At 40.8% G+C, this 144,179-nt stretch overlaps 1 protein-coding gene across 1 annotated transcript; it reads left to right on the forward strand.

The window, feature by feature from the left end:
* Positions 1 to 18,017: 18,017 nt before the first annotated feature.
* Positions 18,018 to 87,874, forward strand: Dchs2 (dachsous cadherin-related 2). The gene is made up of 16 exons (XM_051157361.1): positions 18,018 to 19,620; positions 22,047 to 22,234; positions 23,468 to 23,567; positions 28,947 to 29,101; positions 30,180 to 31,023; positions 33,929 to 34,168; positions 41,869 to 42,003; positions 42,444 to 42,653; positions 47,467 to 48,324; positions 59,452 to 59,565; positions 67,853 to 68,064; positions 70,374 to 70,525; positions 77,311 to 77,441; positions 79,206 to 79,492; positions 82,979 to 83,111; positions 85,246 to 87,874. The coding sequence occupies exons 1-16, from the start codon at positions 18,528 to 18,530 to the stop codon at positions 87,852 to 87,854; spliced, it is 7,461 nt and encodes a 2,486-aa protein (XP_051013318.1). The 5' UTR covers positions 18,018 to 18,527; the 3' UTR covers positions 87,855 to 87,874.
* The last annotated feature ends 56,305 nt before the right edge of the window (positions 87,875 to 144,179 follow it).

Here is a 144,179-nt window from a genome sequence, read left to right on the forward strand (position 1 = left end):
GGAGTTCCACATGAAAATAATGGCTCAGATGAACAACCTTACCAAATGTTTTGGCATTATGGCGAAGAGGTAGACCATATAGAAATTGTTAAAACAGATGGCATTGGACAGCGCATGAGAGATATTGGAAGGTAGTTTAGAGGGTTGGTATCTGCCCAGCATCAGGTAAAATAAGATTTATTCCAAAATACAACAGGTGTCTGTGTATTTTTGATTATGATAGCAGGTTAGATATTACCACCGTAATAATTATAAGCTGAACAATACACGTTAATTAGGTCATACCATTAAATTAACAGCCACACGTAAAAGTGAGATTGGTGTTTGCCGTTTTATGTATGGCTTTTTTCACTTAGCATTATGCCTTCCAGGATATCTAGGACATACAGAAGTGATAGATTATCCTTTGGAAGACTAACTAGCCTCTGTGTTCATATATGACATTTTCTTCATGCACACAGTGATGGGCACTTTGGTCCATTTCATACCCCGGTCATTATGAATAATGCCACGGTGCAAAGAACAGGGCAAGTGTCTCTTTGGCACACTGATTTTTATTTTTATTGGAGAGAGACCTAGAGGTGAGATTGCTATTTCTAACTTTGTGACTCTCTGTATTTTTTTTTTCCGCAACAGCCAAATCACATGCTCTATAAACAGATGCTATCAAAGAAGAGAAGGCATAGCATTGAAATATGGCCATCCTGATATGGAGTCATTGTGTTTTAGTAAATTTTCTTTCACTGTAAAGCTGTCTCTACCAAAACCAGTAGAAATAAAAAAAAGTCTCAAGACACTATCTCTGTCAGTAAATAGTTGTGGAATGTAACCGAGTCAATGGCAACAGAAATCACTAGAAAGCTATTTGAATTCTTACTGCCACCTCCCAAGAATTTGCATGGGAATTCCATTGATACTAAGGAACAGAACTTGGTTTAAAATCCTCCCTGTGACACAGCATGTCCAGGAACCCTGACGCTTCCTCCTAATTCTTTTTAAGGACTCTCAACTTCTCTCAACCTGTGTGGGCACTTCTGGTTTTCTCTCCTCCTGTCATCTCCGGCTTTAGGGGGAGACCCTTCTGTTTGCAACGGGGATTTCCTAATCTAATCTCTTGATTATTACTCTCTCTGTGGGGCCTGGATTCTTACATAGTTGGGCAGATAGTGTAGTCATGCAGTGTAGAAATGATGAGATTCTATAAGTCCACTTATATGATCGCCAGTTCTCAAAACACTCACCCATCACTGCAGGACAGTTGCTCTCTTGCTTTCAATCTTGTTCTTCCTTTATTTGGCTGATTTTTTTTTTTTTTTTTTGTACCAGGCATGCTATCTGAAAGCTTATATAATTTTTTGTGGGAGGTTCATGTTTTCTAAAAGAAGGGATCACTCATTGACCTGTTTGTGTCACAACCAAGATAACGTGCCTTGAAAACTTACTGTGCTTTTCTGGGAAAAAAAAAATAATTTGAAGGAAGCTGGAAGTGGATGTGACAGTGCCGTGGTTGTCTTCTCTTGTGGGTTTATCTTCCTGTTCTGTTTCTAGTTTCCTATGTTTGTTGCTCATTCAAAGAACATTTTTGTAGACTTCATTCAGGCACGAGGAGAGAGATACTGACTGGAGCCTTCGTTGCTCTCATTCTCGGTCCACTGGCTTGCTTTGATGTGGGCAAGAAACAGAGCACTCTGTTTTGAGTTTCAAGAGGAAGAAACACAAGAAATAGATTTATTAATAGCTCTCCTCTTGTGTATTTTTATTCTACTTAGAAGTTACATGTAGATATGTTTCATTCCTCTTTAATCTGTCTTTACAGTGTGCGTGTGTGTGTGTATGTGTGTGTGTGTGTGTGTGTGTGTGTGTGTGTGTGTGTCCATCTCCACATGTGGAGATCAGAGAGTGGGTTTCAAAAACACAATACTCTCCTTTCCTCCTGTGATGAACTCAGGCTTTCATGTTTGGCTACAAACACCTTACCAGCCAAGCCATCTTGCTGATCCAAGGCAAAGTCCTTGCCAGTCCCCAGCTTGTGATGACCCTCCTGTCTCTGTCTTGTTAGCATATTTTTTTTCAAGCTGGCAAGTGCCAAAATGACCAACACCCTCCATTTTTAAAATACTCTCCACAGTAGCATAAAGCGCCCATCAATTATCTTTGATTTTGTCTTATTTATTTAGTTATTTTTCACCTAAGAGCAATTTAATTGCCAAATAGTATCCACAATCCTATCTAGGGCTATGTGTGCAAAGAGGAGGCTCCTGGGAGCTTTATGGTTGCCAGTTCAGTGAGAGACACTGTCTGAAAAAAATAAGGTGGAGAGCAACAGAGGGAAGCATCTAATGTAGACCTCTGACCTACACACACACACACACACACACACACACACACACACACACGAGAGAGAGAGAGAGAGAGAGTCACTTATTTAAGGCAGAAAATGGAAGCAAGGCCATCTGTGTAACACATCCACTCTGCTGAATATGTACTACGTACTGGACACCAGTTGAGGTGTGGAATACATCAGTGATGAGCACAGGCAGACATTCCTCTAAACAGCACTTAGAGGAATAGCTTTATTCTGCCGAGCCAACGTTTACTTGTAGTATATCAAAGTTCAAGCTTCATACTTACAAAAAAATAAATAATCAAATGGGTAGCCGGCTGCCAGCCCAGGGCAGCAGCGCCCCAGTGTTACGGCAGTCGTTCGTTTGCGGGGACTATGAGGACTTCAGCCTAGATGACACGTAGTGTAGCGCCGGCTGTTTTTCTTTGTTCCCAGAGCAGATTCTTTTCTAATGTTAGTTTTATGCTCAGATTTCTTACCACTCAAAGGTTGTCATAATTCTTCATGATTGCCATTCTCCGGTGCTTAACATTTGATGATCTGCTGTGTAGTTAATAAATTAATACCATACCTCGTTTTATAAAGGATGTGAGCCTGCTCATGCCAGAGAAATAATTTTTCTTGTACATGCAGGACAGAATCTGAAATTAATCACGAGCACCTAATGAGTAAAGATTGCTTTCAAAGGAAACAAAAGCATGTTTGGGAATTTTCTCATGAGTGCTTTCAGTACGAGATCATAAACTCACAGAAATGGGACGATCTTTGCAAATGCGCTGCCTCGCTGAGCGAAGGAAGGAATTAAACTAGCAGGGATCTGGTGACGTGCCTGAGGTGGAACTAGACAATATATGGAAAAGGTGGTTAAGATCGTGTCTTACATAATATTTTAAGCATCCTTCATACATGAGATTTTCAGCAACTTTAGTACATGAACAAGGAACATATTTTTATGTCCATGTACAAGTTAGGAGTTCAGATACCCTGTGAAATCTTACTTACTCATGGACAAATAATAAACTTGACATTTGGTTTTCTTATTGAACTTCTATTCCTGTGTTCTTTCTATCATTGGAACTGTTTTTAAGCTAAAGAAAACAGGGTAAAATAAATACAGATTCTCTTGTTCAAGTAAGCAAGGGTAAAAAGAATCTCTCATTGTGACTTCCTACACATGTAACTAGTGGTTACATGTGTTTATAAATATATGGCAGATTCGGGTGAAAATGGTCTCCATTTTATGTCCTTTTACCACTCGGTCAGTCTAAAGGCAGCAGTGCACCTAAGGACTTGTATGGATCCTGGTTCCATTTTCTGTGGGTTTGATAAAATATCCTAGGACCAGTCAATTTTAGACAGAAGGAGTTTATTTAACTTAGGGTTCCAGATCAAATCCTCAGAACATTCCTGAGAAGTCATGGCAGGAACTCAAGCAGATAGCCACATAAAATCCACAGTCAACAGAAAAATAAACACTTGTTTGCTTGCTTGCTTGTCAAGCAACGTCCACCTTTCTTGTACTGTTCAGGATCCCCTGGCAAGAGAATGGTGATGCCCAAAAAGTCTGGCTCTTCCCACACCAACTATTCAAGGCAGTGGCCCACAGACATGCTCACAGGCCAACCTTGTCTAGATAATCCCTCATTAAGACCCTCTTTGAAGGTGATTCTAGGTGGTGTCAAGTTGAAAATGAAAACACATCAGAACAGTATATAAATCCAAATGCTTATTGAAACACGAAATAACCAGCGATTGTAAATTTATCAGTGTCTGTTTTTCCAGGTTGAAGTTGGTCCTTGTGCCAATACCTTATGATGATTTGCAAGAGTCATAAAAAAAGGGGGGGAGCCAGACACTCACTGTGCTTTAAAGTATTAAGACGTAGTGTTACAAATTTCAAGCTGACAAATGTATATGCCAGGATAGCTATTAATTTATGGTTCTACTATTTAGTATGCAAAGTATGCACAATTATATTTTGTATGTGGTACTTGTAGTAGAGATTGCTGTTCTCTGGAGCCTTCAGCATTCGGTGTGCTTATCTTGTTTAAGCATGTGGCTCTCAGAGGATGGAGCCAGTTCATTGGTAAAGTGCTTGCTGCCAGAGCCTGACGCCCTGAATTGGATCTTCTGGACCCATGCAAACACTGGACTGGGCGTTGTGGTGTGCACCTGCAGTCCCAGCACTGAGAAGGTGGAGGCGGGAGGATTTCTGGGACTTAGTGGCCAGCCACTTTAGCCAGATGAGCTCCAGGTTCAACAAAACACTCTATCTCCAAAACAAAACAAAACAAAACAAAAAGCAAAAAACAAAACAAAAAAAAACCATGGAGAAGAAACTGTTGAAGACACTCAGCCTTGAGCTCATGCCTCCACTTACACGTGGACAGGTACGTGTGCACACTCCCACAAGCAAATATGATACTCCCACCCCAACACACACACAAACATCACAGCACACATGCTGGACTAAGATTACACTTTCTGTGTGTCAGCTGTGTTCTAGTAAAGCTGACTAGAAAGAAGGCTGAATTCAAATAGTCTGACTTTCCTAGATTTCTAGGTCATATATTTTTTGTATTCGGGATTCTCGAGAAAGTGCATGTTTGAAACGTTTGGTGTACAGATTCACAGCTTTGTTGATTCTCTTTCCTTTCAAGTGATGAGTGTTCATTCAACAGAACTTCCTAAATCCCCAATCCAAGTGTGTGTGCCTATCAGTTGTTCTCTTCCTACTGCTTTTCCCGAACCCCTCAGCTGGCTCTCCTTTGGATCAGCACATTAAAAGACAAACAAAAAGCTCTCTTCAGCTGAAGGGTCATCCTTTGCATTTTATTACCTCACTTCTTTTCATGTGTGGCGAGGTCCTGGGGTTGAAGCCAGGGCCTTACATGTACTGAACATATGTCCTGCCACCGAGTTGCATTCTCACTCACTCTGTCTGATTAAAGGGACTGTATGCATCTTCCACAGGAAAGAATAACTCTGGAAAATCTTCATGTACTGGACACAGAACTCTGGAAAAAAAAACCTGTAATAGAGACAATGTATGGGACAGAGGGAGCAAGGGAGCATGGGTGATGACACTTTTCAGGACAGCTCCAATTGGTACGGCATCAGGAGGAAACCTGACAACTCCAGAGAAGCAGCTCTGAAGGAGGACAATCTCAGGTGTCTGTAACAAGAAACTAAAATGTAAGATTGAGCTGAGGAATAAACAGGAGACCCTGCGTTCTGCAGGAATTGCAGTCTTCATGTGGATTCATGAAGGAGCCCCATTTTGTTAAAGGCACAGAAGTGGCACATAAGACAGTAAAGATTGATAGTTCCGAGGGAGCTGCTATTGATTTCCAGGGTTTTCTGGGGTGAGGTAGCCACACCTTATTGATGATTAGGAGAGCCTGGTACGTGTTCTCTGAGTTAACCGCAAGGCTCACCGAAGACTTGTGTGTCTGGCAGTCATCTGAGAAATCTGAAGGGGAAAAAGGAAAATGACTGGCTGCAGAATAAAGGAACGGTTTCTGAAGTGGAGACAAACCACATTCCCAAAGCTTGTGAGGCTGGGCAGAGCCTAATGCTTCCCCTGGATACAGTCGGTGCTGAGAGAGGACCATGGCGTTGGTTTTAGGTTCTGCCTTTTCAGGGTCACAGGGCACGCCTCCAGTTCTTCCCTAGACCAAGAAGGACTAACAGACAACCTGAGTGAAGATGCCACCGAGGCAGCTTCATATTAGAAATTATAAAGCTACCCCAAAGTAGCCAAGAACGATATTTTTTTGAGTTGGTATGTTCATCATCTTTCCAAGGCTCATTCAACCATAGCATGGTCCACAGCCTGGGTGCAATCGGGAGATGAGGAAACACATCATCTCAGAGACAAGGCCTAAGGGGAGATGCAGGGTTCTTCGTGGGCTCCTTTGAAGGGACTTGGGACTGCATCCCATATTCTTCCTCTGTCATTTGCTGTCATCATCTTAGAGGGCTGTCTCCCCTCAGGCCATCAGCAACAGGGCCAAGGGACGACGAGCTGTATGGAACCTTTCAATGTTCTGTTGCCCACACTCTACTGCTGTCGTCGTTACAGGAAACAACGTAGGAGATGTAATCAGGAGCCTACCTATGGCCCGTATTGAGCGAAACTATAATCTAAGCCCTTTTAAGTTGGCTCTCTTGGGTCTTTGTTAGGACAATGGAAAGCGGACTGACACAATACCTGGGAGAGGAAAATGAGCTTTAAACTTCTCAGTCTGAGAAGTCTCTATGCTAGGTTGTTATGACACGGCCTGTCACGCAAGAGCTTCCTGCCCACTCTCTTCCTCCTCTTCCCTTGTTTCAACCATGGATGATTCAGGAACTCCAGTGAGGGAGGCGAGGGAGGAGGACGAGAGCTAAACAACGAAAAAGAGAAGAAGCCAATCACTTTTGACATGGGGCAATGTTTTCTACCTAAGCTCCTGGTAAGGTTAGAGTTCTGATGTCCTTTATGCTTTATTAAGTTAAGATAGTGACTTTGAGTAGCAGGAAGGTTTATTAGTAACTGGTTGATAGTGACTGTTGTGGTCATTGGAGGTTTCTGAATTTTCATTTGGGGACAGAGGAAGAGCAACCAAGTGCCCCAAATAAACGTAAACAGGAGGGATACAAGTCCGTGATTTCATCTCATGAGTTGTGTTTTCTTCTTGTGTTCTTCCCAATGAATGACAGCAGAAGAGGAGCCCATCTGACAGGGGCAGAGTCAGTAAGGGAATATTGGCTGTGCCATTGAGCAAGTAGTTGATGAAAGAGCATAGTGGATGACAGTGTGGCGTAAGCCTGGTCATTGCTAGAACTGACCTGTAAGGGGAAGGTTTGGATTGGGGATATGATATGATAAAACTGATGTGTAAACAGTGGCAGTAGGTGTGCTAGGTGGATTACGGGAGTAGAAATTTTAAACAGAAAACCTAGATATTATGATAACCCACGTATGATGGCGATTGTCTATAAGAACAAAGCAGTAAGATAGAGCTGACGTAACTAGTGGATGGGTATTTTAGAGGTATTGTCGTGTGTGTGTGTGTGTGTGTGTGTGTGTGTGTGTGTGTGTGACTATGTATGTATAAGTTTATGTTTATGTGTGTATGCATGTGTGTGTGTATAGGTGTGAGTTAATGTGCCTGCACATACATGTGGAGGTCAGAGGCTTCCAGCAGGTGTCTTCTATAGCTCTGTACTTGGTTTCTGAGCTAAGGTCTCACACTGACACTGGTGTTTGCCAGTTTGCTTAGACTGGCTGACCTCTGCCTGTCTCTCCCCAGCACTGGGATTATAGGCATGTGCTGCCATTCTGGCTTTTTCATGTGGGTGCCAAGTGTCTGAACTTTACTGATCCCCCCGCCATACCCCCTCCCCACCCTGGTTTGTTTCTTACAAGGAACACATGGCTGGATTAATTTTGAAACTTTTGTCTTAACTGGAGCATTTGTTTGTTTTCTTAAGTCATTTCCTGTTTACATCAACCATTGTTTCTCAGATTCACTCAAGCTAGTGTATTTCCTCTTTCTTTTTTTTTTTTAAACTATGAGCTTGGATTTTTATCTGAGAGAGTTCTTTGAACCCTGAGAATGAAGGTGGGTTCCTCTGGAAGGTGCTTGTGTTTTGGTTTTGCTCAAATGCCGTAGGGAAACATCTGGCCTCATTCATAATCTCTTTGTGTCTCTATGTCCCTGTTTCTCTGTCTCTCTATTTTTCTCTTTGAATCTGTCTCTGTCTCTGCCTCTGTCTTTTTCTGGCTCTGCCTCTCTGTCTGTCTCTCTGTCTCTCGCCTCCATCTCTCTGTCTCTGTCTCTGTCTCTCTCTGTCTCTGTCTCTCTGTCTCTCTCTGTCTCTCTCTGTCTGTCTGTCTCTCTCTCTCTCTCTCTCTCTCTCTCTCTCTCTCTCTCTCTCTCTCTCTCTCTCTCACACACACACACACACACACACACACACACACACACCATGGAAAGCCAGGCATCCTGTATGTTTGGCCTATGCTGTATCGCTGAGGTCATCTCCAGTGCAATGTCTATACCACTTAAATTTTTTTTTCTTGGCTTCAAATTTCCCATGTTATCTGTATTGTTAATCCAGACAGCAGATCAATGCAAGAGCAGTTTCATATTCAGGAATTCTCAAAAGCAGTGTTTACCACCTCTCACACTGAGTTTCAAATCAGACAGTTTTCTTCTTGGTCTACTGGAGATGACGCAGATTATTTCTAGTTCATTTTTCAATTTAAACTTTGGGAAGTAATTTTACCTGACAAATTCTAGAAAGGCTGTCTGTCAGTCTCCACAATTTTCCATAGCCATTGAAGACTGTAGTGGGTCTTCAGCCCTCTGAATACCACAAGGTCATTAAAGGAAAAGCTCACTCAGGATCTCTAGGATTTAGCAGATTACCTGAGCCAAGGTTCAACTCAGTCTGCTGCCTAATGTCTTCTGACATGACTTCATTTTTAGCCTTTTTTATTGTTAACTTCCTATTTCAGAGACTGTGTATTCACGTTTCACAAAGCAGTTGCTTTTGGGAAGGGAGTCCGAGGACCATTGCTGGAACAGGTTTCCCCCACTAAGGCTCATTTCTGAGGTTCTTGATGTCCTGTGGTTGCCTTATTTCATGTGAGTGATAGAGAACATCAAGAGATTCATGGTAACGCCTGTGGCCAAGAAGCTCTACATCTGCGGACATTGCAAGCATGAGAGGAGCAGGTGGCATGGCATGCGGGCTCTCTCTCTCTCCAGAAGGCTGGCTTTTCGGTAGACTTCAATGTCTTCTGTGATTGGAGGGGTGGTGATCCACCTCTCCTACAATGTCACATGTAGCTGGCTGAGGGTAGAGGAATCTGTTGCTCATAATGTCAGCTTTATTGGTTTAGGATAGACTCCATGTTTAGTCTGGTCAGTTGAAATGACATGGAGGTCTGGGATGACTGTGGATGGGACTAGAAAGCCATCAAGTTCACTGTCAGGAGTGATTAGTATTTATTTATTTACGCATGGTTTGTTTTTTTTTTTTGATACGGAGTCTCGCTGTATTACAAGCTAGCTTCCAATTCATGGTGCTCCTTCTGAGTACAGGCATGTATTACTATGCCCAGCTAAGACTGATGTTTAAAATATAGATAGGAAGTATTGACTTGAAGTCAAAATTATAACATGTCATTTTTTTCTTGCTAAAATTCTAGATTTTCTTACATACGGATATGGAAAAGATTGTATGGTTTAAAACTAGACTTCTTCAGTCACAGACATAGGGGAGGGGAGTAGGAGGAAAGCAGGAAGGAGGGAGGAATGGGAGGATACAAGGGATGGGATAACTGTTGAGATGTAATATGAATGAATTAATAAAAAAATAAAAGTTAAAAATACTAGACTTCTTAAAAAGATAAAAATAACTGATTTAGAGGAGATCTTTAGAATGCATGCCAAAGTCCCCGGGTTACATAGGCTTAGAACTCAAGTCACCCACAGAAGGAAGGTAGCTAGAAGAACAATTTCACACTGAGGGTGGAAAACAAATAGAACTTCCAAGGTTTTTTTAAACTGAATAATTCTTTGTGAAGGAATGTTTTCAAATACTTTCATTAAACATTATCTGTCAATGTATCATCTATATAACATTGGTCTGTTTATCTATTATCTATGATCTATCTATATATCACCCATCTATCTATCTATCTATCTATCTGTCTGTCTGTCTGTCTGTCTGTCTGTCTGTCCGTCCGTCTGTCTGTCTATCTGTCTATCTATCTATATCATCATCATCATTATCTCTTAATATCTATCCTCTGTGTATGTATGTGTGCATGTGTGCATTTGTGAGTATGTTCATATGTACATGTGTGCATGTGTGAGTGTGATTGTGCATCTGTGTGTGTATATGGGTGCAGATGTTCTATAGACACCAGAAGAGGAAGTTGGATTCTCTGGAGCTTGAGCTAAGGTGGTTGTGAGCTAACAGTATGGGTGCAGGAGACCAAACTCAGGTCCTCTGGAATAGCAAGAAGGAAACATTCTTGACTGCTGAGTCATCTGTGCAGTCTGTCAAGTTTTTTCTAATGTCTCTGATGTTGGACATGATATATTGGAAGCAAGCCATAGAATCTGACCAAATCTTCTTTGTTAAGATATTTAAAGTCAAAGTAAATTAGAATAAAACATTTCTGGGCTGTGAACAGTAAAAAGTTACTGAACCCTTGCCATTCCTTGAAAATCCGTATAAAAAACAGGAGTTAACATAACAGATGACAGAAATAAATAACTCTTTCATGTCTCTGCATATACAGGGTGTTTTACAATGTGTGTGAGCATTTAGATATTCCATTTTGAGACAGAAATGGAAGTACCTATATCTCTGTTTCATGTCTGCTTCGTGTATAACTGCTGTCTGAGCTCCATAGAACTCCAGCAGATTATGCACTTAGTCTCCTGTGTCTCCCATAGGGACTTGGATGCTCAGAGGGTGTGGTGACCTGTCTCCTATGAAATGGGTAGGTGACAGTTGAACCTGTCAGAGTAGAAAACTTCAGGGGGGCAGAGTCCATCTTCTGTCTAGTGTTTTATTTGTCACCATTCCACACGGCTATACTGGAATCAGTTATGCATTGTCTGATTTTGTTTTCTCTAAAGTACCAACATTAACCAGACTTCAGCTTTCCTACTCAAGCAGCCTCTGCCAGTTTTATTGTTTATTTGTAAAAGGTAATTATAGCAGCACTGAAATGCCTATGTGAGTCAGCATTTGGTTATGGCTGCCACACACATAAACACGCGCATGCGCACGCACGCACACACACACACACACACACACGAATTTCTCTATAAAGACTGTAATTTTCTCTAGCCACTGAACCTTAAATAAACATTAGAGAACAGCAATAATGGAAGCATGGCTTTATTATGTATATTTAACTTTATTTTTAAATATTTCAAAAATAGTTTCTACCCATTGTCAGACTCTTCCTATTAAGGAGGAGGAAAATGATATGTTTTCAAATATATAAGAATGTAGAACTCTAGTCTGTTACTAATAATGAATATCATTAAGTAAATTCTGCAGAGGACTACTGGCTCTATATCAGGCTCAACAGACCAAACCAATACAGAGTCACTCATGATGACTCCCTGAATGACGTCAAGAGAAATGATGTCATGACCTAATCCACAATTCAATTTCATCCTATGTGATATGGAATTCCCTTCTGATTTAATCTTCACAAGAAAACTTGCATTGAAATGACTTCTTACTTGCTCTGTTTCTTCTTTCTCCTACCCCTTTCTATCTATAAAGTCAACCTCCTCTGCTTGCCTTATTCAGAATTTTTGACCATGAGGCATGGCCCAATTCTAGAATCCCAAACATCAGTCAAGGTCTTTAAATATGTGACAATTTTGTGGCTTGACAACGTTAATGGGCTGTTTTCTATACATCACTGATTTTTCTCCATATCCTGCTGATATTGGTCATTTTGCTAGAATGTATTGTGTGATGTGCTGCGTCAGAAGGTAGTCCATGGAAAAGAAAGAACCTATGTACTATCATCACTCAAGCCATTTGTGAAAACCAAGGCTCCATGGTTTCAAAGACCATGCTCCACCAGGTGGTACCTCTCTAAGTTGGCTTCCTAGGGCTGCTGTAACAAAGTACCACAAGCCAAGTGGCCTTGCATATCAGCATGGCACTGACTCACAGATGAAACCAAGGAGTCATGGGATTGATGCCTGTGGAATCTGAGAACTAAGTGTTCCGTCTCCTAGATACTTTTCAAGGGATGTTGGCAATTCTTGGCTTTTGACAGCGTATCTCCCATCTGGCCTTCATCTCTACTTGGGCTTCTTTACATTTGTGTCCTCTTGGTTCTTTTCTTACAAGCATTCTAATCATTGTTGAGATCACTCAGTTTCCAGCAGAGACTTCATTTCAAAAGCCTACTTCAGAGGCCGCAAGTAGATATGTGTTTTGACGGTGGACCTTTCAACCTGTTCTGCTACCTTTATGGTGATCCAGTCTTCAGAAAATACTGGTTTAGTTGCTCTGTTGTTGCCAAAGTTGTGACTTTCTTGGTTTAATTCGCTCAGGTGACAGAACCAACTACATAGGTCTAGTTTTGGTCTGCCTTTAAGAAAGATTTTCCTTTGGGTTGAATATTTTAGGTCAAAGGCTAGGGCTAGGGGAGGTGATATACTGGAGGGATCAGATATGTGCAGTTGGTTCTCTTTGAATTTTCAGGATCTTTCACGTGAACGCATGAGAGAAGGGCCTCTGGTCTTCGGTCTTTCAGTCTAGTCCACTAGCAGGGTACTGGGCCTTCCAAATGGATATCGTTGGCTTGCACTCATACCAACAACTCCAGTTAGTTTCTACATTTACAAAGGTAGGAATGATTTTTAAAGGAATTTTAAAATATTGACTTTAATGGACACAGTGTAAACCTATGAAAAATATAGGTAATAGAACCATCCACAACAGTAAGACAAATAGAAAACACACATCTAAGACTGAGTTATATAGAATTGCTATTTTATTAGAGGAAGTGGGATGTGATGGTATAAGGTGGGCCATTACAGCCTCCTCCAACATTCATCTTGGGGACTTGATAGTTAACCTATGAGGACAGATGGGTCCCTGGCCATCTCTTTAGGTCAATTGCTTATGTACTCTTTTTTCACCGGATTTTATAGAATATTGATATTATTCTGATTGCCTCACCTTTCCCTTTATGCATAAAATTTTAAATTAATTACCTACCACAAATGATCATGTTTTTGTGTTGCATGTAATTATTCACCTAACCCTATAGTCCTTAGGCTGGAGGAAAGGAAACCAGTGTTGTAGCATGGAGTCAGTATATGTCAGGCCAATGCTAAGCCGTATGTTTCCAAACGCTGTTTCATGAGCCTTGCAGCATGTGTGCACACAAAGTGGTGTCATTCCACAGTTTGTATATAGGTAATAAACAGATTCAGAAGGCTTACAAAATTGTTCAAGGTCAACCATGATTCAACCGCATCAGGATTTGAAGGCAGCTTTATCTGAATCTAAGAATCTGTCTCTATGGTCTTTTCTTATTTCATAAACTCTAAAGAATGGATTTCTTGCCTTGCTTCTATGAATCAGCTCCCCACATGGAAAATGTCTAAGATGCCAAGTCTATGTGAGAGTCTATTTCTGTTGCGATTTAATCAAAATCATTCACGAGTAGGCCTAGTGCTGAGAACACAAAATTAGCATATAGAATCAGAAATCCGATATTCATAAGGTTTTAAGGCAAGGATGAGAAAGCATCCCAAACATCATTCAGTCACCGAATGCAAGAGAAAGATGAAGACTTTAAAACCCAGAGAATGGCCTCATGCTCTGGGTGCAGCATAGTGGTTAAACTGGTAATATAGCTTCCTCAAGAATAGCTTTCAGAAGGCATCATAAGCAAATTGGATTCCTACAAATTTTAAGGCAGACAATTTCATCAAGAATCAAGGCATTCTGACCTCCCAATTTTGTGACAGAAACTGTCATTTGCTATGGTTAAATATTACAAGTAAAGTAGGAGGGGAAATGTTTTTAAGTGCACATAGTTCAGATTTGATAGGAGGAAGTTCTTTAATAGATGCCTATTACAGTAATGAAATGTGACAACCATTTTTCTTTTTTTTCCCAGCAGATTTCATTTTTTCTGTTTTTTTTTTAACATTTAAAATTTTTTAAATTTAATTAATTTACTCAGATTACATCTAAATTGTTATCCCCTCACTTGTATCCTCCTGTTCCTCCCTCCGTCCCTCTTTCACCCGATTCCCCTCCCCTAGGTCTGTGACAGAAGCAGATCTCCTCCCACACCATATGATCACAGCCTATCAGGTCTCATCCTGGTAGCCTGCTTATCCTTCCTCTGAGTGCTACCAGGCCTCCCCACCAAAGGGAAGTGGTCAAACAGGGGGCACCAGAGTTCATGTCAGAGTCAGTCCCTGTTCTCCACACAACTGTGGAGAATGTCCTGCCCATTGGCTGGATCTGAATAGGGGTTCAGTGTTTACTGCATGTATTGTCCTTTCTGCAAGTCCTGGAGAACACTAGGTGACAGGGGTCTGTACAGTGCAGGACAACCATTTTTCTATAGTCGTTTCAACACCACAGTCTTCTGTTGGCCAGTGACTAGTCTGTGTGATCTTCAAAGGAGGCAATTCAATAAGCAAGTGACTTTTCATGGTGCCTGGACTGTCATATAAATGAAGGGTTACATTGGCATCTGTGAAGTGGCCTCTTATAGTAAGCTATAAATGAAGAGAATTCAGATACAATATCTTTAAAAAATACTTGTATATATAGATTAAATTATTTCATGGGTTTCCAAAATATGATTGAGTTTTTGAGCTGAATAAAGTTGTTATAGGGTAGTTTTCCTCCTTAATTCACTGATTTTTAAGAGTAATAGAGTAAAGGCTAGAGGTGATCTTCTGTTAACATCAGAGCCTCTGGGACAAGCTTCTAAGTGGACTAGACATTTCTGAGCCCCTTGTTCTCTTCTGCTACCTACTGTTGGGATGATACTATAGAGTCTTACTTTTAAAAAAGTTTTAAAATTTTTAGGCATCACCCATATGTTATTGTTTTATGTTCGTGATTCTCCAAAATCCAAGCAATAAAGTCCTTACCCCCAACAGGATGGCATTAGGAGGTGGGATCATCAAGGTTAATTACCTTTCGTCGATGTATTGATTGATGGAGCCTCCATGGTCAAATCAGCACTTATTATGGTCAGCCTTAATGGTCAGTTTTGTAACACTTAGGAGATGAACTTCTGGGGGTGCCTATGGAGGATTAGCTCGTTCGGGTTAATAGGGATAGAAAGACCCGTTGTACAATTCCACGGTTTGGGATTCTGAACCGTATAAAGCAGTGGTTCTGAATCTTCCTAATGCTGTGACCCCTTAATACAGTTCCTCGTGTTGTGGTAACCCCCCACCCCCAACCATAAAACTAGTTTCGTTTATACTTCATAACTGTAATTCTACTACTGTTATGAATTGCAGTGTAAAATTCTTTTTGGAGACAGAGCTTTGGCCAAGTGGTTGCAACCCACAGGTTGCAAACTGCTGCAAAGGATAAAGTGAGCTGGCTACAAACATTCACTGTTTTCTCCTTCCTGACCGTGCATGGAATGTGACCAACTGCTTCATTCACCTTCAGTCCTCCCTTCTCTGCCCTGATGGTACCTTGAATTATGCATTTTATCTCACAGTAGAGACACATTGAAGACAGCATCCTCAGAAAGGAAAGAGTCCGAAGCCTGGTTTCTCTGCCATGTGAGGATGCAATAAGAAGACAGCTAACTGAAAACTTGCCAAGAAAGCACTTACTAGACAGGAGTCTGTATTGTCTTAGATTTTAGCTTTCCAGCCTCTAGATCCATGTGAAATACATTTCTATTGTTCAGGCCCCTGGAATGTGTTCCTTCTGTTGCAGCCACTCACGTCTACTAATGTATCCTCTTTCAGCCTTTTGACTAGGCTCAGGTTAAAGGATGAAGAATTATTTCGCTCATGGTTTGAGGCCATATCCACTACCCTGGGAAAGGAATGGTGGCAGCGTGGCTCAGCCTGTGGCAGCAGAATCTCAAAGGCAGCCAAGAAAGGACAGTAACTGAATATGGGTTACTTAAGACCAGCCTCCCCCAGATTCACTTTTTTCAGTTAGGCTTTATTTCTCAAAAGTTCCACAGTCTTCCAAACAGTACCAGACTTGAATAATTAGGCAATTTATATTCTGGTATTTTTAAAAAGTATATCTAGAAGAGACTGGAAATATCTGTGATAGAAATCTGTGGAATGAATTTTGAGTGCTTTGGCAGGTCATCAAATAAAGATGAAAACATTCTACACCTTGAACTGGTATAATTTTATGTATCACTTATACCTTAATAAACCTGGAGGAAAAAGAAAATGGAGATAACGTATTACCTTATCTTTCAGAGGAACTTGGGAACAAAGTATTAAAATAGTGCTTAAAAAGCAGTCATTTAATTAATAACTAATTAATTCATTTTGAGATATTACTTCATGCATCCCAGGCTGGCTGCTAAGTTCCCAGGTACCCTTTTAGTTCCATTTCTGTTGCTGTGATGAAACACCCTGGCAGAAAGCAACATAGGTAAGCAAGTTTATTTGGCCTACAGTTCCAGGTTACAATGCACTACTATGGAGAAGTCAGGACAGGGATTTGAGACAGCTAGTCATATCACACCCAACAACAGAGAAGAAATCCATGTATGCCAAGCACTCAGCCAACTTCCCCTACTCAGGACCCAAAACCTGAGAATGGTACTGCCTGTTTTCAGATGGGGCCTTTCCACATCAGCTAAAGACAGTTCTTCAAAGACACGCCCATAGTTGAGCCTGATCTAGCTACTCCCTCACTAAGGCGTTCTTCCATGGTGATTTCGAGGTTGTATAAAGTTGACAAAACTCACCCCCAAGGCAGCTGAAAATGGCTTTGAACTTCTGACTCTTAGGATTCTGACATCTGGGTAGGTTGTGATCTCCCTATAGATATGTTAAGGCCACATCAAGACAAGTGAGACTTCTACCCTGTTATTCTTGTCACCTTGCATTGGCGATATAATAGTACAAATTTTTAAAAGGGCAACACAACTTCTTCTGATGAGGTGAGATGTCCCCAAAAATACCTAATGGTTAAACTCTAGGATATTTTTGTTTGGGAGAATTTGGAGATTTTGCAAGACTACTTAAATTCCTTTGTTGCAAAATAGACGTGTCCATTGAAATCCTCCAGTGAAACAGCCAATAGGATGTGAAGATAGTTATTACAAGGCATTGGTTTATGCAATTACGGGGGCTGGTGGGTTCTAAGCTTTGAGGTGCGGCAGCTCTTATGTTATGTCCAAGTCTTCAACTAGTTGCGTAAGACCTGACTACATCTGAGTGCTAATCCCATATCCAAACACCGTTTGATACAGGTTCAGAATGATGAATGATATTGTGGGGGAAACCAAAGACCTAGTAAGTGGACACATAAAATTAAACATGACACAGTAGGTATTTAGACCAGGCACCACCATCAGTACTCATTACGTATTGCCTATGTATTGATCCTTCCTTTTCCTACCCAGGTATTATTTACTTAACATCAGCTCTCAGCCATCTGGAAGCTACCACCCTTTTTCTGATGGTCTGTGCTCGAGATGGTGGCGGGCTCACAGCTGCCACTCATGCTGACGTCACCGTTCACGTTCTGCGGACCACACTGGCTCCTGCAGAGTTTGAAAGGCCCAAGTACACCTTCTCTGTTTATGAAGATGTGCCGGAAGACACACTCGTTGGTACAGTGAAGGCCAGAGAGGCCTCAAGTAAGTGCTGAACTCTTGATGCTGACCCCAAGCCCATTACTGTACACTTTCCTATTCTCTCAGTGTTTTCTTCAATCCATATATACAAATGAAAAAACACACCCTTTGTCCTGTTCCCAGTACTTCCAACATCATTGCCACCTATATTACAATTTTTGATAAGGAAATGATAGATATTTTTACAATATCTATGCTTACTATAGTACAGAATGTTGTACAAAGTGTATGTACTTGAATATTTTTTAATAAAAATACATCTTACTATATTTCTTTCCTAAATACCACCCACATACTTACTTTATATAGATTTCTAGCTAAACAATCTATAACTCAGTTTTATTTCATAGTGACTTACATGGTGATTTAACTTAAGTGTATTTTATTTAGGCATTCCTTTTTAGCTACCAATTTGAGTGATTTAAGATTTTGTGGGGGCTCTCAATAGTAACTGAGCAAATATTCATGCCTTGTTCCTTTGCTGTATATAGTGGTACCTCTTTAGGACCAAGCCCAAAAGAAAACGCCATCTCTATGAGCTGGTCTCTTCTTCCTCTTCCTTCCTCTGTGATGGCTATGTACCATTCAGAGGGTAGATATCATAGAAAAACACCAACACAAATTTCACCTGGCTTCCTCAAAAAAAGGTGTTTAATGATTTTCTTAATGCGGTTCTCGTTTACCCAATGCAAGAAAGAAGAAGAAAGAAATGGTTTCCTCACTGTCCACTGGGCATCCCCTTTCCTCACTAAGAAGGTTGTAAGCCATGTATCTCACCAGTCTTTGTGAGTGGGTGGGGATGTCATGGGTGTTCTTCATGGCGGGACATACACTGCTTCCAGAAGACACTACTTTAGCATACACTGTTTGAACTCTCTTTTTCCAGATTCCTCAGAACCAATCTCTTACAGAATTTCCTCGGGCGATCTGGAAGGGAAGTTCTCCATTCACAGGTGGCTAGGCAGTATTCGCACCCTGAAGTCTCTGGACCACGAAGCACAGCCCGTGGTGGTCCTCACAGTCCAGGCACAGCTCGGCAGCTCCCCAGCCTGCAGCAGCACGGAAGTGAACATAACTGTCATGGACGTCAACGACAACCGCCCTGAGTTTCCTACAGCCTCAGATGAGATTAGGATCTCCCCGACCACGCCACCTGGCACAGCCCTGTACCTTTCCCATGCTAAGGATAGAGACAGCGGGCTGAATGGACAGGTTCGGTACAGCATCGCAAGTCCCCAACCAAGGGAGTTCAGCATAGACCGAGCGCGCGGGGTACTATACCTCAGGGAGACTCTGAGAGGCCAGGGGCGCTTCAGGCTGACCTTGGTGGCTGAGGACCAAGGTGCTCCTCCCCTGGCATCCCGGTTGGTGCTCACAGTAGTTATTGAAAGCCAAGAAAGAAACCCAGCTGTGGCGTTTGAACATTTGGTCTATCAAGTGGAGGTGAGCGAGTCTCTTCCATTGACGACGCAAATCATACAGGTACAGGCCTACCCACTACACCCGTGGCACGCAGCCTCAAGGATGATATACTCCCTGGATGTCAGCGCGGACTCCGCAGTGTTTGGAATCCACCCCCATACAGGGTGGATTTATCTGCGACGACAACTAGACTATGAATCTATACAGACGTATAGGTTTAAAGTGTTTGTGCGAATCCCGGAGGACCGGCGACTGCGGGATGTGAGCACTTTGGTAATTGTACATGTTTCGGATGAGAACGACCATTCCCCAGGCTTCTTGCAGAGCAAGATGTTTCTGAACATTGAGGAGAGCCCTGTCCCCCTAGGGGTAATAGGCAAAATGACAGCCATCGATGCTGACTCCAGAAAGAACGGGCAGCTGTCATACAGCCTTTTCACCGATGGAACATTCTTCAAAATGAATCCTAACACAGGTAGCTCTGCAGCAGCTTTCACTCATAGCTTTAAAAAAAAAATCAGAATGAAAAACCTCAACTCTTCAGATATAGCTTTAGCTCAAGAAAAATTGAAATTAGTTTTGGGGGAAACAGAATTTTACTATTACAGTGTTATGCTTTTAAAACGAAGTTAACATTAAGAAGAATCTCACCTATCCTGATTCTGTCTTTTTTTTTTTTTTTTCCCCTCCCTGTCATATACTGCCAGTGCAGGCCAGGCTGCCTAATGTTTCAGTCAACAGTGGGTTTCATGTAGGATGGTAATCCCATGAAATTATAATGGGGTTGACAATTGCCCTGCACGCCCTGCCTTGTCTTCACTGTCTCTGTTTAGGTAATTTAGAAGCATGGCTACTTCCCCTATGCTACAGTTGCCTTCAGAGTTCAGTACAGTGACCGACCCCTCACGTTCATAGCCTAAGAGCAATCGGGTGTGGCAGAGGTGTGTCACCGAGGTGTCACCAGCTAGGTTTGTGATGTTTGCAGTGAGGAATCTGCTCTCAGAATGTGTCCTGGTCTGTGGTTGTCATTCTATTCCGAACTAGAGGCAGGATCAGAATTGTACTGCGTACGCCCTGTGTGTGTGTGTGTGTGTGTGTGTGTGTGTGCAGGTTTGTTTGGGGTGCCTCTCCTGGAAGGTCTCCCGCCTTTCTCATGCATATTCTTCGGTTAACCACCTCTCCAGCGCATTTCTGAAATCTGCCATTTGTGCCCCTGCCTTCTTATAAAGCAAGTGCCTCAGATAGAGAGCCCTAATGTCCTCTGTTTACAGAGAAGGAAAAATGTGTTACGCCTACCATTCCTTTTCCTTTCCAGAGGTGCCAAAAAAAGTCAAGAAATATTTTGTGAGACATAAATGCCATCAAGGTAAATCTAGAAAGTAATTTATTATGATTTCAAAACCACTGGAAGCATTTATGTCCCCGTGTTCATCTTGGTAAAGACCAAGAGGGAAAGAGGAAGAATTGAATTGATGTAGTTACTCTTCAGTACCTTAAATTGGAAATTAAATGTGAAAGGAATTTTATACTTAAGTCCCCACAACAAAGTATGTTTAGGTAGAAAACAGGTAGCTGGAAAGCAGACGGACAGCTGGATTAGGAGGCAGAGAGGAGAAGGAGCTGCCCCGTTGGGCAATTTTCATGAACTGAGATTGTATTTGCTTATCTGGGTTTGGGGCTTTCAGAGTTAGAGATCGGGACTTTAAAAATGCTGTTGTGTGTATGACTTATTATAACCACAGTCATAACAAACACTATTTAAACATGGCTTAGGCATAAAATGCTACAGCAAATTCTTCATTTAAGCTCACCAATTAAGCAACTCTCACCAAACAGTAACATTCTTCTTCATTCTAGCTTTCTTTTTCTATGCAATGTCATTTTTGGGGGGATTAAGAGTGAGAAGCTTAGTAATAAGAATGTTCGGTAGTAACTGCTTTGTGTTTACTTTCTCACAGATAGATTCCTTCAAAAAGTGTCAAGGAAGCCAGTACTAGGCTGGACAGAAGAAGGGCAGTGTATTCCTAAGAACTGTGTGGTCTCTGAAGGCCTTTGCAATGGGAACAGGCAGTTAGAAATATATAGTGACTCTCCACATGGAAATGTGACAGAATCCACAAAAGATAGCACATTTCTAAGCAAGAATTATAAGTTTTGAAAGTTAATGATATGGAAGTTATTTGGGCAGTTGCTGTTTATTACTATAGACATATTTTGTGAGTTAGAAGGAGATGCTGACATATATAAATGACAGGCCACTGCCCCGGGACTATGTTTTCAGGTTGTTGTAAAGTGGTGGAAACAACAGCAAATAATCTACAGCTTTCAAAACACCGTAAGATATCCACTCCTGTTTGTTTCAGAGAGCATCCCCAAGAAGTTAGCTGTGGGAGACTGGCAGGTGGAGATCCGAAAGCCAAATCCAGAACTCAGGATGCCATAGCCTATGTGTTTTCTGTGTTCTGTATGACTGTAAGAGGGGGAGTAAGCAGCCACTATATATTTTCCAAATCTTATGCTTTTGTGAATTTGCTCTTGCGGGGTACAAATGGTTAATGGTTGGTAATTTGAAATACAAAGGATGATAAAGAATTTTTCCAGTGATATTTCCGGGAACGATCTCAGCATTTGGTTTGGTTTGAGGAAGAATCTCATTATTTTGTCCAGACTGGCTTCAAATTCATGATCCAACAGCCTCTGCTCCTCCAGCGGCTGGGATTACAGGCACACCACCACAGCTGGTAGCAAATTCTTCCAACAGTCACATAGAGCAGAATTACTTTGTACGTGGGTGGTCTTGAGGGTCAAAGCTTTTAATTTGGCTTTTCTTTCAATGGATGATTTTGGACTTGCGACGTCCCCATCACGCGAGTGTCTTGTCTTGTTCTACTGTCTTCCCAGGTGAGCTAATCAGTTGGTTGCCACTGGATCGTGAGCACCAAGGGCATCATCACATGACTGTCCTAGTGACAGACCACGGGTCCCCACCACGGAATGCCACCATGGTGGTTTATGTCACAATTAGTGACATCAACGACAACAGGCCATTTTTCCCACAGTGTCTCCCGGGAAAAGAATTCCACGTCAAGGTTTGTGAAGTAGCTCTGCAGTAAGAGTGGGATGTTTTTTCCTAGTCATTTGTTATGAGCACCACCTAGTGGTGAAAGATGTGAATTTGCCAGGTCATTGCATATATTCTAACGACATTGGATTCGCACAAATGCTAAGCCGATGGTCAAAAAGAAAGGAACTGTGTGTGTGCACTCTTCAGAATTGCACCTCCAGTTTGATTAGAGGAAGTATAGCTCTTCCCATTGCATACAGACATGCTGCAACACCAGTATCAGTCACACTTGCTGCCTGGGTGGGCTGCCGCTGCTTTGCCTGCATCTCTGCACGGAGCTCCTTAGGTGCAGCTAATGTGCAGTTGTTTGGAAGCTGGATCCGTGTGTAGCTCTGACATAAGTGAGGGTCCATCCGTAGATGGTGAAAGTTGGGCCTTGTAAGCATACGCCAAACTTGAAATCATGCACATCTGACTTCATCTTTTCATTTATATGCTTATTATTCCTATGATAAATTACCGTACTAGTCCATACACTTCATAAGTGAATATATATCAAAAAGATAGATCATGTGTATAAAAAGCTTAGCAACTACTGATCTCCAAACGACTGAACTGGATGTTTAAACTCTGATCAAATATGTTTAGCGAACAACTCAAAAGGATGTGGAGGAAGTTAGGAAATTTAAACTGATCTCCCGAAGCCAGAGTTGAAAAATTCTGGCAGAGGGAACAGTATTAGAGTGGTTTTTATTATATCACTAAAATACCCTGTGCTTTATTGGGCATTTGAGCTCCACCCGTGAATTTTATTATCGCTCTAGGAAAATTCCTATCTACAGTGAGATATATTTTCTGAAACAAAGAAAGATATTTCTGTAGACCATGTTGGGGGCTATAGCAAGCAGCCTAAACAACCCAAGAAACTGTTGAGAGAAAGCTAAGTTCATTAAGAATTTCAAAAAGGTGAAAACTATTTAGTCTGACTTCATTGTGTTTAACTTATTTGCATATTTGGTTCAAATGCTCCAGATTACTTCTTTAAACTGACAAGGAAAAAAAAAAAAAAAAGCCTAAGATGGGCTCTTTTTGTGAACTGCTACCCATGTATTTCTCCAATGGCCGACATTTGGGTGGCATGCAAACTTTAGAACTGTTCCTAGGTGCTTGGCATACTGTATTCTGTCCTTTAAAGGTCCACTAATGCATCTTTTAAGGCTCCAATGACTCATCTGTAAGCTGTTTGTCTCCGTGACAGGCTTTGGAAGGCCAGCCAGTCAACACACTGGTTACAACCATCTTTGCAAAGGATCCTGATGAAGGACTCAGTGCAGAGCTCACATACTCCATCTCCTCAGGTAAAGGCTGATACTCAGAGAGGATTAAGAACTTTTAAAATTCCCCTCTGCCACTTATCCCCCATGTGTCTCCTTTGAGGAAGACACCTTCTTCTTGGTCAACTTACTATTCCTTAGACAACGTACTATATAAAACCAAATTGTAAATGAAACCCAGCTGCTGCCTGTGGTGATCACTCTGTATTTAAGGGCACAGAACGGAATATGAGAAATTTTGCTGAGACCAGTAGCTGTTTTTCTTATTCCCTAAACGGAAATGGTCCATCTTAATGTGCATGACGTGCGAGAAGCTAAGGCACAAGTCGATTTTATGGGTAGGGAAGTGGAAGTTAGTAGATAAGACGTGGCAATTAGCACTTGGTGTGTTAGAGCACCCGTGAATACCAGGAAGGTCACTCATAGGCTGAGGGTAAACCACGCCTACCCACGTCACACAAGCCACGCCTACTACGTCATACCACAAATCACGCCAGACTGAGCACATCAAGCAGTCTATGGTGACTTTACTGAAACTGACTTATTTTGAAGCTTTCTCTTAAAATGGCCAATCTTCCCATTTGTTCCAAGAATTATCTTTACCTGACATTGCTTTTGAGGCTGTTTTGAAAGGCGTTTTGTGCTTTGTCCAGGGACAGCCTTGCCCTTGCCTGAAGCAGATCTGATTCTCCCCAGGGGGAAAGACAAGAGGTACAAGAGCGAATGCTGAAATTAATAGGTCTGTAGACTCCCAGGGAGCAGTGCCATCACATGATACTAGCATTTCAGAGATGACGCCATTTCAAAGGTCTTGTTCTTTGTGGTGAATTCATAAAACCAGCACAGGGTGCATTTGCTACAAAGCTAAAAGGTGAGAGTTTCAAGGCCATTCCTTGCTCAGACTTTTTCTGAACAGCTGACAGTGAGCAACGGATACTTGTCCTATTGTCCTATTTTCTCAAGGGAGTCTTGTTCACTCCATATATCAAGGTCTACGCTTGATAAGGATCTGAGGGGACTTCTAGCAGAACATGCTTCAGAGTGTTATGAAAAAAAATATAAAGTCTTAATAAAAGGCATCAAAGGCAAATGGAGTAAAAAGCTGTTTGCAAACTATTCATTTTTAGGAAATCCCAGTAGCCAAAAGAGAAAGATATTTAAATGTTCGTTTACTGGCTTAGTATATTTTCAGTTGAAATATCAGCCAGTGTTTTATGGACTATTACAAGCTTGTTGTAAAGTTCATAATAGAAGGGCTAAAAAAAAAAAAAAAGTAATTACTAAGATAGTGACAAAAACCAAGTGGAAGATGTGCTACCATAATATTTTAATTTACAAAGGTTTTGAAATGAAGACACCATAGTACCGATGCATTAACAATAAGCCAGGCAATGAAATAACTTGTCTCAGCATGTGAACATGTGACACAATATGTAGAAAGCAGAGGGATCATCAATGCATGATACAGACCTACTTTGTTACCCAGCTGGAAAAATAAAATTATACATCTATTTCTTACTGTACAGAATATGCTATATTTAAATGTCAAAAGTCTTAATTCTTATAGAATAAAATGTAAGAGCTTGGTTATTTGACATTGAAGATAAAAATGACTTTTAAACAAGAAAAAAAATTAAAGATATGGATGAATGAAATTACATTAAAATTCAGAACTTCATGAAGTAAACCATTTTTCCCCCTAAGTCTCAGGTTATAGATTGGGAGAAAATAATTACAACCCTTGTAATGACACAGAAATGCCTTTGGCTTTATTAAGAATTCCTGAAGATCAGAAACAAAAGGACAAACGATTTAAAAAACCAAGCAAAAGATATTAATATGCAATCTGCAGCCAGAATGACACAGACAGTTTAAAACAAGTCTCCTAAGCATAATGACTTGGAAGAATGGAGGCGCGACATGTGACAATCATGCGTGGTGCTTGTGCTTGGCCCGAGAAGTGGCACTTCAGTTGGCTCTCCTGGAGTAGCTCGTGTGTGCATGGGATGAGAAGGGGCAGAACACCGTTGAAGCTTTGCTTCTCACATGACCATGCAAATGAGCTACCCACAGCTTCACGTACGCCAGCCTAGAACTCTCTAGGACATGCTTGAAGAAGGTACCTCACAGAAGATAAGCATGCTACTTCCGTAGTGCCCTGGAGGCATCTCTATTTTCACTGGGACCTGGGGCATGTTTCTCATCGCCTCTTTAGTCAGGAGACAAGTTCTCCTTTCATACTCCTTGTTCCCCACAAGGAGGCGCCCTGATTTCTTCACACATAAGTATTTCTGCTCTTTGTTTTTCTGACACAGTTGGAGCAGAATATCCTCCAATGGCCCTTGCTTAGGTTAGTTCGGTCTGTGAGGTTTTTTCCCTAATTCTGGGTGTAGTCAAAGACCATGAAATACCTATGAAAAGCAGTGAGTGCAGAGATGAGCACACACAAACTCACCCTCCACACAATTACACATGCATTGATGCACAGTCACACACTTGTGCACTCACATGTGTACACACTCACATGTGTACACACTCAGCAAGTCACATACTTCAGCATACATACATGCCCACACATGCTCGTTCACACACATACGTTCCATGTACGCACTAATGTACAACCGTATACACATATACTAATACATATACACAGTCACATACCCTCACATACGCACAGTCTCACATACACACACACACACACACACACACACGCACACACGCATTGAGCTTTGATCCAGGCATTGGACCGTTACCTAAAAGCCAGCAAAGCCACGTGTCACATGTTTATGGTCCACAGACTAGAGGATAGAACACCGTGTCAGTTAGGAAGGCGATTCTCTCCAGGACAAAGATACAGTGGAAGATTGGAAAGTGTACAAGGGCCCACTGTTGTTTTTTTTTTTTTAGACTGCCATTTATAAAATATTGAAAAACATTATAATATTATTCAACCTGAACGATGACACGCTGATGTTCAGCTTATATTTTGGAGTGTCTGGGATGTTATTACCACATGTGCAGCTGGTTCTTCTCTTTCACTTTTACCTGGGTCCTAGGACTTGAGCTCAGGTTCTTCTTATTTATTTATTAATTAATATTAATATTATTTTATTATGGTGTATTCAGATTACATCCTGATTCTTACCCCCTCACTTGTATCTTCCCATTCTCACCCCCTCCATCTTTCACTCTATTCCCCTCCCCTAGACCTCTGACAGAAGGGGTCCTCCTCCCCTACCATATGGCCACAGCCTATCAGGTGTCATCTGGATCGCCTGCTTCCCCTTCCTTTGTGTGCCTCCCAGCCTCTCAACCAAGGGGGAGTGATGAAACTGGGGGACACGGGGACCAGAGTTTATGTCAGAGGCAGTCTCCTCTCCCCCTAAAACTGTGGAGAATGGAGCCTTGATCCTCTGGGTTGACTCACTGGTCCCATAAGATGTTATTTTTAAATCAGCTTCCCAGATGATACTTGGAGCAAGGCAGTGTAAGCGTATAACGATGTGTGTTGTCTGGTTCTGCCTTATCTCATTATTAACCAGAGGCAGCTACAATTAGAATATAATAATGTATCAAGACAAAAATTATAATGGCAATATGATTTTTATCATTCATGAGAGCATTCAGTTGGATTCCTGTGAGACAGAAATGAGCAGATGAAAACAGAAATCACAACTAATAAGTGTTCCATGGCTGCTGACGCCATCCTCATAATTTTCCTCTTCTATCCATATCCCTTAAAGCTGGTAAGGAGGGAATGGAGGGAGCTGACGGAACAGCTGTGAAACAGAGAGACTCTCTTCTCAAGCTTTGTCTGGGGCTTTCGTGTTGTTTGAAATACTCAGATTTGATTGAAAACTATAGTCTATGATGTAACTAAGCGCACCCTGGGATGAACTTACGTAGCTTGCATTGCTATGAGCTGCAGATATATTGGGGTGTGTATATCTATCTACTCTCTGTCTACTGTAAAGGCCCAGGAATCATGGGCAGCCCAGAAAGAATGAGAACTCCCTCCTATCCAGAATACAGTCTCACAAAACTATTTTCCACCAAAGGGGAACCAGAAATGTACAGAGAAATGACTCACTTCAGATCTTAGACAGTAAATCTACAGGCAAAGCCTGCGCCGTCCTGTGTGTGGCACAAGGGAATTACTACAGGCTACTGGGACTCTGCCCAGAAACCCAGGGACCAGTATTGCAAGGGTCCTACTATGCAGGATGAACACACTTGAGCATCGGTGAAGATAACAATGGGGACATGCTGAAACCCTTCCCTACAGTGAGCACTTCCTATGGGCTACGAAAAGTAGTTGGGAGCTAGAGAGACAGCCCAGTGGTTACAAGCTCTTGTTTTTCTAGAGCACCCAAGTTCAATTTGCAGCACCCACACCTCCACGTGACTCACAACTGCTTGTACATCTAGTTTAACAGGCTCCAATGCCTTGTTTTGGATTCTGCAGGCAGGAGCACACATGCATGCACACACACACGCACACACACATTGCAAAGAAATGTATTTTATTGAAATATTCCTGTTAATAAATGAAGAAGGAGAGGAAGGGGAGCTACCTGTACTTTGCAATACTTAATGAGCCCACAGATCTAGAATCTGAGCCATCAGAACCAACATCAAGACCAACCGGCAGCTGGGCATGTGACTCTGAAGGGAAACGTGGTATTTTGTGAAGTGCTCACACCAAAACCTCTACCCAAATTAGATCAGTTCTCTGAATCTCCTTCCTTATTAGAAGCACTTCAAGGAAATATAAGTATTTAAGAAAAAGAGAAAGGAGTTAGGAAAGCATTAAGCTGTACACGAGAGACGTAACAACCAAATGTAGACAATTCCTGAGCCACAGCCAACAAATAAATCACAAAGGCAAAATATGCATGTGGATGACAGAAACTTGTAGAAATTTGTAGAAATGTTTAGCTCAGGATAGTTACATGTGGATGACAGAAAGTTGTAGATGACAGAAATTTATAGCTCAGGATGGCTGGCAGGATCTTCCTACTGGGTCATACACATGAACTACCGTGCCTACCTATCTATTTTTTTTTTGTTGTTGTTGTTTCATGTGCTTATACCAAAACATCATATCTTGCCTATATTTTAGTGGCATATAAAAACTAAATTCATATTAACTCTGCACAGAAATGTGAAAGCCAGAGAGATTAAGGTGATGCTGTGTGCTAGTTTTGACTGTAAAAACATTTGAGGAGGGTAAACAACTCCTCAGACCCTCAAAGGAATGAAAACAAAATTAACATCCCGCAGCTCCTCCAACTCCCAAAAATATTAAAGTAAATACATGTTCTGAAATCTGAACACATTAACTGAATAGCTCTCACCTTCTGTTGTATGGACTCATATCAGTTTCCTCATTTCTGTGCACAGACTATCCTGCTCACTTCAAGATTGATGCCAACAATGGTGAAATAAGAACAACCACAATACTTTCTCACGACTATAGACCTTCCTATAGGATGACCGTCATTGCCAGTGACCAGGGAGTGCCCCGACTTCAAGGACAGGCAATTATTAATATTCAGGTAACATTATCATCTTAAAATGTAGAGACCATTCCGACACTATCATCTTAGTTTTAAACAAATGAAGACACTCCCAGTGTTTGGATCGTATTTCGAGAGTAATATACGCAATGTTTGCCTTCTAACTAATGTCTGAATGAGTTAAGTGCGGTTCTTGACAAGCTGCCCTTGACAACGTAAACATTCTTGTTGTTCTGGGTGTGATACACAAAAGGTGGCTATTCTTGTACTGATTTCTGATTGCAACGAGTTGGCAAGTTTGCAGGAGGACCTTATATGTAAAGAAATGGCTGCAAATCACGAGGGTGTTTGAAAAATATTCCAGCTTATAACAATTGCTTGAGGTCCCTTCTTCAAAGATTTACATTAATCAAATCATAACAAAAGCCACAACTACAAAAACAAGTCATGGGACATCTTTGTAGCAGGAGAAAACTACCTGCACCTAGTCAAAAATAAGGTGACTGTGCAAACTACGCTCTTTGTTGATCACATGACACTAAGTAATGTCAACGCAGTACAGATATAACGTAACTTATGTGTATACAATAACAAAGAGGTTATTTCCCTAACACTAGTGTTTTTAAATTATGTCTTTCATAGTTAAAAGTGTGGATTAGGAGAACAATTGATGTGGTCATACATTTAGTGTTTTTTGTTTTGTTTGTTTGTGTCAACAATGACACAATATTTCAATGCCCAAAAGTGCCATTGTGACAAGAATGATCTCTATGATTTGGGACAATTTGTAGAATTATCTGTCCAACATTTACAACGAATTACCAAGTACATTCCAGCACAACCATAGCTCAGACTCACAAAACAGCCATTCATGTACCACAGCAATTTAAAAAGTGTGCTTTCTTAGCTCCCATATAGTCTTTTGATACATGTTAAAATTCTATTAAAAGATGTTTTCTCACCAATTAAAACACATATGAAACACAAATAGAAATCAGCTTCCAATATAATGTCATCATATATATTGGTGTCTAAACTTACCTTTTAATAGTGATACTTGAAGTTAGTTTTAAAGTACTCCTCATCAATAGATTTTGTTTTTTTATTCTTATTTTAGGTGATACCGCTCTCCAAGGGGACAGTTTTTATGCCTCAGAACATCCGACATTTAGTTATCCCAGAAAACACAAAGCCTGCAAAACTTATGAGTCTGATGACGTCACCTGATCCCCTTCAACAGCACCGCAGTGGGAAGTTACACTTTAGTATTGCTGCAGAGGACAAGGAAGGCCACTTCGACATCGACAGCTCCACAGGGGACTTGTTCCTCTCTAAGAAACTTGACTATGAAGTGACGTCTCATTATCTTATCAGGGTAATTTCGAAAGACCACAGCCTGAGTCCTCCCAGGAACAGCACGGTCTTCCTTAGTGTTGATGTGGAAGATGAAAATGACCATTCCCCATCCTTCCAGGACGAGTTCATTGTGCTAAGCGTAGAGGAAAACGCCCCTGTAGGGACTCTGGTGTACACCTTCAACGCCAAAGACGGCGATGGCAGTTTTCTGAACAGCAGGATACAGTACTTCGCAGAATCCAGCCATGTTGGAGTGCACCCGTTTCTCATCCACCCCTCCTCCGGAGCATTGCTTACCGCGTCTCCCCTGGACAGAGAGACTGCTCCAGCTTTCACTCTCATCATAACTGCGTCTGACCAGGCAGTGAATGTGACAGACCGGCGATGGAAGTCGCTGGTAGCAGAAGTGGTGATTCTGGACGTGAATGACCACAGCCCCACCTTTGTGTCTTATCCCATCGCCTCCATCAGAGAGGATGCTGAAGTGGGCTCCCTGGTGCACCGTGTAAGTGCCCAGGATCCAGACGCAGAGATGAACGGAGAAGTGACGTACAGCATACTCTCAGGGAACGAGGACGCGGTCTTTATGCTAGATGGGTCGTCAGGTACAGTACTCTGGATGCCACTTCTAAATTACTTTGTTTTATCAAATATTGTGTTACGTTTTGTTTTATACAAGTTCTCAAATGTCCCAGGATGACTTCAAAGGCACCATGTAGCTGAGGATGGCACTGCACGCCTGATCGGCCTGCCTCTGCTTCCCAAATCCTAGGCTTTCAGGTATGCGCCACTATGCCCAACTTTGTAGAAAGAAAATGTGACAGTGAGGACAGCATCCCTAACATGTTTATTTACAGAATACATTACTTTTGACTATGGACTCAGTGCTGTACAATACAATGCTAAAGGGCACCCTTTTTTATGTAATCTAAACTAATTTTTTTCTTATTCCCCTTTCTATGCATCCCCCAACAACCACCACTCCTCTGGATAATTCTAGAAATCAGATTGTTTTAAGTAGCTTACATAATATGGAATCATGCAGTGTTTGTCTTTGTATGACTAGCTTATTTTAGTCAGCACAATGTCTTCAAAGTTCAGGCCAGACATGCCATCACCTAAAGCAAAACCCCCTCGTGATTGCTAGGAACCATTGCATGCACGTACCATGTTTTCTATCCTCACTCATCTGGTAATAGACCTTCGAGTTATTTCTAACTTTGGCTACTATGAACAGTACGAAAGTGAACTTGGCCATTGGCACCACCTCTTGGAGATCCTGATTTCAATTCTTCTGCATAATATTCGGAAGTGGTGCTATCGGGTGGGATGCTTTAATTATAACTAAAACAATTTTGAAACCGCTGTAGCTTCTCTGGAAGGATGGGACTTTATGATCCTTTTGCTAATTTTAAAACTATTTTTGAGGAATCCCCATTCTGTTTTCCACTTGAAACAATTTGCACTAAAACCGATAGTGCCCAAGGATTTTTATTTCCCTGAATTCCTACCAACGCTTCTTGTTGGTTGTCCTATAATAATGCCACCCCTGTAGTTGTTACGTGACAGGCTTTTCCTAGAGAGATGCAACACACACACACAGACACACACACACAACATACACACACACACACACATATACATACATATATATGTGAACACTGATATATATGTATACATATCACATATATTGTATTTAGGGAACTAATTTTACTTGAACCATTTATTGATATTAACTTCTTTGTAGCTAGCTTGTATTCTGCGCACTGAGGCTGCAACAGCCACTACTGTGACTCCTTGAAGTAGGAAATGCTACTAGAAGTAAAGCAAGGTGGCTATATACCAAGCCAGGATCATTGTGCAAGGACTTTGGTGTGGAAACGTACCTTTAGATTATGCAAAAAAGCATTGGTTTATAACTGGAAATAACATACATGTTTTAATGGCTGGATTTTTTTTTTTGTTCGTAACGGACGTTGTTTTTCATACCAACTGTAGCATTTTATGGTTTACATCAGCATTTACTCAAAGTCATTCTCTCTGCATGAATGTCACTCCCTGCCATTTCACTGGTCTTGCTGTCACCATGTTGTCAAATGGCATCCACTATGGTTTTTGTTTTTGTTTTGTTTTTTTAATGTGATGAGATAAATGAGTATTTGCAAAGTATCAGTCCTCTGAATTTGGTAAAGAGCTTTGTGTGCTCTTCAGGACATTAAAACATCTTATGGATTACTATGTAAATGTCTACAAAACAGTGATTCCAACATGAGCCTACAGGGGCTGGGGGATCAGATGTAAACTCTTTGGTGAAGCTGTGAAGAACATTACTTGGAATGAAAGTGAATGTGTAGGATTTGGAAGTTGTGAGATTAGCTGGCTCTACCCTGTTGGGAAGTTTTATCAGGACATTTCTCAAATCCTGACACATGGCTCCCTTCCGAGGGTTGCTTGAGCAGCACCTAAGTGCCCTGCTGACAAGAGATTCTCCAGACACAAGCTGACGATTTCTGCAAGAGCTGTGGCTCTTCTCAGAGCTCATTTAATGGTACTTTAAATGCTTTCCAAGATGCCCAAGGAAGGTCTGTTTCAGCCTGTTAAAAAGGAAGAATAAACTTGAATTGTGTCTTAGCAATGCGAGCATCATGAATCCTGAGCTATTACAATGGCTGTTTCTTTTGAGTTATTTTTCAAAGACATAAAATGATAATTGCGGAATGTATTCATATGAGATGGGAACCTTTTTTCCTCTCACAAGGCTCATGTTTCTAATTTAAAAAACATAGTGAGTTTTCCTATGGCCCATATGAGTAATTATTTAAAAAAACAATTTGAAAAATCTGATTCAATATTGAATTATTTAAAGAAAAATTTTAGGGAGGCAGTCAGTAATCCTAAAAGAACTATGCGACAGTTATTATCCTATAATGGCTGTCTGTGTAGAGCACTGTGCACACACAGGTTATGTGCTTTGGTGCAGTGGGATATAAAGGTGGCTTATTTGGGAAGGTTATTGCCTGAGTTGCAACATCTTTGCCCTTTATTGTTAATAAAACAAATGGCAGTTAACCAAGAGTAAGTACACCAGACAGCAATTCTTTCAAAGCAACCAAATGTCCTGAACAATGGAGTCATCGACACGTTTTTATGAGTTGCTTACTCTTATGTATGCCATGCCCCACAGAAGATGTTATTATTATCATAGACACTTCTGAAAGCAAAGGAGATGTTGGATAGACTGCTAGCCTTGATGTAGGCCTCTCAAGAAATAACTGTACAGGACTTTTACATTTGTCATGTGTCTTCATAACTTAAATTGACTTTTCTGACTAAGAATGTTAACTTCCTGTCGTAGTTAATGCACAAATTTGAAGTTGGTTCAATAAATTTCACTATTTTACGACTCCTTTGCTTAGCAATGAAAAGTGAGATTTTAACTGTGCAATGCAACGCAACCAGTTCTGAGCCAGGCACCATCCATAGCCCACTGTGTCTTCTCTTTCAAAGCAGGCTTGCTCAGGACAGCCTGTCCTTTGGATTACGAAGTGAAAGCTCAGCACATTCTGACCCTCTTGGCCCGCGATGGTGGCACACCAGCACTTTCCTCATCCCAGACTCTGACAGTTACCGTCCTCGATGTAAATGATGAGACGCCAGCATTTAAGCAACTTCTGTATGAAACCTCAGTGAAAGAAAATCAAAGTCCAGGGGTATTTGTCACAAGGGTTGAAACTGAGGACGCAGATTCAGGTAATCTGAAAGCAATGGCGACTAGGTAATTGGCACCATAAAAGGCACGGAAGAGTTGATGTAAAGTAAAGTAGTTGTTATGGAACAATGAGGCCCGTGAGAGGGGGAAAATGCTTGCTGATAGACCAACAACCTGAGGTGGATTTCTGGAACCCATGATGGAAAGAGATGAATGATTCTTGAATGTTCTTTTCTGGCCTCCACTTGCACGCTATGCCACATGCATGCATGCACATGTACACTCACACAACTAATAATAGTAAATAAATTAAGAAAAATAATAATTATGGTGAAATGAAGTCACTACTTAGCTCAAATATCAAGTATTTTCATTAATGTACATGAAACAAAAAGCTATACGAGATGCCCTTTTTTTTATCTAGCATCTGTTTGTATTAATCTTTATTATTATTTGGAGTGGTACATGCCTAATCAGCATGTAATTTATTGATCTCACTGACATAGCAGGCAGAGGGATACACACAGCCTCATGCTTGTCTCAGACTGCACTGGATGCATTGAGCAGGGGCAGTCCAGTGCTTAAGAAGAGTGTGGGAAAGGCTTGCTCCAAGATCTGTGTGGAGCCAATGTCAGGTAGCCTAGGTTGAAATCCTAGAGTTATCTCTGTCTTAAGCTGTATAACCCTAAAGGAGTTATTAGTCTTCTTATTTGTAAAACGGAGACAATTTCAGTGCTTAATATGTAGCCCTGTTATAAATGTGAAGGCATTGCTGTGGGAAAGAGAGTTCTTATACCAATCGGCCCAGCGAATGGCCAATGTTAACTCCTGTTCCCACCATTATAATTAACACAGAATACAGACACACAGCTCTGGGAACCTATGAGTGTCTCCATGTTGCTTCTGTACATTGCTGGGTCTCTTTGGATGTTTAAGGCACAGTAGATTTAATGGTAGTGTTGTGAGATACCCAAGAGTGGTGTTTCCCTACTAAATGTCTATAAGAACAGTAAAAAGATGGGATTTATTTAACTTTTAAACTAAGTTATGAATCACTCAGCTGCTCTGTTCTCTTGGGAAATACCATTCTGCTGCGATGGGCCTCTGATGTGAATTTGTCGAAGATGCTTGGGACGCTTTTTTAAGGCCTCCCACTGTTTTCCCTCTTTGACCAGAGTGGGGCAGTGTGATCAAAGACTTTTCTTCATTGTACTCAGACAGAAAGGAGCATGCTCACGGCTGTTCTCAGCCTGTGCGGAGAAGTTAGCGCTTTTCCAGCACTGTTTGTGTTAGGGGGATAGGAACAAGGGGGGACGTATACAGGATGTTCCCAGGGAACATAACACACGCTGTGCATTTCACAGTGGTCCCATGGAACATACACACACACTCACACTGTGTATTTCACAGTGGACTGGTTTAGTGATGCTCTGGTCCAAGGTTCATGATGGAAACAGCAGCCTGGGCCTCCATGGTACTCAGGAACCACTTCTCAAAGTGGACTGCGTAGGTTGAGTCCACACTAATGTGTAGCTAGGCTGCACGCAATCGTTTCTTCCCCTGGCCTTAATTTGTTAACTTTATTTTCTATATGGGGTTCTACTGAAGAAACGTATGTACGCATGTATGTATGTATGTATGTATGTATGTATGTATGTATGTATCTATCTATCTATCTATCTATCTATCTTTCATGTTTGAAAAGGGAGAGGAGAATTTCTCTCAATTTCTTTTTCCCTATTAAAAAGACATTGCCATAATTAAATCATTCTACCCTTTTCCCCCCTCTGAGAAGTTGCCTAGTGTTAATGTTACTTTCTTTTGTGACCTATTGATTATATTTGAGTTGAAACCTTATCATTGTAGAGATAAAAAGTATAATGAAAAATTTAGATGCAGAGTTAGTTTTTGTGGCTTAACATTTATGGATATTTGAAACACAAATTAACATCATCCCAAATTTCATCACTTTTACATGACTTGAAGATGGTTTGTATTACTGAAAGTCTTTCTTTTTTTTTTTTTTAACAAATTGATTAAAATTTTAGGTTTTTTTTTTTTTTTTTTTTAGAATTTCGTACGAATACTGTGTTTACTATGTTTTTAATGAAGCTAGATCTGTTAATCAGGTGTTTTTGTAAATGCATGTGAATGTGTGTATGTGTGTGTGTGTGTGTGTGTGTGTGTGTGTTTGAATATATTTCCCCTGGATTTTTTTTTCTGCACTGAACTGGTTAAAACAATGAAACAGGATTATGCATAAGAATTAAATGACGTGCTCAAGATTTTAACATAACTGGCATCAGGTTGGAATTTATGAATGGCTTACTTTATAGTATGCATTAAAAAATACTATAGTGTTACTTAATACCAGAGAGCTAAGCATATGTGTTCTGGCATTCTAGAATGCAGATTTTTGAAATGTCAGCACTCGGTGTTGTTTGGCATTCAATGTCCAAAGGGATTTGAATGTTTATATTGTGTGACTCACTCTAAATCTAGCAGGACTTTTTTTCTTGTATTAAAAGGAAAAAAAACAACTACCAGATTTTAACTGAGGTATTAAAATTTCCAAGCATTTGGTCCCCCAACAAGAGCTCCATTGTTAGTGTGCAAAGATGGCTGTGGCTGCCTCTGGCTCCCTGGAGGAAGAGGCACGTCATGGGGCAGATGGCTTTGGAGTTATGGTACTTGCTCAGTAGTGGTAAGACATAACACTTTAACAAAAGAGTTCACTGGTCAGTAAGAGGGTATTTTTTATGCCATGCAAATGTCCTTTGTACCCAGTGTTGTCTTGAATAAGCTACATCTGATTTTGGGACAGGGCTTTCTCTGTGTGTGAGATACTTTTGTTGTACCCTTCAAGCACACTCTTGGAGTCAGGGGCAAGCTCAGTATTTCATTGACTCTAATTCTGACATCAGTATTCCTAATGTGCATCTAACATTAGATATGCAAACTGTGGGAGGAAAGATGTTTTAGAATGAAGGGAGGACGTTCAGTGGGGATTCCTTCTCCCTGCTTCTCAGCCTTTGGAGTACTACCAAGACTCTCCTCATAAGAGCCATTTATGTACACCTTCCAAGAGAAGACTTACATGTGGACATTAAACTAAAGTACTATTATTATTATTATTATTATTATTATTATTATTATTATTATTATTATTATTATCTGGGCACGAAACCAGAGTTTTTGCCCATCTTGAGCTTCATCTCCATTCCTAGATACTGAAGATCTCCATATATGGCATTTTGCAGTAACATCTCTCAGTAGCAGACAGAGCTGGCTATTGAGTTTGTAATGTCAGTTTCTTGATGATGGCATCTCTCTCCTGCCAGGCAAGCACAGCATCACTTTCTTTATGAAGATGTGTTTTCTTTGGCCATCTGCTGATGCAAACATCGTCAGTTGCTCATCTGGACTCTGATGCAGTTGCTCATCAGTCTGCCTTCTGAATCTTTACCAACAGCCCTTGCTGGGTTTAGGTTCAGCCCAAATCAGAGGTCCATGAAGAGAGCTGTAGGATTCAGGCACCATCCCGTCTTATTCATTGTTTTCCTGATTCAAGAAAGTTTCGTTTCCACCATGTTCTAATAGAAGAATTTAGAGGAGACTTAGGCCACTGGGAGTGTACAATCTTGACGCTCTCAATCTGAGGCCACTGCTGGAGGAACCACAGTGACATGCTAATGATAGGCTTTGTCTACTTCTGCTAATCTCTTACTATTGTTCTGCTGGCTTCTTGTTAGCATTTGGTTGGCCTACACTATGTAGGTTTTCTCTCTCACAGTATATGGATTCCAACTACAAATGCATTTATAGGAAGACTGGAAGTGAATAAGGACCAATCATGATTCACTCACTCTGAGATGAGCTTTCTTAAAATTTCGGTCTAAACTCTGACCAATTTCATTGTATTTGCTGACTATCTATCTCCCTTCTACACTATAAACTTGGATCCACTATATTTTATTTTCTTTTAGCCCAGATTTTTATGGTAGTGAGAAATACAATGTAGGCGCTCAATCAATGTTTTAGACTTCATGATTTAATAAAATAAAGCTCATGAATCATACATGGTTTTAGGTTGTCTTTAATCTTTGAAATGTATTCATTTACTTATTTGTTCACTGCTCCCCCCCCCTGAAAAAAAGCAGCGCTGCCCGTTCTCTTTTGGCTTCAGAAATGTTTGAGGATGTGGGCATTGAGTCACAATTGAAGGTATGAAACATGGTTTTCCTAGACGCAAAATAAAATAATATGCATTAGTCCTAGTAGACACAAAATGTCAGTAAGTCTTCACAAGCCAATGTTATAGTCACTTTAAGACATAAGTCTTTCTTGTGTAGTTAAAATTGGTTATATTATATATATTCCCCAGATGTGTGTCAATATGAATTGATTTCCATCTACAACTTAGGTTTCCATCTAGTTTCCTGCCATACTGCAGACTCTGGCTATGGGTTTTAGTGGGCTTTTGCATCCCCCCCTTCTCTGCTGTGCATCTGTCATTCACTGTAAATCCAGTCTTCAAGTAGATTTATCTTGGGGCTCTCCCAGTAGATTTGTGATCTTCTATGAGCTAAGATACCAAGTTTAAGACTTCTATTTGTAATTTGCTTTCTGTAACCTGTAAGACATTTGGTTCTCTAACCAGTTTGAGTCCTTTGATGATCACATCATCATAGTCCAATGCAAGTTTTAGGTTATCTGTGCTGTCATAAAAATGATGACTTAATGCTATTCTCTCTCTCCTGTGACAAGACATTTGGCACTCTATTCAAGGACCCTATTTGCTTCCTTTCTGCCCTCTGAATTTGCTAAGTTTCATTTTGCTTGCAGCTTCTGGAATTGCCATCTCCTGTTTGCTCTTCCATCACCCTTTAAAAGGCAGTATGCAAACTACTCGTTGCAAGCCTAAATCTATGCTTCCATGCTCTGGCTTATGGCACTAGAGTCTATGACTGTAGGCCTCCTTTGCCCACTGACTTCCTCAAGGATCTTCTTCAAAGACTTGCCACAAAGGACAGCAGAACCAAAGCAAGGACATGGTCTATGGGACCAGGTGGAGGGATAAGCATGGTCCACATCATGAGGGGCTTTATAGACGTTGCTGAAGTGTGTGAGTTTTAGTTTTAGTGCATCCACTCTTTCTTTCTTCTTACTGCTTAACACCTGTTCCTCTGCATGGTCTTGCAGAAGGCATCTCTGCTTAGCCACTCATGCCGTGCTATGTCATGTAGAACTGTGCTTGCATGCCTACTTGTCTTCACTGAGTGCTGTACTATCAGCTACTACGGAGGGAGACTTTGTAGCCTTCTATATTTTTTTTTATCACCTGCCTGTTGCCTTAGAATGCTGCATGCTTACTGAATGAAACACTGTCTTTGATGCGTCTTCTCTGAATCTACTCCCTCCTGAAGTTTTCCCCATTACTCTCTATAACCTTTTAATTGTCTATGCCACAAAAAAAAAAAAAAAAAAAGGAGCTCCAGGGACCAAGACAGTTGTTTTAACAATATCTTTCCAGGTCTAACATTCAGTAAATGTGCATGAATAATTGAACCCAGGAAGGAAGCAATGAGAGGAGAAAGAAAGGAAGAGGAAAGAAGGAAGGAAGGAAAGGGAGGGAGGAAGGAAGGAAAGAAGGAAAGGGAGGAAGGAAGGAAGGAAGGAAAGGGAGGGAAGAAGGAAGGAAGGAAGGAAGGAAGGAAAGGGAGGGAGGAAGGAAGGAAGGAAAGGGAGGGAGGGAGGAAGGAAGGAAGGAAAGGGAGGGAGGGAGGGAGGAAGGAAAGGGAGGGAGGAATGGAAGGAAGGAAAGGGAGGGAGGGAGGAAGGAAGGAAAGGGAGGGAGGAATGGAAGAAGAGATGGAGAAAGAGAGGGATGAAAGGAAGAACGAGGTAAATACTTGGAGTTCAGTAAGGGTCCATGGTGTCACCTGGAGCCATTGATTAGGGAAGAAGTAGATGAACCTGTACTCAGCTCTACTTTTATCTGTTAGAGTAAGATGCCAATTAAACTATGGTCAGAATAAGCCATTTTCATCTCACTCTGGAAAACAAGGAGAATAATAGGACATAGGGAAACAATGAAAGGTTTTATCTCAATTATAGATGGCCTTCCCAGCGTGTGTGAGACCAGGGGTTCCATTCCTAGCACCCAAACAAGCAAACAACTGGATAACTTGCTTTCTTTTTCTACTCCTCTTTTGTTCCTTCCTTCTTTTTTCTCTTCTGGATATCAGTCAGAAATTGATAACACTGTAGGGAAGATTAGAGCTAAAGATAGCTTCTAGGTTTTATAATCAGAATATCATTGCTCGTAGTAGAAAGAATCGCTGGCAGGGACAATGGTTTGAAATTTGTTCCAGAGAATGGACAGAATCCTTAAGGAAATTTGGCAATATTGAGAGACAATTCTTATAGTTGAAAAAGAAGTATTGAAGGAAGTCTAAAAGCTTCAGAAATAATTCCAAGCCAGCACAGTTGAAGAAAGGCTTCTGCCATTAAGATGGGCAGATAGAGGTGGAATTACACATAGATTTGCATGATGGGGGGAACTCTTTATCAATACATCCTTTTTTTCTGAGAAATACAGAGGAGTCTGTGGGAGGGAGACAGCCAGGATGTGTTTGGTGGGAGGCCTTCTAGAAGAGCTGTGACTGAGGACAATTGCAGATGACGGTGACCTTTCTGTGGCTTTAGCCTGTGCTGTTGGAACCTTCTCTTCATGTCAATGTCTGATGAGTAACAAAGGAGAGTAGACAAAAGCTCTGCTGTGATTCTTCAGCCAAAAGTCACAAGGCATGGGGAAGAAGCAAGTTGGGTAGAGTGATACTCAGATTGGACTGCATAGGGAAAGAAAGCCATTGGGGAGGGGTGCTTTCAAGGGCCATGAGAATGAAGTCACGGGGATGCAGGTCCTGAGGCCTGATATCAGAAAGTGCCATGCGCACACAGAAGCAGCTGGGCACACATACACCTTTCATTAGACGCCATGAGGAGGATTGCACTAAATATCTGCAGACACAGGCTTCCAACTTGCTCACTAAAATAATGGGATTAGACTAAGCCATCTCGATGTCTCTCCTATTTTCTTATTCTCTTGTTTGTTCTGGACAATTACAAGGGTGTGAGGAGGAGTAAGCAAGTAACTACTTACAGCCACAAAAATGGGAGGAATTATTTCCAAAATGCATAACAATGCGGTATGGCACATCTCACTCCAGATAGGAGACCCAACTTCTAGGTTAAACACAAACCAACACAAGGATAACCACACAAGTAACTCTGTGGGCCTGCCTCCTGAGGTCAAGAATAAACAAGAGTCCTATAGCTGAGCACAGACTTTCTAAATAGAGGATAATCTACAAAAATTGTCATCTGCCCTGCAAGTTTACAATTATGTCATTAAATCACAATCAGGGGTGTTAGGAAGAGTAATTAGGACTACGCTGTAGAGTTGCTCGCCCCTAAGAAAAACTTTATGGGAAGGAAAAAATCCTAAGCATTCACTGTGGGTAAGTCTCATAAGGCTTTTGAAAACCAGGCATTTCAGCTCATGAAGCCTTCGTTCCAGAAGAACAGACAGAGATATTGTTTTCTACTTTAATCAGAACACTTTTTAATAATCCTGCCATTCTCATCCACAGCCTGATATGTTCATAAGCAAATGGTCCAATTATCCAAGGAGAGAATTGCTAAGTTTTTCTTTATTTTTTTTTTTTTTTTCCTCAAGGGGTCAATTCCAAGCTGCAGTTTGAAATCATGCCAGGGCCTGCCTTTGGATTGTTTGAGATCAATCCCGACACAGGAGAGGTGGTGACAGCTGTCACATTTGACCGAGAAACTCAAGAAATCTTCACACTTCAAGGTAAGAAACCTGACCCCCTTACCCGACTCTGCAATATCAAAGGATGCAGAAGGACTATTGGTGAGATTTAGCATTTCTTTAAAGGTTTTAAAATTTATTTAAAAATATACATGCTTGTCTGTATATGCATTGTGTGTATGCTGTACCCAAGGAGGCCAGGAAAGGCTGTCTGATCCTCATAAATTGGAGTTACAGGTGATTGTGAGCTTCCTAATGTGGGTTGCTGGATCTGAACTCCAGGCTTTTGGAAAAAGAGCCATTTCTCTTAACTGCTGAGCCATTCTCCATCCTGAAATCTAAGACTTCTGTAAGTTGTCTTTAAATGAAATATTATTAACCCAAGCATGCCCAGTTAGTCCAGTCTCATTCAGTGTAACCAGAACAATATGTCTTAGGTATGTATTTACAGCCACACGCCCATCCTTTGTGTTCCATGACAGTGCTTGTGCGAGATGGTGGTGTCCCTTCATTGTCCAGCACTGCGGCCATCACCTGCACCATTGAAGATGAAAATGACCATGACCCACAGCTTATTGTCCTCAGCCATGATATTGAAATCCTGGAAAACCAAGATCCGGGAGTTGTCTATACTGTGCTGGCTTTTGATATGGATGCTGGCAACAACGGAGCTGTCACCTATCACATAGCAGGTGAGTACTGGAAAGCCAGCATTCTCTCTTTGTATTGGCCAGTGATGCAGATGGTCTGGTGAGTCTAATGTGTTGATGTCTGTTGTGTTTTCCTACAAAATCCACACCCAGTGAGAATGGCTGATGCCCTAACCCTGGGGCTTCTGCCTCTGCCCAAAGCCAACCTGGACCAATGTTCTTCAAGTTCTCTAAGGTTGTGGTCTTGAAAGCTTTTCTGAATTTGGTTCTAAGCCAACACTAGGGCAAATATGGATAAAATAAATGGCTTTCCCCAATTTTTGTTCCTTTATATAATCACTTATTTTGTTCTTTATATTCTGAGTTACTAATTCCTTCTATATCCTGTCATAATTTACTGTAATGAAGTAGATTTTTATTCATATACCAATTATTGTCGCTATGTTTTCTGCAATTTAGTATCCACATACATTGAAGTGGAAGAGACTTTAAAATCTAAGTTTGAAAGTCATTTTAGGTTGAGTTGATTATTTAAAGATTAAAACATCAAAGATACTGCTTGATGTTTCACTAATAGTTGATTTAAAAAATTTGAAATTGTGTTGAAAATAATTCTCTTAATATAATTGAGGTATTCCTGTTTTCAAGTTTATGTGTGACTTCCTTCCTTCCTTCCTTCCCTCCTTTCCTTCCTTCCTTCCTTCCCTCCTTCCTTCCTTCCTTTCTCCTCAAAGTCTCATAATGTTGCCCTGGTTAGTCTTGAAATCTTGTACCCAAGGATGCGCCTGCCCCAGCCTCTTCATCAGCTGGGCATATACACAGTCTGGTGCCGTGTACTGAGAGAGTAGCAGCAGGCCTCCTGCCAATTTTCTTTCTTACAGACACAAGGTCTAAAAGTAGCTGTCTGTATTTTCAGATTTCTTCCTTGGTGCAAACATTGGTGTTCAGAATTCAGGACTCAGAGACATTGGATGCATGCTCTGCCACCGAGCTGTGCTTAATCAGCCCCATGTGTACATCCTGAAAGCAGGGTGGGCAGTTGCTTGCTAGAAGTAACGTTAGCTCTTGAATGTTTTCTGAGTTGTATATTCCCCAAACTGAATCACAGCTTCGGCTGTGATTTATGCACCACAGGAAGGTGAGCAGAATTTGCAATTTGGTTAATAGCAAAGACCCTTTCTGTATGAAGTAGGATGTGTTCTTCAGACATTGAAGCCAGTCATTGAACAGCAATGGGAGGAGCTAATCAACAGTACTAGGTGGTAATGACCTCTTTACTTTTCAGTCATTTATTTTTATTTGGGAGAAGGGTGATAATAAAGATGAATATGGCAGAGTAAATCTTTATTTATGATACAAACTAGGTGTCCTTTTTTTGTTTTTTGTTTTGTTTTTGTTTTTGTTTTTGTTTTTGTTTTTTTGTTTTTTTTGTTTTTTTTGTTTTTTTTTTTTTTTTTATCTCTGTTGCTGTAACAAACACCATGGCCAAAAACAACTTGAGGAGAAAAGGGTTTATTTCATTTTAGAGCTTATAGTCTATCATGAAGAGAAGTCAGGCCAGGAGTTCAGATCATGAACCTGGAGGCAGACAATACTCAGAGGCTGTGGAGGAATGCTGCTTGCTGGCCTGTTCCTCATGCCTTATAATCATCTCCCTTTCCTCTATAACTCAGGACACCTGCCTATGGGTGACACTGCCCACAGAGAACTGGCCCCTTCCATGTCAGTAGTTAATCAGGAAAATAACCCCCACAGACTTACATAGAGGCTAAACTAATGGAGGCACCTCATTCACGAGGTTCCCTCTTCCCAGATGACCCTGGTTTTGTGTCAAGTTGACAAAAACATAATCAGTATACTAGATGAATTCCCAGGCAAAACAATTTTAGCAGTACGGTAAAAAAAGCTGTGCATCTGGGAACTGCCTTAAAGCTATCTGTTTACAGCTACTCCTTGGGAAGTTCCACATTATGTAACCCTGGACATAATCAAACATTATTTTAGCAATGATGGATCTAAACATCATTCTTTTTTTTTTTCATTTAGTCATTTGTATTTTGTAACAATAACATAATCCATGAGCTAAGTAACTGGCAAAGGGATAAAGGATATTTGGGCTCTGTTTTCAGAGTTTTCACGTCATGGGAGATTGAACCATTGCTTTAGGTCTGTCGTGGAACAATATGGTGGCTACATATGGCAAACTAGACTAAGCCTGCTTACGTTTGTGAGCCAGGACACAGGGGTAGAAAATGAAGGCTTCCACCAACTGCTTCAAGGGTATATCCATAACCTACAGATTCACTAGGCCCCATGTCCCAAAGGCACTAATGTCTTGTAACTGCACCACCTTGGAGACAAGGTTTTTTTTTTTATTAATTTATTCATATTACATCTCGATTGTTAGCCCTTCCCCTGTTTCCTCCCATTCTTCCCTCCCTCCCATTTCTCCCCTTCTTCCCTCCCCTATGTCTGTGATTGAGGGAGACCTCCTCCCCCTATATATGCTCTCAGAATATCAAGTGTCTTCTTGGTAACTAGCTATCCTTCCTCTGAGTGCCACCAGGTCTCCCCATCCGGGGGACGTGGTCAGAAAAGGGGCACCAGAGTTTGTGTGAGAGTCAGATCTCACTCTCCACTCAACGGTGGAGAATATCATGTTCGTCGGCTAGGTCTTGGTTGGGGTTCAAAGCTTACTGCCTATATTCTCCTTGGCTGGTGCCTTAGTTTGAGGAGGACCCCAGGATCCAGATCTGCCTGTCATAAAGTTCTTCTTGTAGGTTTCCGGGACCCTGTGGGTCCTACTATTTCCTCTTTCTTCCGTGCTACTCTTGCCTAAAGTCTCAATAGGATATCCTCTCCTCTGACCCACTTTCTTGGTAAGTAAAGATTTTCATGGTACGTATCCCTTGGACTAGTGTTTTGATATAAGTGAGTATATACCGTTTGTCTCTTTTTGCTTCTGGGTGAACTCAAAGTTTTTAACACCTGGGCATTGGAGATCTATTCAACATCAAAACCATCAAAACCACAGAATTTACCTGAGCTAAGTCATGATCATTTCCTTCCCGCATCTTGCTTTTCCACCTTCGAATGCCTACATGTTCTCATAAACTCTTATCTTGATTCCTCAGTCTTCCTCTTAAAACAGAAACCTGACTCCTGGCTCTGCCTAAAACCCTCCCAGGTCTCCCCTTCGGGTTCTTCAATGAAGTATAAGCCATCTGAGGTCTGACCTGCTTTCCTCCCAAATCCCTGTCTTCCCTTGTGTCAGCCCAGTCCTTGTCTGCTATATGCAGTCTCCCAGGGAAGCCAGAGTGTTTTTTTTTTTTAATTGCTTCAAGACCTTTCAGCTCCTAAGGGTTCATATTCCTGGGATCATAGTCTTTGCTTTATGCAGAACACCATCTCCGAACTGTGTAGTCTTTCTTCTCGTTTGAGGGTGGATTTAGGTGTTGTGGTTTCCAATAACATTTTGAGGCCATGCTAACGGGGCTGTCCACCATGGAATCCAGGCCACTTGAATAAGAGTCTTCAGAGCACACCCTAACATCTGAGTTCCAACCTGCCCTTTCTAGATTGTAAGGTCTTGGGAGCTAGATCACATGGCTAACTCTTTCTCATAGTTCCAATATCAAGAACATTTATAGTATACCATAGGAGCTCATAGTCAGCATGTAGCAGGGCCTCTCTTTATGTTCACCAAGGAAGCAAGTTAATTTCCTGATCTCAGATATCACACAATGTGGTCATCCCTTAGTCGGACATAGAGTAACTGTATCTTACAAATAGAAAGGCAGAGCCCCCACACTAGCTACTGTGATTATTCTCTCTGAACACTTTGATCCCATGTGTTTTAACTGCTTACAAACTAGTCAGGCCCCGTGCCATTGAGCCTGGCACTTTGATCCCACTACTCATTCCGGAATATGGCCATTGAGTCTTTGAACCGTTTTTTAATTTCAGGAATCTACCCAGATGACTTTGAGACATGTTGTCTTTATGTTCAATTATGACTTTTATTAGAGTTGGTTCCATGGAAGATAGCAAAGAACACATTTCTTTGAAAGAGACAGAGATGAAATAGCCTTGATGATGTCATGGGAGAACTGGGCAGATGTGCAATCGACTCGGATGTGTTAGGATTCACACAGGCAGTGCCAGGGGATTACAGAAGAGATAAACATAGCAGTGGCATACAACTGAAATAAACTCAACAGCCCATAGCATTTTGGAAAGTCATTATAATTCACTCTCTTAAGAGTGTTTCTAAAGATTTATTTATTTCATGAGTATGTGTGTTTACTTGCATGTATGTATGTGTACCACTGTATGCAGTGCCTATGGAGGCCAGAAAAGGACATTGGCTCACATGGAGCCGGAGTTAGAGATGATTGTGAGCTATCATGTAAAGACTGGGAACTGTACTCAGAACCTCTGGAAGAGCAGCGAGTCCCCTTAACCACTGAGCCATCTTCTAGTGCCCCACATGTTAATATTTGATTGATGGCAAGCAAACAAGCCAACAAAACCAAATGAGCATTGTATCTTGTTTTTATCCATGAATCTTGTTTTATTTGCCATAAAATACCTCTCTAAATATTATGGAAAGTATATCAATACAAAATGTTTTATGTGCACACACAAAATATCAGATTGTTGCAAAGGTTCTAAGATGCATATTGAGAAGTTACAGTATTTGCCATGCTCATTTGCTTTCAGTACTTAAGAAAGTGCTAAAATACAATATTCAGGAAATAAATATTTTCAACTATTAAACTAAAAAATATATTAGCTATCAGGGAGTTATTACTTTCCCATTTAAAATAGATTTTCAATTCGCTTTCTGTGACAGGTGGAAACACCGATGAATACTTTGCTATTCATGCAACCTCAGGAGACCTCTCAACAACTCGTGCTTTGGACCGCGAGCAGATCAACAACTTCACCCTCACTGTCCTGTGCTCAGACTTGGGGGCCCCACCTCGAAGCTCTGTGATGCAGTTGCACGTTAGGGTTTTGGATGACAATGACCACAGCCCTTCCTTTCCTATGCTTCATTACGAGTCCTCTGTGAGAGAAGATGCTGATGTGGGCACTGTGGTCCTGGTGCTGTCTGCTGTGGACAGAGATGAGGGCCTCAACGGGAAGGTGGAATATTTTCTTCTAGAGGAAACTTCTGGGGCATTCACTGTTGGTCACGTATCGGGGACGCTGAGAACTAGCCGTGCCCTTGATCGAGAAGCCAGCTCTCACTACACATTCCAGGCAGTGGCCAGAGACTGCAGCGCCCATGGTGCAAAAAGCAGCGTGCTAACTATACTCCTGTCAGTCACTGATGTTAATGACAATAATCCTGTTTGGGAAGAGAACCCAGTTGACATTTTCATATCCCCGCAGCTGTCCCTAAACCAGACCATTGTTCATCTGAGAGCCAGTGACCCAGATGCAGGCCCCAATGGAACTGTTACTTTCAGTTTTGCAGACACCCAGTCAGTGTTTTCTATTGATGAATATACAGGAGAAGTTAAACTTCAGCAGAATCTGTCTTCAGAGTATTTTCCTTTTTGGGTGCAGTTAAGGGCCACAGATCAAGGGGTTCCAGCAAGGTCAACCAAGGGCCTCTTGGTTGTTCACATGGAAGGAGAAGACGCAATGCTTTCCTTCAGCCGCCGTCTCTATACAGGATTCGTGACTGAAAACTGTGAGCCAGGTGAGCACACCCTCAGGGTTCTTGTGTATTGCACCAACCTGGGCAAAGCGCTTTAATACAGACTGTGGAAGATTGCCGTTGCAGATTCCCTTGTAAATGTGTGAGCCTAGCCAATTCTTGATATTGGAAAGTTATAATCAATGTGATTGCCTGGACCAACCAGCTTATAACCACAAGACTTTTCTTTTACTTCATTCTTCTAGAAGTCCCAGGTAAAGCCAAGCGGCCCCCCTGCTTTGGGTCTCTGTGGGGGCAGATTCACGTGGGGGTGAAAGCATGGCAGAGCAGATCGTTCCCTTCACTAACCAGGAAGCAGTGTGGGAAGGCAGACTGGGAAAACAGTCATTTTTGCAGGCACGTTCCCCAGGGACCTAACAGCCTCCCACCGGTCTGCCTTCTGAAAGGGCCACCATTTCCACGTAGTACCACCACCTTGGTTTTTCACCAAGCTTTTAATGCATTAGACCACTAGGGAACATCCACATCTGAAATCTAGGCATAGCTAATATTGCCATGGTCTGAAATAAAATGTCAGGGTAAAAACATAACAAAGACTAAACCTCTGTTCTGAAGTTGAGCCTTCTTGCTTAAGATTCAGTTTTAAAAGTGAAATGATAAACGAGGGAGAAGTCTTTATCTTCCTAGTTCCATCTTTTACTAACTCCTTATAAGATTATAGTTTTAGTTTTTATTTTTAATATGTGGAATTAGATTTGATGATTTTTATTGTAAAGACAGCCATTTGTAAGTGCCTGAGAGCACCAGGCACACAAGCTGTACACATAAATACATGCAGACAAAACAGCACAAAATATGAGAAAAGCAGCTTACTGTGATGACAATTTACAATAACACCAAAAATAATGCACTCAAGATGTCAAGTATCTTTTACTGATAGGGTGTTTGAGGGACCTACAGGAATTTAAACTTCTCTAGTGCTTTGTTTGTTTGTTTGTATACAAAGTTTTAAATTTTAGGTACATTTGGAGAGCAGAAAAAATCATTCTGGAAGCTATAAAATGGCATTTAATAACATTAATATCATTCTAATATTGATGGATTGCATGCAGTATGTTGAGCCTACTTAAATACAGATTAAGATAAATACAGACATATTCAGGCAGAATAGTAAGACAGAACTTACTATTCTAACAATGCACTTATGAAATCATAACTTTCAGGAAAGTTAGTTAGAATACTAACGCAGGCAACGCAGGCATGTGGCATCTGAAAGTAGCCAGGTGTGCCGGCGCAGTGATGCACACCTGTAATCCCAGCATTCTGAGAGGCAGAGGCAGAGGCAGAGGCAGATGGATAGCTTATGAATTTGAGGCCAGCCTGGTCTACAAAACGAGTCCAGGACAGCCAAGGTTACACAGAGAAACCCTGTCTTGAAAGACCAAATCCAAAACCATAAAAAAAAAAAAAAAAAAAAAAAAAAAAAAAAAAAAAAAAAAAAAACCACACACACAAATGTAGCCAGGTGAAGTGAGCTGTGGACAGGGCTGTCCTTGAAGAATACATTAGACATAGAAGGGTATACAGTGCTGGCTAAGAGGTGGAGCAAAAGCCACAGATATAACTGGAAAGGGAAAAGAAGAAAGAACTGACTGCAGTTGGAAAGCTGTTGAATGTGATCATAGCAGGTAAGCAGCCGGGGAGGGCTTCCGAGGTTCTCTGCTAAGCAAGGGCAGTGTGCATAAAGCATGACGGACATTTTCAAGCGGCCGTGGCTTTTCCTGGAGCAAGAATTTAATACAGACTGCTGGGAGATATCAAACACAAGGGAAGAGGTATTCTTATTTATTGTTTTCTGTTCGTTTTGTATTTAACAAGGCTTAACATACTGCATGCAATCCATCAATATTACAATGACATTAATGTTATTAAATGCTGTTTTATAGCTTCCAGAATAATTTTTTTGTGCTCTCCAAATGTACCTAAAATTTAAAACTTTGTATTCAAACAAACAAACAAACAAACAAACAAGCAAAGCACTAGAGAAATTTAAATTCCTGTAGGTCCCTCAAACACCCTATCAGTAAAAGATACTTGACATCTTGAGTGCATTGTTTTTGGTGTTATTGTAAATTGTCCTCACATTAAGCTGCTTTTATTATATTTTTTGGCTGTTTTGTCTGCATGTGTTTATGTGCACAGCTTGTGTGCCTGGTGCTCTCAGAGGCCAACGAGGGCATTTCATCCCTTGCAACTGCCATGTGGGTCTTGGGAATTGAACCTGGGTCCTCTAGAATAACAACTCTTAGCACACTGAGCCAACTCTACAGCCAGCCCCCAAGATGCTTTTAATAGTTGTATGCTCCTTTAAGAAAGTTAAAGTTAAAACAAGTGAGTTACAACGCGTTCATGTTTGTTTAAAATTTGTAGTTGTTGAGGATTCTAAAGCCGCCAGCATTAACACTGAGTTCATCTACTAACAATTTCAAGCTTAACATCTATATGATCTTTCTTTTCTGTCCTTGTTATAAAATATATGGCATAAACAGTGTGGAAAAACTGTAGCTCATGGCTTTAGCGGCTTCAGCCTGTAGTTCGCTCCCTGGATTCTTGGTCCCTGGAGAGAAAGAATATTACCACAAAGGGGGAAGCCCTCACTACAGACACAAAAACAACCATCACACATGTCACTTCTATATGGATTTCACTTATCAGAGGATACATGCTGTTTGTTTTTCTGAGTCTGGTTTATTTCTCTAAGAACGGACAGCCCCATCCCTTTTGTCTTCCTGCAAAAGGGCAAAATTAATACCCTTGTTCACAATTGAATAGGATTTCATTGTATATATGATCCGCATTTCCTTTTACCCATCCACTCATCTGTTAATGCGTGTCTAGGCTAGTTCCACAGCTTGGCTGTTGTATTGTATTGAGTAGCAAACACAAGTGTGCAAGCATATCCAGGGTATTCAGACTTAGTTTCCTAAGACAGTGTGTTGGTGTGGCTTCTTTATGGATGTTTTTAAAGTGCGGCAGGTGGGTTCTGGTAGGAAAGTTGGTCACATTAGGAGTAGTTTTTTGTCTTTCCTGTGGTTTTTGCTGGTGCTGACCTCATACTGTACAAGTGTCTGGCGTCATTCAGAGTGGTCTCAACTTTAACAGCCTCCTTTTTTTTTTTTTTTTGAGGTTTTAAAAATATTTTTTATTAATTTATTCATATTACATCTCAATTGTTATCCCATCCTTTGTATCCTCCCATTCCTCCCTCCCTCCCATTTTCCCCTTACTCTCCTCCCGTATGACTGTGACTGGGGGGGACTTCCTCCCTCTATGTATGCTCATAGGGTATCAAGTCTCTTCTCGGTAGCCTGCTATCCTTCCTCTGAGTGCCACCAGGCTTCCCCATCCAGGGGACATGGTCAAATATGGGGCACCAGAGTTTGTGTGAAAGTCAGACCCCACTCTCCACTCAACTATGGAGAATGTCCTGTCCATTGGCTAGATCTGAGTAGAGGTTCAAGGTTTACTGCTGTATTGTCCTTGGCTGGTGCCATAGTTTGAGCAGGACCCCTGGGCCCAAATCTACCCATCATAATGTTCTTCTTGTAGGTTTCTAGGACCCTCTGGATCCTTCTATTTCCCCATTCTCCCATGCTTCTCTCACCTAGAATCCCAATAAGATGTCCTCCCTCCTGTCCCACTTTCCTGGTAAGTGACAATTTTCATGGGACATGCCCCTTGGGCTAGTGTCCAGATATACGTGAGAATATACCATTTGACTCTGCTTCTGGGTTAACTCACTCATTATGATCATTTCTAGTTCAATCCATTTGTCCACAAATTTCGGGAATTCCTTGTTTTTAATAGCTGAGTAGTATTCCATGATGTAAATGTACCACATTTTTTTTATCCACTCTTCTACTGAGGGACACTTAGGCTGTTTCCATGTTCTGGGTATTATGAACAAGACTGCTATGAACATGGTTGAGCAAATTTTCTTGTTGTGTGCTGGAGCATCTTCTGGGTATATTCCAAGGAGTGGAATAGCTGGGTCTTGAGGAAGCCCTATTCCCAGTTTTCTGAGATAGCACCAGATAGATTTCCAAAGTGGCTGTACTAGTTTGCATTCCCACCAGCAACAAAGGAGTGTTCCTCTTTCTCCATATCCTTGCCAGCATGTGGTGTCACTTGAATTTTTGATCTTAGCCATTCTGATGAGTGTAAGATGGAATCTCAGAGTTGTTTTGATTTGCATTTCCCTGATGACTAAGGAGGCTGAGCATTTCTTTAAGTGTTTCTCAGCCATTTGATATTCTTCTGTTGAGAATTCTCTGTTTAGTTCCGAGCCCCATTTCTCAATTGAGTTATTTGGTTTGGTGGTGTTTAATTTCTTGAGTTCTTTATATATTTTGGATATTAGACCTTTGTCAGATGTAGGGTTGGTGAAGATCTTTTCCCAGTCTGTAGGTTGTCACTTTGTTCTGTTGAGTGTCTCCTGCCTTACAGAAGCTTCTCAGCCTCATGAGGTCCTATTTATTCATTGTTGATCTTAAGGCCTGGGCTGTTGGTGTTCTGTTCAGGAAGTTGTCTCCTGTACCAATGTGTTCTAGGCTCTTCCCCACTTTTTCTTCTAGCTGACTTAGTGTCTCTGGTTTTATGTTGAGGTCTTTGATCCACTTGGATTTGAGTTTTGTGCATGGTAACAAATATGAGTCCAATTGCATGTTTTTACATGTAGACATCCGGTTAGACCAGCACCATTTGTTGAAGATGCTATCCTTTTTCATTGAATAGATTTGGCTTCTTTGTCAAAAATCAAGTGACCATGTGTGTGGATCCATATCTGGGTCTTCGATTCGATTCCACTGATCAACCAGCCTGTTGCTGTGCCAGTACCAAGCTGTTTTAATTACTGGTACAGCCTCCTTTCTTTGTGGATAAGGGGCCTCTGCTTGTCACACTGTTGTGTAGTCTATGGGTTCTTCCATTCTTCAGAGTGTCTCCAGCTTGTCCATTCTGGGGTGGCTAGTATTTAAGTTGAGGGGTGTCTTCTAAGTATATTGGGGCTTATATAGGCAGGCCTGTCCCCCATCCCTTCAACAATCCAATAAGCATTTATCACTGTTGGGGGATGCAGGCCAGGATGGCAAGCATTCCTTTTGACTCTACAGTTGGGAGCGGTGGGTAGATGGGCCAGAGGTTAGTCTGCCTGGTGACTCCAGGCTCAGGGCTACCAAACTCCAGGCTTTACTTCCAGGTAGTGGGGCCTGCTACTACTCCCTCCCTGACCATTTCCCTGCCTGAGCCTCCTACGAGCTACCCCTCTCTGTTTGCCCCTATGCGATCCTCCCATTCTCTAGGACTCCCCAGAGCCGTCTCTTATCAGGCTCTGCCAGGTGGTTGCTCCTGGTTCTTAGGTCTGTGTGGTGGCTCAGTTGAGACAATAGGATCTCTCTCAAAATGGCCCTGGGCATTACTTTCTGAGCCATGGAGACAAAATGGAATTCCTCTCTGGCCAGAGAAGTCTCTAGAACCCTTGCCTGGTTTGAGGCTGACAATGATTGTGGGCCGGCCTGTGAGTAGCGCTGCTGGTCTCTTCGCCTGGCCACTTTGATCAAGCTTCTACTTGCTCTCTCCATGCAGAGGGCCAGTGCAGCCAGATCTCTGTGCTTCTTAGGTCCTTTCCCAGACCACCCTTCAGTTTCTCCACACTTCTCTGCTATTGTATCACTGCCTTTACGAATCTCCAATGCACTTCACCCCTGTCTGTCTGTCTGTCTATCTCTCTCTCTCTCTCTCTCTTTCGGTCTCTCTCTCTGTCTCTCTCTCTCTGTCTGTCTCTCTCTCTGGAATAGAGCATTTTTTACCCTACCCCTACTCTTCACAATACAAAGGGGCAGCTTCTAAGACTTCCCAGGAAGCTCTGAGTCTTCTCCGAAGCTAAGAGCAAACCACTCAGTTATTAAAAATGGTTAAACCCACTAAGTGTCGAAGCCAGGCTTCTAGAAGCCAGCTTTTCCCCAGCTTCTGTTTCCCTTCTCACACTGTGGGTATCCCAATGAGGATGAATCAGCGACCGTTGTCCTCAGTGTGGGCTGTTTAGAACTTCATGCATTTCTATGAATTGCCCTGGGGTGGAAAATTGACATTATGAATTATTGTGATACCCTGGCTAAAAGTTAAGTACTCAGACTTTGGAAAACTTAGAATAATATTGAAACATGATGACACGCGGGGGCAATCTGACTAGCAAAATATACTTAATATTGTAAAATAAGTAAACTGCTTAGATCTTGATATTTTGGAGGAGCAAACTGTCTTCCAGCACTTTGGCAGGAGATCCAGTGAGCTGCTGTTCTCCATCAGCTGGGCAGGGTGTGGAAATGTGACACGCATTATTGAGGCAGGGAGGGTGAGCCTGTCATGGCTCCACAGCTCATGAGGACTGAATTCTCTTTCCATAAAGTGGAAGCAGTAATGACTTCCTCACAAGGATGCTGCAAGGATTAAATTAAGCTGTAGGAGGATACCAGTCATCACTTCGGTTGTTATTGTGGCTATTTCCCCTCTGTCTTAAATCTCGACACAAAGTTTATAAAGTTAGCAGGGTTTAAGTTCTAACGAGAGCAAGGAGTTATTACATAATGGCTGTGTGACCATTGTGAAGTGTTTGCAGTTTTTTTTTTTAAAGCTCTGCCATCTGGTTCATTTTCTGTATAAACTAGATAAGAATTGTACTTTCCAAGGAAATAAATTACCCCATAAACAAGAGTAGGCAGCACTATGTCACTGGAGACTTTGGAATGTTTATGACAAAGAAGGGAAAGAAACAAATATTTTCTTTCATTCCTACTCCATTACTTTGGACCAGTCTTGCATTTGAGATGAATTTCATAGGAATGAGGACTGTCTAAGTAGCCATTTTTTAAATTTTTAATTTATTCCGATTACATCCCTATTGCTATCTCATCTTTTGTGTCTTCCCATTCCTACTGTCCCTCCCTCTTTTGCCCTATTCCCCTCCCCTAGACCTCTGACAGAAGGGGACCTTCTCCCCGACCATATGACCACAGCCTATCAGGTCTCATCCAGATAGCCTGCTTCCCCTTCCTCTGTGTGCTGGGCCTCCCCACCAAGGAGAAGGGGTCAAATCGGGGGCACCAGAGTTCATGGCAGAGGTAGTTCCCGCTGTCCCCACAACCATGGAGAATAAGCTGTCCGTTGGCTAGATCTGAACAGGGGCCTAAGTTAACTGCATGTGTTATTCTTGGCTGGTGCAACGGTTTGTGCAGGCCTCCTCTGTGTACTCCAGGTCCTAGGTAGCCATTTTCAACCTAGAATTTCTTACCTCATCTCTGATTTAAGGTAATTTCGTGGAAGATAGAAGAAAAGTCTTAGGCAAGGGTAAGGTCTCTCAAAAAGCACATACCTCGAGACAGTGTTCATATCTGTGAATTCATGCCAGCCCCCATCGGTGTTTCAGCCACAGAAGTTAAAGATCTTATTGACCTTAATTTATGATTATTTCATTCCCTTTAAAATAATTTTTAGTTATTATTTGAAAATTTCATACAGGTATACAGCGTATCCTCACTTCTCTGTCCATTTTCTCCCTAGGACCCTCCTAATTGTATGCCTTTTTAAATTTTAATTTCTATTATTATCATGATTACTTTTCGCCCATTGAGTCCAGTTAGTGCTGCTTATATCCACATGGGCATGAGGTTATCATTGTAGAATGGTCACCCACTCTAGAGATAAGTGACTCCCCACCCCCAGCAGTCATTACCTGTTAATAGCTCCTAAGTCAGGGGTGGCGCTTCCTCAGTAGCCCCTCCCTCATCCATGCTAACTATTTTTTATTTTTATTTTATGATTATGAGTGCTTTGCCTGTATGTATGTACAGTGTATGCCCATGGAGACCAGAAGAGGGTGACAGATCCCCTGGAACGGTAGTTACAGTTTTAAGCTCCCATATGAGTGCTGGCAATCAGACCCTGGTCCTCTGCATGAGCTGTAAATATTCTCCATCACAGGACCATCTTCCTCAGCCCTGCATGGTGGAATTTTTTATTGAGCTGCATTAGGTAATAGTAAACATCTCATTTAATGACGTAACAAGGGCTTCCTTCCCCCTAGGAGTGGAACTTCCCAGCCAGTGTGAAAGAGACTTACACATATACCGTAGTGCCAGTTTTTAAGGATGAAGAATAATTGCTGTATGGATTGCAGTGGCCATGTTGAGATGACTAGGTGTTTCTTTGTAGGAATAAAGATACAGGAAGCCAAACTGTACTCAGTCCACCAGTTGGGTTCTCAGACCAAGCAGACTTCTCCACAGAGGCAGCAGAGGTCAGGAGGAAGACCACGCTCAAGCCGTTGAAAATAAGAAATAGAAATTATCAATAAAAGATACTGGCCTTTTACTTATTTCCTTGTTGTTAGGGATATTTCAAACTTAAACTTTGTCAGAGAAAGAAAATACGTAAACATTTGTGACTCTGCAGACTTTAGCCTTTAGTTTGAAGTGTTTTTTGTTGAATGAAAATTTTCTGGGTTACAATTCCATTTGACATTATAAACATTAGATTTGCAACGAAATAAGATTTCTTTCCCTGTACGCAAGAGAGACCATAGTGATATTTTCCAGTTCTGTACTCATCACTGTTCTTTCACATACGAGAAATGTCCTCATTTTCTTTCATAATTGAACATGGAAAAGCATCCCTACCCAGAGAGAAGAAAAGGCTGTCAGCAAGGATTGTACATCTTGCCTGAAGAGTTGCTTGTCTTCTGACTTCTCTGCTTCTGAATATGTGGCAATAGGTTTGCAGGAAAAAAATTCTCGTGTTTTTAGAAGTAAGCTGGATAAGGAAGCAGAGAACTGTGGTTGGCACCATGGATGAAGCTTGCTCAGCAAACTCTCTCTCTCTCTCTCTCTCTCTCTCTCTCTCTCTCTCTCTCTCTCTCTCTCTCTCTCTCTCTCTCTCTCTCTCTCTCTCACTCTCTCTCTCTCTCTCTCTCTCTCTCTGTGTGTGTGTGTGTGTGTGCATGTGTATGTGCATGTGTGTGTGTACATGCATATACACACGTCTCTGCACACCCACATATATATATGTAATGAAAAATGCATCCCATTCGCATCAGCTTATAGAAGGCATCTTTACAGGAGCCACACACCTCGTGATGTGTGGTACAAGAACCACTAGTTTATGGTGTAATAGAAGCATTCGCAACACTTGTAGTGACCCAATTCTCCCACCATTATTCTATTTGTTGCTAAATAACTTTGTAAGTGGTTTGGAAAGGACAGTCATCTGGAAATCCAGATGCAGTTTTAAACGTCGTCAGGGTTTCTGTCAAGTGTAACATTTCTACTGAGAGTCATTCCGTCTGGCCTGGTGGCACAGGCCCGTGAATCCCAGCCGGCAGGAACCCTGAGGCAAAAGAGTCACAAGACCTACAGAGCTACAGAGGGTTCAGGGTCAGGCTGGGTAACTTAGTGATACCTTGTCTTAAGAAGAAAACAAGCAGGCAAAAAGCCGGAGCTCAGCGTTCACAGAGTGCTTTGCCTTGCGTGTGTGAAGCCCCGTTCAGTTTCCCAGGACATCCTTTTCCCCCAACACATCCACAAAAAGAGAGCCATCTGTTCTATCTGGATTTTACCAGACTGTTGCCGTTTTTCCAAGTGTGTTCTCACTGAAGTTTTGACTTTACTAACTGCCTCATGGTCTTTGGTATTTATAGAAATAGATACTATTTGAGTGGTAAGCCCTGAGATGGTGGGAATTCTGTCTGCTCTCAGACTTTTTGTTTGTTTGTTTTTTTTTTTTTAATTCTTTTCAGAAAAAAAATTTTACATTTATTTATTTTAATGAGGGCTAGGCTAGGGAGAGGGACATACATGCAAGGGCGTGTGTGTCTGTCTGTCTGTTAATGTGTGTGTGTGTCTGTTAATGTATGCATATGTGTCTGTCTGTCTGTCTGTTAATGCGTGCATCCATGTGTGTGTATTGTGTGTGTGTGTGTGTGTGTGTGTGTGTGTGTATGTTTATTGGCACACATGCCTGCATAGCACTTGTGTGGAGGTCAGAGGACAACTTTCTGGGGTCAGTTCTTCCCTTCCAAATGTGAGTTCAATGGATTATCTCAGGCTTGTCAGCGAGTCTCCAACCCTCCGTGAAAAGCTTCTAAAAGTCTAGGTGAAAAATCAATTTACCCTAATTTCTTCATCCTTTTTATTTTTACTGCTATCAATGTGGTTTCAAGCTGTGTCCCTTAGGCCTATGCTACTGGATTTTTGTGTCCCACAGGTAGAGACCCGCATTTGTCCCACCTGAGGAAACTCCAGTGCCTTTTCTGTTTTCCTTCCCTGTTTCCATATATTTTAAGCACTTATTTTAAAAAATTAAGTTTTGATACCTAGAACAGCATGCCTTGTTTTTGAAACGTATGCCTGAACAAAAGATGCCCAGTACTGTGGATTTATAAATAAAAGAGTTTAAAATATATTTAGGATCTAGCTACATGTCTCCTGGCGGGTCCCGTGCAAGCACGAGTGTCTAGTACCCAAGCGGAAAGCAGAACACTACACGATACCCTGTGTCAATGCTTAGGGGTGCAAATGAGGAGTCTTGGGGGTTCACTGGATAGATCCTGCATTAAAAAATAAGACAGATGGGCGTGGGACACGAAGCAGTCCACTGTAATGAGGCAGGGGTAAGGCTCACACTGGACCAGCCACACCATGGTCTTGCTGGGCTAGAGCAGATAGAAGACATAGTTGAAGACAGTTTTGACCAGCAGCCGGAACACCACGCTGATGACATAGGTTCACCACGGTGTCCCTGAGATTTGTACCTTGTTCCTCTTCACCTCTTCCAGGTGACAGAGGGGGTCTTCGTGCACCTCACATCATAGCATTTTCTTCTCTGTGTGATGATGGTGAGCCACGTGCATTGCCATGAGGAGAGCTGGGCTAGGGATCAGGATAAGCTGCAGGGACCATAGGAGGAGCATATGGGGGAAAACCAGTCATAGTGGATGCTGTTGCCCAGGCTGGAATGTGTTGCAGATGAAAAAAAAAAAAAGACAGATAATTCTCAGTGTTTTTTCTTATACTTCCATAAATTTTCTAATGGTCTTTTTCTTTAATCTTAATTTTACAGGTACTTCTGTTATGACTGTACAGGCTTTTTCTCCTGCCTCAATTCCAGACTCCATTAAATACTCGGTTTTCAGTGGAAATGAAGATGGAGTGTTTTCCCTGGATTCTAACTCAGGTAATCCCTCTCGGCCTTATGATGTCTTTATTTTATGTTTACTTGACTGGAACTGCTTAATAAGTAATTCTGAAACATTTGAAAGACACAGGGCAGAAAAGGGCACAGGAGCCAAAGGACAGGGAAGAGGGAAGAGGAACTCTGTCTTCTAGACATGGCTTGGTTGTGGCACTCATGAGCTCTCAACAGTTGTGGCATGTTGACAAGACCCGCACAACACCCACCGTGTCTGTCAGCAGTCCGTCATGGGTGGAGATGGGGTCCCTGATGCCTCACTGCTGCACAGGGAGCTGTGCAGGGAGGCTGTGGGAGGGGGAGTTGTTCCTTAGTGGTGTAGCCACTGGTAAGTTGCCTCTGCTCTGGGCAACCATCCTCACCCATGTTCATGCAATCAGCCCTAATTAAAAACACAGCGAGTCTCAAAATTAATAAGAGTAGGAGGGAAACTTGTTAGGAATCAGGGGCTCAGCAGGGGTTGAAGAGAGTAGGAAGGGTACAATAGATGAATGTGATAGGAGAAATATATTCTGCTATCTGATAAGTAATTCTGAAATATCCCATATATATGCATATGCATATGAAATTGTGAACGGATAAATTAAAAACTACACGTGTGAAATTGGTAGAGATAAGCAATTGTAAAATAAGTAAGAACTGTTGTGTGGCAGCCCGTGAGAACTTGTGGGCAGTCCAAAGCTGTGTGTTTGTTGATGTGTGTAGAGGCAGTGAAAATTATGTTCTTGCTGTTTCCAGAACAGTCAGTGTCCATTCTGCCTTTTTGAGTTTTTGAAGATGCATTGGCTTTTCTTTATAGTTTACAGTTTATTCACCTGTTTGGGAAATTGAAAGATAAAGTTAGGAAGATCATCACGACTGAATTTGATTTAAAGGAAACACAGTCTGGCCTTGGGGAGTTTTCGCTGGAAGGGCCTCTAATTCCTTACTCATCTCAACTGGGAAACTCGAGACTCATGGGAAGTTTTCGGTGCTGGTACAGAAACTACTCACAAATAGGGTGTGTGTTAAACTTGGCTTTGGTTAGACTATTATTATGCAGGAATTGAGCTCCAAACTCATCATACAAGCATAGACTGAGACTCATCAACTGCCTCATTGTCAAACCTCAACAAGAATATCTTTAATAATTTCCCCATGACTGCAGAGCTCAGCTGTTTTATTTGATCTATGTTATGTGCCCATGGGGAGAAATGAGTGAATCTGAGTAAATGCCATCTCATCCAGAGTTGTGTTGTGGTTGTTGGTCCACCCAGCCTTCAGTCAGTGCTCTTCCTGAGATGTGTTGGGTGCCTTCATCACTTCATCCATAGTGCAGCAAACATCATCACACCTTAAGTTCCTCGTGGTCCCAGAGTGTGAGCATATGGGAGAAAAACTGACAGTAAACATGTTATTTAAAAAAAAAACCCAGGAAGAATATAGTAAGGCTTGCCTATTTCCGGAGGCTAGGCAGACACTTCTATATCTTTCTGATGAGATCCAGGCACAGCCTTCCCAATTCCCCAAATTCCTTTATTAAACAAGAATGAACTCTACCTATCATTGGATCGAAGAGCTTACCCATAGAGATATATATTTTTGACAAAGCAATTAGGCATATTGAAACCTACCTTAAAATATTTTAAAAATCTGTGTAAGATGGTATGATAAAGTGCATGTAATTTCTTACTAGACAGTGGAAATTATAAAGCCCAATTCATTTGTCATCTTTCTCTAGAACTGAGACCTTACTGGAGGCCAGGTGTGATGGGTCACATTAGGAATCCGAGCGCTCAAGAGGCAGAGGCAGGAGGATCTCTGTGAGTCTGAAGGCAGGCTGGTCTTACATAGTGAGTTTCAAGATAGCCAGGCTATGTAGAGAGGCCCTGTCTTAAAACAAAAATAAAAACAAACAAACAAAAGCAACTACACCGCCACTAAGAAGCTTTACTGGATCAGGAAGCCACTCTGGGCCCCTTCCTCTTCTGCTCAGTCTCCTTCTTCCTTTACTCCCTGGTTTCCTCCTTCCTATGTTGTGGTCTAGATATTTGTATACACTGTAGAGTGGTTAAGTCAAGGAAATGAGTGTGTGTACCTTGGGTTTCTCTTCCTTCACCTCAGGAGATCATCAGCCTGAGGCTGGTACCGGGCACCGGGTCATTGACTTACGTTTATTAGCCCACTCTGTTTGAATCCCTACCCAATGTTATCTTTTAGCTCGATTGAAGCATCAAAAATCAGGTTGTGACCTGCTGTCCTTCCTCTGAGTGCCACCAGGTCTCCCCCTCCAGGGGACATGGTCAAATGTGAGGCACCAGAGTACATGAGAAAGTCATATCCCACTCTCCACTCAAGTGTGGAGAATGTTCTGACCATTGGCTAGATCTGGGTAGGGGTTTAAAGTTTACCACCTGTATTGTCCTTGGCTGGTGCCTTAGTTTGAGCGGGACCCCTGGGCCCAAATCTGCCTATCATAATGTTCTACTTGTAGGTTTCTAGAACCCTCTGGATCCTTCTACTTTGCCATTCTCCCATGCTTCTCTCATCTAGAGTCCCAATAGGATGTCCTTCTCCCCTCCCCCCCATCCCAGTTTCCTGGTAAGTGAAGGCTTTCGTGGGACATGCCCCTTGGGCTAGTATGCAGATATAAGTGATATACAGGGGGAGGTAATCCCCCTCAGGAACAGTCATAGGGGAGGGGAATAAGGGGAAAAGGGGAAGGAGGGAAGAATGGGAGGACACAAGGGATGGGATAACCATTGAGATGTAACAAGAATAAATTAATAATAAAAAATTTTTTAAAAATCAGGTGGTGTTCTCTTCTATGACTTTATAATAGAGGTCCACACGTTCTTACAATGTCTAAAACATTCTACGTCAAGGAGGGATGGCAATGAATGGCACATGCCCTGTTGTCTTCTTGGTTCAGCTAGCCTAAGACCTTCATACTTTTTTCTTGCTAAAATAAAAATTTTTTTTGACAGCACTGATATATACTTGGAAGTCACCTTTGTCTTCTGGCTTTTTGTTGAGCAAGTTTGTAGATTCTGACAGTTTTCTGAAGATTCAACAGGCAATCATTATCTGAAAATGAAATTTTTCAGTGTGTTTGTTGGAAAGTGTATAGTTACTTTTCTCTCTTTAGTGACTAATCTTGCTATTTTAATGTGTATAATTAGAGACTAGCAGGAGACAATACCTCTGTTCTGCAATAGGTCTCTAGATCCAAATACTCCTTTCTTTTTCAAAATATATGCTTTTGTTAGTCATAGTTATAACTTTCCAGATTTGGCACAATTAGCATTTTAAAACAGAATTAGCTTTTTAAAAATTAGTATTTTGCTTTCCCTGTCTCCTTCCTCTGTCTTTTATTCCCGCACTCTCCCTCGTCTCCTTCCACCACTCACTTTTTCTCTATTACTTACTTTTCCCCTCTACTTCCTCCCTCTCCCTATCTCCTCTTTTCTTGATGATATTGCAATGTAGCCCAGGCTAGCCTAGAATTCATTATTCCCCTGCAGCAGTCTCATGAGCACTGAACTTACAGCTGTGTGTTATCACAGTCATCCTTAGAAAATGTTTTAAAATTACATATTGGGCATTTTTTCTTTTTTTTATTAAAATATTGCCTTCCTTAGTTCATATTTGGGTTGTCTAAAAATGTATATTCAATCTTTACTTTTGGCATGCATTTTTGTTAGGTTTATAATTCTAAACTCAGTTCATGCCTCTTATGGTAAAATGCCTCTTGCTGCTCCACGGAGTCAGCCACTTTCTGAAAGCCACTTGTTTGTATCTTTTATGGACCTCCAATCAGACTGATGCTGGGCCCCAAGACTCTCTCCTGCAAGTTTTTACGTCTGTCTCTTTGCTTCTTTGGTGTAGGGATCTGTGCTTCTCATTTTCCAGAAATTCTCAGGTCCTTTTTGTTCATTTTAAATTTGAAGACTCTGATCTTCCATTGTACCATCTTTCCACACCTCCCCCTCCCCCCCCCCCCACCGCAAGTTTAATTCTTAACGTGTATAACTGAAATTTGTAGGATAAATCCTGGGCCCTGGTGGCTCTATCTAGCATTGCTCTGCTATCCACACCCTAATACACCAATTAAAAGAAAAGAAATATTGAAAAGCAACTACAGGTTATTTCAGTCAATGTGGCCATACTGTCGAGAGGAACAAATAAAGGGGTTCACGGGCCCCTTACTCCCATCTTTGGGCTTCTGACCTGAGGTTTCATCCTAAGTAGAAGGCTATGTACATATATAAGGAAGAAGTCCTTGTCAGGACATGGCACCAACCCCCACTGAGTTGTCACTGTCTTGACTCAGGCCTGCATGTGAGATAGTCTGGATAACTGTCACACCTGAGTGATGTCTCTTCCTGAGAGGCAGGTTCCTCTGCCTGGTATGGGCCTTCAGTCTCCTCTCCTCACCTAGGATGGCTTTCCTGGTGGAGAGATAATCATTCTGTAGGGTCCATACTTTCAACAGTTTGGCACCCAGACGCTGGTATCAATTCTGTCACTGGGAATCTCTTCTCTCCTGCCAGAATAGTCCCATGGCCACTATAAGTTCAAATTTAAGCTAACAAAAGCTCAGAATATGGCTTCCTATTTTCTTTCAACTAACACTAAGGTTGGAAAAAAAATAAAGTCTCCATGTGCCTGGTTTTGTTTCTGGATATTTCCCACTTGTCTGAAACATATGCAGATTTGGATTTCCTGCTGTGTTTCCTGTTGGGTTTCCTAGTGGGTCCTGTAACCTTTTGTGGGTCTTCCCCCTCACTTTGTTTTCTATACCCTGCACAATTATGAGCAATATGTCTGAAGGCTAGAGCAGAAAGCCTTGCAACTCACACAGGATTTTAGTGAACTGCTTCCCAGTTCTATCTTTTGAGGACTTGCTTCATCCTGCTAGTACATTCGGATGCACTCACAAGAACATACTATACACATATGTTACCAGGTGTGTTATCATGGAAGTCATTTGAACATATAATATACCATACTGCTGTCAAGAAATGATTTTCAAAACTTTAAGTACGATATAAAATGCAACTTTCATGCGACTTTCTGCACATTACCATTAAAATTGTGCCTAAAAGTAGATAACTTAGATTTTTCTGGATGTGTGTACTATAAAATGGAAAATGGGTAGGAATGATAAATCAACAAAATTGATCCCTAAAGCTACAAGTCACTTTCTTTAAGAATAAAAATTGGAGGAGCCTCTGACCCATAGTTCCAAATGAAAGGTTTACTTTTGTGTTTAAATTTCAAGTCACTTTGGATTAAAAACACCCATGGCAGTCTGAGGCTGCACGGATTTGAGAATTTGACCAAGATTGGGCATATAAATAACAGCTGGTTCCACTCAGGCCAATATTTGGTAGACTGACATAAAACAAAGTGATCAAGTGCTCAATGTTTCCCAAGCACAGTTGTAGCAGAATAGAGTTTAGGCACCACGGGATAACATAAATATTGGTCCCATTCTGCATTGGGTTTACACAGATGCATGCCCATAGTGTGTGACTGGCTGAAGTAACCTGATATTATCAAGCCAGTACCACTGAAGAATCTTAATCTCGTTTTGATGTGTATTTTTCAACCTGGATAAAGCTAGGAGCTGTACATATATTGGAAAATATTACGGTGGTTTTAGTCTCATGCTGTTACAGCATTGACAACATAACACGCACACAAAACTTTCAAGGTGACATTCGTGAGGCTTCTTGGCAGAATTAAGCAGGCAGCTCTCTGACCATGTGTTAGGCACAGTGTAGTAGCCTTACAGCTCCCTCATGACCACATCTGTGATGTGTCTGAGAAAAATGCACATGTCTGATGCAAGGCAAAACATGGGCTCAGCATGGGTGCCAGCCTAGAGTCATCTCACGACTTTCACAAGTGGTCATTTGTCATGACCAAAATGAAAAGCAGGCTGAAAGCATGAGAACTATAGATCCATTCCAAATGCAGTTAACAAAAGCCCAACAAATCTTCTTTAAACTCTGTTTTGATTTGCACCAGCCAGCACATACTCTCCTGGACAACACCAGCAACTTGGTGTTGTGTTCCTCTTTTCTCTTTGCTGGACAAACAGTACAGGATGGCATGGTCTGGGGAGATTTATGGCCCCACCTCCACCTCAGGCTTCAATCTCCACATTGGAGAGTTCTCTGAAGACTTGACCCTTTCACCACCAGTCGCAAAATACATCTCAATGACTCTGCAGCTGAACGAGTGAGAGTCACCCTAAATACTGTCATGGGGGATTGGTCACAAGCAAATGTGGTTTGTGAAAATGTTAAATCAAATCTGGTGTCAAAAATGACAGTGAACTTTTGACATTTTCTTTATTTTAAATATCTTTTTATTATTTTACATATGCATTTATTTTATTACACATATATGAAATAAACTAAATACAGCAAGAAGAGCCACGAAACAATCAATAATTAGATTAATGTTACATTCGTAGTGTTTTGGCTATTTGTATTTGGCAACCTTGAAGAAAACATATTTCCTGTCTTGGTGAGTCTAAAATTCTGAATCTAAATCAGTATCTATCATATCTCATCTCCATTAACTTAAACACTTATGTAGACCTAAAAACACCTTAACCCCTAAACAACTAAGCTTAATTGTAAAACTAAACTATCTGGTCTTCAACCCCATCAGAGACTTGAGAAGGAATAAAATTAATTACCTGGGTGAATAGGAGTATAGTTTAGCAGCTTCCAAAGTGAAAAAAAAAATGACAGAGACAGTTTGCTGCCTAAACAGTCACCCAAAACTCTCTATTAATATTGGAGCATCATCTTCATCCTTCTGGCCCAATATATCTGACAGACATATTTGTGAGGCAGAAACTATTGAGGACTTGCTTAACATGTCTTGCCAGAGCTTGGCTGTCAACTCTGCCTGCATCCAAGCTTGCCTGTTTTTAGGCAGAATTCTGTCAGTGGTTGAAATGAGGACATTTTGCCCAGTGGTTTGTTGGCCACATTTGAAGCCATCTCCATAAGGAGGTTCTTTGATGCTCAAAATCTACTTCGACATTTCCAATTGAGTAGCAGAGGGGATGGAGAGAGGGCACAGGAGTTAGGAGGATGTGCTGCTCTTTCAGAGGCCTGGGGTTGGGGTTCCAGAATCCATTCTGAACGGCTCACAATTGCCTGTGCCTCCAGCTCCAGGACATCCAACAACTCCCATCCCCCGTCCCTTATGGACACTGCAGTCACATGCTCAAAACCACACACATATATGCATAGTAAAAATTTAAGTTTTTTTTTGTTTTGTTTTTTATTTTACAAGACAGGGTTTCTCTGTGTAGCCTTGACCGTCATGGACTCGCTTGGTAGTAAAACCCTTAATATAGAATATAGATTCCTTCAGAATTGCAATGCATGTGCCTTCACGTGCCTGGAAATCCCCATTTCTAAGCCTTCATTAAGAATTTTTCTTTTGTTTTTAACCTATACCTTCACCATGTCATCTCACAACTGACACACAGATGAAATCACACAAAGGTATTTCTTAGTTTGGCCAAGAAACTTGAACTGTGGCATCATCTGTCTTGGGCAGATCAGTTAAACGGCTAGTGCTTAACCTAACTCGTGCAGGGATTGTGGCAGGAAATGTTAGTGGCTTAAAGGAAAACAGCAACAAAGGAGGCAGAAGTAGATTTAAGAAATGTCTGAGGGCCAGAGAGACGGCTCAGTTGATTAAAGAATGAAGAACCCTCATATGACCCCAAGTTCAATTCACAGAATCTTCATAAGAAGCCAATTGTAGTTGAATCACACAACTGCCATGCTAACACTCCTACTGTGAGAAGGGCAGAAGTAGAAAAGTTGCTGGGGGGTTGTTGGGCCAGGTAACCCGGAGTACGTAGGACAACAGCAGGAACAAGAAAGGCCGTATATGCCTCAGCAAGGCTGAAGGCAGGGACAACTTCCAAACTCTGTCCTCTGAGCTCCACGTGCACACAGTGGCATGCCTCCCCACAATGAATAAATGAGCAGATGGATTTTTTTAAATTATTTAAAATACAACTCTGTGAAGACATTGGGATAGGCTAAATATGATGGTTACATGAAGGATGATTTAAGAGAAAGCCCCCACATCACCGACATTTGCCTATAAATGTTGGAAATCTACAAATATCCATACGCTCCCCACTTTTTCCATCGTGGCCCCAGTAAGAGCACATGAGTCAATGGTGTTCTGAGACATTTTAAAGTAACATCTTTATTTTTTTTCTCCACCTTGGGCATAAAACCAGGACAACTCATCGTAGAAGAACCTAAATTCCTTGACTTTGAGGTCAGGAGTGAAGTGCAGCTCATTATTCTTGCCGAGAGCAGCGGGCACAGAGCCTTCACCAAAGCATCAGTTTCCATCCAAGATCTGAATGATAATTCTCCGCGCTTTGCACAAAGTGTGTACCAAGCATCAATGTCTGAAGGACAAGTCTACAATGCTCATGTCATACAGGTAACGGAAAGTGTGTGTGTGTGTGTGTGTGTGTGTGTGTATGTGTGTGTGTGTGTGTTCAATCAATCTATGTCAAAGTACCTATGACCTATGACCAACATGTAACAAGTTTGAACAATCCCCAGGACATGTTCAATGTTTCATGGGTTAGACTGCAGGAAATCTGAAGTTCCTTTATTCAGTCTTCTTCATTGATCCTGTGCTCAGTTCACATTTGCGGCCACCTATTTTCCCTAGTGGCCCTTTGGTTTTTTTTTGTTTTTTGTTTTTTTTTTAAGATTTATTTTTATTTATTGTTATGTATACAGTGCTTTGTCTATATCTATACCTGCAAGCCAGAAGAGGGCATCAGATCACATTATAGATGGTTGCGAGCCACCATGTGGTTGCTGGGAATTGAACTCAGGACCTGTGGAAGAGCAGTCAGTGCCCTTAACTTCTGAGCCATCTCTCCAGCCCCCTAGGGGCTCTTTGAGTACTAACAAGGACTTTGTAGGTCACAACACAGGTCTTGAATCCCAGGTGAAGACTAGTGAAGCAGAGTTCATGCCTCCTGATGACAACAGCTCAGGCTGCGGCTCCCAGAGTTACTGCTATTCTTCCTGTGTTCGCCAGGGTGCCCTTGTTGCTGACACCATCTTGGTGGGATGGGGATGTGTTTCCCACATTCTAAAGCGCTAATACCCACCCCAGGAGGTCTGCTATCTGAATCCTGCTTCAATAGACTACCCCAGGGGACAGAATGGATTTCATTTGTCCCTATTTGGAAACTAGTTTCTCTTCCTGGTGATCTCAAAGGCTGCCATGGCCTTTCGGTTCCACTTAGCTGGCTGGCATGCCCTCCTGAGGAGGCTCAGTGTGTTCCATGTGGCCCTCAACATCCTCTGAGAACTTGGGCAGAAGTTTGAGGAACAAACTGAGCAGTAATTAAGAACAAAGTCAGGGAATCAATATAGGAGCCCAAGAGAGGACAAGGGCTGTGAGCTGAGGAGAGTCCTGGCAGACAGAGAAAGCAGGAATTAAAACAGTTCAGTAATTCAACCACTTGTTAAAATCTGGACTCCAATGATACAACTGGCCATGTAACTGAAATTCAGCATAGAAAACCCTGCAACCTAAGGGAAACATCACAGACCCTCTGTTCTAGCTTTAACACTACTTTGAAAACTCACCAAAGAAACCATTAGGATGATAATTTATTAGCACTAAATTTAAGATTTGATTCACGTTTCAAAGGTCCCCTTGAGTTCAAACTTCACTAGAATATAAAACGTCTCCTCCTATTGGCCTATTTTATAGGCAGTGCTCCAATCAGATAAGAAAGGCACATGAGGGCTGGGGGAGTAGGTGGCTCATTAGACAAAACACTTGCTGTGCAAACATGAGAACTGGAGCTCAGACTCCCAGAACACATGTAAAAGCAGATGGGACCGCCTGCTCCATCCTTAGAAGGGAGGCAGGCATTCATGAAGCAACCTGTACAGCTAGACTAGGTGAATCAGCCAACACCAAGTCAGGGAGAGAGTCTACCTAAGTATATAAACCAAGTCACCTAGTGTCAACTTCTAGGCTCCACACATGTGTAAGCACATGTGTGTGCACATACACACACATGGGAAAGTAGACAGTGAGAAAAAAGACCAAGTGAAGAGTTGCCATTTAGCTTATGGAGTTTCCTATAATGTTCATATGTTTTTTTCTGGAGCCAGCATGAATCCGTGGCAGAACTAGAAAACTTCTATATGAGCATATTAGGAGTTCCTAGGAAATTTGCCCGTTGTGCACAGTTGTAGCTCAAAGCCTGTGAGTACCTTTTGGAAATTGTTTAAGTGAATGTGTAGACATTTTCTCTCCCGTTATCCAGTTTACTTAACTAATGCAAGTGTCAGCTGAATGTTGGTATGACTGTAAGCCAGCGGCCCTCAACTGTGGGTCACAACCCTTTCTTTGAGGGTCAAATGACCCATTCACAGGAGTCACCTGAGACCATCAGAAAACATAGATGCTTACATTACAGTTCATGACAGCAGCAAAATCACAGTTATGACATAGCAATGAAATAATTTCATGGTTGTGTGTGTGTGTGTGTGTGTGTGTAGGGGGGGGTTCCCACAACATGAGGAGCTATATTAAAGGGTCACAGCATTAGGGAAGTTGAGAACCACTGCTCTAAGCCTTGGTTTTTTGTTTTTTTTTTTTTTTAAACACATTTGATGATCTGTATTCTTCTTTAAAGCATTTCTCTGAAAAGCAGGGTCACATTACGGGGGCGTTGACTCTTTTCCAATGGAAGGACTGATTTCTCGCAGGTGTTTGCTACTGACTTGGATGGGGGCTTGAACAGCCTGATCGAGTATTCCATTGTCGCTGGCAACCAAGCAGAAGCCTTCCAGATTGATGAGCTGAGCGGGGTCATAACGACAAACTCCATGCTGGACTATGAGTCCACCCACCCCTACAGGTGTGTTCGGGGTTCACACTCATGAGAGATCTCTCCCCTAGCTTCTTCCTGACTCATCCTTTGCCAAAACTCTTCTTTTGCCCTTCCCCCAGCCTACAGTCAGGTAGTCTTAGAAATCATATCCTGTTTTGAAAACGCTACTGGATTAGATCTGAAATTTGACACATCCTTTGGTTTATTACATTTTTATTATAATTTATCCATATTACATCCCAATAGTTATCCCTTGGCTCTTATCTTCCTGTTCCCACCATCCCTCCCTCTCCTGCCCTATTCCCCTCCCCTAGGCCTCTGATGGGGAGTGGAGGGGGGAGGGGTACAAGGACACACCAGATGACCACAGCCTATCAGGTCTCATCCTGACAGCCTGCTGATCCTTCCCCTGTGTGTCCACAGGGCCTCCCTGCCAAGCACAAGTGATCAAATCTCAGGTACCAGAGTTCACATCAGAGGCAGTTCCTGCTCCTTCCTTCCCACCAATGTTAAGAATGAGCTTCCCATTGGCTACATCTGAACAGGGGGTCTAGGTTCTCTGCATGCATTGTCCTTGGTTGATGCTTCAGTTTGTGCAGGGCCCCCTGGGTTCAGATCCGCCAGCCTTGATGGTCTCCCTGTGGGGCTCCTGAACCCTCTGGTCCTTCCTTCCATCCCTCCACTCTCCCATACCACTCTCAGTGTTCCTACAGAGGGCTGTAAACCCTGGCATCTATCCCCTATACCCAATTGGGTGGAGTCTCTCAGAGGACATCAATGTTGGGCTAAAATCCACTTATGAGTGAGTATATACCATGTGTGTCTTTCTGGGTCTGGGTTACCTCACTCAGGATGATCATTTCTAGTTCCATCCATTTGCCTGCAAATTTCAAGATTTCCTTGTTTTTTTTTTTTTTTTTGTTTTGATTTGTTTTGTTTTGTTTTTTGTTCATATTATATCTCAATTGTTATCCCATCCCTTGTATCCTCCCATTCTTCCCTCCGTCCCTCTTTCACCCTATTCCCCTCCCCTATGTCTGTGACTGAGGGGGGCTTCCTCCCCCTCTATATGATCATAGGGTATCAAGTCTCTTGTTGATAGCCTGTTATTCTGCCTCTGAGTGCCACCAGGCCTCCCCATCAAGGGATTTTGTTTCTAAATGCCAGGCAGTTTAGCATACAGTACTAGAGTTATTCACTTCTTTCGTATCTTATACCCTGCGAAATCATAAGTAACTCAAGAATTACATGAACAGAGACATAGCCATACAGCTGGTGACCAAGATGGCTACTAAGTAACAAAGTGTACAATGATATGTACAGTGTGGAAACACTGGACTGGAGAATAGTTCACGTTCTAGACAGAAAGGGTTTAACAGTGTGAAGTGTCACCAAGATACTCAAAACTGTAGCTATTTAAAACACATGAATTATTTATTTCTAAAAATTTTCCATTAACACTTTTGGATGGGGGTTGGCCATGAGTAATTAAAACTTCGAACAAAACAAAGCATGGCCACAGGGTGTGGCTACTGTGTTTCATTTAATTCTTGTAACCATTTCATAAGGAATTAAGGAGCGTATTTTATTTATTAAACATGCAAATTACATAGGTGGCTTATTTTGGGTGGTAATACTGTCAGAAGATTGAATTTAGACTTATAAGCAATGATTCTGCACCTCACTCACACTGTTTCTACCATACAAGACACAGAACAGACCTTCTGTTTAAAGGAGGAGAGCACAAAATACTGGGTCGATATTTGAGGCCACTTTCATGTTTCCTGGGGAAAGTCCAATGTATTTATGTGGTTAAGCAGTGGAAGCTGGTTTGAGTGGGGTACATTACTGAGTGGACTGGACTAATTAACTACCCCAAACTCTTCCAATTCTCAAAGTTTGATTAACCATTTGCTGTTTTTTTTATTTAATATATTTCAAAATATTGCTTCAAAGGTTATTTTTTTTTAAGTCTAAAACCTTACCCTAAGTTAGCAGTTAGGAAATGTTTTGTAATGTTTTAATGTAATTACTAAAATTATTATGCTTATGTATAAATTTGTTCAAACTGTCCTTTTGCCTCATTGCTGCCATGGTAATTTTAAGCATGAAGCATTTCCCCTCCACAAATGACTGTAGGTAAATCCCAGCTCAAGTGTTCTTTTAGTGATTGCGAATTCAGAGGTTATTGACAGCTTGTTAGGTCTGGGAACTAAGCACTTTCAATTGGGATGGCTTTCTGTTAAGGATTCTTTCTGAATGGAGCTTAGTTAGCAATTAAATGTAATGGTTTTCAACTTTTTCCTATTTGCGTCATGTTCCCAACATTTAAATTAGTCCTAATATTTAGAAAGGCCTTTCTCCAACTCCCCATGAATAAATTAACTCCAAACCGTGAGAAGCAAAGGCCAAGAAGTTGGTGGCCCTTTGTCTGCCATAGAAGCAAATCATCTGGGCCCTTGCATATCTGCAAATACCTTCAACTGTACCATCAATATATAAGCGTGTGTGTGTGTGTGTGTGTACATGCCATAGCATGACAATGGAGGTAAGAGGACAGCCTATGCGAGTTGGTTCACTCTTTCCACCATATGGGTCCCAGGGATTGAACTCAGGTCATCAGGACTGTTGGACAAGGTCTGTGCCATATCACTGACCCTCATGATATTCTTTAACGTGGGCCTCTTCTTGAGCTGAATAAGTTCTTTTTGGAAAAGGAACCCTTTCTCTCTCTCCTCATACATTATTTCATTGTGAATTTCTTCCCTCTGCCCCTTTCTTTCTTTTCTTTTTCTTTTCTTTTCTTTCTTTTTTTTTTTTTTTTTTTTTTGATTATTGTTTTTGTTTTGGTGTTTGCCAGGGTCGTTGAAGTGTTCAATAGACACTGACCTTTTTCAGGTGTTAGACATCTAGTTTTGCTTGTTGGCTAACTTTTCTAGGATGCTATATGTGTGTGTGTGTGTGTGTGTGTGTGTGTGTGTGTGTGTGTGTATATATATATATAAAACAAGAGACTGAAAAAGATTAAAGATCATGGAAGAAAGACCTTGTATAAGATATAAACATATACATACATGAATACACAAAACACATATATGCATCTTTTTATGACATAAGTATTATAAGACATATATATTAAACAAGTGATAATCCAAACATATTTAATAAATGGACCTTATGGTCCATTTTTACTGCTGAATCTTTGAATATTTTCTAATCTCTGGCTTCCTTCCACACGTTCATCTACACCTACCCCATGACATGTTGTCTCTTTTCATCTCTTTCACTTCCAACTTGTTCACCTATTTCCTTTTTCAGCCTTATGGGCTTGCACATTTTTAAACACTTCTTCTCTATCCTCTCAGTGGAATTTAGGGAGGAAGACACAGAGCCGAGAAACCACTGTACCATCTTTCACCAGAAATCCTAACTCTTTTCATAGCTGTTTCTGGTGTTAGCTGATATTTTTACTTTTCTTGAAATCTCAGAAGGAACAGAAAATTCTGGGTAGATACTTGAGATGTAATGGAGAGAGAATTTTTAAAATTTTCTCCTGCCAACAGCTTCAGTTTTTTGTTTTTGTTTTTTTTTTTTAAAGGAAATTAAGTGAGATCTTATCTGGTTGAAGGCCTCATCTGAAATGCACTGTGGTGAGAATAGGAAAGATGTTCTGGTCTTGGGGTGGGCTGTTCTAAGTCTGGTCAGTTTCATGGTGGCCTCTGCTGACACTGCTCAGTGCAAGGGTTCTGCCACATGGAGCCAGATGAACAGACTAAAACCCCCAGCTTCACAACGTCTGCCAAGGAGCCTTCAGACAGCTTGAGGTCTCCCAGGCTCAGTTCAGAATCATTGCAGCTATGCTTCCATGGTCTGTCACTTGATCTTCCAACCATCAGCAGGCTGCCTTTCCCCTGCCCTTGTATTTGGAAACAGAACAAGAGATTTCCTCCATATCAAAGACCGCTCGTTTTTCTTTCTGCCTGACTTGGGCATCACATAGAACCCTGAGGTTGTGGCATTCCCAGAAGGAGGGCGTTTGTGACAGTAATGGTAGAGTTGATGGACGTCTAGCTTTGATGTCTTGCCGGAAACATTAGGCTATGTGGGAGGGCCAGGTGAAAGAACTGGGGTTCACACAAGGCACACACCAAGACCAAGTCCTCAGCACAAAGGAAGGACAGAGGGCAGGGAATGAGAGATGAAAGCAGGAGGCAGAGAGATAGGGTGAAAAGAGAAGGAGCCAGAGAGATGGGGAAAGACTAGTTGTCCCAGACAGACAAATGATTGCTTCTGAATAGAGAGAAGACAGGCATGGCTCACAGACAGATGGCAGTCTATCAATGGAAAAAGGGAACCTCATGTTAGGATGAGATGGTTTGCTTTGATTGGGCATGTTAATTAGGCGAACCAAAGGGAGCTTTTGATTGCTGGACTTCAATGCTTTGATAGCTGGATGTTGGTGGTCAGCCTCAGGTGGAGGAAGTGGCCAAATAAGGGAGCAGACCATAGAATGTGGCGAGATCTGCCAGTGCCATCCTCAGGCTTGCTGGAGCCCTTCCTGCAGCGGAAGGCAGATATTCTGAGCTGGTTACTCTTATAAAAGTATTCTCATGTGTACCTGACTGATGGCCAGTCTCCCAAATCAAATTCATTCCTGGGAAGTCCAAGTGGGGTTTTGGCTGCTGTCCCAAGCCCATGAGCACAGAAGGCAGCAGCCTGTAGACAGTAAACAGTGGAGGTTTGCTCTTAGTGGAACTCAAAACAGGAAACAGATGAGACTTATTTTTACATCACTTTAAAATCTAAGATTAGAAAAAGAAAAGACACCTGCAAGGTACTAGCAATGCAAGAGGAATTATGCCTTCTTTCAAGATTCAGTTGCGTAAAAAGTATTCTCTATAAGTGGTTCATATGAACACCCTCTGAAATAAAGTTGTTATTCTAATTGACAGTTCATGTTACAGTTATCTCCTTCTCCCCTGGACTCTCCCAACACTTAGAGAAAAGTGAAATTAAGGTATGGTTAGGTGCCCTGTATATGTAGCGCAGGAAGCATGCTCACAGAGGGGTCCATTAGGAGGAGCACACATTTTGAGTTGAGTAAGACGTAAGACTGGATTATGGCTCTACCATTTAATGATGGAAAATGTCTCAGGAACTAACACTCAACATTCATCAAAGAAAAGTATTAAAGTGGCACATTTACCCATCCTGAAAGGAACACATGGAAGAGGCAGACAGACAAGCCATCAAAAAGATTACTATTGTGGCATGAAAATGTGCAGTGTGCTATGGTCATAAAGGGCTTTCAGGTCACATGAGAACCAGGGAAACCTCAGTGGCGATGTAAGCTTGGAGAAGGTGCCGGAGTGTAAGGGCAGGAACATCAGGCAGAAGGCAACACTTAGAAGGTCAGATACCACCTGAATTGTCCTTGGCTGGTGCCTTAGTTTGAGCGGGACCTCAGAAACAGTCATAGGGGAGGGGAGTAAGGGGAAAATGGGAGGGAGGGAAGAATGGGAGGATACAAGGGATGGGATAACCATTGAAATGTAACAAGAATAAATTAATAAAAATTTTTTTAAAAAAAAGAAGGTCAGATACGCTTGCCTGGGAGTTTGAATGGCTTTGACATGGACAATCAAGTAGATGTTTAAGTGGGGGTTCAGGATTTCAAACCGCTGTTGATTTATTTTTAACTATGCATGTGGGACAGGGAGAAGGTATATACACATGGGTGCAGGTGCCTGGGGAGGCCAGATGGGAGTTGTGATCTACAAGTTGTGGCTGCTGGGAACTGAACCCGGATCTACTTCAAGACGTAGACGTTATTAACCACTGTGCCATTTCTCCAGCCCTAAGGATGTAAAATATGAGCAGCATCCCAGGGAAAAATGGGTCCAGAGACTGGCTATCCCAGGCACGCCCTTCCGTGTGTTTAGTGTAGGAAATCCCACACCTCTCTGAATTTAGCACTAAAAAGTCTCAAGTCCCTATTTGTCTACACTTCACTGGCTGTGAAAACACTGAACTTCCCGTGTTGTGTCATACCTTTAGGTCCTAGATTCAAGCAGCGTGTTTGATCACTCTACCTGAGGCTCTCAAGATAGGGACAAAGTAGATAAGACACTAATCCATGGGACACTGAGAAGATCAGCTGACCAGGCTTACAATTAGATGAAGCTGGAAGGGAGAAGGTGATGCAAGTAGTGGTCGCTCTAGCTTGGGTGGTAGAAGAGTTCACTGCAGCACCGCCCCAGGAAGATTGAATAGTACTGCGTCAATTCCTTTGAATAGCCTGAGCCCATCAGGACCCAGTTGCTCCTTCTCCATGGCAGCAAGCTCTCCCAAGTCTATAATGTTGATTGGTTTGAGATTTGGGCCTGAAAACTCTCAGTATACAGCCATCATTTTGACAGCATGTTTTGATGGTACAATTGGATGGAAATATGTAGGATTCCCCATGCAGTAGAGTGGGCGCAAGTGTCAGTGCACACGTTGTTTAGGTTATTCTTAGTAGAATTTTAAAGTCTGTCTCCAAGAAATTGTGCATTTCTTTTTACGTCAATTCTTCATGACCCCTGGCAGCTTGCTGGAGTTTGTTCTTGAAACTTGTCAAAACTACATTCGTTTCAAGCTACCATTCATGAGGAATAAATTGTAAATGATGCTGTTTAAAACAGGCTATGGGAGAAATAAGAGTCAATGAAGTCACATAAAAAATTAAACTAGATTCGATATTTATGTTTTTTTTTTTTTTTTTTATATTTCCTAGATGGCTCATAACATTCCTTGATTCTTTTCCAAAACAGCTTGATTGTGCAAGCCACAGACAGAGGGGAGCCCAGGCTCTCCGATACGACTCTGGTCAAGATACAGGTGATTGATATAAATGACAATGCCCCAGTCCTTCTACACTCAGAGGCAATAGAAATCGCAGAAAGTAAGTGTGGCAATTTGGAATCAACTTTTGATTAATTTACATATTTATCCTTTTTTTCTTTTTTAACATCCAGATGTTCTATTAAGTACTAGTTATCGACCGCCATACAAACCAGATAATTTTGCCTTTATTTTATTTGATAAATAGTGGATGGTCCTAAGGGAAATACCAAATGTCAAGTGATTTAAACCCCGAAGCTCAGATTTGCATTCCGATGGGTTAGAGGCTGAGTCCCTCGCCTCCAGCTGCATTCCTTACAGTGTGTTCATGCACAGGTGCTTCTTAACACTAAACGTACTCCAGGCAGAAGCACATGCTGTTGCTGTAATAATCACTTGGTCCTTCTGAGCACTGATGCCATTAGAGCCATGCTTTGTTGATCTTTGCAGGACAGTAATGATGACAGTGAGGTTAATTGGATGAAGTGCAGAGTCATCACTTTTCACCAGCATAACCCAACCTTCTGCCTTGGTACCACACTGAGGTACAGACTAGAAACACAGTAGTTTCAGTGCCGGACTCTTTGGGTCTAAGAACCCAAAGTTGCCCCATGGTGACATGCCACACTAGAAAAGCCTACCTGTCTCTCTGTCTACAGACAACATTGAAAACAGTTCTGACCTTTGTTCCTTTGCTTTCTATTTTAGTACCAAATCTATTCCTGAAAGTTTACTGTCTTCACTTTCCAAACAAAGCACACAGACACCCTTCCGTAGGAATCTCTATAGCTATTACTCTATAAACAAAGCTTATTGCAGGCTCATCTCTCACTTTGGGTATTTTCATTTGATTTGATGAAGTGGGCACTGTTCCTAAGCACAGGAATTGGTGTGAAAATACATCAATGTGACCGATGTGGATACAGCACAAGAACGAAGTGCATAAATCAAAGTCTATTGACCGAGGCAGGCTGTAGTTGGTATCCACCAAGAACTCTTCCTCAGACTTGAAGACTGGAAATTATGAATCCATGTACAGTGGAATAATTCTGAATATCACATCAGATACCTCCCTCTTCACCATTCTAGACTCCTGCAAATATATCTTCATTCACGGGTGGGTTAGGTAGAGAACACGGTGGTGCACGAGACATGGCATGCTATTTGTTCTACGATGGCTTTTGAGGGACTAATATTAGAGATTTGCTTTCCTCACTAGCACTGTGTATACCTTGTCTTCTCATAGCCTTAGTTAATTTTAGTTTTGAGAAAGAAACTTAAGAAAAAAAAAAAAAAGAACGACATCTGTGTCACTATCAGAGAAACAATTTTATGCAGTCACACACTAAGTAGGCGCTAAGTCTTACATCCATACACAAATATTTTCATTCGGTTCTGGCCTATTTTTCAAAGTTAATTGTTCATAATGGTGCTTGGAGTAGTAACCTCCCTCTCCTCTATACCCCTGTGAGTCTCTGCTCACACGTGGCAACTACACACTGTAGGGAAGTAAGTGTTCAGGATGCTTTCCGATATGCCGGAGTTGTGTTGTAATCATATGGTGAGAAACTGTAAAATAAAGTTGGAGAGCAGCCTGCTTCCTCAATTTTCTACTCAGTGGCAGATTTTTACTTTTACTGTGCTTATAAATTCTCCTGTGTTTTGATTTAGCCCTTAATGAGCTTTACATGATAAGTCATGCCAGAAAGAAAAGAAAAGAAAATCACTTTAGATTTAAAATGAAAATAGTTGGGCTGAATGACTGAAGAAATGTCTTTTGATGATGAATTTTAATGGAAGCTGACACGGGTCCTGATGATTGCAGATTCTTTGCCTGGTGTAATTGTGGCTCGGGTATCTGTTCACGATGCGGATCTGAACCCAGCTTTCACCTTCAGTTTTCTCAAAGAAAGCAATTCTGGAGCCAAGTTTGCTATCAGCCAGGACACAGGAGTGGTGGTGCTGGTGCAAACACTGGATTTTGAAGAAGTCGCTGAATATGAGCTGATCGTCCATGTTTCTGATTCGAAGCACCACACAGAGGGTTCCCTCATTATCCGTGTCCTAGATGTCAATGATAACCCACCCATTTTTTCTCAAGATTTCTATCAGGTAAAGAGATTCTTTTAAAAAAAACTAGAAAGAACAGGGAGTAGGGCTAAGAGGTAGCACAAAAGATAAGATCCCTGGCTGCTCTTCCAGAGGACCTGGTTCTATTGCCAGGACCTACATGGGAATTCACAGATATCTGTAACTCCAGATCCAGGAAAATGCCTACATGAGGCATAGGCAGGCAGGCACTCAAAGTACCTATATACTTAAAATAAAATAAATAATAGTGGTGAGTAATATCAGCCTTTTATCACTGATAGGCTATTGTTCATGCCAAGTTAATGCTGCAGGCTTGTCTATCCATCTGGAATTGTGTGGCTTATTTATTTCCTTTCACTGAGTGTGTGGACCATTAGACTTTTGTATTTCCTCTCTCTCTTTCTCTCTCTCTCTCTCTCTCTCTCTCTCTCTCTCTCTCTCTCTCTCTCTGTGTGTGTGTGTGTGTGTGTGTGTGTGTGTGTGTGTGTAGTTGGAGTCCAGTTGTCCACAATGGAACTTGCTCAGTATTTGCAAGGTCACAGGGAAAGTAAGCTAGTTTGTGGTATCTGAGGAGGCTTTGGATAGACTTTCTCTGGAACACATGATTAACATTTCTCACAAGCAGATTGTGGGCAAAACTAGAACATGCAGATTTTAGATTTGGGGGCAGAGTATATGATTACAGGAAATCAGGACAGTGACCGTGGTCTACTGAGGTCTTAGACATGGACCCCAGCACTCTTCAATGGAGGAAAGGTAAAGATGAATTACCTCAGAACTTACCTAAGTAACAATGTTCCATAAACCCTCACTTGAGTGATGTAGTGAATGCATTTGACATAAAATTCGTGACTGCACTATTTTCTGTCATCCAGAAGCAACGCAGAAAGAAAATGTTTCATAGTAGAAATCAAAATTGGGTGAAATAAAGATTATTGTGTGAATCATGGGACTGTTAACATAATCACTTTAATGTGTATGTGTGTATATATATATAAACTCTACATGTCTTCCTTAGAAGACAGCAACTTTTTTTTAAAAAAAGATTTATTTATTATTATGTATACAGTGCTCTGCCCGCACATACACCTGCAGGTCAGGAGAGGGCATCAGATCACATCATAGATGGTTGTGAGCCACCATGTGGTTGCTGGGAATTGAACTCAAGACCTATGGAAGAGCAGTCAGTGCTCTCAACCTCTGAGCCATCTCTCCAGCCCCAGACAGCAACTTTTATAAAGGAAAATATATATCTCAGGCTGGCTTACAGGTTCAGAGGTGTAGTCCATTATCATCATGGCAGGAAGCCTGACAGCACACAGGCAGATGTGGTGGGAGAAGGAGCCAAGAGTTCCACATCTGCATCATCAGAGAGCAGAAGGAGAGAGTAGCACTGGTTCAGGCTTGAGTTTCTGAAACCCCAAAGCCCATTCCCACTGACTTCAACAAGGCCATGCCTACTCCAACAAGGCCATACCTCTCCATAGTGACACTATCTATGCACCTACAGGGGCCGTTTTCATTCAAACCACCACTTTTCCCTCCCTAGCCCTCATAGGCCTGTAGTCATGTAGTAATACAAAAGTCTTTTAGTCCAACTTCGAAAGTCTCCTTGGTCTCAACACTGCTTAAAAGTCCAAAAAGTCTCTTCTGAGACTCATGACGATCTCTTAACTATGATCCCCTATTAAAAATCAAAATCATAAAGCAGATCACATACTTACAATATATAATCTCACAGGATATATGTTCCTGTTCCAAAATAGAGGAAAGGGAGCACAGTGAGGAAATACTGGACCAAAACAAGACCAAAGACCAACTGGGCAAACTCCAAACTCTGCGTCTCCATGGCTGATGTCAAATCACTCTTCAGATCTCCGACTTCGTCTAGTTTTTTGTTGTTGTTTTTTTTTTTTTTTAACCCCAACACACTTCTTTTTCTTGAGCTGGTTCTACTCTCTGCTAGCAGCTCTCCTCAGCAGGTATTCCATGACTCTGGCATCTCCAATATCTTGGGGTCTCCAAGGCCTTATCTTCCCAGCCTCATGCCTCTCTGGGCCTTCATGCAGGGACACCCCTGACACATACTTGGCCTCAGTGGCTTTCCTCAGCTCTGGAGAAAGATTCCGTAACTCTTTTCTTGTATATTTGACTCTAAAGCCAGAACCATGTGGCTGAAGCTGCCAAGTTCTGCTGTTTGATAGGGGCTGGAACATGGCCCTCTGGTTCAAATACTTTTTTTTTTTTTTTACTAGCTTTCTGTTTTCAATTGCTTCCTTCACTGTCTAAGCTTGGCTGTGTTGGAACTTGACGAGGCTGGCCTCAAACTCAGAGATCCACCTTCCTTTGCCTCCAGAATGCTGGGATTAAAGTTGTGATCCACCATGTCTATGCTTAAGCTTTTGTTACAATTACTTTTCATTTTTCTTTAATGCCTTTTCACAAGTTAGAAGCTGAGCTGAGTGGGATCTTCCACTTCAGTCACCACTCCTTTTATTTGAATTAGTACCATGCTTTTCCTTGATCTGTTTACACCTCCTGGTGTCTCCTTCCTCCTCAAACTGTACATTTTTTATTTTTCCTGGTTCAGCTTATTCCTTTTCATTATAGATCTGCATAAGACTGGCCACCGATAACCACACACTGTCAATACTAAGCTGTTTTTAAGTCTCCCTTGCCAAAGCTGTTAATTCATACCTCTTCTATTTAGCCTCAGGCAGATTTTTTTTTTTTTTTTTGGAAAAGAACACTAAGCAGCGACATTCTTCACCAAAATATTACAAGAATAGTCTCTAGGACACATACTAATATTCTTTTCCTCTGAAATCTCTTGAGATGGGCCCCCACAGTTCAAATCACCCTCAGTACTACTGTCCTCCATGCCTCTAATAACATGTTTCATTAAGGCCCACTTAAACATTCAAGTGGTTTTCTAACCCAAAGTTCCATAGTCCACATTCCTTCAAACAAAAGCACACTCAGGCCTATCAACAGCAATACCCCACTCCTGGTACCAACTTCTGTATTACTGAGGGTTTTACTGCTGTGTGGAGAAACCATGACCACAATAATTATTATAAGGAAAAAATTAGTTTGGGCTGGCTTACAGGCTCAGAACACAGGCAGACATGATGCTGGGGATAGAGCTGAGAGTTCTATATCTGTATCAGCAGGAACAGAAGAAAAGATTGACACTGGGCTAGGCTTGAGTTTGTGAAACATCAAAGCCCACCCCGAGTGACATACTTCCTCCAACAAGGCCACACCTCCTCCAACAAGGCCACACCTCCTCCAACAAGGCCACACCTCCTCCAACGAGGCCACACCTCCAAATAGTGTGAAATGACCCTAGGGACTATTTTTCTTCAGATCACTACAAGGCTTATGAAAGGCAGATTGGATAGTTTCTTGAATCAAAATTAATGACATGATATCAGGGTCTGTCTTTGCTCCTGAAAATTGCTTATTTACAAGCACGATGATGCCTTTGTTCTTTTTTGTCCTCAGGCTACGGTTCCTGAGCTCATACCTGGGGGGAGCCCGGTGCTGACCCTGTCTGCCACAGACTTAGAAAGCAGTGAGAACATTTCTTACAGGATCCTTTCGTCTTTGGAGGGATTTGCTATTGACCCCAGGAACGGTGAGTTACTGGCAGGGGCTGTCCTGTGCCACAGGTTACGGTTCAGAAACATGCAATCACCAGTTTTGAATGCTCCTAATGCAGGTCCTCCACCCCCCTTCCAGCCCCTGCAGTTATGGGCAACTTCTTTCTTATCTATATATACAGTAGAAAATGGCAATAGTCCCTTCTTTAGCATCTCAGTGGCCAGAAAGCAAGGGCATTGGTAAAATCCTGCGCAGAAGAAGAAAAAAAAATCCAGAGATACCCTCCCCTCTATATAGTTTGTGTGTCCAACCAACAAGGTTAAGAAGCTGTTTGGTGACTCAGAAGAATCAAAATAAAGTAAAAAAAAAAAAAAACAAAAAAAAAAAAACAAATATCAGCTTATTACTGAGGATGTGGAAACTGGTTTACTCAGCTTAGTGCAAGAAATAGAGATCGTGCCATACATTCAATAAAGACAAGAATAATCAAATGAGAGAAAACAACCCAACACCTACTTCTATCAAATAGAAGCCATTGTGGTGTTCTATTTTACATGGTATCTTCTAGGCCCTTTGTATTATTACAGAGGACAGCTGTGGTGTGCAATGTACCCAGACAAGCAACTCTTCACTCACACACTTAGGCAGAGTGCAAGGGTCATTAGCAGTAAATAAACATTGAGTGCTGAAGTTAATAAGGAGGGATAGTCAGCAATGCAATGTCCTAGCGGGGGCCCCTGCCATCACAGTACTGTTTTACCTCTACCCTGCCACTGCCCCATCATTCTCAAGTGAGGGGTGAGTTTTACATCAATTGCTGAATTATCAGAGAGTGGAATTTAGATCCAAAGCACCAGAATAAGACTCACTAGGTGCTTGTCGTGAGAGAAATAAGAAATGCCATAGAGCTTGTAGATGTGCGCACCAGCAGTGTAAGTATAAGCATGTTAGGTCCTCTGCTGCCCTTTATGTTTTGGCTCAGTCTTTTCCTCTCATCTCATAGGATTTCAGACCCTTCTGTCCTGCACCAGCCAATAACAGTGCATGGAATACAGGCCCCTGAGAACTTAATTCTTAGCAGCACTTTTGACCAATAGGCATGATACATGAGCACTGACTCAGAATGTTGATCAGAACGTTTTAAATTAGTAATCACTATCTTCCGTCTAGTTTATCACGTGGCTGTAATTGAAATGTGGCATTTAAACCGCACCAGTCAGCGTTTATTTTTAGTGACCACCCTCAAAACTTTAATAAGAATGCCATTGCGTACACACTTAGAAAAGTCATATATTTTCATCCTTACCACAATAAGAGATATCCGATGAATTTTTGCATTCAAAAATACATGCCACTTGCTGAATTAACTCATGATCTTGAGAAAAGCTGTCTCTATAATTAAGCATCCATATTATCATTGTCACTGCTTGTATTTGGGAAGGGTTGTTTTCAGAGTTATGTCCCCTGTTTGTGTGTGTGTGTGTGTGTGTGTGTGTGTGTGTGTGTGTGTGTGTAAGAGCATGCATGTGTGTAAGAGAGTGCATGTGTGTGAGAGAGAACACATGTGTGAAAGGGAGTGAGAAAGAGGTGTGTGTGTGAGAGAGAAAACACATGTGTTGGGGGGCAGGGCAGTCGCACTCTCCACCACCTGAATGCTTAACTATCCAAGCCATTTCATTTTTATTTGCAAGAAGGTCTCATTATATAAACTAGCCTGTTCTCTAATTCTCAAGCTTCCTGCCACAACCTTCCAAATACTAGATTAAAGGCATGGGCTTCCTTGCCCAGCTCAGAATAGTTATCTTATGCTGGAATATCTCTGAAATGTGTTTATAGATAATTGGATAAAATAAAAATATGAGACAAGAGTGTACTTCCTTTTAAAAATAACAATGAAACAACTTACTATAAAAAATAATAAATCAAGGAAAAATATAGCAAAGGCAGTGTCAAGCAGCACATGTAAATGGAAACTGTGAAAATTATTTGGAAACTGTGAAGTCTATTTGGACTATGTTGGTTGTAGCTCAAAGCACCCAACAGAGAACAAAGCACATTTGCATATTCATTAAGCATTTGAGAACAAAGCACATCTGCACATTCATTTACCAGCTAAAAAGATCATGAGTGTTTAGTTCGCAGTATTGACACCCCATCTTATTTTCCAGGCACCATATTTACTACAGATTCTGTATCACTTCTGGATGAAATGTCATCACTTCGATTTCTCGTGGAAGCCAGTGATGGAGGACTTCCCTCCCTGAGGGCTCTTACGTTGGTGGAGATAGAAATACAAGATGTGAACAGCTATGCCCCTGAGTTTACAGCAGGCCACTATAATCTGAGCTTGAGTGAGGATGCTCCCATTGGAAGCACCCTCATGACGTTTTCAACGATTGACCGTGACTACGCCTTTGAAAACACACACACCGAGTACTCTATCATCAGTGGCAACTTACACAACTGCTTCCACATCGAAACTGGCCTCCTTCGTTCAGAGCATTCCCGTCAGCAGGCTGGTGCTCTCGTGCTGCTCCGTGCTCTGGACAGAGAAGCCAGTGCCATCCACGAGCTTGTCATTCTAGCATCTGACCGCGGCCACCCTCCACTCAGCTCCACGTGCGTCATTACGATAGAAGTTCTTGATGTCAATGACAGCCCACCCAAGTTCAGCAGTCAGCAGTACCATGCCCATGTCAAGGAAAGCACCCCTGTAGGGAGTCACATCACCGTGGTGTCAGCAGATGACTGTGACACGGGCTCACATGCAGAAATCATCTATGGCATAACCTCTGGAAATGAGAAGGAGCATTTTTACTTAGAAGAAAGAACAGGGGTGCTTTATTTGATGAAACCTCTGGATTACGAGGAAACAACAGGATTCACCTTAACCATCCGAGCTGCAGATGAAGAGGAGAAACATGTCTCTTTTGCTGTTGTGCGCATCAGTGTGTTAGATGACAATGACCATACTCCTCAGTTTATGTCCCCTACCTTAGCCTGTGTCGCTCCTGAAAACCTGCCTGCTTTTTCCATCCTATGTTCTATACATGCACTGGATTTTGATGCTGGGCCTTATGGAGAAGTGACTTACTCTATTTTGTCACCCTGCCTTGTCACACATGGGGTGCACCCCTATCCGGATCTCTTTGCCATCGACCCTTTAACAGGGGACATTCACACCCAGCAAATGCTTGACTATGAAAGTGTTAGCAGGTACTGTGTTGTGGTTCAGGCCAAAGACAGAGGCGGAGCTGCAGCTTCCCTGGAGGTTTGGGTGGAAGTAGAAGGGATAGATGAATTTGAACCCATTTTCACTCAAGATCAATATTTTTTCAGTCTCCCCGAGAAGGGTCGAGGGCAGCAACTGATTGGCAGAGTGGAAGCCTCAGATGCGGATGCTGGCGTCGATGGGGTCGTTCTCTACTCCCTGAGGACTCCGTCCCCGCTCTTTTCGGTAAACAAAACAAATGGCAAGATTTACTGGACTCAAGCCCCTTTCCTAATAAGCAGTCAGCTCAACAAAGAAGACACCCTTGAAGTGGAAATAATTGCTCACAGCCCCAAGCCTGGCTCCAAGTCCACATCCTGCAGTGTGTTCGTGAATGTCTCTTTGCCATCTGATGGACAGCACGGGACAGTGTTTGCTCACAGTTTCTCCCTCAGCCTCGTGGTCTCCTTTCTGGTGTTCCTCTTGCTTGTCTGTACTCTAATTGTACTGACTTTAAGGCATAAGCCAAAAGAGCCACTACACAGTTATGAAGAGAAGAAGGCACCATCACCTCCAGATGCCGACCCCAGACTGACTGGGGCTGCAAGGATGCTCAAGGCTGGGCAGGAGACCATGGAGTATGGGGATGTGACCGAGCCTGGTGGAGCTGTGCCTGCTGAATGGTTGAATTTAATGAGTGTCATGGAGAAGGACATTGTCCACCTGTACAGGCGCTCAAACTCCAGTTCGGTGGATGGGGAAACCGCCGAAGACAGAGAAATCCAGAGGATAAACGAATGCCCTTACAGAAAGGACTCAGATTCCGCCCTAAGTGAACGGGGGTCCAGGGTGCCAGACTCGGGTATCCCTAGAGACTCCGATCAGCTTTCTTGCCTCTCAGGAGAGACAGATGTGGTGACTGGCACTGAGGCAATGGAGGCCAGCCACATGTTTGAGGGAGGGGATGGAGGCGAAGGCTGCGAAGCTATCTATGTTCAAAGTAATGCATTTTCCCAGAAAAGGGAGGCCAGAGAGGGTGTCTTGGCTGATAGCAGGAAAGAGGGGTCCTCTACGTCAGCCAGTCGAGAAGGAAGCTGTGCAGCTCTCTCCTTCCAGAAAACCTCCAATGATGGTGCCAGAGGCGGCTATGCCTGGGATTACTTCCTCAGTTGGGAACCCAAGTTCCAGCATCTTGCCTCAGTGTTTAATGATATTGCCAGACTAAAGGATGAACATTTGCAGGTGGTTGGCAGTCCAAAAGACACATCTTTTGTTTTCCCACCCCCTTTGATAACAGCAGTAGCACAGCCTGGGGTTAAGGCAGTCCCCCCTCGAATGCCAGCCATCACCCTGGGACAGGCTCTTCAGAAACTCCCCCGCTCTCCCCTTCCTTACTACGGTGGCTCTCTAGCAGAAGCGATGACTCCCAGCTTTTCTCCGTCTCTTTCTCTACTGACGATGCAGACTCCTGCCAGGTCACCGGTGCTGCCAGATGGAGAGTCTGCAGGAGGACATGTACGTGGCACATGCTGTGAACTGAAAGCTGAAGATGAAATACCCGTATAGAATGCCTCTGGGGCTGACTCCCTGTTACACTCCCCCCCCCCCCCCCCCCCCCCCCCCCCCCCCCCCGCTCAGCACAGACAGATGAAAGATGCAAGCATGTCTGGAAGAATGGGTTTCGTCTTTGCCGACAGCGGGATATCTCATGTAGCCCGTGTTTTGTTGTTGTTGTTGTTGTTTGTTTGTTTGTTTTTAACTTGCCCATTTCCGTTTCTCAAAATTCTTCCAGCCTTAAGAAGTTATTTCCTCTCTTCGACTTTTTAGGTTACTCTCAAGATTCACATGTGTGCACACTATCTAGTGTGTTTTGTTACTCCCCGGTTTTCTTTAAGTATTTAGAATTTATGATTTGAATAATCATCAGAAATTATGACTGGAATTTTTCATGCCCCTGTGCTGATATGGCCAAACGAACATTCTTGATTGAACAAGGCAGAGAGCGTGTTCTTGATGTAGGGCTGAGATGCCTAGGCAGCTGTCTGCCACCACAGACATTCTATCTCTTCTCTATGAATGATGCCCTCGCCAGTGCTCAAAGATTAATTTATAGAAATTATTTCATTTTGTTTTCTTCTAGATACAGTAATTTGGGGGATGAGATAATTTATCTAACTAATGTCCGTGTTTAAAGTTTATGTAGATAAAATTACGTTACTAGCTAATTATAAATTTCATAGAATAATTTAGCAGTATATTTTTAATGAAGTTTTTTTTATATATATGGAAGTTTCTACTATTAAAGTTAACGGTGGGTGTCAGAAGTCTTTCTTTCATTTGCTCATACTCCTGTACTCTGTCACTGCCTGGAACAACTTCTCAATAGAATGCGAAGAACTCTGCCTCACACAGTTCCTGTTTCAGAACATAGTCATGTTGCCTGGTGCTTAAGTGAAAGTGTTACACCCCTCTCTCTGATGAGCCAAGAGGGCATCGGAGACACTTTTCCCTTCAGGAGGCTGATTGCATCCTAAAGATGATGATGAACAAATCATCCTCCTGTGTGTGTGTGTACCACTGCCCACCATGATTTGGAATCACCTTCTCGGATTCCCAGTGTGGAATCCTCTTGTGTGTGTGTGGGCAGGGTGCAGGGTGCATGGGTACTATCGCTGTGACCAACTTCTAGGAGTCTCTAATGCTTCTGAGTAATTTTCTCAGTGGATCAGGCGGGCTCCTGCTCTGGAACCAGCTCTTTGATTTTTCTCCCACGTCTTTCACCCATGGAGTTATGTGAAATAATTTATCTTTGCTTAAAAATACCACAGGTGCAGTTTGATATCCAGCTTAGTAGGTCAGCAATTCAATGGCTCCCCATATAGATGGGATATGTGACTATATGCTCTCCACCTGAGAGCATGTGTCTAAACCCGCATTAGTAAGTAGTAAGTGTGATGGCCAGGAAGGAGTTTGGGTAAGCTGAAGTTCTAGGGAAAGTCATCTACATGTCGGCCATTTAAATATTACAGCGTTGCTTTGAGTCTCCCTTTATCTTTGGGAGCTCTGAAGAAGGAATCTAATAACTTTGGTTAAAAAAGAAAAAAAAGCAAAACAAACAAAAAAAATGTAATTATTTCATGGTGCCAACATGAATTGTCTCTTAACTCTTTTCAACAGAGTGTATTGATCGGAGAAAGATACTTTATAGCTTTTTCTTTTCCTAATTACATGTGAAAGCTTTACTTTGTGGCAGAATCCTTTGTGTTAGCCATGGATGCCTTGTTTTTAAGTGGGTTCTTCATTTACTCAGGCGTTTAAAAAGGGAGTTATTCGTCTAACTCTTTCCGAAGTTACTTGTCTTTGATTTATTACTGAACATGATTCTGTGGGTTTTTTTCCCCTTGCTATTTCATGAGAAACAGAAGACAAGACATATTTAGAGCTCCTTACCAATATTTAGCAGATCTTTAATGGATGACTTTATTAATACCATTCCCAGCACTGCAGCACCACCAAATAGCGGCCACAAGTCGGGTGGAGGGCAAGATGTGAATACACTGCTTAAGAGCTACTAGTAAATCACGTGTCAGCCCTTTAAACCAGAGTGCTTTTTCCTAAGTAAACAGTATAATTTCAACTGTCTTCCTTCAAGTTGAATATTAAGCCACCTCATCTGTTCTGTGTTACTTTGCTGATCTCTACACCGGCTTTGGCACTCGGGAGGGGGTACAGAACTTGTTAGTGGAAAATCATATTAAGCCCCAAATTCATAAGCTATAAAATAAAAGACAGTTGTCTCTTGTGGAATTTTTGGCTGCCTGAAATTCTGGACTCTCTTGTTGGCAGCCTTAAAAATCCTGGTGTAAATCAGGACCAAATGGATGTCAAAATTCTGAATCCCAGTAGTAATCATTGGATCAGCTTCCAAAACGGATTCCTGGGCAAATATAGGGGGAAATGCTGTATCTTCAGGGAATTGCCCATTTCACTGTTTTTAAAAATATTGAAATGTGTTATCCACTACTGGCAGCCCTCATGTTTGCATGGTTAGCCTGAATTAGATATCCAGCTGGGGCAGGATTTGCTTTTCCACACCTTTAGCCTTGACATTCTCCATACTGTTTTCTAGAAGTTGCAGGGGTGAAAGTTAACTATTAGCTCACTATTACAACACTGCCACTTCTGTTTTCTTTTGCCGTTGACATTGTACCTTAACTCTTAAGTTAGAAAGAGCAAGTTGTGACTAGGGATCCGAGATGACCAGCCATTTCAAAGCAATGACATGCAGAAGTGGATATGGCTAGTGGAGACTTCCAGAAAAGTTTGTTGGAGGTATCTTCACAGTGTATTTTACTTGAGCCTAGGAGCATGGAGCAGGTTGTCTGGCTGTGCAGAGAGAGCTAGGATGGAAAAACCACTCTGCTAGGGGAATTCGCGTATGGATGGAGTTGGTGCATTCTGGGTATCTGCACATTAGACATGGAGGGAAGAAAGAGAGGGAAGGGAACAGAGGACACAGTGGAGAGATGCAAGAAAACAGAAGGATTTGACCTCAGGAAGAACAGTCCTGATGTGCGGAGGGTTTGCCTTGTCACCTGTCCTTCATGAGGTCACTTTTTGAGAAATCTTTTCCCTTTTCCTCCTAATGACGAATCAAATCATAAACCAGTGCTATGTTAAAAGGAACTGAGATGCATTTTATATGAAAACGCTCTTGTATTTTTCTCTTTGTAACCCCCTGTCACGCATAAGCACACTGTGGGTGGATTCCAGAAAGAAACAGTAGGATGGTTATGGCTAAGTTACTTCCCTCCGTGTGACTTTGTCCTTGGAATGCATTCACAGCACAAGTGGAGCGGACTTCACACATATAACCAAGGAAGCAGGAGCCGTTTGATTTTCACTGTCAAATATTACATTTACGCAATTTTCAAAGCACAGTGTAAAACACAGGACAGAGCCAATTGTTTTCAAATTTTCAATTTTTTCAACACTAGTGATACAAATTATTCTGATTCTACATGGATGAAAGAAAAGTGTCAATTAGAAACAGAGTTATGGCAACCCGGGAAAGATCTAGAAGCAAATGGTAGACTATCAAGCTATACCTTTCTCCTCTAAACTTCGCACTTGGCTATATGATGTCAATTAGCACATCCTACTGTCTCTGTCTATATAACTTCTCCCATTTAACTTGACACAAAACTAAACTAAAACTGTGAAGTGAGTAATAAGAAAGAGGGAAGGCATGCCAAGTAAATGCCAGACACATGATTACATCTCTAGAATGAGAAAGAATTATTTTGTTTAGAAAACTAAATAAATATGTCTCATTGTTAGATAGTCAACCCTCGGGGTAGAGGCCTGGGCTCCACTTGTGCTGTGAAACACAGATGGCTTTACAGTAAGTTTTAGAATGTGTGAATGGGTGTACAGGCCTTCAACCCAGTAGGTGAGAATTCTTATGGAGCTTTGTGCTTTGGGCCAATTGCAGGGCCGAGAGAAATAAGTACAAAAGTCCTATTACAATGTCATAGAAAACCAAAACCCATAATGTCCTTCAGAGATAGGATTTTATCTTTCTTTCTTTTCCTCACAATGTACACATACACCTTCAGGCTTTTAGGTATAGATGGAAACAACAGTTTTAGGCTTCTTTCTTTCTTTCTTTTAGGCATATTTCTTGAGACAGCATATTGGCATAGCCAAGTATGTTGGCTTAATATATTTTAGATCCTGTAACAAACCATCGCTACCCATGGCTAACAGAGAGGAATTTTATCAGCATGAGAGAACACAGTTTGGCAGAGATGCTTGGAATATGCACATCAAAATTCACTCAAATTTAAGGTTAAAAACTACAGAGACTTTATTCTGAGAGATATTTTCTTTATACGTTTATTTTCTAAGTAATATTTTAAACAGACACAGTTAATAATCTTTCTTTAAAAAAAAAATCAGGGTATGGGACGAGATAGTTCAAAGCCCTCTTGCAGAGGACCTGGGTTCTGTTGCCACCACTCCCATAATCCTCCTTCAAAACTGTCTGTACCTCCTGTTCTGGGCGATTTGGCAGCCTCTTCTGTACTCTGTGGGCACTGCATGTACATGGAGAACATGCATACATGCAGGCAAAACACCTATACATAAATATATCTTTTTAAGTAAATCAGGGCATTTTTTTCCTCATGCTAGAAATAAAAAATGAATCTAGCAGGATGAATGAGTGAAAATTAAAGTGAAAGAAAAACAAAATTGAGAATTTGGTTTTTGGTACAGAAAAGAAAGTAGAGTGGTGGGTGTGGAGTCAAGACAAAAATTATTAGAGGTGATATTAAGAAGTCCTTGTAGGTTTAACTAGCTCTTGTAGTACATAAGGCAGGAGCCTAAGATCAGAGACAGACCTGAGCTCTACAGACAGGGTGACAGGTTCATAAAGCTCTATTTCATTAAGGAAGATAGCAGAAATGTTTTCACCTCGTGACAAGTGTTATAAAGAAAAATAAACAGATTGACAAGGTCAGGGGGCAACACACAGTGCTGTTTAGATCGACCACTCAGGAGGGGATCAGAGATGACAGGGCATGAACCAGATGAAGTGAATGAGCCACGCCAGGGCATATCTGTCAGCTGGGGCAGGACCTGAAGCAGGAGACACCTGGACGGTGAGAGAAACTATGAACTCAATGTGAAAGAAGTATAGAAAATAACTTTGTAGAGGTTCCCAACTGTGTAGGGTCTCACACACTTTGCTGAGTGATTTCAGATTTTGTTTCAAGCATGACAGAAAATCGTTGGTGGTTTTCGCATACATAGACACACGACATTATCTGGCTTATACTTTTAATAGGTGACTGGATACTTGCTGACAGTCATCCAAGGTAAGGGCCGGGGGCAAGAGGACTAAGTGCAGTCACAGGACTGTCACTTGCAGTCATCTCAGCTAGTAGTGACAGTAGAACTTCAGGTCACAAGTTTTTGACACTAGACTGCATTCAGGAGTGCAAAAAGTTAGGCATGAACATGTGGGTAAGGAGAACATTTAGGAATGTAGAGACACCTCAGATTCATCAAAATATGAGCAACCTTAAAGCCTTGACATTAGATACTTAGACGAGACCTTTCAGAAGCAAACATAAGGAGAAGAAAAAGAAATATCCCAGGGCTAACCTCTGCATCAATGACTAGGAAAGCCACAGAGTGGAGAGGGATTGGCAACTAATTCTCTGAAAAAAAAAATCTGTGAGGTAAAACGAGACAGGGTACTGTAACAGAGAATCAGCAGGAAAGACGATATATTCTAGTAAGGGCCAGACAGTAGAATTAATCTCGATTTTTAAATCTTCCCATTGCAAGAAACCAGATCATCTGGAGTATTGGAAAAAACGATCTTATGGGTAACACTTTTTGCCCAAAAGGAGGCTGCTCTTACAAACTGTAAAATACAAAGGAACAGGCAAGGCCTGCTCTGTGTTCTGCGGGGCCTGCAGCTGTGGCAAGCGAAGGGGGATTGTCCAACTTGTGTGAGACAGAAAACCGTGGATCACCAGGAAATCCACCCAAGTGTCTGAGTGGAACCTTTCCAAGTGTGACCAAGTAGGAAGGATGAGATACAATAAGGTTGTGACAAGCTGCCCACGTCCCTGTCACTTCAGAAATATCCAAGCTGGAGTTCCTTACGGAAGACGGAGTCCCAATGGATAATATGTAGTGGAGACAGAATTCAAGCAGATATAAAGAGCAAATGGTGAGAAATGCCAGGTATGAGAAAGCCTGAGAGGGCAGAAGGCACCCCATGGTTCTGCTTGTAAACCCAGAAGATGCAGAGGAGGTTCTCCACAGCCATGGACTGGGGCTGCTGTGCTTACTGGTGGACACTTAGCACTGCTTAGAGAGTCCTCAAATACAGGAAGGCCTTCCCGATGAAGCAGGGACAACAGAGAAACAGCAGGGACAACAGAGAAACAGCTCGGACAACAGAGAAACAGCTGCATCACGAAGACATCTGACACACTGAGCAACGAATCATGGGCTGTGAAGCCAAGTCCAGTACAAGTTTTAGCTTAATATTTCAAATATAACTAAAGGAAATTGAAAACCACCAAACTGATAAAGTTGCATGTTAATAAGAAAAAAAAGTATAGAGATGGGATAGCTGCCCAATGGAAAAATATAGGAGATAAAGGCTAACATGGAAAAGTTTAGGAGTCTCAAGTAAAAGGGGGACAAAAATCACTAGAATCGGTAAAAGCAGTATAAGAAACGAAATGAAAAGGGGAAAGGAAGAAGCAAAAACACCAAATGTAAGTGAAATCATGATCAAAGGAGATTTGACAGCATCGATTCAGAGGGCCGAGGGAAAATGGCTGAACACACATATAAATGGAATTCCTGAAGAGAAAAAAAAAAAATGGAACAGAACAAGTACAGAATCATAATTGAATAAAATTTTCCATACAAACCTCAAAATACGAATCTCAAATTGGAAGGATATTCTATGTAAAAATCAGCCAAACCCTTAAGTTAATAACATGCTATATTCTAAAAATCTAAACTTGGAAAGAAACGTAAGGCACAACAGATAAAACTGCCTAGTCACGTGTCAGATAAAGAATGTCCAATTCACTGCATTGTAGCATCAGCATTTTGGGGTACAAGACTCTCTGCAGGACACTTAAGATGCTAAAATTTTATATATTCTCTCTCTCTCTCTCTCGTCTGTGTGTGTGCGTGCGGGCATGTGTGTACATGTAAAATTTGCTAGACTAACCTTAAGGAATAAATCAAGGAATGATATTGAAGTTTTTTTTTTTTTTTGAAGTTTTTAAAAGACCAGAGTTATTTCATCATGAAGCTCTGATGAGGATTGGTCTTTTTTTGGTTGTTGTTTTTTTTTTGTTTTGTTTTGTTTTGTTTTGTTTTTTTACTCGTTCTGTTTGTTTGTTTGCTTGTTTTTAAAAATGTATTTATTTATTTTGTATACAAATTTCTGTCTCCATATATGCCTGTACACCAGAAAAGGGTACCAGATCTCAGTATAGATGGTTGTGAGCCACCATGTGGTTGTCGGTAATTGAACTCAGGACCTCCGGAAGAGCAGACGGTGCTCTAAATCACTGAGCTATCTCTCCAGCCCCTTGTTCTGTTTTTTAAACACCAAGACATTCTTTTTAAGTTAGTCAGTTTTGCTCCTAGACAATATTCAGGAGGCAATTAGCACATTTCTATTCTCATATACTCTTCCTTTTCTGCCTCCATTTCTGTAGTTGTCACTCACTTGCCTTAAGATAGGTTTACATACGTGTTAGACACTAACCATCATCAGCTCGGCAGTTAAACGTCTGTAATGCCCGGATAGTGAGTCTTCCCTGCTACTTCCTGGGTCCTTTAAAAGCAGGAAAATGAGAGCAAGGCAATAACAATCAGAATGTGACGTGAATAAATTGTAATAAATTAAATCAATTGCAAGGTTGAGAAGCTAAAGAGAACTGACAATTTTGAGAAGATAAGAGGACAAGGAGGAAGGTATCTGGCAAAGACAGCAGCAAAAAGAACTCCCACAGAGAGAAAGAGAGACATAGGGCAGGAAAGTAAACTCTCTTCAGGTATATACATTAAGCTTGAAGTAAATAATTTCAGCTTGAAATATATACATATATATGTATATATGCTTATATGTATACATTTATCTATCTATCTGCATTTGTTTTAGGTTTCCCCAGGTACAATCCAAGTATATAGCCTGGACTGACCAGGAGCTCAATCCTAAACTAGCCTTCAAGGCAGGATCCTCCCAGCTGTCTCCCGGGGGCTGGAATTATAAATGTCCACCATTACACCCAGCCTGGATGACATATTTAAATACAAGGATATGACCTGCACCATACTGATTGCCCAGAATATTCATTGATTATTCTAAATATTATATAGACGTCATTGCAAAATTACTAGGTATATTGAGGAAAAAAATCATCCAATCCAAAGCTAAAAGAAAAGAATACTAAGAACAGGTACACAGAAGATCTGTGTGTTGTCATTAGTCTGTATGGATTTTTTAAGTTACTTGCTAGAGAGGAGAGCTTTAGGAGACAACTAAAATGTATTTTTTCAAAGATCAAAAGGAAAATTTAAACATAAGTCACACCTAAGACATAATGGGAGACACACAAAAACAAGTGTTGTGTATATGAGGAAATTGGGATTTTCAGGTGAGAGCTGTCTAGGAATTCCTTGGAAAGTTAAATAATGTTAATCTGTTATCCAGAGTTCTACTCTAGACATATATTCAAGGGAAATAAAAGTCAGCTTCACTCAAAGGCTAATTATGAGTATTTGGAGAGAGACACTTCACAACACCAAGAGTAGAAAAAAATATCAATTAACTGGTAAGTAGTTGAACCAAATGCAGTATATCCATAAAATAAACATTATTAAGAAGAAAAGAGTTAAGTTCTGATACATTATAATACAGACAGTCCTGACGAACTTATGCTAAGTGAAAGAATTAAATACATTGTATGGCTTTGTGTGTAGCATCCACAATGAGCAAATACACAGAGACAAACAGCACATTAGAGGCACCTGGGGTGGGAAGAATTGGGGGATTTTGGAAAGTGGAAGAATTTAGGGATTTTGGAAAGTAGTTAATAGTCAGTATATAATTTCTGTTTGGTGGTGAAAATTTCCTAACATGTCTTGAGGTCATGATTATGCAACTCAGCGAATACACAAAAACCACTGAATTGCATACTCCAAGAGGATGGATGGATTGTGTGGTGTGTTACCTACATCTCAATAAAGCTATTGAAATAAAGTTTATGACATTAACAACCCTATAAATCTGTTTTCATCTGATTAAATGTAGAATTAACTAGAGTGTGAACTAGAAGATATATCAAAAGGAAACCTAGGCAGTAAAATGTGGCCATTGTTTGGAGCTGCCAAAAATGGTGACTAGTTGGGTAGGTATGGAGTTCCTGCATATGCAGAATTCAAATGCCAGAGGAAAAAGGAGGACAAGAGGCCAGAAGCAATGCATGAAAAGGCGATGGCTGTGGGTCATCCCACGCTGACATCTAACCATTACAGAGAGGTGCCACATATTTGACTAAAAACTACAACCAAATGAGAAAAACGTCCCAAGCATTCCAAGAGAAGTGGCCCACCCCCAAGTTGCTGCCAGCACATGGAAATGCATCACAGAGTGACGATAGAACAGCAAATCATCCAAGAGGTACTTCTTACTCACTGGGGTTGTGAGAACTCCATAGGCAAGTGGGAAAAAGTTAAACTATTTCACTTTTTCCTACTGCTCTCCAGGATGAGCTATACAAATAAATTATAACCAAACACTACATGGAAAACTAAATGTGGTTTTTTTTTAAGACAGCTTCACTACACTGCCCAGTATGTCATCAAACTTCCAATCCATTTCTTCAGATGACTGAGCTCATGAATAAAATAATGAAATATGAAAATAATCTGGGCCTGCCACATGAAAAGAAATATGACTTTGTTACTTTAAACAAATAACAGCTACATTGTATTGAGTGCCCATTATATGTACCAAATATTGTTACAAGTTTTATACTAGCATATTTTAAGTTTCAAAGTAACCCTAAGAGTAGATACTAGCACATTTTATTTTATCAGTGAGAAAAACCATAGCTTAGAGAACTAATAGTTGGAATCTGGGGTCTAAGTCAGCCATATGACTGGAAGCTCTTCCAACCTCTTCATAACGTAGACTTACAACTGGGAATTCAACATAGACTTACAACTGGGAATTCCTTACGAACACTAAGATCTTTGATGGCACATTTATAGGCTCCATTCCAATGTTTCTCAAGGGACCGGGAGTGACTTATACTGTTAGAGTCCATGCTGCATAAGCATAAAGCTCTTATTTGAAGCCCCGACTTCCAATTGAAAAGGCGAGCATCGCAGCATCCACCTGTAACCTCGTGGCTCTGCATGCCTAGAGGTGAACCACAGAACCTAGGCTCTGCTGCCTTCCTAAAATGCTCATTTTTATTTGAGCAACAAGCCCCTTGTTCCTGTGATGGATGTGATGTGGCATTTCCTGATTGGAAAGGGACCCAAAGAAAGCCAAGAAGGACTGATCGTGTCAGTCACAGCCCAACTTTGTAATTGACGATAGTTGTGCTTGGGCCTTAATTTCCTGCCTTACAAGCTGTGTCCTTGGTTTCCTCATCCTGTCAACATTTTTACTTGCCTACATAAAAATAAAGAGGAGGGCATGTGTCGTCAGGGTAACACAAATGCAGGGGCATTGTGTGGTATGAGAAGTGATAGAATGCTTATTCCTTTATTTGGCTGCCACATTTATGGAGCCTCTTATGTTTGTTTCTAACCATAACAGAGGGTTTGTCCCTCTGGCTGAAGGCTGCCTCATCTGGATTGGTAAACATGGCAGTTTAAGTGTCCAGCTCCTTGACGTACATTTCTATATGCAGATTGCCATCCCAGCACCATCATGGATAACTTTGCATCTCTGGAGTAACACAGAGTGCAGAAGTGTGGATGACAGTGCTGTGACAGCTGGAAGCCATTGGAAAGTACACTGTGATGTTCCTGGAAGTCGTGAAAGGCAAATCCAGGACCAGTGTCGTATTTGTGTTACTCTCTGTCCCTTTCCTTAAAGCCAGAAAGATTCTTAGCAGGCACTGTTTCATTGGAGCACAAGGCTTCCTTTATGGAGAGGTGGGTGACCAGGAAAGTGATGAAAATCCCTATGGCCCACAAACCCAAATTTTTCAAGTACCAGCCAGCAATCAGTGTTTGGCAGGAAGCAGGTTCCCAGTGTACCCATAAAGATTCCAAATGTTTAATCATGTCCTGATGACTACATTGTGGTGCCCAAGGAAGAGCTCACCACACATATCATTTCCACGGTTCAGCATGCCAGCCTGTGGGCAGAGATAGCTCATTCTAACAAGGCCCTGCAGTACTTTTGGTCCTTAAAGGCCAACAAATTTTATTTCTATCACTTAATGTGCCTATGAACATACTAAATGTCTCTACATGTACTGGTGCTCTTAGTGGACCTGCTGGCTGACAGCGATTTGTAGAACCTGTGTGGCTTTGCAAGAAGCAGACAGAAATTGGTTATCAGGATTTCTCCTTCAGTTCAGGGTGGCCACAGATCTTTTTATGGTTTCCCACATGAAACAAGACCACAGACAATCATTTTTAAGTAGACTTTTCTCTCTATAACTACACATGGTGTCGGTTTTCAGATGGTTTGAGATAGCACCCCACGGAAGGGCTTTATGTTAGCCCTTACCTTCTTTTAGCTTTATGGAACCATTTGTGTAAGTTTAGAATGTCCCACAAGATAGGAAAAAGCTACCAATTGGGGCTGAATCTCAGGGGCGGAGAACTGTCTATCACTCTATCTTCATAAGGCTACTGCAGGTTGGGAGAGTAGAGATTTGCATTATGTCCCACACATTTCACCTCTAAGCTGGCCACCTATCTGTGATGCACCCCTGCTTCCCCAGAAGGCTCAGATCCAGAGCTATATAGTGGCTGCTTGATAATAGCTGTTCCTCCAGGCATGGAATCACAGGCCTGTAATCCTATCACTGGGCAAACAAAGATAGGAGCGCCGCAAGTTCAAGGCCAGCCTTGTCTACCTGTTGTGTTCCTGTCCAGCCAGGGATCTATGGACCCTGTTTATAAAATTCTGCCTAAAAGAAAGATTGTTCAATGTGAAGGGACTGACCATTAACACTGTTCTATTAGAGGAACCATCTTGGATCTTGGACAATTTGGAGCCCTGTGTCCTTGCCCTACAATCTGTGGAAATGTCAATGTGCCCCACTTTTCAATTCTAGCAAACATTCACAATGCGTCCTTTTGTATTTTCATTTTGTTTATTTGTGTTGACATTTGGATGAAATAATCTAAGGAGTGAAAGATAATGAAGCCCTTAAATCTCCCCGATGGAACAGGGATTGGCTCTTTTTGCAGAAGACATGGCTTTGATTCCCAGTACCCACACAGTGGGTTTGAAAGCAACTGTAACTCCAGTTCCAGGGGATACAACTTCTGGCTTCAACAGGCACCATGTGAATGCACGCATATATGCAAGCAATGCACTCACATGCACAAAATAAAAATGAATACATCATGAATACTTCCCTGGTCATCTTTCCTGAAACCAGAGGAGAGGAGAATCAGTGGCATAGATCGCAGAATTTGTGTTGATTCTTCAACCAGATGCGTGACAGACCCCAAGAAACCCCTTGCATAAAGTGTAATATAAAACATAACACCCATTCCTACATTCGTCTCACTTTGGGGTTCTTCATGATTTACCCTCTGGTGTTTTTTCTCAGTTTAGAAAGACAAAGTCCACTCTGGGCAGCAGAATACTAGACAAGCTAGCTCTTTTTTAATGTGGTGATTTTTGCATGTCAACTTGACTGGATAAAGGAATTCTCAGAAGGCTCATAAAGAATTATTCTTTCTTGATCCTTCAGTGGGCACTGAGCCTACATATGAAAGGGAAAACCTACATGGTTTGGACTTTGTTTCAAGTAGTTAAGCTTTCTGAAGTGTGGTGGACTGAGTGTGGCAGACGCCCTCAGTGTGTTTGCTCACCATTCACTAGGTTTGGGCCCAGATGGAACAGAAAGGTGATTGAGCCAGTTGGCACCTTTCTCCCATCCTGGGATATCAATGTAGCAGCAGCCATTCTTAGACTTTTGAGCCTTCAGCCTCTAACTAAGAGTTTCAGCACCAGTTTGTTACTTCTGAGCCTGTAGACTTGAACTGAACCATATCACCAGATTTCCTATCCACTGCTGTTCGCCCAGCCTACCTTGGAGCTGCTTGGCCTCCATATTTAAGAGATCATTTTCTCCAGCAAATCTTTTTTTCTGTGTCCCTTTGATCCTATACGTCTCTCCAGAGACCCCTAAACCCCGTTCTCATAGTTAAAACTCATTCTTAAGATTTAATTTCATGTTCAGAAATCTGCAAAAGATACCCATTGTAAAATACTCTAATCACTCTTAAATTCCAGACGCTACATAATTCTCCATCAAATTGGGTTGTTCTACTTTTAGCAGATTTAAGAATCCTTTTTTACAAAATGAGCATCACTTTGTGAGAAGATCTGCACTCCTGACCAGGCAGCTTATTGGTCTACCAGTTTACCGTCTAAGCTCTCTTTTCCCATGTGCAACTCTCCCACTTTGTGTTGCTTATAAGGAGAAATACACAGCTTTAATTAATTCCAACTTCACAACTTTGAAGATGATCCTATGAGTTTGGTTTTTAATCAACCAGTTGGGGGTTCTGCTTCAATGACCACATTCAAATACAAGTTATTAATGTGTTTGGTTGTTGTTCTGCCTAGCTTTATGCCAACTTGACCCCAAGCTATGATCATCTGGGAGGAGGGAACCTTGATTGAGAAAAGGCCTCCATAGATTGTGCTGTAGGAAGGTCTGTGGAGCATTTTCTTAATTAGTGATTGATTGGGGGATGGTTCAGCCCATTGTGGGTGGTGCCACTCCTGAGCTGATGGTCCTGGATTCCATAAGAAAGCAGGGGGAGCAAGCTATGAGGAGAAAGCCAGCAAGCATCACTCCTGCATCTCTGCGTCTGCTCCTGCCTCTAGGTACCCGTCCTAGTTGGGCTCCTGTCCTGACTCCCTTTAATAATGAACAATAAAATGGCAGTATAAGCCAAATAAACCATTGCCTACCAAAGTTGCTTTTGGTCGTGGTGTTTCATCACAGCAACAGTAATTTTAATTGACAGTTGTAGATCTAGAAGGTGAGCATTCTGGACTATTACTCCACAATAGAAATTTCTAGGACATTAAGAGTATTTTTTTAATCAGAGGGTAGAGATATGGCTCAGTTGGGAAAATGCTTGCTATGTAAGTATAAGGACCTGAGTTTGAATCCCAACCACCTAATTAAAGCCTGGCCCTGTGGTACATATCCCTAACTTTGGTAATTAGGGTTGAGTGGGATGGAACAGGCAAATCCCAGGACCTCACTGGCTAGCCCACCTAGGTAAAGTAACAGTTCAGTGAGAGACCCTTTCTTACAAGATGAGGTGGAGAGTGCTTATGGAAGACATCTGAACTCAGACTCCAGCCTTTAGACATAGACACACAATACCTATATTAGTCACTTATCTGTGTATATTAAGCACTGAAACATAGCTAGGATAAGGGAGAAACTACTTTTCAGATTGTATCAGATTAATAATATTGGTAAATTATATTCTCCTTCAAAGGACTCAAGTCACCTTAGAAGCAGGTGATTGTTGTGGCAAGTCTAAGCAAGTTTGATGTTTATTCATGACAAGTGGCCTTCTACCCAAAGGGTCTCTGTAGTAATTGTTAGTTAGATTCAAGGGTCTGTCAATGGAGTTTTTCCACACCTGGTTGAATACAAGAACTCAACAGAAGCCTTCCCAGAGGAATCACAGCACACTGTTCTTTGTTTTCAGGTGAGCATGCCCTGTCTTAGCCTTAGTCAGTTCCCAGCACAAGCAGAGGCAGAGGTAAAATTTTAATGGCTCTGAGTTCTTTAAGAAATACTACAGGAAATACTTGTTATCTGAAATATATTTTATCCAACTATGGTGGGTATATTTTACCAAAATACAATGTTGTTAACATGAATATACCATAATGAAGTTCACTATTATGTATGCTCACAAAATTTTTAAAGTTGATTTTGCCATTTGAATCTCATCAGTAATTTGCTATAACTTTCAAAATGGTCTCAAATAGCTGTTCTTCACTTTATCCCGAAGTATCAGAATTTGAGACTATGATTCTTAAATGCTTTTATTTTCTTTTGCTTTTGTTCTTTTGATTTTAGTATTGCAAAAACATTACCGTCAAGAGCCTTCTTTTTCCCCCAGAGAGTAAGCAATGCCTTGGAGGTTGGCATGGGCAAACGTTGCTAGAAGCAAGTAGGGATTCAAGGGCAGGGATTAGATTGGTGGAGCCACATTTTCTCAGGAAATTATGAAGTACAGTGCTGCCCAATTTTACCTCTTGGACCAAAATTAGTTGATGGACCCCCATCCAACCAGGGGAGCCTCTGGAGGAAGCATTCATGGCAATAAGCATCTGGAAGCCAAGGTCCTGGTCCTTTCTTCTCACTCCACTGCCTTTGTCCAGCTTCTCCACCTTCCTCATATTACAACTGCGCATTGGTAATGCAGCAATTTCTATGATTCTTTCCTAGAGTGGCATGCTATGATTTACTATTTCCAAAGGATTCCTTGTTATGTGCTCTACATCAGCCAATGTCTGAATCATTTGTATTTGTCCTTGAGATGCACTTTTGTTCTGGTAATTGAACCTATATATCATATGATGGAGTCTTCCCTCTCTAGCCTTTTTATTTCCTGGATCGCCTCCTCTAAATCCCCAATCCCGTCTTGAAAAGTAGAGCCAAGTGCCCAGGAGCGGTGTTTAAAATGATTGGATGTGGAAGATAAATGCACAGAATAGTTATGAGAGGTAACACTGCAGTGTCAGCGGCTGGTTAGTTTTACACTTGGGTTACTGTAAAAATTCTCTACATGGTTTACTTTTCAAAAGTATAATCTATGTAAGGTGAGAACAACTCAAGTTGAGAGTTGCCTCTACACACGTGAACTTGTGGGCCTATGGATGCTTCAGAAATGGCCAAACTCCCTCTCTCAGCCTCAGACAAGTACAGTGGCCACTCAAGTCCTGGCCCCCTGTTTTGTTCCAGCCTAGGAGTATGGCAGGACCCATACCATATAGCTTCTACCCATTTTATGTGACTGGGGCCCTGTCTGGCTTTCCCTGAGATATACCTTATCTTATATCCAGGTTTCTAGGACTCAGTGCCCATAATGCTCCTAAATCCTTTGCTGACTGTGAGATCTGTCTGCCAACCTCAGTCTTACGCTTTCTGACCATCAAAGCCACTTTCTAGTAGTTGAGATAATGATGCTGTTGTCTTTCTATGCCAACCCTCTCTATGAGGTCCCTGTCCAAAGCTATTTCATAGATATGTCTGTGTGAAAAGAACATAAAGCTGTAAGTAGCAGCTGTTTCATGTCTGATCATGAGCTCAGACTCAGGGCATATTAACAAGTAAGGATGCCTGGGATTAACTTAGAGGTAGAACATGTACACAGCATGCATGGGGTCCTAGGGTCAATGCACAGTGCCAATAAAAACAGTGATAGTATTGATAATAAGGAATTGTGTGCCAAAGCCAAGTTTTCCTGTCTATAGCTCTAGGGTCATCAAAATTGAGCCTGATAAACTGTCTCTACAGGAGGCATTTCAACCAAGGGTCTGTTCTGAATTTTGAGATTTTTGTGTATGTTCATCTGTCTATTTAGTCTATTTCTTGAGAGTACAGCACATACTGCTTAATAAACACAATTCAGTGATAATAATTGAGATTGGAGTTTCTTCTGACTTCTTTGGAGACAGTTTCACTGGTAAACAAGGACACTGTCATTTCTTGTTCTTTTAATCTGTCCCCATTTAAAGAAAATACTCATAACAGTAAACTTGTGTTACACGACTAAAATGTTGTAAGTCATTTGATATATTGTTCCCAGATGGGAGATGGAGAAGAGTATATTTGCCCACAAATCAACTTCCAAAACTTAACAAACAAGAGGGTAAAAAGAGCAGCTGTGTGCCAAGTCTCTGGATGCTTTTATGTAGCTCAACTGCTTGCATAACATTTCTGTACCTCGTTTATTTTTATAATGTCTTTAAAAAGACTGCTAAATGAATCTTAGTGTCTCACTTTAGACCTGCTAGGACCTAGTAGGAAAGGTGAAGTGAGGAACTGAGACTTCCAGGAGGCACAAGTTAGTTGGCGGCCATCACGCTCAGAGATGATCAGGAGTGGAATGGGTGTGTATGCATCTTCCTGGGTCTTTCTCTGGACCAGTCTCATTTTCCTCTGTTCATTCCATGCAATGACTGGTCTGTCCAGTCCTTGGATTCCTGAACTCATCATACAGACCTCCATCTGAGAATGGTGGCTAGCCCAGGGAAGAGTTCTCACAGAGACTTAGACCCTATTCTTTTTTTTTTTTTCAACACTTTTTTTTATTAATTCATTCATTTTACACCTTAATACTTATCCCATCCCTTGTACCCTCCCATTTCTCCCTCCCTCCCACTTTCCTCCTATTCCCCTCCCCTATGACTGTGACTGAGGGAGACCTCCTCCTCCTGCATATGCTCATAGGGTATCAAGTCTCTTCTTGGTAGCCTGCTATCCTTCCTCTGAGTGCCACCAGGCCTCCCCATCCAGGGGACGTGGCCAAATATGGGGCACCAGAGTTTGTGTGAAAGTCATTAGACCCTATTCTTAGTATAACTAATATCAATATTGAGTTCCTGGATGAGTCCAGGAACTTAGACCTCATACCTTCCCAAACAGAACAACTCAGGCAAATATCTCTCCACCAAGGCTACATACACATGGAGAAGACTCAGCAAGGCCTTGGTGGGGTTGTCCTAGGTGGGAATAGTAACTTTGCCTGGGGCCTGTTATTGACACATCAGCACATTGACCCATGGACTATGGACTGCCGGTGCACTTAGACCATATAGTCCCTTTGTGGCCACAGGGAGGGATGGGTGAGAGAAAAAGCATAGAAATAGCTTTAGCAACGACCATGGGACACAGCATCCAGAAAAGAAAAAAGGTTGGATATTTCATAGGAAATAATAAAATTAAAGGAAGATTGGTTGGATAGCTATGGGCATAATAAAGAGAAGTTCTGACTAAAGGTTTCTCTGTTGATTGGTCATTTGAGTTCAGAGACTCAGGAGTAAACAATAAACAAATCACTTATTGACAGGGTCTGATGAAAATGATGCCATTTCTCACAATGCAAGATGAATGTGTGTGGCCCCTCACACCTTTGCTTTTGGCTGTTTTTTGAGGTAGAGGAAAGTAGACACTGACCACAGGACTCTGGGTAATTAGTGGGAATGGAGAGATGAGATACCAGGCAGATCTTGGCTGGTACCCTTCTGTTTCTAGATCCACCATCAATAACAATCAGGCACCACATAATGATGTTTTTGTTAACAATGGTCTTCATAAATGGAAGTTTCCATAAGACAGTAATGTAGCTGGAAAAGCCCTATAGTCTAGTAGTGATGTAGTCACACTAGTGCCATAGCAGCTGACTACTCCCATGTTTGTGGGAGGGCTGGTGGGAATAATCTACTACCTTGTTATTCATGTATAGTCATATAGAAGCTTATTAACTATATATAGTACATACTTGGTAAAGGCAGTAAAGAGCTATGTTATTGACTTATGTATTATTTATATTACATTTTAAATCATCACTTTAGAATGTACGTACGTGTGTGTGTGTGTGTGTGTGTGTGTGTGTGTGTGTGTGTGTGTGTGTGTACACACTGGTCCTTAAAGTGAAAGGAAACAAACCTTCAGGAATTGATACATTCTGAGGGATTTACCAAATCCTCCATATCAGCCATGCATATGTCCCTGGGTCCTTTTAAAAGTCAATAAGTGCCCTAAAAATGTGTAGTAAATTCTCTGTTACACCAGCAGCAGCCGCATGGGGTGATTTACTTAGGCCACTTTGTATAAGTGTATCCTATGGCGTTCCCACAATGACAGGATCACCTAATGGTATATTTCTCAGAACATGTCCCCAACATGAAGTGACACATGACAGCATTTCCTCTGCCTACTTTCCAGGACCAAGTCAGAGACAGAATCCCATGTGGACCTGAATCTCATGTGGAAACCAGCTGGGGGGGCCCCTGACATTCTGTGCAGAGAAATAAACCACAAATCAACAGCAGGAGATTTGCACTCAACGAAGAAGATTCTTAGAATAGTTCCCAGTTCCATTGTGGAACCAAGTACGTCAAAACCAGATGATTTCATTCCTGCTGGTCTCTGAAGGGAAGAGAAGGAAAAAAACCCCTGAACCAGCACATTTTCAGGGGTTTACCAAGTCCTCCATAGAAACCATGCATATGTCCATGGGTCCTCTTAAAGTGTCTGAAACTCACTCCAAAACACAACAAAGGAAACATCAACACTGCCCAGCTTCATCCTTCAGCCCACCCACTGCTATATGAGGTTGCAACTGTCATTCAAAACTAAGGAGTTTCTTAGACATAAGGAGATTATGTGGAAATGCAAGTTGTTAGCTTTAGCAACACTCAGGTGCGCAGTGTCTAGTTGGCTGTGACTCTGGAGAGGCTGTCTCCTCCTGTTCCTACCACTATGGCTGTCACCCTAGACAGCCTTGGCATCATAGCATCTAGCAAATTATTGAAGGATAATTTTCTATAGCCATCTTAACTCTCATGGTAGCTCTTCCAAAGCCAACATAAACTCAACAGCAATGGCTATGGAAAGAATTGATCCTAGGTGGTCAAAAGCCCAATACTCAAAGATAGTAAACTATGCAACAAGTCACTGCAAAGCCTGGGATCATGTCAGTGCCACAGAATCAAGGGCTAGATTCCCCCACAGTCCTCTCTGGGATGGATTAACACAAAGGTTCTCCAGGTTAAAGTTGTACTTTGATGGAAGAGCTGTTTTTATAAAAGAGAATCTGATTGCAACCTGCCACTTAACAGGTTGTAACACGAAGGCTGAAGTATTTTAAAACATGATGGCAGTGTGAGATTATGCTTTTTATCATGGTCTCTTTTGAAGGGATGTATACACACACACACACACAAACACACACACAAACACACACACAAAACAGTACATATTTTGTATACACACTTCGAAATGTGTACTCCTGATGTGGTCCCAGCACTGAGATGAGGAGTGAACATAAGGTGACACATATAAGCGTAAAGTTATATTCTATTGATGAACTGCTATCAGATGAAAACATTGCCTGTCTCCAATAGAGTTCACTGAGCATGCAAGTTGCTCTTAAGGCCAAGCCCATCAGTAGATGACCCACACAAATAAACTCAGTGGTGGTTTTGGGGGTTTGTTGTCTCATAATGGTTAATTGGGGACTTTTTTTTTTTTTACTTGTTGCATAGATATTGTTATGTTTTTCAGTTTTCTGTTTTTATTGGACTTATGGGGGGGAATTTTGTGTTTCTGCATTTTATTCTTTCTTAAACTTTTACTTCAGCTCTTTTTGTTTGTTTGTTTGGTTGGTTGGGTTTTGTCATATTCTGGTTTTTAATTTTTTATTATTATTATTATTATTATTATTATTATTATTATTATTATTATTATTATTATTATTTAGATGCCTGCTTGTATTTTAATGAGAGAGAAAGATTTAGGAGGGTGGAACATATGAAGAATCAGGGAGAAGATGGGAAAAGAGAAACTGTACTAAGAATATACCATATTAAAAACATCTACTTTCCATAAAAAAATGTAAGCTTAAAAATAAAAATGCCAATTAAAGCGACAGTGAGATAGTATCTCTAAGTTGCCAGAATGACTGTTAACAAAAGGACAAAAGGCAAAGATGGAGGAGATATGGAGAAAACAGGACTTTGTACACCATTCTGGGAAGGTAAAATAATGCAGAATTTTAGATAGCCACATGGAAAGTCCGGAAAAAGACAAGGCACAGCATTGGCATATCTCTAGCGATCACATGACTGCACATATCTCAACGGAATTGGAAAGGCGTATTGAGATCTGCTTTCTAGTACTCATTATAACATTAAGTGGTCAAGAATTAACTAGGGGCCATAATGTATCCACGATTAGATACCATTCAACCTCAAAATGACCAGGCTTCGTAGCTGCCTGAGGGTTGGGCAGAGGCCTCACATTTGTCTTCCTATCATGTAAGCTTGATGAAAATAAAGGACAAATGAGTCTACTATACTAGTAGATTTCAAAAACAAAATGTTTCGCTGAACACCAGCATTCAGTCACTTAGTTTACTGGATCTTATAATTCAAAATGGTTAGAGGTGTAAACTTCATTTTGTGTGTCTTGTGACAACTTTAAAAACCAGTGCATGAAGAAAGAGATCGTTCAGATAAAAGCAGAGTGAAGGTTTAGAGACCAAAGCTGGGGAACACAGAAGGTTCATCTTTGAGGGCTGCCAAAACAGTAGAGTGCTCACCCTGGAACCTCAGAACACAGGATGTTTCCATTAGTAGTGACCAGAAGTTTCTAAGATATAAGTGACGTTCTCTCCTTCTTTGCCTCTCTGCCATGATAGGGGTGGCTAGTAAAGAAACAGTGTCAGATTCAGGGCCATTCCTGGAGAAGAAATGATCACCACCTGTGTTGCAGAAACGACCAGTGTCCTATGCACACTCATCACTGTGGCAACTCTTACACCCTCACACATCTCCAGTTTACTTGGTCTGTTCACAAGGTAACTAACAAATGTTAAACCAATATCACATTCCCAGGAAAAACTCAGCTTGTGAATATGTTGGATTATCATTTTCAGTGTACGATGGCCTTAAATGTACTAAATTCAGATATTAGGTTTTTTTTTTTAATCTCCCTGATTGTTTTTTGCATTACAGCACTAAATTTTTAAATGTTTCCAGCTTTTCCCCCTACATCAAGAAGAGTTGTATCTCTGCCATTGTTTTTGCCTTTAGACCTTATAACAATTACTTATTTACAATGTGAACCTACAATTTTCCTTATAGAAAATTCAAGAACAATGTATTTAACCCCTTTAATTGCATGAGACTAATACATATGTTGATTTCTTAAAATCACTTCATCAGTTAATTTTGTTTTAAGGGACTTGTTTAATTTGGCAAAGCTATTTTGCTTAAATGTGTTGACAACATTTTCTTAATTTATGAATGTCTGTAGGATATGTAATGAAACCCCCCCTCCACTGTGGATAAAATGTGAGATTTTGAGATTTCAAATCAAATAATTTGTTATTTTGGAAGATTATCTCCATATTGTAGTATATTTAATGTCATCTTTAGTCTATAGTCACGTTATCTCTATACAAATGGTTTAGACATTGTCAAATATTCTCTGGAGTGGATGACACCAGTCTTAAGAACAGTTTATTTAGAATTTCACACTTCTGCTTTATTGATTTATATAATTTTTGTCTGATATTTGCATATCCATGCTTTCTTATTCTAAATATTCTTTTCCAAGGTTTAGTTTCCCTATCTCCATTTACTTAGGATAGCTCTTTTACTAACAAAGAGTGTTCAGTATTACATCTTTCATTCTTGATACCACATTTCATACATTTTGTGGTTTGTTTTCATTTTTATTTAATCATATTCAGATTATTTTATAATTTTTTCTTTTTGATTGATTCTTTGACCCATAGATTATTTGAAAGGAAGTTCCATAATTTCTGAGTGTTTGTCAGAGGTAGTTTTGGTAATGACTTCTAGTGTAAACTTATACTGGTATGCATTAAAGGATTTAAATTTTTTGAGGTTATTGATAACATTTGTTTTGGGTTTTCAATACCATTAGCAATAGCCTGTAGTGTTTTAAGAGTCTCATTGTCAACACTGGTCAGCAACTCAAAAGAGGGTTTCTCATACCTGGTGTTGGCATTTGTGTTAGATGTTTTTGTCTCTAGGAGGGACCACTGTCATCACAGATGGAAAAATTTCACTTATTCTATATATGTATATTTATATGCCAACTTATGTGTATTTTAGGTATATAATTAATAGTATGATTTCTTATGACTTTTTTAAACATTCTGTTATTTTATCTCTCCCATCTCCTATATTTATCTCTTTTTCTACTACTTATAAACGATTTCTTATCTGTGCCATTATATTTTAAGTGAGTTTCTTGTACACAGCACATAGTTGAGTTCTACACATTTGTTTTGTTTGAAACTAGATTTATGTTCTGTAATTGTAGTTTTGAGGAACATTGAGTCATATAATAAACCTGTCCTTCCTGTAATGTTGTACAGTCAAAATATATTTACCTATTTTACTCTTTGCTGTGATATTTGGCATCTGAGCTATGATGTGTAGCTCAGAACTCAAGCACATATTTAATTACAATTTATGTGTTGGAATTCTCCTTTATGGATTTCTGTGACTTTTCAGCTCCTATTTTTCTATACGTTTGACTATAAGTTTGGCTTTAAAAAAAAAATTCAGTTACTGCAGCACTTAATTTTCTTACATAATGACACATTGCTGGGACAGTCTACTATCACCGAACAGTAAAAATACAAAACATCATTTCTTAAAGAATTGAGTAAAATAAAAGCAACATATAGCAATTAAGAGGCTGAATACATTTACAGGCTTACAATCAGGCGTTCATAGCTCAAGGTAAGTATCAACCCACTGGAGTCGGGAAGGAAAGCATCAGCCTGAAAACTGCATCCTACGGCTTGGACTTTGCCAACTCGTTAGTCTGACAGATGTGATAGGCCAGTGGCTCCACAGCGCACCAGGCATTGAAAAAGGAGACCACGGCCCTAACACTTAGCACTATGAAGATCAAGATTATCTCTCCCTTTGAGCTCAGGGACTTAGTCTGTATTGGTGATTCTACCATGGTGTCGCTGTCTACCTTCCAGCACACACACATCAACAAGCAAGAACACGATGAATCCGTTCTCTCCGTTGCTTCTAGGTCAGTGGTTCTCAACCCTCCTGATGCTGCAACCCTTCAATACAGCTCCTCATGTTGTAGGGACAACCAACCATAACATTATTTTTGTTACTTCATAACTACATTTTTTTCTACTGCTAGAAATCATAATATAAACATTTTCGGAGACAGAGTTTTGCCAAAGGGGATCTCAATCCACAGGTTGAGAACCATTGTCTTTAATAGCCTGACCAGCTTCCAGGTATGGGTTACATAAGTTGGACTTCTTATTCTTTAAGGCAATACGACTGAACTTTCTAGATCAAGTTTAGCTATCATCTAGGAAGAACTAGAGTTCGGTTCATTTTCAGGTATAAAAAAAAAAAAAAAAAAAAAAAAAGGAGGGAGGGGCCTGGAGAGACGGCTCAGAGGTTAAGAGCACTGTCTGCTCTTCCAAAGGTCCTAAGTTCAATTCCCAGCAACCACAAGGTAGGTCACAGCTATCTATAATGAAATCTGGTGCCCTCTTCTGGCCTGCAGGAATATGTGCAGGCAGAACACTATACTAAATAAATAAATAAATCTTTAAATTAAAAAAAATAATTTTTTAAAAGGAGGAAAAAGAAAAAGAAAACCACCGTGACACTTTGACATGGAAGCTGTGATGCAGTTTTCCCGAGTTTGTTTGTTTTCATGTATATTTTCAGAATTGGCTGTTCCCTTCCTTTGTTTATTCATCCCTTGCTTCTTTCTCCTTTTCTTCCATGATTAGACATCTCTATACAGTTCAGGTTTGCCAGGAACTCCCTATCTTCCTGTTTCAGACTCCTGAATTACTAGAATTATAGTCATAATCCACAATACTTTACTTTTTTTACTTGTTATTTGAAAGACATTTGGTAAAACAGAAGATACTCTCCCAATATTATAAGGTAGAATCTCATTTCTCTGATTCGGATTCTTTTAATATTAACATGCACTACCTTGCACTCATCCATCACCAATAAGTTTTCCGTTCATTCTTTCAGGTGAACAAGGTCTTTCAGAAATGTACTTCAGCTTGCTTATGTTGTGTGGCTTAGTATTGTGATCAAATGTGAGTACTGTATTGTAGTACCACTTCTCACTAACATACAAAACCCTCTTTTTTATATATAAGTTTCTTTCAGAGAAGAACTTCATTATTTATTTCCCATGTTTATGCGTCTTGTCAGGATGCTATTGCTATGCCATTTTCCAAATTAGACAATAGCTCATGTGGAAATTTGTCAAAGCTATTTGGCTTCATACTTCGGTTACTTTCAGTCCCATTTTATTTTGGAGGTTTATCTGACAACAAATATTTACTGCATTAGGTGCCAGACAGTGTTCTCAGTATATGATCTTATTTAGTTCTTCAACAGTCCTATAAGACATCTTTACTCCTATTTACAGACTCAAATTTGTTTAGGAACACCATGGGTACCAACCACCATTTTTCTAATACTCCTAACTTTATTTTTTTTTTCCAACTTGGAAAACCCATGCACTGTCTTTCTCAATAACTCTTTAAAATGTAATACTAATTGACCCATTACTTAAACTGGTTCCATAAGAATAAAACATGTTCTCTTTTGCAAAAGGGAATTTTAAAAAAACAAGAGGCATGGGAGGTTGTCACCCAAAAAGGTAGAATCACTGAAGCTACAAACAGCAACAGATTAGCATATTATGGTAGAAAAAAAGATGCTTTAATATTCACAGATCTTCAAAGTTTGTATTAGTGTTTGAATAAAGTAAGCAGGTTTCTTTTTTTTTCTTTTTGTTTTCAACTGTTTCAGCTTTGTTCAGTTTTTCCATATATCTCATCACTTTCTTTTTTCACATTTTGCATTATATTTTTCTTGTTTCTATCAATCAATTTGAAATATCAACTTGGATCTCATTTACTCTCAAAATACCTTTTAAAAGAAAAATGTGTTTTAGTCCCTCCTTCTGCCATAGTCTTTTATAAAATGACTTTATTTTTCCATCCTTCTCTTTCCATGTGCTTAGCCAGTTCTGATTTGTCTTCATTGATTCTGTTTTTAATTACATGCTTCCCCTCATGGTGCGTTCTTCTCTGTTTGCTCTCATAGTTTCCCTCTGTCTCTTCCTATGTTATTCTTTCTTTCTACAGTTGACTCAAGTATTTATGACTTCTCCCACAGAACCTCCCCCTTTCCTCCTTCCTGATGCTCTTCCCCCAATGCTCAATTTGGCATCACGCTAAGTCAAAAGCAAAAGATCCCACTGCCTTTCCATGACGTCATTTCCTGCTTTCAGATGCTCATGCAGTCATCAATTTGACTTTTAGACTATAACTCTCTCTTTAGGTGAGATTTGAAAATGACAACCATAGCCAGAAACTACCTGCATAAATCACAGCAATTGAATACCTAGAACAGAAGTGTATCAGACTGTTAGGATTTTTGCGGTGAGAGCTTTTACTGATGTAAGCCAGGCATCTGTGTGTTCAGAGGTGCCAGGAAAATGGTCCTGTCACTTACTGGTGGGAGAGATGAGCAAATTCCTTTGTTGCATCACTGGAAATCATTAAAAACAAAGATAAGTATTGAGAAATATGGTTAATTTTTTCCTGAGGGTCTCACTGACTTCCCTTGAAGACAAATTTTCAGAATAACTTGCATTGGTTCAGTTTTCATTTTCCCAAAGATTTTGAAATTAGTTAGGTAGATACTGTTCACAATTATAAACAAAAAGAACTGCAGGTAAATTATTCTCAATTTATAGTTGATTTACTTAGGTAGGTCAATAACATCAGTCACCCAACTCTGTTAGCCAGCTCCACATCATTGTGATAAAATACCTGAGAAACTGTTTATAAAAATGAAAGGCTTATTTAAGTTCATGTCTGTGGAGATTCTCATGTATGTACAGTTGGCCTTGTTGCTCTGGACTTGTGGTAGCATATATATTATGAAAGGAGAGAGTTGGGGTGGGGGAGACTGCTTGCCTAGGAAGAGGGGGGAAGGGAAGGCTGAGCATCCATAACCCTTTCATAGACATGCCCCAGTCACACGGCTCTCCACGTAAGGCTGCACATCTTAAAAGTTCCTCCACATCCATAAGTACCAGGGAACAATGACTAAGTCTTTCATGCATACTCCTGTAAGGGACATTTCAGCCCTAACCGACAACGTGGCCCTGACTGTATGAGCATCAGACCCAGGCCTTTCCTCTGCTGCCCTCTGAATACTGACTCTTCACCTGTATTTCCTTGCTGCTACGCCTTCTTCTCTTTTGCATCCCTCTCAGACCTCTCCTTAGGATACCTCACGATGGTCAGTAGGCTGCTGTGAGATGTGTGAGGAAGAAAGTGTATTTGTGTGATGTTCACCATGCTTCAGCCTCCTCTGATAATAGCACAGCATCACACAGAGTTATCACCGCCTCTGAAGGACTTGTCAGCACTTGACACACAGATGGGTGAGTATGGTAAAGACGAGGGTGATCTTTGCACTCTAGTGCAAAGTTTAGTGGAGAAGAAGGCTAAAAAGCCCACACAGACAGAAGGCTGAGAAATGGACCGTGTTTTCACCTCTGTGGCCTTGTGTGGCTAACAACTATTCATCGTGAGAAATTTTTTTCGTCTATCCTAAATACCCCAGGAAACAGCTAAGTGAACTGTGTTTTCCATAACCAATAATAGTGTCCTCGTAATGTTGTTTCAAAAAGTCCCACAAATGAAGAAAAATATATTATGAATGCTATTTCAAGCAAACTGGACCTTAAAGAATGAAGACATTTTATTCATATAAATTAAAGTGGAACGGCAATGGGCTGCTTTTAATTCACATTGCCCATGAAATCGCAGGATTGCGTTTGTCTCAATTTTTCACGCCCATTGTCTTCGTTTTAAAACGGTCAGCTTCAATTGCCCATTATTGGCTCAAGTTGCTCAATTTGTGACCAACAATTATACAAGTGAACCAAAATGCCATTATTTAGCATGTGGTCTGAAATGTCATTTAGGAAAGCCAGCTGTCTTCACAGAATATCTGAGGTCACCCCCAAACCTTCAGATGGGGCATTCTTTGATAATAAACAATGTTGTGCTTAGGGATTGGAAAAGATTATTTAGGGGCATGGGAAAAACTAAGATTGAAAGAATCCTCATAAAACAGAGGCCTGTACCACAAAGTCAGTTAAATTATGGCATGCATGAATGTTTGCTATTTTCAGAATCAGCTTGTCTGTCAGGCAAAGACAACTAATTGGTCAGCACATGCCGCAAGGGATTCTGGAACCCGATATTGATCACGTCTAAAACTCCCCACATTTGAGGATGTGTGGAAAAGGGTATCAGAGGTCTCTTACTTTGTGGGTTGAAACCCTTTGCTTTTTAACCACTAAACTCCTCAAGATAAACTGAGACCTTACATGAAATTCTCAGTTTTGCAATGAGCACAATTTAAAAGTACTCTGTTTGAACACCTAAGGATAGGTGGTTATAAAGGAAGCCCTGTGCATCAGCAATGGTCTTTCCACCACCCATGTCAGGACTCTGCAGATATTCTTTCTGGTTTTCCTTTGGATTGTATATGTCAACAACATTATCGACAACTTCCTATAGTTGACTTTAAGCAATATTTACTCATGATTGTCTTTTGTAGAAAAGGTTATCATCACAGCCACAAGATTCTATTAGCAATAATTTAATTTATAAAATATTTTCTAAAAAAAAACAATTTTATTTCTTTACAAAGAACACACAAAGTAGTTTTGAATGCACACATAAGAGAAAATAAGCAAAGGATGCTGGTACTCAGTAGGCTTGTGCTTAGTGCTCCATGGGTCTTTACGTTAAAGGGACTTGCCAGTCCTGAAAAGGAAAAACAACCCAAAAGAATATTCATCCTTTTGGCCTCATTTTAAAAAACATTTAAATAGTTTTTAAGTCAGATATTTTATTCTTAACAGCACAAGACATTTTCAACAAGGAAATTACTTTCAATTTTCTATTGAATAGGAATCATAGGAGTGGTGTTTAAATTATGTAAAATTCTGGATTAGTGTAATGCAAATTAACTAGGAGTTATAGTAAAATAGAAACAGACTGTACAAACTTAGTTTTAGAGGTACTTCCAAACTTCAGCTGTAAGGCAGAATCTGGAACAAGTTCTTGTTACTCAGTGACTGTGTGGGCAGTGGCTGTCTGTTGGGTCTAGAAGGGTTCAAACATCTAAGTGGCCAAGAGGCCATTTTTCACAGGAAGCCATATTTAGCTTGTGCTGGTTATAATTTTTCTCTTCTTTTTATTTTCTTCTTTTTAACTTGGTACAAACTAGGGCCATATGAAAAGAGGGAACCTATCTAGATTGAGGCAAGTCTTTGGGGGACTTTTCCTTATTAATGATTGACATGGAAAGTCTACTCCACTGTGCGTGGTACCAACCCCAGGAAAGTAGGCCTGGGTGATATACAAAAGCAAGCTGAGTGAGCCATGCAAAGCAAGCCAGTGAGCAATGTACGGCCTTTGCTTCAGTTCCAGACTTGAATTTCTGCCCTTAATTTCCTTAGTGATGGTTCTGATTAGGGTGTGTAAGCCTATTGTAATTAAAGTTTTTGTTCTCTGCTTGCTTTAGTGAATAATATAGAGTAAATAATATAGAACAATATAATAATATAGAATAAATAGTATAGAATATAATATAGAACATAGAATAAAAGTATAGATTTTTAAAATCTACTCTTAAACTAAAGAGTAATTACTAATCACAAATATTTTACATTAATATAGATTATTGAATATTGTTACCAATTTAAAGCTATTTTTGACACACCTTGTATATATGTTTCAACTTTTATAAGGTATTGTACCTATGCAACTCACTTAAAACCCAGTGTGAAGTTCTATTTCTTTTGAAAGCTGCTTGTACAAACTTTTTAGGATAATTAAGTAATGCAAGTTAACAGTCAGTCAATAAAACTCATGGTCATGTTAGATACTAGTTTAGTTAATTATAGAACTATATTTCCCAGGTTGAACAGATAGTGTAAATAACTAGAAACAAGCAATGTTTGCTTCAGATATACAATACATAGGTAGATAGATAGATAGATAGATAGATAGATAGATAGATAGATAGTCTTCAAAAACCTCAGACATGTACAAATATGGCACATAAAGATTTTTTTAAATATAAAAGATCTTTTGACACTTGTGAGACATGCCACTCCTGGCATCACCCTCATTCTACCTCAAAGAAGATGATGGGTATCAAACAACTTCCATATAAAGTTTGCTTCAAAGGTGGCAAGCTAGCCACTGGGCAAAAACTGCCCTTACTTCAAATAAAGACAGCATGCTGTCAATGCTGTGGACAAGCGGGACTCAGAAGAAGTTGGTTGGCGAGTTTTGCCAAGACAAAGTAGGCAGTCCCTCATAATTCCTGCTTCATTAAAAGATCTGTCAAATATTTGGGGTCATAAGGCTGAAAATGATGCCCTAACTTTGAGGAGAAAATTTGAGTGACTGTCCAGGTAGCCATCTGTCTCTATCATTTCTATAGTTTTGGAAGCTGCTTGCTCTGCATTTTCTGTCTACTCAGGTAACACCTGTCCTCCTTGGGTGTCTCATAGGCTTGAAGACTGGATAGTTCTAGTCTCACAAATAAGTTTAAGTTGTAAGAAGGTGTCTTAAGTTTGCCAAATGAAGGTTAGAGGGTATAAGAAGGAGTTTTATGAAGGTTGGAGGAAGTTGTAAAAGATGTTTTAAGGTTGGTAATTGAAAATTGTGAAAGTTAGAGGAGATAAAGGCTTAGATAGTAATAGAAAGTGATTTGCATACAGAACTGTAAACTCACCAAGATAGGATAGATTATAGAGTAATTTCTCCTAAGCTGTCAAATACAAATGGACTAGATATTGTAAATGTAATTATTACATGATAGTTTTCTTAATTCTTTCATAATTGTTCTCACAATTTATTATAATAAAATAAAGAGCCCTTTATTGGACTAAATGGGAGAGATGTTGGGAGTTTCTCTGGTGCTCTGTGTATTTAGATACTGAATTCTGGGCCCCGAGGTGTGGTCTGGAAGTGGTCATGTTTACTGATCCATAGTGCATAAAATTTCTTCCCAAATATATCTGATTGGCTAATAAAGAAGCTGAGCAGCCAATTACTGGGTAGGGGAGATAGGAATGCAGGACTTCCATTCCCAATTATGGGGTCTCAGGTAGGGACCACGAGGTAGGGGTGAAGGAATAAGAGGTAGGGAAAAGACATGGCTATGAAGGTTGACTTTATGGAGAAAAAGCAGCCTAGACAGGATCAAGATGGCAACCAATTCAGGGCGTATGGCTTGGAAGTGTCCAGACTATGGTTTATATGTAAACATGTTCTTGTTTTAATCCCAGGTGTGGGATATGGGGGCTGTTTCAGTTTGTCCACAGCTGACAATTGCCTCCTGAGAGGGCATGTGATGTTGGCCAGCTGTGAACTACGTTGTTGGGGGAGGCATGGTCTTTGTCAGTGGGGATAAAAGCCAGACCCCAAAGAGAGACTTTGAGGTCTCTGAGAAAAAAGAAAGCTGCTGGTACTTCTCCCTGCTGCTCCTGGTTGCTGTTGCCACAGTGAGACAAGAAGTTGGAGAGATCCTGAAATGTAGATTAGACTTGCTCCAAGGAACCCAAGGACCCTAAGCAGTATGAATCAGCTAAGGAAAACTACGCCCTTTCTCCCCAACTAACTTTCTTTCTCACCTATCTGGTATTGGGGTATTGGAAGGGATTGGGGTGGAGTAGGGACAAAGAGATTTAAGAAATCCAAAATAAAAATAGTGGCTTAAAAGTATGCCAACAACAAAGGGTTAGGATAGATGAATATCTGCCCAGCTCTAAAGCTTATTAATCAGTCGAATGGGTCTCCTTGTCATTTATTTGGCAATTGGAATGGATTATCAGAAAAGCCCTCCCCCCAGTTATAACATATCTTTTTATAAGCCCAATAAACCCTACTCTCCCAGGTTGCTTTGGGTTGTGCTATTTATCAGACCAATGGTAAACAAACTAGGACAACAATTATCCCCTCAAAATTCAGTTGAAGAGCTAGATGAATGTCGCTGCTTGTCTTCCCAACCCCCCCCAACCCCTGCGCGGGATATACAGGTTGGTTGCACGCTCAGCTGAACTGGAGGGAGGAAGCTTTGCCAGGCTATGGGCAGGATCTTGGTTGGCTTGGTGAGTGTGGGGGCAAATAACACATTCCCAAGAACAGCTTCTAAGAGCTGGTTCATTTATTGAGGTGGGGGTGGGTTATTTATCTCCCTGGGAGAAGTGGGCAAGTTCTCTGGGGCAAGGTTTGTGTGGCCATGTATAATTGGTCAGGACAGGGGTATCAGAAGATACTTCATCTGCACACTCCGGGGCTAGAGGGGGAGGCAATTTTATAAGGTCAAACAAGAAGTGAAGCATGACAACTTTAGAGGGGATACAGTTTTACCAGGGTTAATGGTGGAGTGAGGACATCCTAAGGTGAGAGAAATATAAGAGATAGGGAAATAAATGGATCCAGAGGGTCCTAGAAACCTACAAGAAGAACACTATGATGGGTAGATCTGGGCCCAGGGGTTCTGTTCGATCTATGACACCAACCAAGGACAATATGTGCAGTCATCATCAAACCCAGACCTAGCCAAGGGACAGAACATTCTCCACAGTTAAGTGGAGACTGGGGACTGACTTTCACACGAACTCTGGTGCCCCATATTTGGCCATATCCCCTTGATGGGGAGGCCCAATGGGCACTCAGAGGAAGGATAGCAGACTACCAAGAAGAAACTTGATACCCTAGCATCATATTCAAGGGGAGGAGGTCCCCCTCAGTCACAGTCATAGGGAAGGGGAATGGGGTGAAAGCGAGAGGGAGGGAGGAATGGGAGGATGCACAGAATGGCATAGCAATTGAGATGTAATATGAATGATTTTATTTTTCAAAAAAAAAAAAAAAAAGACAGAGTGAACAAAAATGGTGGGGCAGCCAACTTTATGGCACCAGATTGGGATGGGGTGGGGAAGGGAGGCAACTCTTGCCATCCTCACCTGAGGTATCTGGGGTTAAAGCTCTCCTTAACCCTTCCTTCTTAATCCTGGGACATTACGGTCCCACAGATGAATATCAACTACAGGGTAAAAGTGAGTGGCTGAATTTTCATGTAGAAGAAAGAGAAGGTTGATGACTCCACATATGGTCACGTGTATGATACTGTTTGAATGATAACTGCTTACTGTATCCCTAATGCTTTTGAGCCTAACTACATCCAGTATCACAGATGTCACAAAAGGAGGCCATTATTGATGCATAGATAGAGCCAGATAAGGCACTCATTTGTCCCTCTTCATCAGCACTTCAGTCCTTGTGCTCCTTCCCATATGATAACAGAAGCTCCTATCATGTACTTCAGAGGAGCACAATACTCTTTTTTTTAAGTTTATTAATTTATTCATGTTACATCTCAATGGTTGACTGAGCACAACACTCTTGATTTCATGGCAAGTTCCACACTGGGAGATAAGACAAGACTCTTGCAAAGCGAGACAAAATCATCTCATTTATTAATAACAAAACTCTTTGTCCAATATAGTGTGGATGTGGCAAACAAACAAAACAAAACAATAACAACAAAACACAAAACAAAAATTACCCTGAGGCATTCGCCTAGACAATATGTTTTCTGCAGGCAGAAAATTCTCCAAAAATATAGCGGAAATCCAGACTGTCTTTTAAACTCAGTAGACCTGAATAGTCTGTTAATTCAATGGTTCTCTAACGTACTTAAGGGATCCACCGTTTCCAGCAATCTATTCATCAGTACTTTCATAATGATACTGATTTTTTATTTGCTCTCTCATGTTCTCAAAAATGTAGCATGGCATCCTCTACAACCTCAAAACATCCTATAGCAAAAGGTAAACACAAAATCTGGAATCTGACTGACCCTTACTAAGACATTTATCAAACAAATGCTTTAATACAAAACAATGCCATGTTTCTTACAAAATTGTCTCTTTTATTCCTTAACTTTTCTATTTTTCCTTTTTATTGGTATGGGTCTCTTATGTAAGTATATTTATGCACTGTGTGTATGCCTAGTGCCTAAGGATGATGGAAAAGGTTATCAGACCCTCTGGCACTGGAGTTATAGCTGGTTGTGAGCCATCACGTGTACTGGGAATTGAACCAAGGGTCCTTTGGAAGAGCAGCCATGCTATCTCTCTATACTCCCTTTTGCTTTTTAACAAGCATTTTTATAGCTTTTGAAATAAGTTAAAACAAGGAGAACAGTTACTGAGCTATGAAGATGGCATAGTTGCAGGACACTCATTGTTTGGTTTCTTCTGTTATCATTTCACGTAATCATGATCTGGTTACCAACACTAACAAGGCTAAAGCAGTGGTAGGATTCTAAATAAACTACTGAAGTTATATTGATTTGCACTTTCTTTAATTATTACGTTCTGGGTACCTTCCAGGAGGCTGAATTTCAGGCAGCTTTTATGTATGTCTCTTTCATCTTTTCTGATTTCAAGCGGTGAAATCTCTCCTTGGCTTGCATGACCTTGGCCTCCTAAGATGGTGATGGCCAGATATTGTACAGAACGACCCTTATTTCCAGATGTGTAATAGCTTTTTTTCATGAGTGGATCAAATTATGAATTTGGATGAAGAAGCATCAATGCTCCCTTCTTTAGGGACTCATGATGTCAGTGTCTACTTTTATGGTGCATGTTTTATTGTTGTAGATTCATTGTGTGTGGCGTAGTGTTTCACAGGGACATATTCATCTAAGTATATAATGCACACTGACTGTACCCTTTCCCCTGCCTTCTGGTCTCCCTCCCCCTCTTGTTAGCTCCTTTTGCAGTTTATTTCCACTTCCTTGCCATTTGTACATACAGGATTTTATATATCTATACAAAACCTAGGCTCCATAAAAATAAGAGAAACCACACAATAGGGAATTTTCTTAGATTTAGCTTCTTTTTTAAAATGGAAGCTTCACACAAATATGTACTGAATTTTAGTCATTTTTACCACTCTATTCTGCTTTCATCTCTCTCTCTCTGTCTTCACTTTATAGTGATCTACAGTTGTATCCATTGTCCTGAAAAATGACATGATTTTGTTCTTCATGGCTGAGTAAAATTCCATTGTGGATATAGACCACACTTTCTCTTTATCCTTTCCCCAGGTTTAGTCCAGTAACTTAGCTATGGTGAATTCTCCTTAAGAAATACTAGTGTGCAACCATCTCCATGATATGCTGACTTTTGTAATCTTTGTGATAAATAGACAGCACTATGTAGTTGGGTCATATGGTGGTTTTTTGTTTTTGTTTTTCCAGGGATCTCATGAAATGATTTCCATAGTGACTGGACCACTTTTCATATGTACCATAACAACAACCATCTCATCCCACTTGCTTTCCAGACTGATCTATGTACTATGTTTTGGGTGTGGCTTGTTCCCCACCCCCCAAGGATTCTTGTGTTGGACACTTGTTACTTTGTGTAGTGGTGTGGTAATGCTGAGGGATGGTTGTACTTTTGAGACATGGCCTACCAAAGTGCACATCAGGTCATTGGAAGTGCTTCCCAAAGAGATGATTAACGTCATCCTCAGGGAAACTAATCAGACTTCCTGAGAAGGGTGGCTAGAGAAAGAGCAGGACTAGTCCATTGCTGCTACCTGCCATACAACTTTTCTTTTATATAATGTCCACATGATGCCATCCAGCATAAGTGATGCAGCTGAAGGGTTCTTACTGGGAAAAGATGGAATTTTCTTTGGACTATTGGCCTTCAAAACCATGTAAGCAAACATATCTATTCTACATGACTAATATTGACACCAATATGATCAATATAAAACTGTAATAAGCTAAATACCATAGTTTTAGATGAAGGGCAGGCATATAGATTGTTGGAGCATAAAATAATATCCAGAAGATCCACTTATGTGTGATAAAAAATTTTAAAAGATAATGCAATGGAAATATGATATTACTGGAAAAAGAAAATTGTAGTATATGAACTTTTACTATCTATATAACATATCCACACACACAAATATATGTACATATAACTTTCTATAACTTGCATTCATTACTAAAATACCTCAAAAATAAGTCAGAGACTTATACTTAAAATGTTAAAATACAAATTTTACTCTTTCATTCGCATACTAATTTGAAAATGAAAGAAAAGTTTTTTTGTGATGAATACCACGGTATTTATAAATACACAGTATCATGGGTAGTTAGAGAACAGAAGGGATGTGTATTAAAATGAGAGGTTGAGGAACCAACCATCCCAGTCTTTTTCCTCACCAGCAAAGAATGTTTGCATGTTAGGAAGAATGGACATCATTGTGATGGATGCTCCAAGTCTAAAAGATGTTTCCTTTGTCTTTAGCTAATGTCTAGGACAGTAAAGAACCATAAGTTGGGGGAGAGGAGGTTTGGTGTATAATGTGCTTATTGCGTGTTATGGCCTAAACGAGAATGCCACTCATAGACCCAAACACACGGGCACCTAATTTTATTTTTAAAAATACTATTAGATGTAAACCAACAGATTAAAAACAACATGAGAGTAGGGGTGACTTTAATAGCCAATTCTCAACAACAGACAGATCATCTGGACAAAAACTAAACACAGAAACACTGGAATACAATGACATCAGAAAACAAATGTACCTAGTAAACATTTATAGAACATTCCACCAAGAAACTAAAGCATGCATATTCTTCTCAGTGGCCAATGTAGCATTTTTCCATAACTGACCACATACTGGAACACAAAGAAAAACTCAACAAATATCTGAAAATTGAAATAGTAACCGGTATTCTTTGTGACCACAAAGAATATATAGCAACTAAATATCAACAGTGTTGAAAACTTTTAAAAGGACATAAAACCAAGGAAACTAAGTAACACACTCAAATGATAACTGGTTCAGTGAAAAAAATAGGATGGAACTTAAATAAAAAATTCTAGAATTGAATGAAAATGAAAATATGACAAACCAAAGTCAATGAAGGCAGAGGAAAAAATTTAGTGCTAAATGTCTGCAAGAAATTTGCGAGATCTTAAATTAATAATTTAATGATATACTTAAAGATCTTGGGAAAACAGGCAAGAGAAAATCCCCAAATCAGTTGATGGAAAGATTTAGACAATTTCAAGATTAAGCAAACAAACAAAGAGTCAGTGAAATAAAGAGCTGGTTTATGGAAAATATTGGCATAATTTTGATCAAATTAACAAAAATAAAAAGATAGAAAAATCAGATAATCAAAATTTGAAATGAAAATAGAGACAACAGAAACCAGGGAAATCCAGAAAATCATTAGGACATACTTTTTAAACCTGTGTGTCATGGAAATGGAAAATCTAAAAGAAATGGATTCACTTCTAGATGTATAAAACATATCAAAATTAAACCAAGATGAGATAAGTAATTTAAATAAATGTATAACCAGCAAAAAAGTTAAAGCAGTGATCAAATATCTCCCAGCTAGTAAAAACTCAAGTATAAAATTTTTTTTTACTGAAGAGTTCAACAGAACTTTGAGGATGTACATATTAATACAAATGATACTCAATACATGAAATAGAAAAGAAGACTTACACTTTTCCTGAAATCATTATAATCCTGATTCTAAAATCAGATAAAGGCAAGAAGAAGTAAAATTACAGGCCAATCTGCCTGGAGGACATAGATGTACAATTTATCAATAAAATACTTGTAAACTCTTCAGCTAGACATTGTGTAGTCTCTTATTCTCCACACCTTAGCCTGTTGTGTATCTCTGTGATGATTACTATCTACTAAAGACAGAAACTTCTCTGATGGGGGTTGAGCGATACCTTAATGAACAGGTATAACAATAACTCATTAGGAGTTTGTTTGATATGATATCCACTTAGCAGAATGGTAGTAATGGGTTCTCTCCTAGGCTCTATGGCCTGTCTTACCATAAGGTTCTTAGCTCTATAATGATTTCAGGTATGAGTTTCTTCTAATGGAACAGGCATTGAATGCAACAGAGGAATGATGGTTGGTTACTTTCATAATGTTTATGCCACTATTGCACTAGTGGGTCCATCTTCCCAGCCCAGACATTATTGTAGCCTCACAGGTTTCACAGTTGGGCTTACTTTTGTCCTCCAGTAATTTGAATAGCATCTTCCAGCACTACAAAAGCTAGACGATAAGATAAAAGTTCCAACTGGAGACCAGCTGGATTCCTCCATCTTCTATGACTCAAACATGTGGTGTCTTCAGCAATAGGGTGTTATCATTAAGTTCTAGAGGGTGTCTAGCAGGGCCATTGTTGCCCCATTATAAGAAACTTTTAAAACCCTCTATAAGATATTTTAGGAAGCTTTTACAGCAGTAGGGTCTCCATGTAACTTTTGAAAAGTTGTTTGTGTTACTTACATATACTGCATCCCATCCTCAAAAGACTCAGGGATCATTAGGAAAAAAGGACAGAAAGGGTGTAAGAGCCAGAAGTGATGAATGACCACCTCTACACTTTAAATAAATGTATATGTAATTTAAATAAATTAATAACCAACGACACAGTTAAAGCAGTAATAAAATATCTCCAAGCTAGTAAAAACCCAGGAGAAAATAGATTCTGGACTCGGCAGAGCAGCTGCATAAACGAACTCATAGAAGTTGTGACAGTGGACATTAAAACTTGTGCAAGCTCAAACTAGACCAAATCCCGGCATGGAAAGTAGAATTGGGCATGCTATAATAACAACCTGCCAGGCTCATGCCTATTTATGCAATAGTGGCATGATGGTTATTGGATAACTAAGTACTTTTTGATTGGATTTGAAGCCTCCTCTACAAGAGGAAATTTCATGTCTGTTGCTTTAATCCCAATCAAAAACCTGGTGAAGTCAGAGGCCATAGGAAAGAACCAGAATTTTGTTATTTTCCTAAATGATCCTGCTGACAAATTGCTATCTAATATTTATGTTTATAGGTTCAGACTTTAGGCTGCTTTAAATCTCAGTCAGAGGAGGTTGATTTCATTTAGACAGTAGATTTAGACAGTAGTTACTGGAGGAATGTATAACTGGTCAAAGTAGTAAGAGGAGGAGGAGGAGGAGGAGGAGGAGGAGGAGGAGGAGGAGGAGGAGGAGGAGGAGGTTCAGCCCTGAAGAGGTCATCTATATTAACTTCTTCAGCACCAGGGATCAGGGGATGTCTGGAAAAGCAGATGGCAAGACTGTAGGAAGTGAAGGATGAGGAGAAGGGCTGTAAAATAATGCCTCCTGGGTGTGGCACAAGCCTGGCTGTGGTAATAGCAGCTGTGGCTACTGACCTAAGACTGACACAAAACCAAGTTGGCTAAGACACTAGCCTAGATGGGTGAGGTGCTTTCCAGGCTCCACGGACAGGAAATAGCTACTAGGGAGAAGAGCATCGTTCTGTTGTGAATTGGTAGATTCCGACACTCCAGCGGAGGGCTCTCCACACCCACACACTTATGACAGTACTAACTGGACTTAGTGGGTTATCAAAATAAAGTAAAACAGTAGTAAAAACAAACTCATGAAGTTGGAAAGTGAGCGTTTTGTAAGCAATAGGAGAATATAGGATGGGAAACAGGAGTATATTGGTCATATATTCTTGTATACATGTATGAAATTGTCAGAAATAAAGAAAATTTTAAAGTTTAAAAAAATGGTAGAAAGTAATGGAGAACACTGATATTGACCATCTGGTCTCCACATACACATATATGGGTAAACTCTTCCCCCCTCCCCCACACCCCACACATATACCACACACATACAAGAACCAGAAAGCAATTTAACAAATACAATTTTTTTCATATTTAATTCAACAATTGTACAACATGGACTTGTTGTACTTCAGTGGACAAACTGAAGAGCAATCAGGTTGAATATGAAGGACATTTTTTTGCAAACAATAAATTTATATGGGTGACAAATCCCAGTGTGTGTGGCATTGGAGGCTGAAAGAATCATGCGTGAAGACAAATACACTGTGGATTGGTCCTTCTACCCACCAAAGCAGAAGCTGAGGACAACTGGCTGCCCAAACCCACTTGGAATGTATTTTAACACGATGCTTGTACCGTCCTGAAATGCAAAGCAACAGAAACAGACCTGACAAGATTTTATTTTGAACATCTAGTAATTAAGAGGCTCCTAGAGCCACAGAGCTTCCCAGGTGGTCTTTCGGAAACAGATGAGCTGGTTTTGTAGGCAACTTCAAGGCAGCTGGAGGGCTTGGCCAAAGAGCCAAGCACTGCTGATGGAAACTGTGCGCCTCAGCACAATGGCATGCTGCTCCTAGGACTGCCCGTCAAGGCAAGGAAGTGGAGATACGTTTCCACAGCCATGCCTCACCATACACACAAGACTAAAGACTGGACGCAGAAGTGAAAAACAGAGATCCTGATAATCCTGACAAGAGAGGGAAAGAAGCCCCCTTAAAAGAAATCACTTTTTTGTTACATTTTTCTCAAAAATAACTATGCTTTTTTTTTTCTCCAAAAGAATTATACATGACTTGAGATCCCAGGGTATGATTTAGGGTGGGAAAAGCTGACAACTGAAGCATAAAAGGCCACATTGTTGCAATTATCTCTCTTTAGAATCCCTCTAGAGTTCTCTGGTGGGGGTGGGGTTGGGGGGACCGAGCCGAAGTGCATGCTGGGTGTCTACGGGAGACACTTGGCAGCTGAGGGGTGCAAATGTGCTGATTTTAAAAGACAGTGGAGAGCATTGGCAACAATGCCTTCCAGTCTATCATCTTATTTCTTACAACTGTAGTTGCTTACTATTGTGGTAATGCTGCCTAGGTCTGTTAAAAATAATTTTCAGACTATGAGTAGTTTTCTTCCTATTAGCTTTGGAGTCATATCACATTATGTTTATGTTCATAGAAGGTAACATGGAGATAATAGTAAAAATTACAGAGCCCAGACATCATCACCTGGGAAGAGTTATTCACCACCCCCCTTCTTCTCTTGCTCTCTCTCTCTCTCTCTTTGTCTCCTTCTCCTTCTTCTCCTTCTCCTCCTCCTCCTCCTTCTTCTTCTTCTTTTTCCTTCTCCTCCTCCTCTCCTTTCATTTCATTACGTGGAACAACAGATGGGGTTTTCAGAATAAAAAATGTATTCAATCTTTTTTGCTAAGCTGGACTAGAATTGGTTAAGTATTAAAGAATTTATCAACAAATGAAAATAGTACAGAACATGTGTTGTTTCTTAATTAAAATATCCCCCCCCCAAATTAATAAACACCAAATGTGTCAGTCAGGATGGAGTCAGGCACTGGAATAAATTCACAAGCACGATGCAGTGTAAAGACACAGATGGAGTGTTTGTGTGGGCACATGTGTATGCTTCATTGTTTAGCCCTCAAGTGTGCCAGGGGCCTCTATCAGACAACGGCTATCACGGCAGTGTGGGCAGATGTTTACATTTCCAATGCTAGTCTTGCCCTGGGGTTTTAAACATGGAGTGAAGTGTAAGAGCTAGGTAGGCTTGTTCTCTAAGAGATGTTGCCCTTTTTCATGGGTCTTTTGGGAGCAGGAGTAAACGTAACAAGGTCTTAACTGGTCTCAGGATCTTGGTGGCAAAAGGAAAGAAGAAACTTGGAGGTAGAAGGAAAGAAGAAACTTCCAGAAAGGTAGGAGAACAAGGAGGTAAAAAATGAAAGCTGGAAGCCAAGACATATGAAAGACTCCTCCTACTTATTAATGGATTCCTCAGCCCAAAGATGAGAGAGGGCAGCCTGTACTGTCATCACCCTGACTACATGCCATTAACAGCTCCAGCTGGTGGGTAAGAGGCCCCTGCAAACTCACGTCTTAGTAAAGCATACGCCTCTACATGTATGCTAAACACCAGTTTATTAGAATCCGGATTGGTTGGTTTCATGTCATTGCCATCAGAGGTCAACATAAAGAGCAAACATTATTCATTTTAAAACCTTATCTTTTGAGGGGCTCATGCCTCCTGTGTCCTCAGGAATGTAGGCTCACACATCAGAAAATAGGTTTGTGATCTCATTTGGGTTCAGTGAACACTTAGTCTTAACAACCACGGTTTCACCTCCATATGGCTTCAAATCTTTCTTGCTCATTTTCAACTTTGGCAACACTCTAGAATTATCTGGAAGGTTTTTTAATACTCCTGGTGCTTTGGCTGCCCCTAGACCAATTCCATCATAACCTTTAGGAGGGACAAAGATTCACCATTTTAAATTTCCCCAGGCGACAGTGAGCTCAGGCTGACTGGAGTAAGCCTTGCCCAGGCGAGTCGGTCTCTTTTCTTTTTTTGTCTCCTTTTGTTGTTACTTATTGGGGCTCCTCTTCCCAAAATCTCCCTAAAATTTCCCCTGAACTTGGAATGCTTTTGGTACACTGCTGACTTTATCACCAGAACATGAGAATGGATGCTGTCTTATGGCTTCCTTGAGGGGAGGAAGGCTTTAAGTGGAACTCCAGATTTTCAGCACTTGGCAGAGTCAACAACAGAAAGGCAGAGATGCAAAACTTGAAGAGCTTTCCAGAAAGGAATATCTACTTTGACTATTTCAAGAACATTTATTTGCAGTGGATATACAGGGCTTTGAACATACCTGGCTTTTTAAATATGTGCACCTTGGACCATTAGCATCAGACTCACCTCGACCCCCAAGACCAGGCTATATTATATGTCTGGGATAGCAGCCTGGTCCTTTGCATTCTAGCAAACTTCCTTAAGAGACTCGTAGGAGTCGCACATTGACTCTATGATGGAATTTGCACCCATATAAGCGTAATTTACAAAAGTATAAGAAAACTGAGTTGAAGGAGTGGAAATAGGATTCAGTGGTTAAGAGTCCTCTTGTAGAGTTTCAGGCACTCATGTCAGGTGGCTCAGAACCACCTGTGGCTTCATCTTTAGGGGAGGCTTCTTCAGGCAACACACACACACAAACACACACATACACACACAAATTAAAAGGCAGAAAGGTGAATTAAAAATGTTGAACTCCCATGCTAATTCAGTTAATAGATAAAAATGAATTTTTAAAAAATTCAGATATAATAGAAATAGCTACTTGTTCCTAGGCCACTGAGTCTCCTGGACATTGGATTCATTTGACTGTCTTTTTTTGTGTAGATTAAAAAATGGCTTTCGAATATGTGTAACATCAAATGCCGTGTGCTAAAATTTCATCACTTCAACATATGCTTTGATATGGCCTTGACTGCTTACCGAAGCATATGAGCTCAGAAAAATACCTAACACCTTTGAATATCATTATCTGTCAGATGGATACCCCACTATTCCACAGCATCCAGGAGAATTTAATGTATGGTAAGTGTAGAAAGCTCACTCTAATCTCCAGTGTACCACACAGGTGCTGGCTGTCGTGAAAGCGCCTGCTGTCCAGGCCCATGGTGCATTAATGCAGTGACCAATCTCGGGCTCCAAGTCACAGAGCCCCAACTGGGCTCAGCTGTGCTTCCACTGCACTTTAGCATCTATTTTTATTGCCAGGACTCCCTTTGAGGTTTATTTGCTGCTTTTAACCCAAATACTATTATTAACTTTTTGTCATTGAGAAATTTTCTCTATTATACTAGTTACCTAATTTTTTTGTTAGTAAGTTATCAAAAAAGAGGCATCAAGTAATGAGAAGGAAGAAAGAGGGGAGAGATGGAGGAAGAGAAATGGAGGGAGCTAAGGGGGGGGGGAGGGAACAGAGGGCAGTTTGAGAGAGTGGGTTAAGTTTTATAGCACAAATGTTGAAATCCTTGCAGTTTCTCAAGCATATGCTAGAAACTCAAGCCGGAGGGTGGGGCAGCCATGTTTTGTATTTTCTACAATCTTGCATTTAATACATGTTCAACAGATATTTATGGAAGTAAATGAATGAATTATCTCTGTTCTGCTTGGTCCTTATAAAAATAAATATTTGTTTTATGTGTATCAGTGTTTTGCCTGCATGGATTTATGTGTGTGCACCACATGTGTGCCTGCTGTCCTCAAAGGCCAAAATAGGACGTCATATGTTTTGGAACTAGAGTTAGACATTGTGAGTCACCCATGGGTGCTGGGAACCAAGCCTGAGTCCTCTGCCAGAGTGATAAGTGTTCTTAACTGCTGAGCCATTTCTCCATCCCCTGTCTCTATAATAACCGAATGAACTAATGATTATGCTCACTTACTCATTCCTTGAGGAAACCACTGATGTTTATACTAAAAAGAAAACTGCTAGCTTCAGGCATGTGTGCAATATTTAACAATTCACTAAGGAACTACTTTTGCCACTCTATTGGCTACAAATTCTGTCATTAGTCGGATACAAGAATACAAGCATATTAATGACTTCTTATATTTGGGGACCTTTCCATAACATGGAATTCTTCCACTTTGTGGGTATTATACTGGATGCCAGGTGATCCCTATGTGATCCTAGGGTCTGAATATGTGGAACACAAGGAGTAGACAACACACATCATATCCTGGGATCAGAGAAGTACTGGCCTACTTTCTCTGGTCCCTTAAGAGACTTCAGGGTCAAGGGCCCACTGATGCAGCAGTTGTCAATCATTCTCACTGTGGCGCCATAAGAATTCTGCCTGAATTCTCACCTTGTTTCCTTAAGTTTCAGACCATTTCTTAAACCTGTTTCTCCGGACTTTGACACTGTAATCTATAGTAAATTATTTTCTGTTAATACAAGTTTAGCTTATATTATTTGCAGCCAAGAAGTCCAAATAACTACAGAGAGAATAGATGGATTATTATACAGGTTGAGTGATAGCATATACATCCTATTAACCAATAAGTTATTAGACGCTCATATATTATTATAAACCAATAAGTTATCAACATTAGTCAGGGTTATCTGATTAGTGAACCCCACAGTTAGTGTTGGTTGAGCAACAACCATCAAACTGTATGGTTTTTTTTTTTCATTTTTATATTTTACAACCCACCCACTGCCTAACACACAGGAGACACTAAACAAATGTTTCTGTTGAATGAGTAAGGAAAATGAAATAATTAAAATTAAGAGCTCCAGAGATAAGTTAAGCTTAGGGGTGCTGGGCTAGAGGAGAGATGATGAGAACATTTCGCAGGCTGCAGAAGTGGTGATGAAATATAAGTCTGTAGTTTATGTCCTTATGAAATGTACAATCTAGCAAGGAAGAGGCGGGTGCATCCAAGAAACAATATAAGAACAATAAAAGCCAGAATTATATATAAATCAGGGGTAACTGTGAGAAAGTGATGGAAGAACGTACGGACTGTGTATATTTGACATTCTTCTCTAGGTGTTTGTCTGTCAAATTACCGTTCACTTGCCAAGAATAAAGATGTGGGTAAGAAATGGTCCAGAACACAATATACACATTCTCATTATATGGGTTTTGAGTGATGTCAGCTGAGGCATTTGCTATCTGGGATCTGTGTATTGACAGAGTTGAAATGCCATGTTTGTCTAAGAACAAATTAAGGTTGAGTTTAGAAACTGTTATTGTGTTCTCGTGTTACAGAAGATGAGAAACAAGAAACCAGTTCAGTGACGTTGCTGACACCCTTCAGTGCCTGAGGGAGAGACGCAATCATGAGCAAGGGCCGTCACAGTGTCAAATTAGAACAGCGTTAAGATTATTTTTGTTACCTCCTTGAAGAGACAGAGGTAAGTGGCAATCAACACCAAAAGGATGAAAAGGACATGGCCATGTAGAAGCGCAGCCATGGGTACCCCGAGTCAAAGAAGTGAGCATTCCTGAGAAGGACCTGTGTGTGAGGGCATGGAAAAGAGATACTTTGGCAGTCCATTCCTTCTTAACTTATTGCGGGGATAATCTGATACAGGTCAGAGGCCTCTAATGCAGAGACCCATATAGAAGAGAGTGGCAAATTAACTTAGAAGGGAAGAAGACTCATTACCAGCATAGTATAGACAGGTGCCTTTCACCTCATTATGGAGTTTACTGCCAACATGTATGCAGCAAGGACAGCTTTAAGAAAATCAGATTCTAGATTTTTTAAGTTGCACTCATGCTTTTTCTCTCCTTGGCATTTGCTTGGGAAAGTGCTGGCTGCTTGGTTGAGGCTCCGTGTGTTCCTACTGTAAAAAATACCTGACAAAAGGGCAGAAGAAAGTGATTACTTTTTTTTTTCTCACACATTTAGAGTTTTCAACTCCATACTCAAGTGCTCTTGTTGCTTTGGGTAGCACACCACAATGGGAGATGTATGGAGCAAAACCCTTACCTCACAGCCAGGAAGTGAAAAGCAGAGGTGGAGATGCTGGGCTCCACGGCCAGCTTCAAGGGCATGCTTCCCAACATTAGAAGGTTCCCCCACCTTCTCCAAAATTGATCACATCGTAGGTCACAAAGCAAGCCTCAATAGATACAAGAGGATTGAAATAATACCTTGTATCCTATCAGATCACCATGCTCTTAGGCTACAATTCAACAACAACAGAAATGACAAAAAGCCTACATATACGTGGAAACTAAACAACTCTCTGCTAAATGACACCTGGGTCAGAGAAGAAATAAAGAAAGAAATCAAGGAGTTTCTGAAATTCAACGAAAATGAAGAAACAACATACCCAAATTTGTGGGATACATTGAAAGCAGTGCTAAGAGGAAAATTCATAGCACTACGTGTCTTTAAAAAGAAATTGGAAACATCGCACATAAACATCTTAACGACACAACTGGAAGCCCTAGAAAAAAAAGAAGCAGAAACACCCAAGAGGAGTAGACACCTGGAAATAATCAAACTCAGGGCTGAAATTAACAAATTAGAAACTAAGAAAATGGTCCAAAGAATCAACAAAACCAAAAGCTGGTTCTTTGAGAAAATCAACAAGATAGACAGACCGTTAGCCAAACTAACTAAAAGGCAGAGAGACAGTATTGAAATCAACAAAATCAGAAATGAAAAGGGAGACATAACAACAGACACTGAAGAAATTCAAAGAATCATAAGATCCTACTTTGAAGGCATATACGCCACAAAATTTGAAAATCTAAGGGAAATGGACGAATTCTTGATCAATTTCACTTGCCAAAGTTGAGTGAAGAACAGATAAACAAGCTAAATAGTCCTATTTCCCCTACAGAAATAAAAGCAATCATCGATGGTCTCCCAACCAAAAAAAGCCCAGGGCCAGATGGTTTCAGTGCAGAATTCTACCAGACCTTCAAGGGCAAGCTAATACCGATACTCTTCAAGCTACTCCAAAAGATAGAAATCGATGGAAAATTACCAAATTTATTCTATGAGGCCATAGTCTCATTGATATCTAAACCTCACAAAGACTCAACAAAGAAAGAGAATTTCAGACCAATTTCTCTTATGAACATAGTTGCAAAAATACTAAATAAAATACTTGCAAAACGAATACAGGAACACATCAAAGATATCGTTCATCATGACCACGTAGGCTTCATTCCAGGCATGCAGAGATGGTTTAATATACGGAAATCCGTCAATGTAATCCACCATATAAACAAGCTGAAAATAAAAAACCACATGATCATCTCTTTGGATGCGAAGAAAGCATTTGATAAAATTCAACACCCATTCATGTTTAAAGTTTTAGAGAGATCGGGGATACAAGGCACTTTCCTCAACATAATAAAGGCTATATACAGCAAGCCAATAGCCAAAATCAAAGTAAATGGTGAGATACTCAAGGAAATTCCTCTAAAATCGGGAACAAGGCAAAGCTGCCCACTCTCTCCATATCTCTTCAATATAGTACTCGAAGTTCTAGCCAGAGCAATAAGACAACAAAAGGAGATCAAGGGTATCCAAATGGGAAAGGAGGAAGTCAAATTATCCCTATTTGCAGATGATATGATAGTGTACATAAGTGACCCTCAAAATTCCACCAGAGAACTCCTAAAGCTGATAAACACCTTCAGCAAATTGGCTGGATATAAAATTAACTCAAAAAACTCTGTAGCTTTCCTATACACAAATGACAAGCTTGCAGAGGAAGAAATTAGGAAAACCACACCCTTCACATTAGCCACAAGCAATATAAAATATCTAGGAGTTACCCTAACTAAGCAAGTGAAGGACTTGTTTGAAAAAAATTTCAAAACTCTGAAGAAAGAGATTGAAGATGACCTGAGAAGATGGAATGATCTTCCTTGCTCATGGATCGGGAGAATTAACATAGTAAAAATGGCCATCCTACCAAAAGCAATCTACAGATTCAATGCAATCCCTATCAAAATACCTACACAATTGTTTAAAGATATTGAAAGTTCAATTCTGAACTTCATATGGAAAAACAAAAAACCCAGAATAGCTAAAACAATCTTGTACAATAAAAGGTGCTCCGGAGGAATCTCCATACCTGATCTCAAACTGTACTATAAAGCAATAGTAATTAAAACAGCATGGTACCGGCACAGCAACAGGCTGATTGATCAGTGGAATCAAATCAAAGACCCAGATATGAATCCACACACATATGGTCACTTGATTTTTGACAAAGAAGCCAAATCCATTCAATGGAAAAAGGATAGCATCTTCAACAAATGGTGCTGGTCTAACTGGAGGTCTATGTGTAAAAAAATGAAACTGGACCCATATTTGTCACCTTGCACAAAACTCAAATCCAAATGGATTAAAGACCTAACATAAAACCAGAGACACTAAGTCACTTAGAGGAAAAAGTGGGGAAGAGCCTGGAACATATTGGCACAGGAGACAACTTCCTGAACACACCAATGGCCCAGGCCTTAATGTCAACCATTAATAAATGGGACCTCATGAGGCTGAGAAGCTTCTGTAAGGCAGGAGACACTGTCAAGAGAACAAAGCAACAGCCTACAGACTGGGGAAAACATCTTCACCAACCCTACATCTGACAAAGGTCTAATATCCAAAATATATATAGAACTCAAGAAATTGAACACCACCAAACCGAATAACCCAACTGAGAAATGGGGCTTGGAACTAAACAGAGAATTCTCAACAGAGGAATATCAAATGGCTGAGAAACACTTAAAGAAATGCTCAACCTCCTTAGTCATCAGGGAAATGCAAATCAAAACAACTCTGAGATTCCATCTTACACCCATAAGAATGGCTAAGATCAAAAATTCAAGTGACACCACATGCTGGCGAGGATGTGGAGAGAGAGGAACACTCCTTCATTGCTGGTGGGAATGCAAACTAGTATAGCCACTTTGGAAATCTATCTGGTGCTATCTCAGAAAAATGGGAATAGGGCTTCCTCAAGACCCAGCTATTCCACTCTTTGGAATATACCCAGAAGATGCTCCAGCACACAACAAGAAAATTTGCTCAACCATGTTCATAGCAGCCTTATTCATAATAGCCAGAACATGGAAACAGCCTAAGTGTCCCTCAGTAGAAGAGTGGATAAAGAAACTGTGGTACATATACACTATGGAATACTACTCAGCTATTAAAAACAAGGAATTCCCGAAATTTGTGGATAAATGGATTGAGCTAGAAATGATCATAATGAGTGAGTTAACCCAGAAGCAGAAAGACTCAAATGGTATATACTCACTTATATCTGCATACTAGCCCAAGGGGCATGACCCACGAAAGTCTTCACTTACCAGGAAACTGGGACAGAGGGGAGGGCATCCTATTGGGACTCTAAATGAGAGACACATGGGATAATAAGCAAAATAAAAGGATCCAGAGGGTCCTAGAAACCTACAAGTAGAACACTATGATAGGCAGATTTGGGCCCACGGGTCCCGCTCAAACTAAGGCACCAGCCAAGGACAATACAGGCGGTAACCTTTAAACCCCTTCCCAGATCTAGCCAATGGTCAGAACATTCTCCACAGTTGAGTGGAGAGTGTGATATGACTTTCTCACATACTCTGGTGCCTCACATTTGACCATGTCCCCTGGAGGGGGAGACCTGGTGGCACTCAGAGGAAGGACAGCAGGTTGCCAAGAAGAGACTTGATACCCTATGAGCATATACAGGGGGAGGTAATCCCCCTCAGGAACAGTCATAGGGGAGGGGAGTAATGAGAAAATGGGTTGGGGGGGGGAATGGGAGGATACAAGGGATGGGATAAACATTGAGATGTAACAAGAATAAATTAATTAAAAAAAAAAAAAGAAAAAAAACCCGAAGGTTCCCCCATGCCCCCCTTACCCTTTTATATTGTCCCTCTTTATTTGCCCTTCTGAAAAGAGAGGAGTGTGTTTCTGTCCACATTATTGCATTCTATTGCAATATGGGAAGTTCTGACATGACACTCTCATACCTATGAGCTCTCTTCCATCAAACTCACATGACTGGAGTGATACCTCAGCACTTAGGAGCACGAGCTCTTCTACAGGACCCAGATTCACTTACCAGCACCCACATGGTTGTCCACAACCTGCTGTAACTCCACTTCTGGGAGATTTGATGCCCTTTTCTGACCTCTACTGCCACTGCAGTCCAGGCACAGACATACATGTGCACATAAAACCCATATACATAGAATAAAAATAAATAGATCTAAATTTGTGAATTATGTTGTTTTTATTCATTGTGAATGTGTGCTAATAGATTTGAAACAGCTCCTCAAACTAGAAAATAATTACACTTAGAAACAGGGATTTTCTGCACATTGTAACTGTTTAGGGAGATCCAACTCTGCCATAGAAGCAGAATTGGTCCCCAGACTTGTTAAATTAGAAACTTTAATTGTAGGATATATATATCAGCAGTTTTAAATCTCCCTACACAATTCAAATATGCAGTCAAAGTTGAGAAGTTTGAATCAGAGAATTAGGAAACCAGAGAGCACTGGTTATAGTAAGTTAAACTTTTACATTTTGGAGAATGTGCCCAATTTTATTTAAGAAAAATGGTATAGGGTCATCAAGAGACTCAAGTCTAAAATTTCATAACATTAGGATCTTACAGAAGAGGTTAAAAAAACAACACGGGAGAAAAGGCAGTTCATGAAACAAAAGAAGCAATGTAAAATTTCCAACATTAAAAATGCTTTTGAAAAACACATGACTGGGTTTATTCAATCACTACCACATACATACAAATAGCTTTCTGTAGATTTCAAATCCAAGGAGACAACTGGAAATTCTAGAGAAAGCATGAAGAAAAAATTCTCTTGGAGATTATTAGAGATCTACTAAAGTAACCAAGATTTGATGGGCCAGAACACAGAAAGAAGAAAAAAAACTGAGCCCACATTCCTTGACACAAGCTTCCCCACAAGGCCCTTGTGAATCCTAATTTTGGACAAGGGATTACCTTGAGTAGAGCAAAGAAAGAGAGGCACTGAAGCCAGCAGCGCTTTAGGCAGTCTTACGAGCTAGGGGAACATAAGTTATAGTTGGGGATGCCAAGACTTCTAGGACTTCAGAGACCAAGATCTTAGAGATAGGAAATCCAAATAAATAAGCCCAGCATTTAGTGGTTTTCCCCTTAGAGGAATTTCTCAAATATTAATATGTTCAGACAAGAGTTCTGCAATCAAGTAACTTTTTAAAAACAGAGCAGAATTTGTAGACATCTCAGAGAGCTGACTCCGAAGTCACAGAGATTCAGAAACCTTAAAGAAGAGAACCTGGGAAATACCCAAGGCTCTCTGTAAGACTAGTAAAAATGTACAGCATGAAACAGAACCTGGAGTGGCTAATACTGATTGAATTGAAGTGACATGTTCACTTTGCTGCCTATTAAACAATGCAAAGCCCTATCCATGGACAACAACTATCAACTAGAGCAGTGTTTCTTTACCTGTGGGTCACAACCCCTTTGACAAACCTCTGTCTCCAAAGATATTTACATTAAAATTCATAATAGTGTCAAAGTTACAGTTATGAAGTAGCAATGAAAGTGATTTTATAGTTGGGGGGGGGTCATCACAACATGAGGAACTGTGATAAAGGGTCATAGCATTAGGAAGGTGGAGATCTACAGCCTCTGGGATTCTTTAGCCTGCCATCTGTTTAAAAATGTAGGGCCAAGCAACCTTTACACGTTGGTGGTTGGGATTTAAGTAGGTCCAATCCCCATAAATTTCATACAGAACTTCCTAAAGCAAAAGAAAGAAAGAAAGAAAGAAAGAAAGAAAGAAAGAAAGAAAGAAACTGAAAATAGAGTCACCATGTGACCTAGCTATACCCCTAAAAAGACTATATATACATGAGTAAGGAGTGTTTATACCTGAAGGGATCTTAAGTTAACATACCACAGAAGTCCTAGAAACCCACACATCTGTGTTTACCATAGCACAGTTCAGAACAGCAAGGTTGTGAAAGTTATCAGCCAGGCGAGCATTGGCAAATGAATGGTAGAATAAGTGTGGCACAGTGGAGCTGTATTCACCCGTAAAGGAGAAGGAAATTATGTCACATTCAGGAAAATGGAACTAACTGGAGAGCATCATTTAAAACAAAATAAGTCAGATCCAGAGAGCCAAATAGCTGTGGTTCCTCTCATTTGGGGGCTTTAGATTTTGTATAAACACACGAAATAATTTATAAATATTTCATAAAAATAGAAGTGAATTGTCTATAGGAAGGAGAGGAAGGGAGATGTACAGGCAGATGGATACAACCCAGATAAGCATGTACTCATAAGAAAATATCTTCATGAAACCTATTACTATGTGCAATAACTATATGCTGGTATGAATACTAAGCATTCTAACAAGACAACAGAAACCAGAATTAGAGTGATCAGCCACTGGGTAGAGCTTGAGAGATGAATCAGTGATGCACAGATTTTTGACATGGTGAGGCTGTTCTGTAGGATATCAAATGGACAGCATTATATCTTTTTTTTTTTCAAACCCACAGAACAAACAACATCTAAGACAAACTGTTGCCTTTGAGTTTAAATGATGTGTCCATGTTAAAAAATGCACATAATATTAATTACAGTAGCTTCGTGCAAATTCACAACAATAAAGGCTAGTCTAATAGTGTGCATGCAACAATTCTAAGTGAATGTAACTCATGGCACAAGGTCAAAATCCAAGAAACTTCAAGGAAGTAAAAAGAAAAAGTTAAAGGCTTTATGAATGATTCTTCACAACTGATAAATCAATCAACCATAAGTGAGTATGGATTTAGATTATTTAAACAAAGTAATTAAGGAACCCACACATATATACAATAATACAGATTTAAAGAATAACAAAATTCACAGTCTTTTTCAAGTACAAATGGGTCGTTTACCCATATTGACCATGCTTATCTCTAACCTAAGCCTCAACACGTTTAAAAGGATTAAAATCATTCCCAAATATAGTCTCTGGAATTAAGCTAGACTCAATAATATAAAGAACTGTGGGTACATTTCAATGTCAGAATATGCAGGAGGCAAGTACAAGGCCTTGGATTTGATCCCAGCTCTGAAAACCAAAATCACATAAAGTTGGTGTCTAATGACTAAGACTAAGATTAAGATCATATTTCTAAACTGAAGTTACAATGAGATGAAAAAATATTTATTTGAATGATAACAAAAAATATGGTCTTATCCATTGAAGCAAATAAACATGTTAAGGACTCATAAATAAAATGGTAGACTGCATTTAACCCAGTGCTGAGAGGGGGGTTACTACTTAGAAACATGAACATGTATTTTAAAGAACTCAAAAGTCAGTAAGTCCCAGAAAATTAGAAGAGGAAAGACTCTAATAATTAAAAAAGCAGAAATTATTAACACTGTGGCAGGGACTGCAGAATCAGTGAGAGAGCAAAGTGTTAAACCAAGGAGCAACTATGACAAGAATGGGGTCACACATTACCAGTATCACGAGTCTTAAAATGGAATATGTCTACCACTTTTTCAGATGCTAAAAGATGACAAAAGGGTTTCCAGTCCTTGCTTCTATGGGTAAAATCTTGGGAGCCAACACTTTGTCCTCACGAGAAATAAGCTGAACAAAGCCTTAGATCAGCCAGAAAGATGAGCTCACACAGACCATTTGCTCTGTGAAGTTTGTAGCCATGTGAGCATGGAGATCCAAGCCATTGATGGTCTAAGTTTACCTTCAGCAAAAGCAGCTGGAGCCAGTGCTTGCACAATAACTTAAATGGAAATGTCAGGCAGTTGCTGCAAGCTGGGTGCAAGCCCTAGTGGAAAGGGGGGAACTCTAAAAGGCTCCCACTTCGTAAAAAAAAAAAAATCACAAACCATATCACGTTCTCAGTGTGAAAAGAGGAGAGACAAACCATCTTCCTGTTTCAGACAAAAAAAGAGAGGAAAACGAACTGTTTTGAAATATATTACTAAGGGAGTCATTACTGGTTCAAGGTCATGAGACTAACAGTGTGCCTTTGATGACTGTAGTAGATGGATGGTATAAAGCCACCATGAGGTCACAGAAAGAAAAGAAAGTTTTAAAAGATTCCGAATCAAAGTACTCATGAGGCAGCCCCGAATAATCGCTGAGTGAACTCAGGTGAGCCATAAGGTTATAGTGTATGCTCTAGTACAACCCATCTTGCTAAGAGAAAACAGAAACTGGAATAAATTAAAGAAAGAGAAAACACCGCAACAAACAGAAATGGCTACAACATAGTGGACACTAAACTTTTAAAGTTATTAACAATCACTTTAAATATTGAGGAGGTTTAGCTCAGCTCAGTTGATACAATGCTTGCCTAGCAGGCTCAAGGCCTGGGTTTGATTCTCTGAAATTTATAAACTGAGTGTGGTGGCGCGCGCGCGCGCACACACACACACACACACACACACACACACACACTCTCATTCACACATGTGATCACTAAAGAAGTAGAGGCATAAGGATCAGAAGATAAAGGCTGTTCTTGGCTATATACCAAATTCGAGGCTAGCCTGAAATAAAATGAGATCTTATCTTAAAATAAAAATAACCTTAAATCTTCCGTGAGCCCAATATAAATCTTAAAAGATAGAGATTATAAAATTGGATTTATAAACTGTTTTTATTCAGCTCTGTATATCTACAGGAATTTCACCCTAAATATAAAAGGTAGATTAAAATGATATATGATATTTAAAATGAGTATGACGCTAGAATTAATAATGAAAAAGCTGAAGTAGCTAGAGCAATGTCAGACAAGGACAAGTCCACAATATGGAAAATGACCAGAGATAGAATCTTACATAAGGTTAAAGGGGTCAGTCCTCAAAGAAAACATGGAAGACTCTAAGTGTGCACATGCAACAATGGAACTTTGAAAAGGCAGAACATGACAGGACTCTGAGGAGAAACTGACAAATTCACTGTCATGCTGAAGAACCAGTCTGCTTCCAACTTAGGCTTAAAAGCCATCTTATACTAAAGACAAACTAGGTCCATTCTTGTTTATGATTAAGCCTCTGTTTCTCCAGGATTGGGCTATGCCCAACCTGTAACCTTAACTACAAATGATTCTGTACTGCCTGTTATGTTCCAGGAAAGGCAATCATGCCCTTGTTTCAAAATGTTAATAATCATCTTGGTTTTTTAAAATATATTTTACTAATTTGTTCATATTACATCTCAATTGTTATCTCATCCCTTGTATCCTCCCATTCCCTACCTTTGTTTCAAAAGGGTTGTTTTGGCTATCTTGTTATGACCACCTGTTGTTATGATCACCTTGCAATCATGCCTTTGTTTCAGGAGGTCCGTATGACTAACTTGTTATGCTTATGGTCCACTCATTTAAGCCTGCCTATTTTGCCCCCCAGATCCTCTATTTGGAAACTTCCTATTTCTGAACTATAAAACCCTTGTCTTCCTCAGAACCAATGCTGACCTCTCAAACTCTGCCTTAGGGGTAGGCAGCTCATGCACATGCATTTTTTTAAAAAAAGCTTGCTTTAATTAATTTAGCCATGATGGTTTTGGTCAGTGGCCTTTCTCCTCCAAAATTTGGGATTAACAATGCTTGGAGCCTTCTAGCCTCTGTCAGTGATTGTTGTCAGGATTCAGTTCAGCTGAAAAGTACCAGCAGCCACACTCAGAGAGTCCTTCATCTAACACCAATAGAACATTCTTTGCAAGCCCACACAGGAAATGCACCAAAGAAAGCACATTCTGGGCTGTAAAGCACACCTCAGCAAATAGAAAGAAAAATAAAAGGGTAAATAATGCAAAGTACTATCTCATACCATAAGAGAATTAAATTACATATCTGGAAACCTCAAAATATCTGCAGATTTAAACAACATTTCTGAAAAACACACAGGCTAAAGAAGTAAATACTTTCACTAAAGAGAAACAGCAAAAGTCAAAAGC

The sequence above is a fragment of the Acomys russatus genome, chromosome 15, assembly GCF_903995435.1.
Source record: "Acomys russatus chromosome 15, mAcoRus1.1, whole genome shotgun sequence".
NCBI classification, from domain to species: domain Eukaryota; kingdom Metazoa; phylum Chordata; class Mammalia; order Rodentia; family Muridae; genus Acomys; species Acomys russatus.

Excerpts from the sequence above, each read along its gene's own strand:
- Dchs2 (XM_051157361.1), top strand. The coding sequence starts at position 18,528 with ATGGGTGTTCTTCATGGCGGGACATACACTGCTTCCAGAAGACACTAC. Across the intron at positions 42,004-42,443 it reads AGAAATCTTCACACTTCAAG|TGCTTGTGCGAGATGGTGGT; the intron begins GTAAGAAACCTG and ends GTTCCATGACAG. Across the intron at positions 77,442-79,205 it reads GGCAATAGAAATCGCAGAAA|ATTCTTTGCCTGGTGTAATT; the intron begins GTAAGTGTGGCA and ends TGATGATTGCAG.